Source organism: Podarcis melisellensis (genome assembly GCF_964234715.1).
Source record: "Podarcis melisellensis genome assembly, chromosome: 7".
NCBI lineage: Eukaryota > Metazoa > Chordata > Lepidosauria > Squamata > Lacertidae > Podarcis > Podarcis melisellensis.
The window spans coordinates 77,250,960-77,395,138 of record NC_138539.1 but is presented as its reverse complement, the minus strand read 5'-3'; the positions used below and the strand labels follow the sequence as shown (position 1 = coordinate 77,395,138).

The 144,179-nt window shown below is 44.0% G+C and overlaps 4 long non-coding RNA genes across 6 annotated transcripts; 2 read left to right on the top strand and 2 right to left on the bottom strand.

Annotated features, from left to right (window-relative positions):
* Positions 1-40,663: 40,663 nt before the first annotated feature.
* LOC309374314 lies at positions 40,664-46,076 on the bottom strand. Its single transcript, XR_014170516.1, has 3 exons — positions 46,029-46,076; positions 43,569-43,662; positions 40,664-41,104 (listed from the first exon to the last, which is right to left on the bottom strand). It is a non-coding gene; the product is annotated as an uncharacterized lncRNA (long non-coding RNA).
* Positions 46,077-71,636: 25,560 nt separating this feature from the next.
* Positions 71,637-90,134, bottom strand: LOC309374300. 3 transcript variants are annotated; one of them, XR_014170495.1, is made up of 4 exons: positions 90,048-90,134; positions 88,365-88,876; positions 85,940-86,060; positions 71,637-71,780 (listed from the first exon to the last, which is right to left on the bottom strand). It is a non-coding gene; the product is annotated as an uncharacterized lncRNA (long non-coding RNA). The 3 variants fall into 3 exon arrangements; XR_014170496.1 differs by lacking the exon at positions 71,637-71,780 and adding an exon at positions 80,138-80,488 and having other exon boundaries at positions 90,048-90,132; XR_014170497.1 differs by lacking the exon at positions 85,940-86,060 and having other exon boundaries at positions 90,048-90,130.
* An 80-nt stretch (positions 90,135-90,214) lies between these two features.
* On the top strand, positions 90,215-97,282 carry LOC309374298. Its single transcript, XR_014170490.1, has 3 exons — positions 90,215-90,363; positions 95,477-95,678; positions 96,947-97,282. It is a non-coding gene; the product is annotated as an uncharacterized lncRNA (long non-coding RNA).
* Positions 97,283-122,653: 25,371 nt separating this feature from the next.
* On the top strand, positions 122,654-142,598 carry LOC309374308. The gene is made up of 3 exons (XR_014170509.1): positions 122,654-122,847; positions 123,064-123,224; positions 142,454-142,598. It is a non-coding gene; the product is annotated as an uncharacterized lncRNA (long non-coding RNA).
* The last annotated feature ends 1,581 nt before the right edge of the window (positions 142,599-144,179 follow it).

The following is a 144,179-nucleotide window of genomic DNA, read 5'->3' as shown; positions in this document are numbered from 1 at the left end:
TGACTGCCTGGAATGCGGCCTCCTGGCGCTGGCCCCACACCCAAGGAGCCCACTTGTCCAGGAGTCTGTGTAGGGGCTCCGCTACCGCCGCCTTGTGGGGAAGGAAGGAATGGTAAAAGTTCAATAGTCCCAAGAAGGCCTGAAGTTCAGTCTTGTTCTTGGGCGCTGGGGCATCACAAATGACCCGTACCTTGTCCCCAGTTGGGTGGACCCCTTCTGCATCCACCATAAATCCCAGAAAGTCCACCTGAGGCACTCCTAGTAGACATTTTTCCCGCTTCACCTTGAGACCCGCCGTCTGGAAACGGTGCAGAACAGTGCGGAGGCGGTCCTCAAACTCCTCGGGTGTGGGCCCGGCAATCAACACATCATCGAAGAAGGGGGTGACACCAGGAATCCCTTTAAGGAGAGAGTCCATTAGATTCTGGAATATGCCTGGTGCCACGCTGACCCCGAATTGCAGCCGCTTTACCCTGAATGCTCCTCTGTGCGTCACAATCGTCTGTGCCTCTGCTGTAGCCTCATCTACTGGCAGCTGTTGATATGCTTGGGCCAAGTCCAGCTTGCCAAAAATTTTCGACCCAGCCAGGGTGGCAAGGACATGGCTGACCACTGGCACTGGGTATGCATGGGCCGTGAGGGCCTTGTTTATGGTACATTTGTAGTCTGCGCAGATGCGGACCGAACCATTAGGCTTGACGGGTGTGACGATTGGGGTTTCCCAGGGGGCATTAGGCACCGGCTCCAGCACTCCTTGCTCCACGAGTCGGTCCAATTCCTCATCTATATGGGGTTTCAGGGCGAACGGGACCCGGCGGGCCTTGAGCCTGACCAGTTGTACTGCAGGGTCAAGCTGTAGAGCAATGGGGGGGGCCGTATACTGTCCCAATTTCCCATCGAAAACCCCTGGAAATTCCTTGCATATGGCGTCCACGTCCACTTGTAAGCTCATGTGGTTCACCCCGGTGATGGCTAGCCCCAGTGGTCCAAACCATGCCAATCCCAGTAAGCTAATGTAGGGGCCCTTGACCACAAGCAAGTCCAGTTGCCGCGTCCGCCCTCTGTATTGCACCCTGAAGGTCCCCACCCCCATTGTGGGGACCTTACGTTTCTGGAAGTCCCGGAGGGTGAATGGGGTCGGCCTGAGTTTGGGACCCCCTGTAGGGCACAGTTTCCTTAAGGTCCTTGCCGAGATTATGGATAGAGTTGAACCCGTGTCAAGCTCCATGCGGCATGGGGCCCCCTCTATCCGTACCTCTACATAAATTTTCTCTACGTTGGGGTGGGGCAACTGGTATACCTGGAAGTCCGTGAGCTCCGTTGAGTTGCCTTGGTGCATTGGGCCCCGGGACCTGGGGCTCTTGGATTGGTCATCTGATGCCTGGTGTCGGGTGGGCCGAGCACGACACACCCGGGCGATGTGTCCCAATTTTCTGCACTGCCTGCACTCTGCGTTGCGGAAACGGCAGGTCCTCCTCTCGTGACTTTCTCCACAGCTTGCGCAGTTCCCTCCTTCTCGTCGAGGCAGCTGTGGTATGTGGGCTGCTTGAGTGCGCTGCTGTACTCGGTGCACCTCCTCCCTGTTGGATCCCGACTCGTTGGTGAGGTCTTCGTGGTGGACCCTTGGTTGGGACGGCTGATTCGGCCGTGCCTCTTGCGTCGACCTCTCAGCAGCTTCCGTTGCCAGGGCCTCCTCCAGAGCGACCTGGAACGTTAGGTTCTTCTTAGCGTAGAGGCGTCGTTGCAGCTTCTCATCCTTCAGGCCACCGAGGAGGCGGTCACGAAGCATGTTCTCCAGCTCTGAGAAGTTGCAGGACCGGGCAGCTTGGCGGAGAGAGGTCACAAACCCAGTTATGGTTTCCCCAGGGGCTTGCCGCTTTGCGTAGAAGGCATTTCGACGAGCCACCACTGAGGGCTGTGGCGAAAAGTGCCGCTTCAGCTGTTCCGTTATTGTTTTGTATGGAACAGTAGCGACGTCTTCAGGTGCAAGGAGAGCCCGGGCAATTTCAAACGTCTCCTCTCCGCAGACGCTGAAGAATATTGCCCTCTTCTTGGCGTCTTCTTCATCGGTGATCCCTTTGGCTTCTAGGAGGAAGGTGAAACGGGAGGCGTACGCTTCCCAGTCTCCAGATGCTGGATTGAACGGTGAGAAGCTGCTGTCGGTTGCCATTCTGAGTTCCTTGGGTCCCGGAGCTGAAGCCTGGATACATGGTGTGAGGCAGCGGTGCGGCAGGTAGCGGTGCTGCGGTGCTGTGTGTGGCAGTCAGCTCAGCGGGATCCCACCTTCGTCACCAGTGAAATATACTCAGAGTCGCAAAGTGATTTCATGCTCTTTATTCAGCTCATAGTGGTGAGGAGGAATGAATCAATGTCCCCTCAAAGTATCTGCTTTATATACATTATTTACACAATGGGCTGCACATGATTGGCTAATTCTGGAATTCTACTGTAAGCCAATCAGGTTGTGGATTCACTTCTATCTGGAGCATGATTGGGTGGTTCCTGCCAACCAATCATATTGCTGCATTGTTCTAGGACCAATCAGACTGCTGCATTCTAAATCCTATTGTTCTAGGACCAATCAGACTGTTGCAGTTTGGATCCTATTCAATTCAGTACATAACAGGAGGAGAACGAATTGGCTCATGGAAGAGTATTACCTGTATTATGCATTAGTTTTGCGTGCTGAAGAACTTTAATAAATAATTACTAGGGGTAATAGTAACCAGAGGCAGTGGTGGAGCAACATACTGCAGCCCCTGGAGAAGGGAACAGGCAGGGGCGTGGCTGGGGCATGTCCCAGGGGTGTGGCATGTGTCCTGGGGGTGTGGTGTGTTGCCTGTGGGGGCATGGTGAGCGGTGCAGGGGCATGGCGCGTTGCCTACGGGACCGTGGCACACGTCCAGGCTTGTGCAGTGTGTGTCCCGGGAGGGGGCAGCCCTGATGGCACCCTTTCCCCCAAATGGTGCCTGGGGGGGTCCGCCCCCCCCCGTACACCAGTGACCAGAGGTTCAAAGAATATGTGACCTTTCTGACTGGGGCGTTGATTTTAAGAAGAGAAGCTCTCAATTTCAGAATTTCTGGCAGCGTGCCTGCCAACCCCCCCCCCCAAAAAAAAGCAGGAGTGGTTTTGTCCATTTCTTCTGTCTTTCCACTCACTGTCCAAGCAATACATTCTGGGAACAAAAGAGTGAGGACAATGAGGAGAATGGATATGCACAAACGAGCCTCTCCTTTTTTGACATACACAATGGAATTGGCATCAGGGCAGCTACAAAATCAGTTTTGACATCTGCTCCTATGTCAACACATTAATTACCTGCTTCTGTTCCTTTGCCTGCAGGCACTTCAGCTGAGGCTTACCCATTCCAACATTTCTTTCTCTTTCCTTTCATTACGCAGCCTTAGTTTTGTAGGAGATCTGTGGCAGAAATGGACCAAGTACAACCAACAGAGGCTGGGGGTGGAGAGAAAGACGCTATTCAGACCTCAGTATGTTTACTTGCCTTCCTTGTAAAAAAAAAAAGGGGGGGTGTTCTGGAATTTCTAAAGCAATTTTCTCACTCTGTTTTTTTCTTTTTTCTTTTTAGGTAGTTGATTCAAACTTCTTTTGAGAGCCAGTGTGGTGTAGTGGTTAAGAGCAGTAGACTTGTAATCTGGTGAACCGGGTTCACGTCTCTGCTCCTCCACTTGCAGCTGCTGGGTGACCTTGGGCTAGTCACACTTCTCTGAAGTCTCTCAGCCCCACTCACCTCACAGAGTGTTTGTTGTGGGGGAGGAAGGGAAAGGAGAATGTTAGCCACTTTGAGACTCCTTCAGGTAGTGATAAAGCGGTATATCAAATCCAAACTCCTCCTCCTCCTCCTCTTCTTCTTCTTTAAATTTCTGATACTATTAGCCAGCAGAAGTGGCTCCTCCATTGCAGCAGAGTCACAGCGCGAGCTTCACAGCAGGACAGTTGCCGTCAATTACTGGGAGGGTGAGGAAGTGAGGGGGCAAGCGCTGGCCTCCCCACTATTTCTCCTCTCTCCCTATCAGTAAGTGGTGATGACCTCACTAACGGAAAGTTAGCTTTGTGTCTCCCCCACCCCACTGTCAGGGACTAGGCAGAGGAGGAATGGTGTAGACCGCCTCCCCAGTGTGTCCCTTCCAGAGAAGAAGGAGACAGTTCAGAATTACAACAGGGGTTTGAGGGAGATCACAGCTCAGAGGCAGATGAGGGGAAAAGCTGGGGAATAATGGGAGAGGAGGAGGAAGAAGAAGAAGCACCAGGGGAGCGACAGCTGATGGACTCAGTGTCTTTAGAGAGCATTCCAGACCTCGCTTCACTCCCAGAACATGGCGGGCCTTGAAGGTAGGAGAGCAAAGAGCTCAAAGGCAGAAGGCACGTCCCAGCACCTGTAGTGATGACTCATGAGGAAGTGGGAGGGGGGGAGATTCACTCGGAGCAACGCCATTATTCTGAGAGGCGACATCCCCAAGCTTCTCTCTGTGAATATTGAAAAAAAGCAGGTAGTAAGGACTTTCCCTTGTCTTGCCAATCCTGGCAACCTGCTGTGAGAGTTGGTTCCTCTGCACTTCTGTTAGTCGTCAGTGCTAAGAACTGAAGCCAAACATTCATTCAGCAATACCTTCAGTGCCATTAATTTTTTCAATGCTAGAAAAATGCTGTTTTTGTTTCAAACTTTGCAGATTGTCGATAAAATGGAGTGTTTTGGGAGGTGGCAGAGAGATATATCTAAATTTGTCTGGCAGGGCAAAAAGCCCAGAATTAAGTTTAAGATATTAACTAATGCTAAAGAAAGAGGGGGCTTTGCCCTGCCAGACTTAAAGTTGTATTATGAATCAGCAGCTTTCTGCTGGTTAAAGGACTGGCTGCTTCTTGAAAACACGGATGTTTTAGATTTGGAAGGATTTAACAATGCTTTTGGATGGCATGCATATCTGTGGTATGACAAGGTCAAAATTCATAAGGCTTTCAAGAACCATGTTGTCAGAAAAGCAGTGTATAATGTCTGGACAAAATATAAGGACTTATTGGAAAATAAGGCCCCAAGGTGGCTATCACCTATGGAAGCTAAGGCTGTGAAAAGACCCAATATGGAGGTCAAATGGCCGAAATACTGGGAAATACTAGAAAGAGATGGAGACAACTGGAGGTTGCAGAGTATGGAGAAACTAAAGGGGAAAGTGCGAGATTGGCTACATTATGCTCAGATTAAAGAAGTTTTTAAGTTGGACAAAAAGATAGGATTCCAGGTGGAAAAATCAAAGTTAGAAACAGAATTGTTAGAACCCAGTTCTAAGATACTTTCAAGAATGTATAACTTGCTGCTAAAATGGAACACACAAGATGAAACGGTCAAATCAGCTATGATAAAATGGGCAAAGGACATAGGGTACAACATCATGTTTGCTGACTGGAAAAAGTTATGGACCACCGGTTTGAGATTTACGGCATGTAATGCCTTGAAAGAAAACATTATGAAAATGATATACAGGTGGTACATGACCCCAGTCAAGCTTGCAAAGATATACCATTTGCCAGATAACAAATGTTGGAAATGTAAAGAAACTGAAGGAACATTCTTTCACCTCTGGTGGACCTGCCCTAGAGTTAAGGCTTTCTGGGAAATGATATATAATGAGTTGAAAAAGATATTTAAGTATACCTTTTCTAAGAAACCAGAGGCCTTTCTTCTGGGCATTGTAGGCCAGAGGGTGCAAAAGAAAGACCGAACTTTTTTTATCTATGCCACAACAGCAGCAAGGATACTCATTGCTAAATACTGGAAAACTCAAGATTTGCCCACACTGGAAGAATGGCAGATGCAACCGATGGACTATATGGAACTGGCGGAAATGACTGGCAGAATCCGAGACCTGGGAGAAGAACTGGTGGAGGAGGATTGGAAGAAATTTAAGGACTATTTACAAAAACATTATAAATTGTATGAATGTTAAGAAAGATGTAAGATTTGCAATAACATGGTACCAACAAACTAGCTAAAAGGAATAAGAATTTAAATGCCATTAAAAGAAAAGACAAACTTTGGATAAATAGCACGTTAAAAATAAGATTCTAGAATTATGGTTTAAACTTTCTAAAGTTTGAGATTTAATATTGGAAAATTGTACTATTAGAATTGAAACAAGTTAATAATTTGCTGGTAAAATTTATGAGTTTAGAATGCAGGAACGAGAGTCGTGAGGAAGTCCAAAGAGGAGAACGAATTGTGGATATTGGAAAATTATATGTTACTTTGTATGCTTTTTATTGTTGAAAACTTTTAATAAATATTATTATAAAAAAAAAGAAAAATGCAACCTGTGCTGTTGAGTAATACGACTCATGCAACACATTGGCGACTAATATACATGCAATAATTACCAAAATGATTATGCTTTCTTTATCTAATCTCAAAGCCTTGATACGTATATTGATATTCAATTTCATGTTGTTGTTGTTTAGTCGTTTAGTCATGTCCAACTCTTCGTGACCCCATGGACCAGAGCATGCCAGGAACTTCTGTCTTCCACTGTCTCCCGCAGTTTGGTCAGACTCATGTTTGTAGCTTCGAGAACACTGCCCAACCATCTCGTCCTCTGTCGTCCCCTTCTCCTTGTGCCCTCCATCTTTCCCAACATCAGGGTCTTTTCCAGGGAGTCTTCTCTTCTCATGAGGTGGCCAAAGTATTGGAGCCTCAGCTTCAGGATCTGTCCTTCCAGTGAGCACTCAGGGCTGCTTTCCTACAGAATGGAGAGGTTTGATCTTCTCCTCCAGCACCATAATTCAAAAGCATCAATTCTTTGGCGATCAGCCTTCTTTATGGTCCAGCTCTCACTTCCATACATCACTACTGGGAAAACCATGGCTTTAACTATACGGACCTTTGTTGGCAAGGTGAAGTCTCTGCTTTTTAAGACGCTGTCTAGGTTTGCCACTGCCTTTCTCCCAAGGAGCAGGCTTCTTTTAATTTCATGGCTGCTGTCACCATCTGCAGTGATCATAGAGTCCAAGAAAGTAAAATCTCTCACTGCCTCCATTTCTTCCCCTTCTATTTGCCAGGAGGTGATGGGCCCAGTGGCCATGATCTTCGTTTTTTTGATGTTGAGCTTCAGACCATATTTTGCGCTCTCCTCTTTCACCGTCATTAAAAGGTTCTTTAGTTCCTCCTCACTTTCTGCCATCAAAGTTGTGTCATCTGCATATCTGAGGTTGTTGATATTTCTTAATTCCGGCTTGGGATTCATCCAGCCCAGCCTTTCACATGATGAATTCTGCATATAAGTTAAATAAGCAGGGAGACAATATACAGCCTTGCCATACTCCTTTCCCAATTTTGAACCAGTCAGTTCTTCCATATCCAGTTCTAACTGTAGCTTCTTGCCCCACATAGAGATTTCTCAGGAGACAGATGAGGTGATCAGGCACTCCTCTTTCTTTAAGAACTTGCCATAGTTTGCTGTGGTCGACACAGTCAAAGGCTTTTGCATAGTCAATGAAGCAGAAGTAGATGTCTTTCTGGAACTCTCTAGATTTCTCCATAATCCAGCGCATGTTTGCAATTTTGTCTCTGGTTCCTCTGCCTCTTCTAAATCCAGCTTGCACTTCTGGGAGTTCTCAGTCCATATACTGCTTGAGCCTCCCTTGTAGAATTTTAAGCATAACCTTGCTAGCGTGTGAAATGAGTGCAATTGTGTGGTAGTTGGAACATTCTTTGGCACTGCCCTTCTTTGGGATTGGGATGTAGACTGATCTTCTCCAATCCTCTGGCCACTGCTGAGTTTTCCAAACTTGCTGGCATATTGAGTGTAGCACCTTAACAGCATCATCTTTTAAAATTTTAAGTAGTTCAGCTGGAATACCATCACTTCCACTGGCCTTGCTATTTGCAGTGCTTTCTAAGGCCCATTTGACTTCACTCTCCAGGATGTCCTGCTCAAGGTCATCAACCACACTACCTGGGGTGTACAAGACATCCATTTCTTTCTGGTATAATTCCTCTATGTATTCTTGCCACCTCTTCTTGATGGCTTCTGCTTCTGTTAGGTCCTTACCACTTTTGTCCTTTATTATGGTAATCTTTGTACGAAATGTCCCTTTTATATCTCCAATTTTCTTGAACAGATCTCTGGTTCTTCCCATTCTGTTGTCTTCCTCTATTTCTTTGCATTGCTTGTTTAAGAAGGCCTTCTTGTCTCTCCTTGCTATTTTTTGGAAATCTGCATTCAGTTTCCTGTATCTTTCACTATCTCCCTCGCATTTTGCTTGCCTTCTCTCCTCCGCTATTTGTAAGGCCTCGTTGGACAGCCACTTTGCTTTCTTGCATTTCCTTTTCATTGGGATGGTTTTCGTTGCTGCCTCCTGTATAATGTTGTGAGCCTCCATCCATAGTTCTTCAGGCACTCTGTCCACCAAATCTAAATCAAACCTGTTCCTCACTTCCACTGTGTATTCATAAGGGATTTGACTTAGATTGTATCTTACCGGCCCAGTGGTTTTTCCTACTTTATTCAGTTTAAGCTTGAATTTTGCTATAAGCAGCTGATGATCTGAGCCACAGTCCACTCCAGGTCTTGTTTTTGCTGACTGTATAGAGTTTCTCCATCTTTGGCTACAGAGAATATAATCAATCTGATTTTGATGCTGCCCATCTGCTGATGTCCATGTGTAGAGTCATCTCTTGTGTTGTTGGAAAAGAGTGTTTGTGATGACCAGCTTGTTCTCTTGGCAGAACTCTATTAGCCTTTGCCCTGCTTCGTTTTGAACTCCAAGGCCAAACTTGCCAGTTGTTCCTTTTATCTCTTGACTCCCTACTTTAGCATCCCAATCCCCTATGATGAGAAGAACATCCTTCTTTGGTGTCAATTTTATAAGGTGTTGTAAGTCTTCATAGAATTGGTCAATTTCAGTTTCTTCAGCACCAGTGGTTGGTGCATAAACTTGGATTACTGTGATGTTAAAAGGTCTGTCTTGGATTCGTATCGAGATCATTCTATCATTTTTGAGATTGCATCCCAATACAGCTTTTGCCACTCTTTTGTTGACTATGAGGGCCACTCCATTTCTTTTACGGGATTCTTGCCCACAGTAGTAGATATGATGGTCATCCAAACTGAATTAGCCCATTCCCGTCCATTTTATTTCACTGATGCCCAGGATGTCAATATTTATTCTTGCCATCTCATTTTTTACCACATCCAACTTACCAAGGTTCATGGTTCTTACATTCCAGGTTCCTATGCAATATTTTTCTTTACAGCATTGGACTTTCCTTTCGCTTCCAGGCATATCCGCAACTGAGCGTCCTTTCGGCTTTGGCCCAGCCGCTTCATCAGCTCTGAATCTACTTGTACTTGTCCTCCACTCTTCCTCAGTAGCATGTTGGACGCCTTCCGACCTGAGGGGCTCATCTTCCAGCGTTATAACTTTTATATGCCTTTTGTCTTTGTCCATGGAGTTTTCTTGGCAGGGATACTGGAGTGGCTTGCCGGTTCCTGCTCCAGGTGGATCACATTTGGTCAAAACTCTCCACTATGACCTGTCCATCTTGAGTGGCCCTGCATGGCATAGCTCATAGCTTATCTGAGTTATTCAAGTCCCTTCGCCACGGCAAGGCAGTGATCCATGAAGGGGTTCAATTTCATAGAGAATAGTATTTCTTTGCTTAAGCTTAAGAGACTGATTTGCTTAATTTTTTCAAAGCTGGGGTACACCTTTAACCCTAACTTGCAATATCACACCCACCTTTACATTTTTCCCGTCTATCCCTCTACCTCCCATTCTCACTCTTCACCAGCTCTCTGCAAGTGCAGACATTCACATGCACTCCATCTCTTTAAAAAGTAGAAACCTTAGAAACCTTTTAAAAAATTGTGCTAGTAGTGTTAGCATGGTCCATTTTAGGTTGGACCACAAATCACCAGCTGAAGACCAACAGAGTGCCCTACATCATATCAGCTCCCACATTCCTGTTCTCTTATTCCTTTGACTAATTTTTCCTCCTGTGACAGATGCTGCTAGATGGTTCATTTCTGCAGAGTAATAACCCACAACTCATGTAGAAAAGCAAGGAGCCAAGGGCATCTTAATTTAACATTTATGTTCTCCACTATATTATATAGTAGCAATAATATGCTGTTCTATTGACTTTTCCATCATTATTTATTTGTATTGGCAGGACATTCTACCCAATGGAATCGAGGGAGGCTTTTTGTTCTCCAAAGCTGAGAAGCGAAGGGAGATACATTTCAGCGTCTCAAAGCGAAAAGGGATATGCACATATTTCGACTTCTGGTTGAGTACATTGGGGGGAAATTATTCTACGAGGGTCAATACAACATCAGTAGTTTATTCATGTTTTAAGACAAAAAGAAACAATGAATTCATACATAAAATTAAACAAGTCAGCCCAGCCTGCTGTAGCAACATATATACACTAGAAAATATAAGAAAATTATCCAAGCTAAAAACTGGTGATATAAAAGATTCCTTTAAGAATTGACAGCAGGGTGGGGTGGGGTGTCATTACAAAACCACACAGTCTTTCAGAAGACCCAATATGACCACCCCACTTAAAAGATATATCAAGCAGAGTTGGCAAAGCTAATGAATAAGTTACGGGATAAGGACAATCGGGACTTCAGAGAAGATTGGGAACTTTTAAAATACTATTTTAAAAAAACAGCAAAATGATTTGGACTCCGTGGCAGGTTTTGAATAAACATCCACAAATTTATTAATAGAATATAGGACAGATGACGGAATGAAATGTACAGTTCTTTTACATGCAGAGAGCAATATGTGCAAATAAATCAGAGAGGGGAGCTGAAGGAAGTCTTGGGTGGGGGGAGAGGGAGGGATGGGGGGAAAGGGGGGGAATGTAATTGATTATTTGAATAATTTGTTTGGTTGAAATTCTTTAATAAAAATATATTTTTTTTAAAAAAAAGGTAACTCAAGCACATGCTTCTCATACAAAAAGTCCTAAGTTAAGTCCCACATTGGGCAAAAGCAGGGCTTTTTTGGGGGAACTCAGAAGAACTCTGTTCTGGCGCCTCCCAAGTGGATGCCATTGCCCTTCTAAGAGAAGAAGGGAGGTGTTCATAGTGAGTTACGACACCCCTTTTTCTAGAAAAATAGCACTGGGCAAAAGATTCCTGTATTGCACAGGGTTGGACTAGAGGACTCTCGTGGTCCCTTCTATCTCTACAATTGTATGATTCTTTAAGCCCTTGGCATCTCCAGATATGACAGTAAAATGCAAAACTAAGCGAGATCAACCAGTGGTTTGACTCAGTATAAGAACACTTCCTTTACTCCTAGAAGCAATGGCTGCCCCTAATAAAAGATTGCCTCATGGGACTTTAGGATTTTAGCAAATCTAATTAATGTATAGATCATCATCATCATCATCATCATCATCATCATCATCATCATTTTTAATTTGTATACCGCTTTTCTATCTTACAATACTCAAGGGAGACAGGGGAACTTGACACAGCAGGATGGAGAGACACCTGTGACTCTTCACCAGCCTCTTCCTGCTCACTAAGCCCTGTTACCTCTTCAGCTTCTAACACATCCGATCAGTCTTCTCCCACTGACCACTCATTGTCGTCCAACCACCAAACCCCAGGCTCTGGGGGTTCCCCAGTTGGTTCTTCCCACCATTCTTCTGCATCCAGGCAGCTATTCACACAGCTTATTCTAAAGCAATCCCTTGACTTTAGTGAGTTATTCTAACTGAGGTAGGAGCAGGTTAAGGGGTTCATTTTCTTAAAACTATTATACTGGCTGCCATAATAGCTTCTAATAGTAAAACATAGCACTAATTGCTTCAGGAAAAAGCAGCATCAATCTATCTGCAATCCTAAGCATATTTACTAGGAAGTAAACCCCAGGTGGCGCAGTGGGTTAAACCACAGAGCCTAGGACTTGCCGAGCAGAAGGTCGGCAGTTCGAATCCCCGCGACGGGGTGAGCTCCCGTTGCTCAGTCCCAGCTCTTGCCAACCTAGCAGTTTGAAAGCACATCAAAGTGCAAGTAGATAAATGGGTACCACTCTGGCGGGAAGGTAAACAGCGTTTCCGTGCTCTGCTCTGGTTCTCCAGTCATGCTGGCCACATAACCCGGAAGCTGTATGCTGGCTCCCTTGGTCAATAAAGTGAGATGAGCACCGCAACCCCAGAGTCGGCCACGACTGGACCTAATGGTCAGGGGTCCCTTTACCTTTTATACCCCGCAGGATGTAGTAAATTTGTCCAATGGGACTGATAAGTAAGTAGGTAAAATGGAGTAGGATTGAGCCCCCAAACCATACAAAATTGTTTAATCTTTCCTAGAATATTTTTGCTTTACCTTCTAATTAATCAAAATCCCATATGTTTTGGATATTAATTCTATAAACTTTGTTGTTCATTTTAGAATTCATTCAAAAGGAGAAAATTCCCGTGACCCTTGATTCATGCAAAAGATTTTAATAAAATGAGCTAAGCCGTATTATTTAGAAAAGCCCTTTCCCCTCCAGAATGAAAACTCTACATCTTTTCTTATTCAATCATATTGTGGGTAATATAATCCAAAGATCAAAGGAGGCAGATCAGGAGATATTGTGTATGCCAAATGTTCAATAGAACTAGGACTTGCAATTTGGGTTTTTACACATGAAAGTCTATCTCTTGCACCTCGCTAGCACAAAGTAGATAATGGTATATCTAACTGATCTTGTTCAGTATTGTATCAAGCAGGAGTTAGTTCATTTTTGGCATTATGAAAACACTTTTAGTTGGCTTCTTCTGCATTGTGCTTCTCTTTAACAAAAAGCAGTATATTTTAAGAGCAACTCTTAAGGAGATATATATATATATCCTTAACACAATAACTATTACAAAGTTATCAGTATGGTTCAGATAGTTGTTTTAAAGCAAAAAGTGATACGTGCTAAAGCTGTACATTTGTCGCGGACTCATGCTTCATTCAAGATTAGGGTCCCTGCCTCAGAGATACTAAGACAACTTTGGAATCAACAGAGAAGACATAACAGGCTTTGCAAATTAAGTCAAGGTGACCCTCTGCCTTGGATCGGAAGTGAAGCTTGGTGTTATTCTGAGACACCAAACAGAAGACCCCCTCTCCTCCATCAGAGTCAAGGAGGCTGGTTCAAGTGTGATTCCCCCTGATCCACTGTGTGCAGCCTTAATGTGTGACTTCGGCATGCGTGCCAAATGTTTGTTGTTTATTACCAATAGTAACTCCAAGTGCAGAGGTAAAAATGTAAAGGTAAAGGAACCCTGGACGGTCAAGTCCAGTCAAAGGCGACTATGGGGTTGTGGCGCTCGTCTCGCTTTCAGGCCAAGGGAGCCAGCGTTTGTCCACAGACAGCTTTCTGAGTCATGTGGCCAGCATAACTAAACCACTTCTGGCGCAACGGGACACCGTGATGGAAACCAGAGCACACGGAAGCGCTGTTTACCTTCCCGCCACAGTGGTACCTATTTATCTACTTGCACTGGCATGCTTCCGAAGTGCTAGGTTGGCAGGAGCAGGGACAGAGCAACGGGAGCTCACTCCATCACAGGGATTCAAATCACCGACCTTCCGATCAGCAAGCCCAAGAGGCTCAGTGGTTTAGACCACAGCGCTACCCACTTCCCTCCAAGTGCAGAACCAGCTGGTTAGCCAGTAACAGATATCTTCCGTGGAAAGAATCACATACAGTCTGATGCTCTCCCTAAATGGTACCTCTGCACCATTAAGATAATCAGGGAATAAGCAAATTTAAATCTTACAAGTCTCTATGGGTGCAAGGGAGTCCTCAACATACTAAGGAGACTACTTTAATCAAAATAAGAACCCCATGTCCTCAAAAACAAAACCCCTCAAGTACCAATGTGTACCCATCCTTCCATTTTGACTGCCTGATGGCTTTCATTCATAATTGCCTAATATATGATTGATCTTTATCAATCCCTTTGCTCGCAGCCAGGGATTTATGATATGTATTAAACCATAAAAAGCATTTTGGGGTTTTGTTGATCTTGTGTGTTCTTGTTATTTATACTTAATTATGATTCTCACGTTTTCACCAAATGATCCCAAGACAAGTTACATAAAATACCACAATTGGCGATGCATGCTAACCATTAAATTAAAAGCACAAAACTGAATAAAACAAAAAGAGCAACAAAATAGGATTGCAACAAAAGGTAAAAGGTATAGGTAAAGGACCCCTGGACAGTTAAGCCCAGTCAAAGGTGACTATGGGGTTACAGTGTTCATCTTGCTTTCAGGCTGAGGGAGCCAGCATTTGTCCACAAACAGCTTTCTGGGTCATGACTAAATGCAACTAAATGCATGACTGGTGCAACAGAACACCATGATGGAAACCAGAGTGCATGGAAATGCCATTTACCTTCCCGACGCAGTGGAACCTATTTATCTACTTGCACTGGTGTGCTTTTGAACTGCTAGGTTGGCAGGAGCTGGGACAGAGCAACGGGAGCTCACCCTGTCATGGGAATTAGACCACAGCGCCACCTGTGTTCCATATAACACAACAATACAGCAGCAGGAACAACGTCCACTCACCTAAAAGCCGAAAATTGTAACAATGGTGCAAGACTCACCCATGCTGGGTAACATGGGCACTATTTGGGGCGCCTTGTTGATTGAATCTCCTCCACTTATTCCCACAACAGAGGTTTTGGTATTGACTGTTCATGGTAGTGTATTTGTTTACCAGTGGTGAGATGTTATAAGCTGGTTAAGGGGAACTTGTGATCATTCAGCCCTCTCCCGGAAGAACTAAGCAATGATGATTCACTTTAAAAGCAAAATAACAACTTCATTTGCTTATACTCAAAGCGGGTGTAGCTTAGTGGTTACTTTCCTTTTAAAAAAAAAATGTTATATATATATATACACACACCGTATTTTTTGCTCTATAAGACTCACTTTTTCCCTCCTAAAAAGTCAGGGGAAATGTTTGTGCGTCTTATGGAGCGAATGCAGGCTGCGCAGCTATCCCAGAAGCCAGAACAGCAAGAGGGATTGCTGCTTTCACTGCGCAGCGATCCCTCTTGCTGTTCTGGCTTCTGAGATTCAGAATATTTTTTTTCTTGTTTTCCTCCTCCAAAAACTAGGTGCGTCTTGTGGTCTGGTGCGTCTTATAGAGCAAAAAATACAGTATACCGGTATATATTTTCGTGGTTACTTTTCCAAGGCATGACACTTTGTTTCAAATAGACATTCCTAACAGTGATGATTTACGAGTAACCATTTTAACTCAACACTTTAAATCTGCCACTGGACAGCGAAACTATTTATAGGATGGCTGTTGCTTTAACCTACCCATAAAATACTTCCACCCCTCTTGCAGGCCTAGACTTTCCATCAGACACATAGATGTTGCCAAGCCAAAAACTATTCCTAACTCTAACTGAGATCCGCTTTGCAATCTGTTCCCTCCAACAGAGAAACCCTATCTGAGTCTGCTCAAATAGCCAGTGACCCCCCTGCTGCCCACTCAGATATAAAGTCCCTAATTCTAAAACTCGGGTCCCTAACTCACAGACAAACCCTGCCTGCTCCTTTCACACCTCCATTTGCTCCACTGTTTTCTCTCAGGGGAAACCCGATCTTTTGTGCTGAATAGGAACAAATAGCAAAGGACATCCACTGAAAGTTCCTCCAAACTGACTACTATATCAATTCAGTTTCAAGAGGAAATTTTTGATAGATAAATTGAATCAGACCAGGATAATTAGCTGTGCCAAGAGTAATTAATTCACATATTTCCCTTTGATTAAAAAGGGAGGGGGGATTATTTTGTACAGGAATTCCAACATTTAAGGAAATTTAATAGCCAGAATCTTGATTGCCTACTACCTATTGTGCACAAGTTCATTCTATTGTCAATAATCAGACACTAAGTCATAAAAAACATACCTTTTATCATACTAGTTTGCAGTGGGGATAGTCAAAGCCTGTAATAATCAGGATTATGCAAAATGTATTTGAGTATTTTCTAGCCACTTGAAGGCAGAACATAAATTATATGTTAATAAAGTGAAAATACAGTTAGCTCTGGGGTGAGAAAGTTTCTCATGGAGTTAAATGAAATCATTCTATTTGCAAGAGGAATCTAAGGCTCTCAATTTCCCCAAAGCAGAAAAAAAAGTATTTCAAATGTCAGTTAATCTGTTCAATGAACAAAAAACTTGAGATGGGAATTATTATCTAGAACATTATCAAATTCTGCTGCTAATCCCCAACTTTATCAGAAAAAAATGAAGCACTACATACTTTCTTTCTTCAGCAAATAGAGGTTTAAATAATTACTGATATATAATCAGTGCTTTTTTTTTCTAGAAAAAGAGGTGCCAGAACTCACCATGAATACCCTCCTTGTTCTCTTAGAATGGCAATGACACCCACCTGGGGGGGGTGCTGTAACTGAGTTCTAGTAAGTTCCGGCCAGGGCTGTAGCTAGGGGGTGGTGAGATGGGCCCCTGCCAGGAGTGCTGGTGGAGGGAGCGTACAAAATCGGCTTAAAATATGTCCATAAATACATTTATAAATAAAAATATTGATTATTGCCTCATAAGAAAATGTTTTAAATAGAGGGTGAATTGAAAGCGGGGTGGAGGAGAGGCAGAAAGAAGAGCTAATTTGTCCATGGCTGGGGGCACAATCTGGACAGTTCTGCCAGGGGTGCAAGATCACCTAGTTACAACTCTGGTCTGGCTGAAAAAAAGCCCTGTACATAATGTTTAAAAGATTAGAAAACCTTAGAATAAAAATAGATAAGGAAGCAAATTTGTTTTCCAATAGGTTTGAAGGCAACAATGCCAACTTTGTAAGCATCACCTTCTGTTTCCACTAGAACAAAAATAATCATCACTGTTATGATATTCCGTTCCACCTTAACAGATATGTGGAGTTGTTGTATGTCACATGTCTGTTTACCTTCCAGCACAGCTTGCTGGGAACTTCCGTTGTGTGTATAGCTTTTGCTTATGCTGTTTGCTTGGACACGAAGTGGAGAAGACATGTTTTCCCCTTTGTCCTGAAGCTGAATAAGATGCCTGTAAATACGCTTTACACAGCCTCTATCTGTCCTTCTGTTGCGAAGAGTTTTCTCTGCTGGCTTGCCTGCTAAGCTTCTCAAGGTTTCTGAAGTTAGAGTCGCAGTTACATGCTGATCCAAAGACCAGAGATCACCCGGCTGCTGGCCGGTGAGCTGGAGCCAGCTGGGGACTTGCCAATTGCCCCCGTTTCCTTGGACGCATCCCAACAACAACAGCCCTCTGGGGCAGAAGTCAAACCGCTTCTTAAGCAGCACCTGGGCAGTGTGTATGGACATCCTGGGTTGCCCAATTGACAAGACCCACTGCCCACTCAGCCTCACCGATGTGGTCCAAAGGAAAGCAGAGCAATACATCTGGCACCAGCTTGGCTGCAGGAGTCGCTGGAAGAAGGTATACAAGATGCCATCCAAACAATTTAGGGACTCACTGAACTCAGCAAGGGAAGAGAATCCCTGTGACAGGGTGAGCTCCCGTTGCTCTGTCCCAGTTCCTGCCAACCTAGCAGTTCGAAAGCATGCCTGTGGCAAGTAGATAAATAGGTACTGCTGTGGCAGGAAGGTAAACAGTGCTTCCGTTCACGCTCAAAATCAGGACAAAAGGGAGAATCATTCTAAGAGGGAGACACGCTTGGCAAACCCTCACCATGATCAACTCCCACCCGGAAACCTGTGGAAGGACATGTGGATCCAGAATTGGCCTCCACAGTCACTTATGGACTCACTGTTAAGACCGTGTTCATGGAAGACAATCTTACTTGGCTATGAGTGATAAGAAGAAGAAGAAGAAGAAGAAGAAGAAGAAGAAGAAGAAGAAGAAGAAGAAGAAGAAGAAGAAGAAGAAAGAGAGAGAGAGAGAGAGAGAGAGAGAGAGAGAGAGAGAGAGAGAGAGAGAGAGAAGCATTGAATTAAGGGAGTCCTACCCATAATCTGTAGTAGCACAGCCCAATCTCGTTTTATCACTGCAAATTAGAACAGCACCTCAGGCAGGGAATCATTTAATTCAGGGAGGAGAGAGGGTGCAACTCAAAATCCCTCATCCTCAGAATCCCGGATAGAAAATAAAATGACAACAACCAGTCTCAAAAGAGCACATGAGGGAGTAAGAGAACACTTTGAAACCGCTATTTAAAAAAGGAGGCATTTGTGTCTGCCAATGCCCCATTTTTTACATTTAGACAAGTGTGCCTTAAAAAGAGCTGAACACCACTGCGGCGCATTACTGTCTTCCACATGGGGGCTTTGCTTATACAGATATGTAATTCATAACAATGTTTAGAGGCCTTCGCACAGTAGCTAGCTGACACCTGTCTCACTGCAGGGGATATAACTTCATTGTACCCCATAGCACGGTAGTCTTACAAGTAAAGGGGAAAGTATTGATCTTGTTTTACAGATGATATATCAAGGCACAGAAAGATGAGCGTGCACTTTCCACAAAGCGTTGAACTATCAGAAGCCCCATTTGTTTCCATGAGGATCAGGGTTATGGTATTGATCTACTCCATTGATCCTCCAAAAAGACCTGGTCATTAAGTGCCTGTTATGATGTAGCAATATCTGTGTTTATTTTGTAAGAGAGATTTTGTCCATCTTTCTAAACTCACTTAGCCCTGTTTATTCTCTTCAATCTGAAATGGGCTTTCAGCTGTAAACAGTTGCTTTTTGTGTGTGCATGGGGAACGTTCGATTCAGTTAGCAATCACCTGGCAGAAAACGTTATGGTTTCCAACATTCTTGATTGTAACTGTCTTCCCAAATAGCTTCTATCCATGGAGCAAAATGCATATCATTATGCCCCCTCATTTCTTGGAAAAATAATTAGTCCCTGATTTGAAATCTAAGAGGTTTCGGCAGAGCAATCCAAAGCCACCCCATTTGATAGAAATCTTTCTTTTCTTTTCTTTTCAATTTTGTTATTAAAGATTTTCTTGTTTTACAGAAGTATGTGCAATGTCCCTCATATTTTTTCCATGTAACATTTTTACAAATCAGTTTCATTTGTTGAGACATTGGGGGGAGGGGGAGGGGGAAGATGGGTGGGGCTGGGGTCAGGTGGCGATGTTTCTATTTTGTTTAATGTATGTAGGGTTTGGTGTCAGCGTTGCTCATGCAGGTTCTCTGCTGTTCATTTGTGCTTCTTTGGTGGTGAGAGAGGTTGGGATTGACCTAGGGTGTGTGGTTGTTTGTTTGTGATTGGCTGTGGTGATTTTTGTTTTCGTGTGTGAGTGGGGTGGGTGGGTGTTTTGGATAAGGTTAGCCATATTGATTTGTATGCTGTTGGTGGATTATTGTAACAATGCCCATTTACACCACAAAGAACTCATAACCCACCTACTTTCAGCAGCCAGAAACACCATAACCAGACACTGGAGAGACCTGTCAGGAGTAAGCATGGACCAATGGTACCAAACTGTATGGGAAACAGCCCTGCTAGAAAAATTAACCAATAAACTGAAACTGACATGGGGACAAACAGAAGAAGACGCCTTTTCCCCAGTATGGCTCCCCTTTATCACATACACAGCCCAAGAGGAAATCTTCCTCTTCTCAGCTATCCTGGATGAGCTGATCTCCTGTGACCGGCAAAGACCATCCCCTTCCACCTGCAAAATTGGTGGGTGGCAGACTGTGTACTGGCAGTAGGCATCAGAAGGCCCTGAGGTCACACATTGCAGGAGGTTGGACTGGATTACCATATATACATACATCTCAATAATTTGAGATGTATTCAGTATTTTTACAATCTTAAACTTCACTAGTTTTACAATCATTTTAACCCTTCAAAACTTGACTTCTCTCCTCCCCCCCCCCCCGCTTCTGCGGTCCCTTAAATTTATTTTTAGTATCTTCTGCATATCCAATACTTTGGCCACCTCATGAGAAGAGAAGACTCCCTGGAAAAGACCCTGGTGTTGGAAAGATTGTGAGGGCACAAGGAGAAGGGGGCGATAGGATAAGATTGTTGGATAGTCTTCTCGAAGCTACCAGCATGAGTTTGACCAAACTATGGGAGGCAGTGGATGACAGGAGTGCCTGGCGTGCTCTGGTCCATGGGGTCACGAAGAGTCGGACACGACTAAACAACAAGCATATCCAAAATAGTTAATTTGCTCATTTATTCATCTACTTTAAATAAATACTCTTATCAAACTGCAGGTTATTACAATAATCTTGCCAATGTTCTTATCTGTTTACAATTTGTCTGTACATATTCAATAAACCATTTCCATTCTTTTATACAAAAAAATAATTGCTATCTTGATTTCTTATTCTTCCAGTAAGTTTCGCCATTTCTGCATATTCCTTAATTTTTTGTATCCATTCTTCCTTTGCTGGAACTTCTGCATCTTTCCATTTTGGGGCAAGTGACATTCTTGCGGCTGTAGTAACATACATGAATAAGTTTCTATACAGTTTGGGTAGTTCTGTCCCCATAATTCCCAGAAGAAAAGCTTCTATTTTTTGTTGTACAAACATTATTTCAACCATCCTTTTCAATTCATTCTATATCATTTCCCAGTAAGCTTTAACCTTACTCCAAGACCACCACATACGATAAAAACAACCTTCTTCTCTTTACATTTCCAACACTTATTTGATTTAGATTTATACATTTTTGCCATTTTGGACTGGATTACCCCTGGGTCCCTTCCAATTCTACGATTCTATGATTCTATGAAAACACTCTTAGCTTCCTTTGTCATCTTTAAGATGTTTCTCCTGAGGCCCAAAATCTGAACTTCCTTTACATTTCATTTTTGGAGAAATGTCAGTGTGAATTTCACACACAATATTTCTTGGGCCTAGCACCCCAGTTATATTCGGTTTTTTGCACTGTGTGAGAATATTACAACAATCCTTTTCTCTGCCCCATTTCCCATCATTTCCCAGTGCCTGCTCCAGAATATTCCCTCCTAATTGACATAAAAATCTAAGATCTATGGAGCACACCAGGCACTCCTGTCTTCCACTGCCTCCCGCAGTTTGGTCAAACTCATGCTGGTAGCTTCGAGAACACTGTCCAACCATCTCGTCCCCTGTCGTCCCCTTCTCCTTGTGCCCTCAATCTTTCCCAACATCAGGGTCTTTTCCAGGAAGTCTTCTCTTCTCATGAGGTGGCCAAAGTATTGGAGCCTCAGCTTCAGGATCTGTCCTTCCAGTGAGCACTCAGGGCTGCTTTCCTTCAGAATGGATAGGTTTGATCTTCTTGCAGTCCATGGGACTCTCAAGAGTCTCCTCCAGCACCATAATTCGAAAGCATCAATTCTTCGGCGATCAGCCTTCTTTATGGTCCAGCTCTCACTTCCATATACCACTACTGGGAAAAAGCCATCCCAGAAGAGAAGCTGGGACTGTTCACTTGATCATCTACAGCTATTTGGCAGCAGCATAAATAAGCAGATTGGTTTTTTTAGGTATGGAGATTCTAAAGCCAAATTATCTTCAACTTCTATCTTTTCTCCTCTCTCTTTTTTAATGAAAGCGTCAAAGGAAAGAAGAAGTTCTCTGGGAGAATCAAACCGTTTTTAGAAGGCAATTTGTTACATGCACACACCAAAGTATCACTCACCTTTGTGGAGCCTGGCAGAGTTTTTGCAGAACCCCAGGGCAGCAAGCAGAGCTAGTCTGTAAAAACAGTTGACAAGGAGAGAGGCTTGAGGTTAATAAGTATTATCTGATGGACAGCAATTGGCCAGAGCTGCCTCCTCAGATAGGAAGGTTTTGATCTTAAGCATCCCAATGTCACAGCAATGCAAAACAAAGCAGCAAACATATTTCTTAACACAGTCGGAGGAAGAAGGTGGGGGAAGCCTTCTGCCTGGAAACCTGAAAAAGCAGTAGAGAAACAAATAGCTTGGACATGACATCTGACATCCTCCTTGAGAGCAACAGGAGCCAAGTGTCATCTATTTGCCTGCCTGCTGACTGGCATGATGCGACCTGAGCTCATTTGTAACAAATATGAAATGTACAGCTACGGTTGCTTCTGCCTGCTGGAGTTTTTGCTCCCCCTCCGGATTAATTACACAAGCGAAGCATTCCTGGGCCCAAAATAAACAGCGGGGCTTGGGTCTGAAGAGTAATTAAGTGAACTAAATTTTCTTCAAGAGTCCAAGGCTGTAATTACTTGTGATGACTAATTGGTTGATCAATACTTTGATGACTATCTCTTGTACTTTACAGAGCTTAGGGGGAGGACTGGAATATGTCAGCAAATAACCCCATTGATTTTGCCATTCCAAAAGCATTTCTGCAAATGCTACTCCTTATTTAGTCTGCTGTTGGATATGTTCACAGGGCAGCCTTGTTAGCTTCTCACATGTCTCGGGGTTCAAAGGGCCCTTGCCCCTCTGCTCAGTCGTTCTTAAGGATTTAAGTAGAAAGGAAATTAATCCATTTAAAACCTACTGCCAAATCCAGCCAGGCAGACAGACACCGGTTGCCTCCAACGAGCTAACTGCAACAACAACCCTCTTTTCTATGACTGGTCTGTTACAAGGCAACTGTCTCTCGCCAAAGTGACTCTGAACTAATCAGGATTAGCCATGGAAGAACACAGCCTTTTGACTCCTTCTAAAAGTCCCGTGAACTCTTAAAACTACCCCATCTTAAAGACCTTTTTCATTTTGCAAAGGAGGCAGTGAGGGAACTACATGTGAATGCTTGGGGGCGGATAAGGGAGACTTAAGAACATTTAAGCAACTGCCTTGCTGAATCACAGCAAAAGGCCACCTAGTTCAGTATCCTATTTTCTAATAGGTTGCCTCTAGAAGGTCACAAGGATGGCACAAAATTCATAGCCCTTCCCAGAACATGGCACCCACGAGCTCTGGAAATGGAGGCTTGTTTTTACCATGATAGCTGGCCCTTTGCTCCTGGTTCATGAACCACAAAATCACCACGTGAAAAGCAGCTCCATGCAATGATGTTATCTACCGTATTTTTCGCTCTATAAGACACACCTTTTCCCCTCCAAAAATTAAGGGGAAATGTGTGTGCATCTTATGGAGCGAATGCAGGCTCCATGGCTTCAGCGAAAGCAACACAAAGCCTCCAAAACTCCCACGACACTCCGGAGGCTTCGCGTTGCTTTCGCTGAAGCCAGGAGATCAAGACTCTCCTGGCTTCAAGGATCGCCACCCGAAGCCTTGTGTTGCTTTCGCTGAAGCCTGGAGAGCAAGAGGGGTCGGTGCGCACCCAGTTTCTCCTGCTGCTTCACTGAAGGGGCACTGCGCAGAGAGGGAGAGATTTTTTTCTTGTTCTCCCCCTCTAAAACTAGGTGCGTCCTATGGCCAGGTGCGTCCTATAGAGCGAAAAATACGGTACATAATGATGTCGCCAAGTTTTTGGAAATTAGAGGGATTCTGAACGAAGTCCTCCCTAAAGTAATAAATATAATACTAAGAAGTCTTGCCAGAGTGGTGCATGCTCTAGTTATCTCCTTCTTGGACTACTGCAATGTGATCTACGTGGGGCTACCTTTGAAGGTGACCAGAAAACTACAACTAATCCAGAATGCGGCAGCAAGACTGATGACTGGGAGTGGCCACCGAGACCACATAACACCGGTCTTGAAAGACTTACATTGGCTCCCAGTATGTTTCTGAGCACAATTCAAAGTGTTGGTGCTGACCTTTAAAGCCCTAAATGGCCTCAGTCCAGTATACCTGAAGGAGCGTCTCCACCCCCATTGTTCTGCCCGGACACTGAGGTCTAGCGCTGAAGGCCTTCTGGCGGTTCCCTCACTGCGAGAAGCAAAGTTACAGGGATCCAGGCAGAGGGCCTTCTTGGTAGTGGCGCCTGCCCTGTGGAACGCCCTCCCAGCAGATGTCAAGGCAATAAGCAACTATTTTACTTTTAAAAGACAATTGAAGGCAGCCCTGTTTAGGGAAGTTTTTAATGTTTGATGCTGTATTGTTTTTGATATTCGGTTGGAAGCCACCCAGAGTGGCTGGGGAAACCAAGCCAGATGGGCGGGGTATAAATAAATTAGTAGTAGTAGTAGTAGTAGTAGTAACATGGGTGTAGCACTGTTGGTCAGTACCCAATGCTGCCACCTATGAGACAGGTGAGGGCAGGGCACGAAGGGTGCTCTTCAACCTCCACGCTCACCTAACCCTTGCCAGAAATGGATGGGCACTTGTGCATCGAGTGTTGCATGGAGGCTGCTCTTCACCCTCTGTATTCACCCAGCCCTCACTGCTGGAACCAGGATCTCCGCAGCGGGCACCTGGTTCGTGTGCCCCTTACCCAGATTCTGCACCTGGGGCCACGGCCCCCCTGGCTCCCATGCTATGCCACTAATAAGTAATAAATATGATCTAAGCCAAAATCTCTATGCCTGTAAGTAATCTTGGGTCATTTAAACTTGGGTCTTCCATCAACAGCAACAAGTACGTGTGCAAAGAGAAGAGGGTGGAAGCTCCTTGAGCCTTCATTAGGTCCAAAAGTCTTACTAGCAGGAAGTTCCCAGCCCATAAAGGTAAAGGTAAAGGGACCCCTGACTGTTAGGTCCAGTCGCGGATGACTCTGGGGTTGCGGCGCTCATCTCGCTTTACTGGCCGAGGGAGCCGGCGTACAGCTTCTGAGTCATGTGGCCAGCATGACTAGCGAACCACAGCAGCACATGGAAACACTGTTTACCTTCCCACCAGAGCAGTACCTATTTATCTACTTGCACATCATGCTTTCGAACTGCTAGGTTGGCAGGAGCTGGGACTGAACAACGGGAGCTCACCCCGTCGTGGAGATTCGAACCACCAGCCTTCTGATCAGCAAGCCCTAGGCTCTGTGGTTTAACGCACAGTGCCACCCGCGTCCCATGGTTCCAGCCCATAGTTCCCAGGAAATTGTGGGAAGCCATTTAAAAAACATATAGAATTGGGAAATGTACAAATGTATACATGATACTTCCATACCCCAAAGGGGTGAAATAATATTGTGCACTGGATAAATTAGAGGTACAGATCTGCATACTATTGCTTAGCTCAGTAATTATTATTATTATTATTATTATTATTATTATTATTATTATTATTATTTATTTCTACCCCGCCCATCTTGCTAGGTTTCTCCAGCCACTCTGGTCGGCTTCCAACAGAAGATTAAAAATACATAAAACATCAGTCATCAAAAACTTCCCTAAACAGGGCTGCCTTCAGATGTCTTCTAAATGTCATATAGTTGTTTATTTCTTTGACATTTGATGGGAGGGTGTTCCACAGGGCAAGCGCCACTACAGAGAAGGCCCTCTGCCTGGTTCCCTGTAACTTCGCTTCTCACAGTGAGGGGACCGCCAGTTAAGCTTACACAAAAACATTCGGGTCCCTTCCTAAATATCTGATAGAACTCCTCCTCTTTCAACCTATCCATGCATTAAGATCAGATGAAGATGTTGGTCCTTGCATTAAATAAACTGCATAAGGAGCTTTTGGGATAATGCTGGCTCTTTGTCTTTGAAATGACTTTCCCATTGATGTGTCTCACAAAGACAGGTAAAAGCCCACCTTTTTAATTGGGTTGTCATTTTTAGGATCGTGTTATGTTCCTTATGATAATTATTTTGATGTTTCTTATTATTATGAGTTACAGTTACCCTATTTTTGTATACTGCCCTGTGACCATTTTTTGTGGTACATGCTATGGAATTTTCTTAATAAATGTATATCAGGGCTATTGCTACTAACTGGGATTATTAAAGTCTGGATTTTTGGTAAAATGAGCACACTGAAATTTCATCAAAGGATTCTGAATACAGTGATATGCATTGTGCTGTGCAATACGGTCAAGGACACTTTCAGTTTCTTGTCAATTTACAACCATTCCTTCTGGCAAAAAGGTATTCAAGGAAAATCAATACCAGATTCAGTTTTCATCTGCATTTATTTAAATGATTTGTGCAATTGTTTACCAACAGGCAGTCTATAGCATAGCAGCTGCAGATGGCAGTATCATTTTCCAAAGGGGAAACTTGCCAAACCATTTTGTGAGGAACGAAAAGCTGGAAAACATTTTATTTCAGATTGATCTACAGAGAAATAAATTGGCTCTCTCTTTCAGATTTCCAATATATCATACTGCTAATTTGTTTATACAAAAAAAAAAAACCCACTATACAGTTGAATTGGCTGTCAAATTCACAGGGATATTGGAAAACCCATTGTTACCGTCATTAAACAAAAAAATGAAATGCAAGAATCAACTCTCTCTTATTGTTAAACCTTTTAATTGCAGAATTTATTTTCCCAATACCTTGGCTGTGATCCAAGAAGCATACGGAGAGAGCCGTGTGTGCAATGGGGCCTTTTCTCTTTCTTTTAAAAAGCATTTCCCACCCCCTCCAAGTTATCCTGCCAGCTGCTTTTAGAACTCAGGAGTTTTTAAAGAGAGATGTTGCTGCTGAGAAAGGGCCAGTAGTGGAACCCTGCTGCAAAAACACAGTCATTTTAAAGAAAAGAGGAACGCAGAGCACAAGTCAGTTAACAAGGGGAAAAAATCGCCATTCTTTATAAGCTTAGGCTCCCTTTCAGAAGGAAACTGAGACAAACGTGATGTGAAAACAGAACTTGGAACAAATTCTGAAGCTACCCCACACCCCTGCCCCCTCTTCAGCTTCAGAGCATAAGTGACACATCCCTCAGCTAAGGATTCTTATTGGTTGAGAGCACAGAACAATTTGCACTCTGGTTTGCTGTCCAGGCTGCAGAGCTAGGCTGAAGGCCTATCAGCCAATGAGGAAAGTGAATAAAGGTGGGTCCTGCAGTGGAATACCATCAAGGGAGCCAGTCAAGACAACCAGATGGAGAAAAAGTGTGTGTTGTCCTTTCTCCGTGTGGCCTCAGCAGGTGCCTCCTGCTCTCTCATGAGCCCATTGGCAGCTCTGTCTCTCTTCTTCCACCTCTTTCCTGACTCTACTGCTCATGTGGGAATTCTTGACCTGGATAAAAGTGGGTGAATGGTCCATAGCTGCACAGCACCTGAGCGTGCCAAATGTTTCATATGTCAATGAATTCCATTGGATGGGAGGCAACCGTGGGCAAGAGGCTATGACCTTTATGTCCAACTTTGTGGATTTCACAGAAGCTGACCATTTTGGGAAGGAGAATGTGGGACTAGATCAACCGTTCACAGAGCTCTTCATGTGTCCTTATAAAGCTTACATTAGTCTAAGTAGCCAATATTTATCAGATGCCAGCAGAATCCAAAGACTATGCTTCCACCTAAACCAGGTCTACCTTTGAATACTGCTGCACCACACAAAACTGACCCTCCCCTCCAAAGCCTTCAGATAACTTGTCCCCATGTCTATCCATTCTGCAGCCCACAAGCATCAGTCCTTTTCTTAACCCCATGACCCAAACCCAATTTTCTACTTCTTCCACATTCCATGTGTCATCCTTATAGTTTTTGAAACACCAGAGGCTAGCAAGCGTGGTAGCTTTAGACATGATGGCCAACATACCTGTTTTCTTCTGCCTCTCGCCATGACAAGCTCTTCTCTAGCAGTGCAGGCCAGGGGAGACAATATGGTTGCTGAGTCATTTCACCATGGAAACTCATCTTGAAGTCACAATGGCTGCCTTTGTGTAATATTGTCAAGGATACAGATCAGCCATGAGGGTGGTCTCATATTTTGAGTATCAAACCAAGTATTAAGATACTCAAATCTCTGGGCACATAGATGAAGACCCTGGTCAAACAGTTGGGAATAGCAGCTTTGGGGCTTGATTTAGACTGAGGAAATGCCACAGGACTACAGCCAGGATTGCCTCTTCAATGCATTTCAAAGAGTAAAGGTCAGTGTCTTTCCAGTTTGGCTACCAGGATAGTTGTTCACAGAAAAAATAATTCCTCAATGTCTGCTTGAAGGCCACATAGTACTGAAATAGAAATAGACTTTATTAAGTCATCTGTTTTACAGGTATAGTCCTCTGTGACTTTGTGCACTCATTGGCCAGAGTTGATACCATTTCTGGTGGGTAATGCTTGTCTATAGCCAATGTGGGTCTCTGACTGCTATATCCTGATAATCCCAGACACCAGATCACCTATGCAAATGGATAAAATAGCATGTCCTGGAGAATTCTGGGCTGAACCCGTCTCCTTAATGTGCTAGCTTAGTGAACAAATGGATTTGTTTCCTTGCAATAGAAGGAGATTTGGATTTGATAAGCTGCTTTATCACTACCCACTAAGGAGTTTCAAAGCAGCTAACAATCTCCTTTTCCCTTCCTCCCCCACAACAAACACTCTGTGAGGTGAGTGAGGCTGAGCGACTTCAAAGAAGTGTGACTAGCCCAAGATCACTCAGCAGCTGCATGTGGAGGAGCAGGGAATCGAACCCAGTTCACCAGATTACGAGTCCACTGCTCTTAACCACTACACCACACTGGCTCAAATATGCTATACACTGTCAGGTGGCAGAGGATCCCACACCCACAGCAGGTTGCCAGGAACGGATAAGACAAGGAAAAGTTCTTACCAACTGCTTTTTATTCAATATTCACAGAGAGATGCTTGGAAATGCAACCTCTTGGAATAATGGCATTACCACCCCATCCCTCTCTCCCTTCATGCATCATCACTATGGGTGCTGAGAATTGCCCTCTGCCTCTGAGCTCTTTGCTCTCCTACTTTCAATGCTCACCGGGTTCTAGGAGAGAGGGGCTTGGAATGCTTTTGAAAGACATTGTGTCCATCAGCTGTGGCCACTCTGGTACGTCTTCTTCCTCCTCTCCCATTATTCCCCAGCTTTTCCCCTCATCTGCCTCTGAGCTGTGATCTTCCTCAAACCCCTGTTGTAATTCTGAACTGTCTCCTTCTTCTCTGGAAGGGTCAGGCTGGGGAGGCAGTTTCCACCATTCCTCCTCTGCCCAGTCCCTGACACACACTACCCAAAAATTGCACAGGAAAATATTTAGCATGGAATTCTGCAAAAGATATAAATGAACACCAGGCGCATTCAAGTAACATTTAAATCAGGGGTCAGCAAACTTTTTCAGCAGAGGGCCGGTCCACCGTCCCTCAGACCTTGTGGGGGCCCAGGCTATATATTTTTTTTTGGGGGGGTGAACGAATTCCTATGCTCCACAATAACCCAGAGATGCATTTTAAATAAAAGGACACATTCTACTCATGTGAAAACACACTGATTCCCGGACCGTCCATGGGCCGGATTGAGAAGACTATTGGGCCAGATCCGGCCCCCGGACCTTAGCTTGCCTACCTATGATTTAAGCAAACAAACAGCTGAGTGTAGTGTCATGTCACAAACAGTTTATCTCCCCACGCCCCCAGTTTCACAAAGAACAATATGACATTGTGGGGTGATACACTCTCTGAAAGAAATGAAATGTATTTAGGAAGGAAAGAATGAAGACAATCGAAAGCTTGCTCAAGTTCGTAAATTTAAAGTAGTTCCACAGTTCTTTGAATCCTGCCTAAGGAGTGTGGATCATTCATAAAATACAATTTTGTAAGGTAATTTGGGAGAAAGGTTCTTGTTAAACTAAGTACTTGTTATATCATGTTTTTGAAGAATGATCATACAGTGCTCAAAAACTCCTATATTTTGACAATTTTGTAGTTAATTGCACTTGCTGCTAGCAAACGGCGACCTTTAGCTGACATATTAATACTCTCAGTAATCAGCTAAAGGTCACATCTTGTTTAGAGCCGCTGCTTTTTCCTTGCCACATACTCCAAACACCAGGAAAACGTCTTCTGTGCCAATTAGAGGTGTTAATGTGGCAGTCAAAGATCACCAACTCGTCCATGAATAAGCTGGTTCAGTGGTTTAATCCCAGCAATAGGAAGAGCTATGATGAAAATCTGATCCTACAAAAGCCTGTCTCAAAAACACTAATAGGGTGACGTAAATTGTTACCAATTGGCCTAAGATTTAATGGGATTTTTTTTTAATGACAGCTGCTTCTGTGAAATCATTTACTTGTGAGTAGCAGGACTGCCAGCTAATTAAAGAGCTGTAGCTAATTTATCATCTCCTTAAACATTAATCCATGCTTAAATTTTTAATAAATTTTAATATTACCAAAACCCCAGTATAAGGGCATTTCTGAAGGAAGTGAAAGATAATCAATAAACCTTTTATTTGGTTAATCTACTGATTATATTAGATTCACTAGAGCGGGCAATACGGAGCAGTACCAACTGAGGTAATGATCCTGCGATGCAATGATTCAAGCATGTATTAGGTTTATGTTATTGAACCATGTGATTCCAGATGAATTTGGTGCACAGAATTAGAGACTTGTATTACATTTGGTGTAGTGCAGTTTATTTATACTGGATGTCTCCATACCAGACATATACAGATATAGAGAAGTTTGGGAGCCACATATGACTACATAATGCTTGTGCATGTGGTTCTGCATGGGGATGTATACGGGATAAGATCCTAGGCCCCTTTAAAATATGTGAGGAGGGGCTATTGGGTTGCTGTTTTTATTTTAATTATATCTTTTCTGGTTTTATAATTTGATTTTGTTCTGTGAACCACCCTGAGACCCCAGGTATAGGGCCATATATAAATTCAATAAATACTACTACTACTTGTTAGGATATTTCCGTTCCACCTTAAGAGGGGGCAGGCTGTGTGAGTCAGAGTCCGCGTAGTTCCTGTTCACAGGATGTTTATGTTTGCTATTGCTTTCGTTTCTCTCTCTCGGTGCCTGAACACGCTAGCAGGCGGTCATGTTTTTCTTTGTTCTGACCAACGCTGAATAAACTTGTAAATATGCTCTCCTGCTGTGCAACTTTCGCTGTGTGAATTCTGCTGATAGAGTGTGCATCAGCCCAGGAATGTGGCAATCTATTTCTGGAGCTTGTGTCGCTAATTGCTGATACTGTATCTACGGGAGGTCGATGGACGTCCGGAGTCCAGAGTCGAACTGGAGGCAGTGATGGCCTTTGTCTCCCTGGCAGTATCCCAACACTACTACTACAACAACTACAACAACAACAACAACAAATGAGGCAAGGCATTATGTACCAGATTCCAATCTATGGACTGGGGTGAGAGACTGACATTTCTCTCAATCTCTCTCTCTCTCTCTCTCTCTCTCTCTCTCTCTCTCTCTCTCTCTCTCTCTCACACACACACACACACACACACACACCACCTTCATTATACACCTTTAGGCACCAGGCAAAAACATTCCTTTTTAACCAGGTCTTTGGTTGATCTTATTGCCATCCAACACCCTTTTAGAATGTAGCTTTTGGGGGGTGGGTTACTGGGTTACTGTTTTTGGTTTGAGTTTATATGCTGTGGTCTTGTTGTGAACAGCCCTGAGACCTCCAGGTATAGGGTGGTGTATAATTTGAATTATTATTATTATTAACAATAACAACAACAAACAAACAAACAAACAAACAACATCACTTTATTACGGTCATAGATGTGCGCGCACACGCACACGCACACACACACACACTATCAGAACATTCATGTGGTACAACTTTTACTGGACTCATAATTTTAGATGGCAGGCAGGGTTTGCATATTTAAATGCACACGAAACACATGAACATTATATCTCAGGGTTAACTATTCTACTTTATCCACCTCTCAGACGTGTTGCTTTGTTTCTTGAAGGAGCATTGGGAGGGGGACTTGGATGTATTTGAACGCTGACAGCCTGTAACGATACAGCCCAGCGGAAGTGGCACCATGTGTGATTTCTGCTCTTAGCGCTCCCAACTATTGCTTAAGCTGACCCATCCCTGCACCAGAAGAAAATGGTTTGCACCACAGGCCAGTAGCAAGGGCCTGATTCATTTATAATGGCAAAATAGTGTGGTTGCTGTAAAAAAAATGTGCGAGGAGACACTTCTGTGGTTGTTGGCATCCATCTTTATCGGAATATAGTGGAAGAGTACACCTTCAAGAGTAAGGTCAAACCATTGCGAAGTTACAGTGCCTGCTGTGGCTGTGGAGACCAATATGGGAGAGACATGTTTTATTGCAGAGGCAGGGGTCAAAGGAAAGCATCCGGTTTTGCTGCTACAGGTACACCATGGTGTTTCTTCTTTCTGTGCTCCTCCCAGTGGTCATTCCTCCCCTGGCCACTACTGTAGATACACAATCTTACTGTCTGTCTCCAGGCACTGTGGTTATCTCAAGGGATGCCCATATGGTTGCTTGGCTTCGCATCTTGTTTGCCAACATCTTTGTAACACAGAGTTGGTCTGCCAATGGGCCTATTGCCTGAAGCCAACTCTCCATAGAGCACGTCCTTGGGGATCCTGCCAGCCTTCATTCTGTATGCATGACCAAGCCAGGATATACGTCACTGAGACAGGAGTGAAAACATGCTGGAGATGTGGGGTTGGGAGAGCACATTTTTGTTTGAGACTCTGTCCTGCCATGCGATGCCCAAAACCTTCCTGATGCAGCACATATGGAAGGCATTGAGGCATCCCACTTGGCTGGTGAATGTTGCCCACAACTCACTTCCATAAAGCAGCATGCTCAACAACCAAGCCTGGTAGACCTTCCCCTTGATACAGGACATTAGCATTGGTTTTGGAAACAACATATCATTCTCCTATGGCCTTTTGGAGAGGCGAGCCATTGCCATAGCTGCCTAGCCAGTACATTTGTCCAGCCCAGTGTAGATGAAGAGGTTGCTGGTTATGGTGGGGCCTGGTAGACAAAATAGTCCACCACATCAAGTGTGCGGTCACCAATGCTGATGCATGGAGTGCTGGCAATGTCCTGATCTAGGGTATTGGTCTTCGTCAGGCTGATGGTGAGGCCAAACTACATGCAGGCTTGGACAAAGTAGTTGATGAGTCTCTGTAGTGTTTCCTCGGAGTGCACTGTCAAGGCTGCACCATCCACAAAGAGCATTTATCGGATAAGAACCCACCACACTTTGGGCTTGGTGTGGAGACCTGCCAGGTTGAACAGACTCCTGTCACTCCTTGGAGGAATGTACACACTGTCTTCAGTTGAACTAAAGGCATAGGTGAGAAACAAGGAAAAGAATATGCTGAGAAGGGCTGGGGTGAGAACACAACCCTGTTTCACATACCCCTTTATAGGGAAGGCATCTGAGGATGAACCATCAGACTGGACGGTGCCATTCGTATTCTTGTGGAAGGGCAAGATACTCTTATAGACCTTAGGTTGGTATCTGAAGAAGTGTGCATGCACATGAAAGCTCATACCAGTAACAAACTTAGTTGGTTTCTAAGGTGCTACTAAGGGACGCGGGTGGCGCTGTGGGTTAAACCACAGAGCCTAGGACTTGCCAATCAGAAGGTCGGCGGTTCAAATCCCCGCAACGGAGTGAGCTCCCGTTGTTCGGTCCCTGCTCCTGCCAACCTCTCAGTTCAAAAGCACATCAAAGTGCAAGTAGATAAATAGGTACCACTCCTGCGGGAAGGTAAACGGCGTTTCCGTGCACTGCTCTGGTTCACCAGAAGCGGCTTAGTCATGCTGGCCACATGACCTGGAAGCTGTACGCCAGCTCCCTCAGCCGATAAAGCGAGATGAGGGCTGCAACCCCAGAGTTGGTCACAACTGGACCTAATGGTCAGGGGTCCCTTTACCTTAAGGTGCTACTGGAAGGAATTTTTTTTGTCTTGTTGAGAAGCATGAAGAGTCCTTTTTGGCTGATGAGATCAAAGGGCTTTGTCAGGTCTATGAAGATGATGTAAAAGTGGCATCTCTGCTCTCAGCGTTTCTTTTGCATCTGGTGCAGTGAGAAAACAATGTCAACTTATGACCTCTAGACCTCTGTGACTTGAGAGAGACCCTGTCAGTGAGTGACTGTAATCTGCAGAAAACTAAATGGGCAAAGGCTTTCCCCACAATACTCAACAAGGAGATTCCACAGTAGTTGTTACAAACGTGTTGGTCACCTTTGTTTTTATAGAGGGTCACAATGCTGGGGTTGCACATATATTATGGCATGGATCCTTTTCTCCAACAGTGGAAGAGAAGGCCATGGAGGTTCATTATGAGGGAGGAATGAGGTTGGCTTTCAGCACTTCTGTTGGGATTCTGTCCTGTCCTGGGACTTTACAACATATCTGAGAGTTGTTGACATTCTTCAGATCATCAAGGGAGAAAGAGACATCTAGCTTTTCCAAGTCAGGCTAAGTCTGTATGCTGTCAATTGATGTGTCAGAGGCCATGTTTCCCCACAAGTACAGTTTTTGATAGTGCTCTGTCCATTGCTCCATCTGCTTGTTGCGATCTGTAATGAGCTCTCCAGACAAGGTTTTCAGTGGTGCAGTTTTCCTGACTGTTGATCCAAAGGCTGTATTCATGCCTATGTACATTACGCAAGGGTTGCCACTATCAGCAATGAGTTGAATGCTCTGACACAGCTTTAGCCAATAGTCATTGGCACATCATTTGGCAATCTGCTGGGCACCACTCCTTACCTTTCTCTGTGCAGCAAGCATATTCTCATAGAGTGAACACTTGTAGTTCATAGGAGCCTCTGCATTGCAGTGATAACAGGCTCCATGTCCTTAATGCCAGCCTCAAACCAGTCAGAGACCTGCTGATCTCTTTTATGAAAAGAGGGCATACCTGTGTTGTATTTGCCTTTTTGATGTTGTTCCTCTGTGCTTTGATGTTGCCTCTGGGGCAGTGTTTGTTTGATGGAATCAGAGAAGCATGGCTTTTTGAGGGAATCAGAGAAGTTTTACTGATGTGGTTCGGCCTGAGCCATGTGTGAGATTCTACACACACACACACACACAAACAACAACCAAGCACCACTGAGCACAGTATTCTTAATGCAAGCCATGACACCAACATCTTATGATGTTGTTGTTTATCAAATGTATTAGTCACTTTCCACATATAGTCCCAAAGCGACTGACCCAGATGAGAAATGTATTGCACTGTGACAAGTGAAGAGACCATTCTCAAAACTTATAGCTGGATGATTGCTGAATGCCTTGAAAGCTGGTGGCTTCTAGCTGTTGACCATACTTCACCTGCTTGGGTGCAGAAGAAAACAGTGGCTCCTAGAATGTTGCTATAAAAGTCTGAGTTTATGAGGTTAAAAAAAAAAGGCAAAGGACCCCTGGACAGTTAAGTCCAGTCAAAGGAGACTATGAGGTTGTGGCGCTCATCTCACTTTCAGGCCGAGGGAGCTGGCATTTGTCCACACTCAGCTTTCCGGGTCATGTGGTCAGCATGACTAAACTGCTTCTGACACAACGGGACGCCTCCCCACTGCAGTGGTACCTATTTAACTACTTGCACTGGCATGCTTTCAAACTGCTAGGTAGGCAGGAGCTGGGACCGAGCAACAGGAGCTCACCCCGTCGCGGGGATTCCAACCGCTGATCTTCTGATCGGCAAGCCCAAGAGGCTCAGTGCTTTAGACCACAGCACCACCTGCATCCTTTGAGTTCATGAACTAGCTGCCAACAGGGAGGCTTGAGTGACAGGTCAAATGTACACCTTTTAATAACTGTGTTCATAGGTGCCAATTATATGGGGCTGAGGATAGCTTAACCCCCCCCCCTCCGAGTATGTGGTGATGGGGCTGAACACCCCACCCCCAGTCTTGAGGAACCATGGCCCACGGTGGCAGAAGGCCTTGTTGGGCCTACCTGTGGTGGTGACAAGACTCCCCTGGCCTCCCAGCCTCCTACCAATGTGTGTGATGCCACACAAACACAGTGAGCCCTCCCCCCAATGTCACATGGAAACCATCCCATCTGTGTTCATTGCCATCCACCTACCAGATTCACATCTTACTCAGTCATAAAGCCCACTGAGGTAAGGTTACCAGACTTTTTTCAAAGAATCTGGGGACACGTTTTGGTTTTTTTGAAAAGAGGGGGAAAATATTTTTTTTATTATTTAAAAGAATAAAGAAAGAAATAATATCTTCACTTCTGTGGTCTCCTCTGTCACACAGCCTTCCTCTGCACCTCAGCCTGCTCTCTTGGAGCGCTAGCCACCATGGAGTAGGCTCGGGTTGCACCTGGGCTCGGCCACATGTCCTTGCCCTCCTTGCCCTCCTACCTCTCCTCCTCAGTGGCGGCAGGGGCAGGGCAAGGTTAGGGGTCCCCTCTTTTTTGCTCCTTCCTCTTCCTCTCTCTTCCTTCTCCTCTCCTCCTTCTCACTGCATCAGCTCCGGGGGTTTTAATAGCCCCGGAGCGCTGTTGGGCAGTTGGCAGGGTGGCCAGGCACTCTCGCTCCCAGCTCGATATGGGTCACACGGGCGGGGGGAGTCAGCGGTTCCCCCAGTTGATGCACTGGGCATCCCCAGTTCCCCCTTGGCAGTGGCAGCAGTCTCAGCAGCCCAGAGCCAGCCTGGTAGTGCAGTTGGCTCTGGCTGGCTTCAGGAGCTGCTCACTGCTGTGACGCCCACCATTTTGCCTCGCCGGAACTCCCCATATGATGTGTCTTGTGCTGTTGAACCAATCACACAACATTCATTCCCTACTAATAAATCTACAACACTTAAAATATAAATCCTGGGACATTAAATGAAATCCGGGGACATTCCAGGGACGCATTTTGCCCGGGGACAGATTTGTAAATCCAGAGACTGTCCCCAGGAAACAGGGACGTCTAGTAACCATACACTGAGGTGCTTTAGTCTAGTCATGTTCTTTCAGCCTAAACATACTTCACAGGGTTGCTATAAGGCAACTGTGAGGTCACCAGCTATATGCTGCCTTGAGCTCCTTTGGTAGAAATGCAAAATGTGTGTAGTTGTATTGTACAGTTTCATTTTTGCCATCGATGGAGTCTTGAATTGGCCATTTTGACAGATTAGACTTCTGCGTTGAGTAAATATGATGCAGGACTACATATGCAAATGCTGTACAATCTAGAAGAAGATACAAAATATTCAGAGTATCATTATTTCAATATAAAGAGGCAGAAACATTTGGAAGGGCAGGAATTTGTTTTGCAGAGTTAATGGGAATTTTCATGTGACCTTTTTGTTCATAGCCTTAGACAGTTCTGTTACTGGTCTACAAGCTGAAGAATGAGATCTCAGGAAATTGTTTTCATTAAAATCCATTTGCAAGAATCAGGTATTTAATACTGCAACTCCACAGGCTTTGGGAAATTTGGAGAATGGTTCACACATTAAAATAAATCAGAGGTTTAAGAGCCTGTAAAGTTTGCTATAAATTCTTATAGCGATAATGGTAAAAGGCAATTGTGTGCAGTAATAAACTACTTGAAATAGATGATGATTAAGCAACTTTAGATTGAATAACTACACTTCGTACTTAACTTTACTTTATCCACACACATTTTAACTTTGTCATGTATTTATCTGAATTTTTATGGCAATGCATAATGCAGAAGAAATTGGAGTAGTACTATATATAGTGCACATATATTTTACTCCAAGTTAAAAAATACAAATTGCATGGACACAAGCTTTATAGAAAAACCCATAAATTGTAATTATACTTGATTTTCTGACTCGGAAAACTTAATCCAGTATAAACTGTCAATACATTTATTGTAGTTATAGCATTGCAGGCTATTTGAATATGTACACTGTGTGTGTGTGTGCGCGCGCACGTGCGTGTGCGTTTGCCCGTGTGTGTGTATGTGTGTGCATGTTAGGATGTGTGCATTGAATTTTGAGTAACCCCAGGCTGATTTTGAAATGTTCAGGACTTGACAAAACCAAAGTGGGCTCCCTCTGAATCAGCCCAAACCAAAGGAAGAACCTCCATAGCAATTCAGCCAAAAAGTTATAAATTATGTCTTTTTAAAAAAATAAATCAAATTTTAAAAGTGCCCAGCACAAAACACCAGGACCTATTTTTAATTTGACAGGTTTTAGCCACAAACATTACTCATTTCTGTCAAAAGGAATAAAGGTTATGGTCCTTTCTTTAAATTTCCCCATAATAACAAATGAGAAGGTACAAGTCTGCTGGTTTCCTGAACTGGGGTTCTGATTTGGACCCATGTTCTATGGTATATTAGTAGTCCAGTGCCCCATTAGCAAGGAAGAAGATGAGGAGAGACTTCCTCTCCTGACTTTCTTACTGTTTTCATTAGACAATATCATCTCCAGAAGATGGTAGCTTCTACAGCAGTCCCAGCCCATTGGACTGTGTCTAATTTAGGAACAGACAATTCCTGCTTGAGAAATTATACTTTGGGGGGGGGGATGCCAGGAAACCGAGAATTATGTTCACATGTGGTGGGGGTGTAAATATGTACAATTTTTCCGGCAAAGAGTGTTTAAGGAGATAACAGAAATCACTGGGTTAAAGCTGACTAAAAGTCCAGAGGTTATCAATTTACAGCTGCACAAATTATGATAGCTAGGAAGAGGAAGGGGCAAGCAGAATATAAAATGGAAGAATGGTATAAAGAGCTGCAGGATATAGCTATTAATGATAAATTAACATGTGCCATTAAGACAGGGAATATCCAGGAGCAATGATTATGGGGAGATATGGAGGGTGTTTATAGAATTTGTACTGTTAAAACAGAAAGGGGTCAAACCATCACAAGAGGTGTTGAAAATTTGGGAGGTTGGATAGTTATAATGGAATGGTCTTGGTGGTAGGGTGCACATTTTTATTCTTATTTATGTATGATTATTACTTTGTCAAATAAATGAATGAATAAGTAAATGAGAGAAAGAAAAGGGGGGAAGCATTGCTGTAGCTCAAGCACTCCTGAGCCATTTCACTTGGGAGCAACAAATCACGCAATAAAAAAGAAAAAGGGGGGGGGAATTATGCTAGTCTTGTTCATACTGTTTGTGCATCTTCTGAGGAAGTGCCCAATTCACTTGAACTTTGCTTCCAATGGAACAGTAACTTTTTCTTCTATGAACATCACACTTCCGCTTCCATGCAGCCATTTCCCACACCTTGGCCTTTCAGATATGTTTGGGTTGTTTTGTGCTATGCTGAGCAAAAGTATCTGTGCTACCAACAAGGATGAATTCTAGATAAGCACACATAGGCAAAGACCCCTCCCCACCACACATTAACAGTTTACATTTTCAGAACAGACAGAAATAAATGTATGGTTTTGATATGTTGAGTCACCAACCCTTGCAAAAGATCTCAGATTAATTACCTCAGGAGCTGTTGATTTGATGGGAGGATGACGGAGAAAGGGCAAATTCTATAATTAAAAAACTCCTACTTCAAAAATCCTGATGGAAAAATTGCTAGTTCCCTACTGCTATGTCAATTACGACCCAAATTCCGGTAGTTAAGTGTGGGAGAGCCTGAATGAATCAGTACATTGAGAATCCACTTGGGGTATTCTTGACCTTTGGTGCTGACCTGCCTTATCTTCCACCTAGGGCAAGCGAAATTCACCAATGCTTCGATTTCCTTATCCAGAAGGATTTGTTTACAAGCTTAAGGATGTGGTGTATATCTTCAATAGTAGCTTATACAACAAGAAAACTCCAGTTTTCATATCATTTTTTGGTACCATTTTAACTCTTGCAACCAGTGAAGAAAGATTTGTACTCACAGGGCTATTTTTTCAGCTGGAACTCAGTTTTGGCACTCCTGGGTGGGTACCATTGTGATTATAAGAAAATAAGGGAGCTCCACAATCTCTTTTTCTAGAAAAATAGGACTGCACGCTCATATTACTGGACAACTCTTCTGCAAGGGTGTTAGATGATCTTTATAGTATTAAAATAACACTATAAGTCTGTAGGGGATTGTGGGAAATAGGTAAAAAGGTAAAGGACCCCTGGACAGTTATATCCAGTTAAAGGCGACTGTGGGGTTGCAGCGCTCATCTCGCTTTCAGGCCAATGGAGCCGGAGTTTTCCACAGACAGGTTTCCGGGTCATGTGGCCAGCATGACTAAACTGCTTCTGGCACAACAGAGCACTGTGATGGAAACCAGAGCACATGGAAATGCTGTTTACCTTCCCTCCACAGTGATACCTATTTATCTACTTGCACTGGCGTGCTTTCAAACTGCTAGGTTGGCAGGAGCTGGGACAGGGCAACGGGAGCTCACCCCATCATGGGGATTCGAACTGCCAACCTTCTGATCAGCACCCCAAGAGGCTCAGTGGTTTAGACCACAGAGCCACCTGCATCCCTATTCTGGGATATGGACTAGGATATGCAGTAAATTCACACAGACTGCTGGACACCTGTTGATTCAGCCTTATTGTTTCCCTGTTCATAAGTGAGAGAACCCTCTAGAGTAGCCTTCCCTGATCTTGGATCTCCATATGTTATTGGAATACAGCCTTTATCATGCACAATCTGCATGGCCAAAGGTTGCAGCCCAACAACATCTGAGGCTCCAGAGTTGAGGAAGTCTGCTCTAGAACATGACCTGCCCACTTCCATGGCAGCATATTGTAGGATCTGCAATCATGGCAAGCTTGCCCACCATCATGAATTTCTCATTGAGGAAACCCAATAAACTTTTGCAGAGCACAGTTTCAAAACCATGGCTCTTTAGGCTAAGCAGCAATCTAACTACACCTGGTCTATGTTGCACCACAGAGTGGAAGGCCATAAACACGAGAGAGAGAAAATGGAATCCATTACAGAAGAAGCTATGAAGACTCATTCCATTTTCCAACACACTATAGTTTATTTTCAAGGTATCATAAGAGGAAGCTGATAAAGGCAGCTTTAAAACAATAGCAGCGCCTCTACGTTTCCAAAGTGCTTTCATTTAATTGCTACTCTTAAAAATCAGAGTTTAAAATCAGAGCAATTATACACATTTTATCTAGGTTGTATTTTTTTTTTTTGCATTGATATAGGATATATTCCTTGTTCCCTTTTCTTTAAACATAAAAATGGCTCTCTCCTTTAATGTAATGGAAGTCAAATTAATATTTCATTAGGCCAGTTGGATAACTTTTACAAACCTCACTGATAAACAATGAAATGAAAAATTCAGCATCTCCCAATGAATTCAAAAACTTATTTAAATTCTTCACAAGAGCCGATTTTCTTTTTCTCTTGGGATTTACATAACCATTTGGTATAATTATCTCCTCTCTTTTTTATGAGCTCCTATAAAGGAAATAAAACATCTTTTATCTTTGCAGCTAAAGAACAAGTAGACAAAGCATTTTTCTTATTCCTTTCAAATTCCAGAGGTGATGATAAGGAGCCATTAGATAACATTGTAATCAATTGTCACGTCTTATAATTGAAAAATAAAGATGTAGAGCAGGGGAAGCTGGAGTCTGTCCCCATAACATTTATCATTTGGGATATGTTTTCCTGTTTTGTCTTATCAGGTTTTCAGTCATGAATACACATTTCTATTTTATGAGCTACCCTGGCAGTTTGCAATTACTCCATCCCATTTAATGCAACTAGAAAATGAATTAATGGCTCCTTCTGGCTCCACCGTGGCTCTAAATGTCCACCGCAGTGTATAGCAGTAGTTCAGGCAAAGAAGAAGCAGCAGGAAAGCAAAGTAGTAAAGAAAATGTCTATTTATGCACTTTTACATGCATTGGTGAGTGGCGCGGCAGGGGGCATGTGTGCATCTATGGATATGTGCCTTGAATAATGGAGTAAGTTCTCCAACGGCTTGTGCATATCAGAGGCAAAAGAAGAATGACATCTTCTCATGCAAGGCGCGATCAAATAAAGCCAATTGAACAGAAGAGGGAAGGGAAGGGAAGCAATAGCTAGATGAGCAGCTGTTTGCATTGGGAATTGGAAGACGAATGGCAAGTCCGACAACAATTTGCATGAGCAGCTAGATGAAGAATAGTGTGCTCATCACCACTTTGTATGGGGAAATTTGATAAGCAAGAGCAAAGCCGAAGCAAATTTTAAAAATAACAGTTACAGATAGGTAGCCGTGTTGGTCTGCCATAGTCAAAACAAAACAAAATTCCTTCCAGTAGCACCTTAAAGACCAACTAAGTTAGTTCTTGGTATGAGCTTTCGTGTGCATGCACACTTCTTCAGATACACTGAAATAGAAGTTTCCAGACCCTTAAGAATCGTCAACAGGCTCATCACAGCTATCTGCTTATCACCCATTCCCACCACCCTTCTGAGTAATACCCCTCCCCACCTTCTCACTATATAGAAGGGTCTGGAAACTTCTCACTATATAGAAGGGTCTGGAAACTTCTATTTCAGTGTATCTGAAGAAGTGTGCATGCACACGAAAGCTCATACCAAGAACTAACTTAGTTGGTCTTTAAGGTGCTACTGGAAGGAATTTTTTTTTGTTTTAAAAATAACAACAGCTCACCTCCCAGGCTCAATGATGCACAATTAGCCACTCTGAACCCTTCTTTAAATGAGGACAATGTGCGCTATCACTAGGGGCTGAACTGGTATATTACACCTGTCAAGTTAGTGAAAATGTATAAAGTCAGTAATAAAGGTTGGAAATGTAAAGAAAAAGAGGGAACATTTTATCACATGTGGTGGGAATGTAAAAAGGTGAAATGCTTCTGGGAGATGATATATAATGAGTTGAAAAAAATGTTGAAATATACATTTATAAAGAAACTAGAAGCATTTTTATTGGGCATTGTGGGGAGTGACATAAATAGAAAGGAATGTAAGCTCTTTTTATATGCAATAACAGCAGCAAGAATATTATTGGCCCAAAAATGGAAGCAAGAAGAGTTACCGACGATTGAAAAATGTGGGATGAAGTTAATGGACTATGCAGAATTAGATAAACTAACAGGAAGGATTCGAAACCGGCAAGACCAGAAATTCACGGAAGACTGGAGTAAATTTACGGACTATTTGAAAAGTAATTGTGAAGAACAGATGACGTTTGTAGGGTTGCAAGAAGTTTTGTGAGGAGTATTATTAGAAGTATTGTAAAAATGGACAAGGGGGAGGATGATTTGTTAAGAGATGTAAAGACAATATAAAGTTAAGAAATGCATAAGAAGTGGCTAAAACGGCGGATCATCAGAGGTGCTGATGGAAGTCTAAGTGATAAGTTTTGTGGTACATTTTATAATTTAAATGTTAAAATTAATTTAAAAAATAAAATAAAAAAACTAAATCACAATTCAGTATTTCATACCCCATGAGTCCAAACTTACATTGGCTAGAATATACAACCACATTCCTTCTAGATTCTCTCCTATATTAATAGCCCCTGTGGTCGCAGTTATCCATCCTCTGGGCATATCCCATGTGCGCTGCTGCCTAAATCCAGATGACAAGCAGGGCAGAGATGGAACCAGGTGTGTTTATATAGTAAAAAGCATCCTTCAAATAGCCATTTAGCCCTATGACCTGCAGACTGAATTATTCCTGAAAGAGGAATGGCAGTGTTGTTATTTAAGCACTGGGAAAATATGTTCGCCATTGCCAGTCTCCAGCCTGGCAGGTGCATTTTGTGCTAATGGAAGCCTCCAAGAAGTCTTCAAGGGTAGTCCCACGTGCAAGGCATGGCAGCAGTCATCTTAGGAATCACCAGAATGTGAATAAGAAGGCACAGCTGGTCCAACAGTCTTAGCTGCTGAAAGGTATTACATACCACAGAGGCCGCTTGGATATCCAGTGAAAATGTTGGCTCTGTCATCACCCCAGACGCTGAACCTGGTCCTTTAGAGGGAATGATCTACAATAGACTGAACACCATCTCATTGGTCACACAAATCACCTACCAACAGAACCTGTCAATTTATTTAGAAAGAGTTTCATTTCATTGACCCTTATCCAGGTCATTACTGACCTCAGACTTCGATTTAGTAGCTCCCCTGCCACACATGCTAATAATTAAACCATTTAGGCTTCATCACACTTTGATTGGGTAGAATATTGCCTGCCTATTTTCCTTCTTGGTTACCCTCCTGGCAAGCGTCTCCTTGTGTTTATACATTTAAATATCAGCACATTAGAGAATCTGGAGACCCTTTAAAAAACATGCTTCATGTCACTATTGAAGGTGTTCTAATCCATCAAATGTTGCAGCGAAGACCCAATGTACCTCCTGTCACAATTCCTGTTACCTTCCATGAGTGAAAGGGATAGCTTCTGAAGTTGAGAGCCTTTTTCGCTCATGTAAACTCCCGGTGTGATTTAGACCCTGGGGAATGAAATCATGTGAGGAGCCAACAGAAATACAGTAATGCTGTGGATGTTCAGCTGTCAACGCATGAAGGGTGGGAGGAGTGGTGCCACATAAATATTTTATATATATATAGGCAATATAAATTCAATAAATAAATGAATAAACAAGAGGGGGTGGAGCCAGAGAACCCTCTCTGCCCCCTCACAGGATGAGGAGAATGATGGAAAGGGCTTTTTGTCAAACTGGAATATGCATTGTAAAACTTCACCCATGCTGTGATGTGTTATATATAGCTGAAGGTCGGAGCTTAAGTCACCTTTGATTATACAAACACATTGTTATGAGTGGACGCAACTGTGAACAGATTTACAAAGTTGGGAATCTCAAGAGAGAAAATAAAGCAGTCCTGAAAAGGAAATGTTATCTGCACTTGACATGTTGCTTGTTATCGCTGCAGTCTGCAGAAGCTCTCGTGAGAGATAAAGTCTCCTGTTAATGTTATCCCTTATGCTATGAAGATGGTTCTGATAAATTTGACAGTGGCAACACGTACATATATAGTAGCTGCTTGAGACATGAAAGGATGTCCACTCTTACCAGAGCAATAAATTTACTTGATTGGCAGTGTCCCAAACAATCCAACACTAACAGTTCTTTTTAAATAGTAATTTGAAATAGATCTGTTCTCAGCCTCACCTAAGCTTAGTGGAAAGGTTATCCCAGTTTTTAATCAAGAAACATTAACCATGTTCCTTCATAATGAGTTTCCTTAAAACAAATTGGGAACCATATCTATCGTGCAGCTGCTCTCATTTTTTAATCTTGGATTCCCCATCCCCCCACGGCTGTTATTAACTGTAATTATGGTTTTCAGGCTCAGACCTTACTTTCCCATTCATTCATGATGACTTTCCCCTCTCTTTTTCAGTGATGAGTATTTTTTCAGAACACGACCCACCACATGGCAATCTGATATTTGGCACATCCTGGAGAGCTGCTTCATGCATTTCTAAGATCACACTTCTCCCATCAAATTGTAGCACTAGCGTCCCACTCTTCACACCTGTCCCCACTTCCTCTTCATTCTAACATCCGCTCCCACTTTCTCCTGCCCCAACACACTGTGAACATTCATGAGTCCCTACTTACAGCAGCATAGTTTTCAATGAAAAATGCACCAGACTAGCATAGACTTGAGTGCATAACTGTCACCATAGCAAGATATGTGACAGAGCTCTGTGAAATCATAGTGACTGGGAATGGAATGGTGGAGACCACCTCCCCATTCTGACCCTTCCAGGGAGGAGGAAGAGGAAGACAGTATAGATTTACAACAGGGGTTTGAGGGAGGTTGCAGCTCAGAGGCAGATGAGGGGGAAAGTTGGGAAATCATGGGAGAGCCTTCCAGAACCACCATCTCCCAGAACCTGGCAAGCCTTAAAAGTAGGAGAGCAAAGAGCTCGAAGACAGAGGGCACTTAGTGGCACTTGTAGATGAGGTGATGAGGTTGACGAATGAAGAAGTGGGAGAGACAGGTGGTGGAGATTCACTCAGGACAACACCATTATCCAAGAGGTTGAGTTCTATAGCCTCTCTCTGTAAAGTTTTAAATAAAAAAGACTGTATGAAACTTTTCCTTGCCTTTATACTCTTCTGGGCAACCAGCTAGGAGCCACGGACAGCATCCTGACAGCAGGGAGCAGAGAGCATTAGCCATTCAAATTACCTACCTTCCAAACTTTCTTGTGAAAGGAAATGTGATTGTATGAATCCATCCCAAAGTCACAGATAAAGTTGACTATTTGATGGATACAGGGCTGTGAATGCATATCTATTGGCCTCAACGTGATGGGTTACAAACTGGCAAACCAATCTAAAAAATTTCCGAATGGTATATGTCCCCCAAATAAAACTATTCATCACCTATTATGGAGATCCATCTTGATAGGGCTGAGATGCAGTCTGACTGTTAACTGTCTCTGGCTTTACCAAGACTTAAAGCAGATCCTCTTTGTGACATCACACATGACATGTTTGCATTCAACCTAGACTATCTTCATGCCAACAGCAATGTCCAGTAAACTTCTGGAACCAAGTAACCATCAGCCTGGCTACCCAGTTGCTTCGATCTAGACTATTGGATGGGTGTTTTTTGCTCTCATAATCAAAGCCTGAAGAAGAGCTGTGTATAATCTGAAAACCTGCACCCACTGTTAAAGAATACTAATTGTCAGAGACTGGGCAGAGGAGGAATGGTGGAGACCTCCTTCCCATCCTGACCCTTCCAGGGAGGAGGAAAAGGAAGAAAGTTTAGATTTGCAACAGGGGTTTGAGGGAGGTAGTAGTCCAGAGGCAGATGGGGGGGGGGGGATTGGGAAATCACGGGAGAGTCAGAACAACACCCGGCTGACACATTGACACTAGAAAGCATTCCAGACCCTCCATCTCCCAGAACCCGGCGAGCCTTAGAAGTAGGAGAGCAAAGAACTCAAAGACAGAGGGCATATTGCAGCACCAGTAGAGGAGGTGATGAGAAAGATGAATGAGGTGGAAATTCCCAGGTGTCAAAAAACGGTTATTTATGTATGCCACTGCTGCGGCCTGTGTTTTGTTAGCCCCAAAATGGAAAATGAGGAAGGTCCCAACTAAATAAGAATGGCAACTTAAACTGATGGAATGTGCGCCGCTTGCGGACCTAACACACAGAATAAGAGAACAAGAAGAGCAATAATGGGATACTGAATGGTTTAGTTTATATAAAATATGCAAAATGTTATGCAAAATGAACCATGGAAAGAGATGAAAGGAAGTTTTTGATATTTTAAGGTTGTTTAAATGAATATTCTAAATTGTAAAACATATATATATATATATATATATATATATATATATATATATATATATATAGTGGTACCTTGGGTTAAGTACTTAATTCGTTCCAGAGGTCCATTCTTAACCTGAAACTCTTCTTAACCTGAAGCACCACTTTAGCTAATGAGGCCTCACGCTGCCACCGCGCCGCCAGAGCATGATTTCTCTTCTCATCCTGAAGCAAGGTTCTTAACCCGAGGTACTATTTCTGGGTTAGCGGAGTCTGTAACCTGAAGCGTATGTAACCTGAGGTACCACTGTGTGTGTGTGTATATATATATGAATGAGGAAGTGGGAGAGATGGGGGTGGAGATTCACTCGGGACAATGGCATTATCCAAGAGGCTGAGTTCTATATCCTCTCCCTGTAGAGATTGAAATAGAAAAGTACTGTAAGTAACTTTTCCTCGTCTTTATACTTTCCTGGGCAACCAGCTGGGATCCGCTGAAAGCATCCTGACACATAGACAACTGTGTCCATGGTACTGTGTTATGTATGTTCATTATGTGTCCTCTGCTCTGAGCATGAGCCTGAACTAGGATTCCGAGCCCTGATTCAATACATGATATCCAAAAACGTAGCATTGTCAGGGTTTGGGCTACTGGCATGGGCTCTTAAGCTCCAGGTTACGATTCACAGCTTGTGGGTTTAGACAACCAATCATGTTGAGAGTGGGAGTGGCCCTGGTCTTCAGAAATACATATCAGCAGTTGTTGTTCTCCTCCTGATGCCTCAATATAGCCTGTAAACTGATTCCCTGCCTTGGGTATTGCTCGAACCCATATATACTTCATCCTACACACAGAGCTTATGCACATTTATAGATGGCATCTGCATAGGGTCTTTCTGACATTTTACTGAAGGTACATGACGGTGCAGCTAGGGGATATGATGTTGCTTCCTTGTCTACAAACATTCAGGATACATTCAGCGGTGGAGAATATTGTGCTAGTTTTCCAGATTAGCCTTGTTCTGTATCTAAGAAACCCTTATGTTTCCCTTATGTTTCCCTCCCCTTATGGTTTTGATGAGGCTGCATTTTAAATTGCATTTTAACCTGTATTTTAAATTGCCCCCCCATTATGTTTTTACTGTAATTTTACTGTTGTTAGCCACCCTGAGCCCACAAGGGGGTTTATTCACCAGTAGGTGGAGCCTGTTGACGCTAATCCAACTATAGGCTCTCCCCTGATGTCACCGAGGGTCGTGCCATGGCCTCCCGCCAAGCAGGCATCAGACAGAGTACACGACCGCCAGATTCCTTTAACGGAATACCCAAAAATTGAAGGCATAGGCGATGGCCACACCTAGCCCTTTGACACACCGCAAAACATTATTCCAATGCCTAACTTACCCACCAATACCACAAAAGTTGTGACGATTGCTACGAGGTAGGCGAAAAAACCAAAAAGCCTAATGCCAAATGGAAAAACTCCTACCAGGCCCCCTGGACAACCAGGGCGACCAACCTAAGGTCCATAGCAAGGCCAATGACCTAAGACCCTGAGCTCAAAGGGAATGGAGGGTGGGTGACTCGCGACTCGCGACGGAGAAGAATGAGGCCGAGGAGAGGCTGGCGCCACAGCAAAAGGCTGCTGTAAACGCCCCCTCGGAGGCACCTGGTTGGGTGCCTGCCAAGGAGGCGTGGGCGCCAGCCAGGTGAGAGGAAGGAGGCAGGGGGCTAACGCCCCCTGTTAGGGGCAGAGCTCGGGCTCCCGCCCACAACCACTCCCCTCTCTTCCAGGGAGGAGAGTCTTTGTTAGCCACCCTGAGCCCAGCTCTGGCTGGGGAGGGTGGGGTATAAATAATTTATTAATAATAATAATAAGCACAATAAGCCTTTGCACAACGGTGCTGGGGCTCATAGATTGCAGCAAAATACTGGCTATTTTGTCCGTGCGCTGGGCTCATGGGAAAAAGCTGTCTTGGTTAATTGTCAAAACAGGGGGAACAAAAATAAATGTTTGATGTTTCAGCTATTTGCCTGCATATATTTAATAGCTAAGACTGTTGTAACATGTAAGTAAAAAATGTGTAATGCTCCCTCTATAATAGATTAGTTGTTAAAGTGGATTAGTTATTAAAATCACTCTGGCTTTTACATACCAACAGAGAGACTGTCCTGAAATCTTTTATAGGCCCTTTTAAAACAGAAGCCTTTATGAAAAAGGGAAAGAGAAATCTCTGCCTGAGTAGTTATCCCTTCATTTAAAAATTAAAGCATTTTCCCCCCATAGCGGAATGGTTCTCTGCCAAAGACATCAGAAATTTGGAAATTGAAGTAGACACCTTACAAATAAATAAAAAATCAGAAGGGATGGTGAAAATATTTATGCCACCATACTTTCAGCAAGTACTGTTTATGGACTCCTAGTAATAGATGAGAGTTTCCAATATTTTGATATTTCTTTGTATAAAGAATTCCAAGGGCAGTGCTGGGAAATAATGAAATAGTGATTCATGAATTGCCAGCCTCTTTTATCAAATCTGTTTAGACACTTGTTCTGTTAATAAAACCTAAATGTAAAACAGCCCTGCTATTCATATTTCATATTTATTATTGACGATTCCATTACGGCAAGTGATTTATCCCAGTATTCTTCGGTTATTAGTTGCTTTAAGTCTTTTTGCCATTTACTTATTAAATTCTCTTTTTTGGAGAGGTTTCATTTCATTCATAACATTATAAATCCATATATATATATATATATCACAGCGGGTAGTTAGTTTCTCCTTGCCTCTCATTATTATCTACCAGAGGTTCCCTTTATCACATACATCATTTACAACTTACTGCAGTGAATCCCTGAAGGCAGTGAGACTTGAGTTTAAGAGAAGAATAAATACTCTGCTACTTGTTGGATAGTCAGTTGGGGATCCTGTTTGATCAAGGTTCCTGACTGCATGGAGGTGGGGAAAGAAGGAATAGAAAACCAGGTGGAAAGATGACTAGAATAGAATCATCTGACTGACTGCAACACTATTTATTGATTCATTTTCTGAATTTATATACTGCTCTATATCTGGAGCTCTCAGGGCGGCTCACAGAACAAATTCAGAATATAAAACCACAAAATATACAATCAAAATAAAAACAACAACCCAATAGCCCCTCCTCACAAAAAAAATGTATTTTAAAAGGGTATAGGATGTAAATCAGATCAAGCAAAGGCCTGGTTAAAAAGGAATGTTTTTGCCTGGGCTCTAAAGGTGCATAATGAAGGCGCCAGGTGAACTTCCCTGGGGAGAGCATTGCATAGATGGGGAGCCACTGCAGAGAAGGCCCGTTGTCATGTTGCTACGCTATGGACCTCTCGAGGAGGAGGCACACGAAGAAGGGCCTCAAATGTTGATCTCATGGTCCAGGTAGGTTCATATGGAAATAGGCGGTCCTTGAGGTATTGTGGTTCCGAGCCATTTAAGGCTTTATAGGTCAAAGCCAGCCCAGAAATTAATTGGTAGCTACTAAGCACTCTAAGAGGGACGTGGGTGGCACTGTGGGTTCAACCACAGAGCCTAGGGCTTGCCAATCAGAAGGTTGGCGGTTCGAATCCCAGCGACGGGGCGAGCTCCCATTGCTCAGTCTCTGCTCCTGCTAACCTAGCAATTCGAAAGCACATCAAAGTGCAAGTAGATAAATAGGTAAACTGGCAGGAAGGTAAACAGTGTTTCCGTGCGCTGCTCTGGTTCGTTAGAGGCGGCTTAGTCATGCTGGCCACATGACCCGGAAGCTGTACGCCGGCTCCCTCGGCCAGTAAAGCGAGATGAGCGCCGCAACCCCAGAGTCGGCCACAACTGGACCTAACGGTCAGGGATCCCTTTACTTTTACCTTAAGCACACTAAGGAAAAGCACCCATGCTACAATATTTTGCTGCAGTTCTCATCCAGTCTGAATTCTTTCTCATAAATCTCTCATGTTAAATCATATAATTGTTAATCTGATTCCCCCTTACATATAAGTTGCTGTTAGTCAGAAAAGCCGAGCGTAAATTCTACTAACAAATTTACTGTCATTTACTAATCTCTTTACTGTAATCTGTGAAAGGATCTCTTGGGTCTCTGAAGCTGCGTTTTCCTTGTTTTATTAAGCCATTTGCTGTGGTAAAAAATGGTAATGCCTAGTAAATTGTATGTATGAACAGTATTTCTGTATTGTTGGGGGGGGTTGTAAGGGAAAGGGTTTACAGAATAGAACCCCACGTGGCGAAGGGAATGACTTTTAATGGAAAAGATTTTTCAGCAACAGTAGTTCCCTGAGCTAGTTTATTAAATAGAACGCAACTGATTCCATAGGAGCCAACTCCTAGGGACTGAGGAGGCTTCAACCTTCCCAATAAAATTTGAGGATTCTGCACCCTCCCCCCAGTTGATGGACATTGCCATTCAAACGGTGTGCATGGACTGTGTCATGTGATCAATTATGAAGGATGGGGCTTACCTGCCCACCCCCCAAATTTCTTTATTCAAAATGGCACCCCTGGCTGACTCCAATTCTCATTGGCCCCAGCCAGCATGGCCAATTGTCATGGATAATGGGAGTTGCAGTCCAATAAAGGTAAAGGTAAAGGTACCCCTGCCCGTACGGGCCAGTCTTGACAGACTCTGGGGTTGTGCGCCCATCTCACTTAAGAGGCCAGGGGCCAGCGCTGTCCGGAGACACTTCCGGGTCACGTGGCCAGCGTGACATCGCTGCTCTGGCGAGCCAGAGCTGCACACAGAAACGCCATTTACCTTCCCGCTGGTAAGCGGTCCCTATTTATCTACTTGCACCCGGAGGTGCTTTCGAACTGCTAGGTTGGCAGGCGCTGGGACCGAGCAGCGGGAGCGCACCCCACCGCAGGGATTCGAACCGCCGACCTTTCGATCGGCAAGTCCTAGGCGCTGAGGCTTTAACCCACAGCGCCACCTGCAGTCCAATATCATATATTTAAGTAACCCAAAAGCAGTGTATTTTAAATTTATTTTTTATTTTGACAATAATAAAAAATAAATGAGAATAAAAATGTGCACTCCACCACCAAGACCTTTCCATTGTAACTATCCAACTTTCCAAAATGTCAACACCTATTGTGATGACCTCTTTCCATTTTAAAAGTACAAATTCTACAGTATAAACACACTCCATTTTCCCTCAAAATCATTTCTCTGGCATATTCCCTGTCTTACGCTAATGACACGTGTTAATTTATCATTAATAGCCATATCCCACACCTCTTTATATTATTCTTCCATTTTATATTCTGCTTTTCACTTCCTAGCTCTAATAATTTGTCCAACTGTCAATTAATTTGTGAGCAAGTCCTTCATAGCCTGTGAACCTTCCATCCCACTGTAAATTGATAATTGATAATTAAGAAACGTATATGCTTATCCATTTAGATGAGCCTTTGAGATATTCTTTGGGTTCATGATTATTTTACATGCCATTGTAGGCATGGGAAAAGGTCCTGCTTACTGTAGCTCACTTGCAAAAATTTGTACACAATAAAGAGCAGAATTATTGCACCTCCCTTTTTCTAGATTGTGCCAAGACCACCATACCCAGTAAAATCAATTGCTCCCTCCTCTTTGCGTGGTGAGTTGCCGCCTCCCACCAGTAGAAATAAAGACACAGGACACAGTAATTTAGGTTAATGGGCTAAAATTAGTCCACAACTTTATTGGTTACAGGTGATGAGCGGTATTGGCTTAGGCATTGGTCCTACTGACTATCCGGCTTCAGCCTGCTTGCTTGAAGACCGGGAAGGGTTAACACCAGCAGGGGAAGCCCTGCTGATGCACATCAACTAGGGACTCCCCCGGGGTCACCGCTCGGGGGCGTGCTTTAGGCCCTGACCTTCATAGGCTTCGGATGAGGCCACGCCCCCTTTACCGCACTACCCTTCAATATTTGGGGGAGGTGATGGCACTCCCCCCCATACATCTAAATAACAATACCTATACCAATGCCTAACCGCCAAACCAAGAAAGTTGTGATGATTGTTACGAGGTAGGCGAAAAACCAAATGGCTGTTGCCAATTTGCCAAGTGGAAAAAATTCCTACCAGGCCCCTTAACGGCGACCAACCGAAGTCCATAGCAAGGTCAAAAGAGGAACCTTGAAGGGCGGGCGGGTGGGAAACAAACACAGCTGAGCGACCAAAGAGGGAGATTCCTGGCCGCGCTTGCCTTAAATGAGGCAAGCCACACCCCCTGGGCCAGCATTAGTACAGTAATATTAGAATGGCAACGCACAAGGGCTTGAACATGGCTTCCTTGCAGCCTCCCCAAGCACACTGCAAGGAGCTCAAGCTGCTGTAGCTCAGAGAATGAGGTAGCATCTCCAGCACAGCAGTGAGAGGATACCAGACAACATGGCACCATTAAGTCCCAGGCCAGGAACATTAAACGTCTGATTCCAACACCTAAGCAGCTTTCTCGACAAAGGAGCCTTAGAACGCTGAGCAAGAGCAATGGGGGATGACGCAGCCGAGGATTTCCCAGATTGCACGTGTTGGGGGATGATGCCCGCAACCCCACCTCCTCCCGAGGTCGGAAGTGGCATTATCACTTTGAACCCTTTGTTGTTCACCCCAATTATTTACTCATCCTGTCTCCCAACTCTTCCTCCCAAAGTTCTCCAGAGCCAAAGAGCCCTTGCTATCCAATTATACAGCTGACAATATTATTATTTTAAACTATAAGGGAGGTGACATGTGGCCAATCTCTCTTTAAAATCAGTGATATTTAGAAGTGTTTCACGTTGGCAGAATTGGCTGAGGAACAAGGTAAAAATAGAAGGAACAGATGGCCAAATCTAAGCCATATAAACCAGCAAAGGTTAATATTCAAAACATGAGCAGCCATGGAGTCACCAAAAGCTGCCTTAATTAATCCAACTTTCAAATCGCCTTCTCTCCATGATGTCTAAATCCAATCCATAATAATCAACTGCACAGTAAACACCTCATATTTCACGTCGTTAACACACAGCACAATGATGTGCATCTCATGTATTGAGCAAATAGAGCTGTTAGAGTCATCAATACACATCTCGGAGAAGAAAAATCTGCAGCAGAAATAATGGTGATGGAAAATGAGCAGAGGCTGCCTTTATTGTTAGTGGAACTGATGCAGTAAAATTCTCCCTTCAGACCTTTATGCTCAATCTGGGAAGGACGGAAGTGGAGCCAATGGCATGTGAGGATGCTGAGAGAGAGACTTGTGAGCTTGACCCTGACCCGCCACTTTAAACCATCTCAGTGTAGGGCTTTATAACTCACAAGGGGGAACTCATCGCTAGAGATCTATGAAGAAGGGGCACTTTGCACAAAGAACCAGTTTCAAGAATACCCTACAATCAATCATTATCTTGATCAGCCTATTAGTACCAAACACCTTTCCCACTGCAGAAGAGATGTTCAGCAGCGAGAACATCTCTGTCACACCTCCCATAGGTTTGTGAAGTGTGATACAATAGGGTTGCCATATTTTAAAAACTGAAAATCCAGATGCAAAGGTTGTTGAGCTTTCTTGGACAAAGTTCTTGAGCTTTGGGGGTAATTATTATTATTATTATTATTATTATTATTATTATTATTATTATTATTAATTTTAGTTTCAATACTGTCAATTATCTGAAATTTAAAAAAAACGATAAAAAGAAAGATTTGTGACGGAGACTTCCAGATTTGAATCCAACTTAGTAAACTCTATGGGATGTGGGTGGCACTGTGGGTTAAACCACAGAGCCTAGGACTTGCTGATCCGAAGGTTGGCGGTTCGAATCCCCACGACGGGGTGAGCTCGCATTGCTCGGTTCCTGCTCCTGCCAACCTAGCAGTTCAAAAGCCCATCAAAGTGCAAGTAAATAAATAGGTACCACTTTGGCGGGAAGGTAAATGACATTTCCGTGCACTGCTCTGGTTCGCCAGAAGCAGCTTAGTCATGCTGGCCACATGACCTGGAAGCTGTACACCGGCTCCCTCAGCCAATAAAGTGAGATGAGCACCGCAACCGCAGAGTCGGCCACGACTGGACCTAATGGTCAGGGATCCCTTTACCTTTACCTAGTAAACTCTAAGACCAAAACTCTTTCTAAAACATACCAGCTCCTCCTTGACTGGGAAGTCAAGGAGGAGGAGGTTAAATCGGCAATGATAAAATGGGCCCAATACATCGGCCATAATATAGAGATGAGACAATGGGAACATCTATGGAAAGTCAACTGGAAATTTACAGCATGTGTTACATTAAAGGAGAAACTTCAAAAGATGCTATACCGATGGTATTTAACCCCAAGCAAACTCTCCAAAATGTATAAAAGTGTTTCTAATATATGCTGGAGATGTGGAGAATCAGATGGAACACTTTTCCATATGTGGTGGGTATGTAAAAAGATTAAAACCTTTTGGAATGATATATATAGAGAGAGAGAGCTTAAAACAATGTTAAATGTAACTTTCTTGAAAAAAACTAGAATATTTTTATTAGGTATCACAGGTCCAGATGTCATTAAGAAAATAAGAAAAGTATTTTTGTATGCCACCACTGCCGCAAGGATACTCATAGCAAAGTATCAGAAGAGTGATAATGTTCCCACCAGATCAGAATGGTTATCAAAGCTGGTAGAATATGCTGAATTAGACAGTCTATCAGAAAGGATTAAGGATAAGTCAAAACAGGAGTTCATTTCAAACTGGGAACCTCTAAGAAAGTATTTAAAGAACAATTGTTGCAATTTGAATACGGTAGTAGCCTTTGAGTAATCTCTGTGAATAATCTAAATTAAAAGGAAAAAAAATAGGAATATATAGGTATGAATATTATATTTGATTAGTAAGATAAAGATAAGTTGAGGCAATAGGTTTATTAGTTTGGGAAAGGATGGGAAATCAAATGAATGTGCCAAAGTGTTGCAGGAAGACATATTCTTTTGTTGGATTTGTGTTTTGGGGGGGAAAGGATCTATGTAAAAGAAGGAAGATTTGTTTTTAATGTACGAATGTGTGTATGGACAATAAAGCACTTTTTTTAAAAAAAAAACTTATTTATTTTGAAATTTTAGAGCTATTTTTAAAGAAAATTGCCCCAAAAAACCAGCACTGCCAACATGGGTTGCCATACATTTGGATTTTCCCTGACATTTCACCTATTTCTGCCCAGACACTGTTTCTGACGGCTATGTCTGGGAAATTTCTGGACATATGGCAAACCTATGATAGAGTCCAGTCTTGTCCAAGGTATTTGCTAAACAACCAATCTGTACTCTAAATCCATATCGGTGTTATATACTAGTTTAATTGCCATGAGATTCAAAGAATCTCAGAACTGTCGTTTGGTGTGGGTGCTAATAATTCATTGTTTGCTATGCCAAGCAGGACTGCTGTGCTGGTCCTGGGGGGTTACTGTGCAGCATGGTCCGAGTCCAGTCCGAGGTCGAGGGTGCAGTAGGGAGGCTGTCCATCAAGGCTGAAGCAGGGTCCAAGGCAAGGAGTCAGGTGAGGTCAGGAACTCTGGCAGAAGAGCAGAACAGAATGCCAGCAGGAACAGGTTACCAACAATGTTGCTCCCGCAACCTGGGACTGGTTGGCTTTTATCCGCCCCGAGGCATAGGGCAGCCCAGGTCCACAGGTGACTCGCCTCTCCTGGCCTGGAGGCGAGCACTCCTCTTGCGGGAACTTAGTTCCCTCCGCCTCTCTGCCCTGAGCCTCTGCAGCTCAGGAGAGGCTGGAGGGTTACAAGACCCAGAGGCAACCTCCTCTTCCCCTGATGGGGCTGGGAGTGGAGCACCTGCAGGCAATGGGTCCTTGATCACCTCCGGAGCCAGAGCAGACTCAGCTGGTGTCTGCTCCTGAGGATCCTGCACAGTTGAGGACCTTCAGGTTCAAGCCCAACCCTGGCTCAGCTGGTCCTGGAGGCGGGGACTCCTGTGCAGGCTGGGTTTCCTCAGGTTTAGCCTCTGAATATAATTCCCAGGCCATCACAACTGCATTTCCCAGAGTTCCTTGGGGGGAGGTCACTATTATTAAACCAGTTTGTGGTATGGTCTTCAAATGCTGTCTAAACAAGAGGTCTCAATTCTTTTCTTGTCAGAGGTGCTGCTGCAAATCTGTATTAGCAGAAACTTTTCAAACACAGACAGTGCTTGAGAAATTATTTTAACTGGCATGGTTTCTTCAAACTTTGTTTGTTTTTACTGTTTCTTGCAAGCTTTAGCCTCTTAGCATTAAATTCCCAAGTTGTGGTAAATCAAATAATCTTATGTTTTACTTTCAGCTTGGAGCTTTTACAAGCTCATCTCTTTTTCAGAAGAACATTGTCAAAACTTATTATTGTACAGATTCTTTGGAACCACCTAAGGTGCCCCCCTTTAGCTACAATATAACCTAAGTATCTATGAGTACCACAAGGAAATATTTAATTACATTACCGCCATGGTTTGGCCTCAGCTTCTCATTCACTTTACATCTTTCTTTAGGGTCAATTGAGCTGTTAGCATTTTAAATCCTTATTGCCATTTCAGAGCTAGTCTTTCTGTTGACATCAGAGGACTGGAGCAGGTCATAAGGGTGTCATTTTTACATAATTAAAAGTATTACGAACAAACAGTAAGCAACACATTTGGTCGTGAATTATAACAAGGTTCCAATTCAGATTAATCGGATGCCAACGTGTGCAAACTTTTCCATCTACTTTCTTTCCTCGTGGAATTTTTCCAAAGTATTGTGCTGGCATTTTGCCTTAACGAAATGTAAACTAATCATGACACAGAATTTGGCAAAGATTAAGTGAGAAATGGGGGTGGGGAAGCCGTTGGGAATGCTGTGGAGTGAAAAGGCAAACCTGCTGGTTAAGTAATACATAAATTAATAGTGAAAGCACCAATTAAAATAGCAGTTCAGTGGCAACTGCTTCATTTATATAGAATTAGCATTCTAGCTGAGATATGGAAGGTATAGTTGATCCTAATGTGTCCAGTCAGTTTCTCAGGGAATCATGTAGGGACCTCAATTTAAAAAATAATAATAATTAAAAATTTACTGCTGTTTTCTGATATAATTCAACCATCCTGCCTAGAGCATATGGAATTTCACAACCAAGCTATGAACCTTGGATAGACAGCTACGCAGTGTTTTATTTCCGAATATACATCCTCAAACTAATTCTGTTTTTACAGAGGGTAACTCTCAGAAGCAGCCATTTCTTTTGTAATGTCAGTTTAGAGGCCTTAGAGAGATGCAACGAGCCTCTAAAGAACTTTTTCATTTGCCAAATCGATGCCTGATGTCATCAGGACAGGAGGTCAGTCAAGAAAATATGGTAAGAATTTGTTCCCATTCTTCTTGTTGTTTAACTATACAAAAAATATGTAATTAATTACCTTTATAAACATTATTTTGATGTTTCCTTTACATTTAAATGAGCATATTTTAGGTATATAGTTAAATAACTTAGATACGTTACGTTAAATAGTGACTAGCGGTACAAATAGTCGAAACAAAATTTAAAAAATTCCTTCCAATAGCACCTTAGAGGCCAACTAAGTTTGTTCTTGGTATGAGCTTTCGTGTGCATGCACAACTTCTTCAGATACACTGAAACAGAAGTCACCAGACCAATTGCAGTCGTTAACAGTCTTCAACAGGGTGGTGGGAATGGGTGATAGGCTGATAGGTGTGGTAAACGCCAAAGGATAAATGGACATAAATCTGATATCAGGAATCACAAGACAGAGAAACCAGTAGGAGAACACTTCAATCTCCCAGGAAATTCTATACAAGATCTCAAAGTAGCTGTCTTATTACAAAAGAATTTCAGAAATAGACTGGAAAGAGAAGTTGCTGAATTGCAACTTATTACCAAACTTAAAACCATGGAGAGACCTGGTCTGAACAGAGACATTGGATTCTTATCTCATTATACATGATAAAACTATTTTTAGCCATCTCACTCCTTGCTTTTTCCTGTAAGACCAATGGCAGTCTTAACAGCCCTCAGCAGGTTTACCACACCTATCAGCCAATTACCCATTCCCACCACCCTTCTGAGTAATACCCCTCCCCACCCTCTCACTATATATAAGGGTCTGGTGACTTCTGTTTCAGTGTATCTGAAGAAGTGTGCATGCACATGAAAGCTCATAGCAAGAACAAACTTAGCTGGTCTCTAAGGTGCTACTGGAAGGAATTTTTTTATTTTGTTTCGACTGCAGCAGACCAACACGGCTACCTACCTGTAACTGGTACAAATAGAGTTTGCACTCAAGCAAACTGCGATAGAATAGAGACACCGCTGACTGTCAACTACAGATTGGAACAGAAATCACGGTCTTGTTACATCCCTAAATTCACCACAGCCTTCATTATGCATCCATGTTTCAAACATCCATAATAACTTGGACCAGAACCATAAGCACGCATCGTTGTACCTGTGTGATCTTTTGTCCCATGGTTTGTTGTTGTTGTTGTTGCTGCTGCTGCTGTTGTTGTTGTTTGCAGTGGTGGTACAACATTGCCAATTCTGGTTATGATACTGTGGGACTAATGTGAATGACCCAGTGCATATTTTCTGTGTATGTGCCTGGATTTGTGCATGTACATGTAATAATATCATTCTCAAATATAAATACTACAGTCATACTGAAAATTTGTATGGGCAGGATATTGATAAAGTTATCTGCCTCCTGTCCAGACATGCATAGCAGGTTGACACAGGAAATCGAATGCATGACTCTATTATGGCAAATTGGAATAGAAATCAATTGAATGGTGAGCATGAAAAGGAAATTCAATATTATAATTAAAAACCAATTTAAAGGGCGAAATGTCAATAGAAAGATTGGCTACTATGAAAACATTTACATGAAATTACCGAGGTAATCCCCCACTGTGGGAAAGCCATGATTACAACTAATGAATTCATTCCGAGATCAATTTTATATTAAAAGCAGCTTTTAATTCCTATCTGCTTTGCTGGCAGTTCCTAATACTATTCAACGTGAGGAAGCAGAGCTTCAAGAGTGGGATGGAGGAGGGAAGGAGAGAAAATTAAAGGGGAAAGTGGTGGTGAATAGAGGACAGCCCCTGTTGTGCTCTCCCCTCCAAAGGAACCTGCTCTACATAGTAAAGTAGAGAGCTCTATCCTGACACTGGTTTTCCCCTCTGCCACCATTGCTACTGGAGGCAGCAGCTGGATTGTAGTAGCCAAAAGTTGCAGCAGCCCAGAATGACAGTGGCCTCTCTGTGTCTTTTCCCTAAGATTCATCTGAGGGAATGGTCTTGCAGCGACAAAGTATTCCGAATCAGAAGAATCTTTATTTGCACCAGCCACTAGCCATGTTGTTGTTGTTGTTTAGTCGTTTAGTCGTGTCCGACTCTTCGTGACCCCATGGACCAGAGAACGCCAGGCACTCCTGTCTTCCCACTAGCCATAGCAATAAAATAAAATGTACTGAAGATAGAGGTAAAACCTAAACTATACAAAATGCATTTTGGGTGCTTACATCAATAATCAAATAGTAGATTTAATTCTAATTGCCCCTGCAAAAAATCTTTCAGTTTTTGCTGTCACCTGATCATCTTGATCTGCTAAAAGATAGGACACAGTAGCAATGGTGGAGCGACCAAGTATGGACCAAGTAGAGGGGTAAGAACCTCACTCCTTAAATCTTTATAAAAAGTGCAAGCCAGAAGCACATGAGCCACTGACTCAATACTACCATCTTCACATGAACATAGCCATTTTTCCAGTGGAATTTTTTGAAATCCAGCACAGCCGAGGGCAGTATATTCCATCTTGCAAAAGTGAAAGCGCATCTGTATTTTGGAATTGTGAAATTTTGCAAAGAGGGTGCCCAAGTGTCAAAATGACTAGGTGGAAAAGAATCATGCCATGGACAAAATTTCCTTATTGTGGCCAGATTATTCTGTCGCTTGATATCATATAGGCGCTGTCTAATTAAATTATTTGCTTTGCTGAAGCCCAGTGTTAATAACTGTTGTGGTGATGTGAGAGCGATCTGGCTGCGACATCTGTCACCCCATTGATTGCCAGGGTTGATTTGGCTGATCTGGCTGGCTAAGTGGGTGTCCCCTTTCTCTCTCAGGGCTCCATGTGTGTTCCTCCTGAAGCTGTGCGCTCTGTGGAAGAGGACAACCATCCCATATAGAAGGAATGTAGCTCAAGGTCCAACAATGTATTTCTTCATGCAGTGAAAATTTCAACATAAGATTTGCTACCACTAGATGTGTTGCATACCAGTTTGAACAGTTTCAAAAAGAGTGTATGTCTCATTCATGGAGGATAAAGTTAACAATGGATAAGGTTGGGGGATAAATTTGGTTTGGTCCACATTCTAACGCAAACCTACCTAGCTGGCGCATTTCTGAACTGATGCAGAAATGTGATGAACTCAACAGATGTATGGAAAAATGAAACAAACGAAAACAAAAAACCTTCAAAGCAGACAGATTTGTCCATTCCTAGCAATGACTGCTAGTCATGAAGGCGTTTACAGTGGTACCTCATGTTATGGACGGGATCCGTTCCGGAGGCACATCTGTAATGTGAAATGCCTGCAAATCGAAGCTCTGTGTCTACGCAGGCGCACGGCGTGATTTGGCGTTTCTGTGCAGGCGCGAAGCGCAATTTAGCACTTCTATGCATGCACAAGTGGTGAAACCCAGAAGTAACCCATTCCGGTACTTTCGGGTTGCCGCGGGACATAACGTGAAAAGACACAACATGAAGCGGACGCAACACGAGGTATGGCTGTATGTGTCACAGGCAGAATGTCTCCAAATAACACACACAGCTTTATTGTGGTCCGCTTCTCGGCCTTTTGGCTAAGATCAAGTGTGTATCTGAATAACAGTTTCTGGGGATCACGGAATATATACAGTGGTACCTCGGATTAAGTACTTAATTTGTTCCAGAGGTCCGTTCTTAACCTGAAACTGTTCTTAACCTGAAGCACCACTTTAGCTAATGGGGCCTCCTGCTGCTGCCGCGCCACTGGAGCACGATTTCTGTTCTCATCCTGAAGCAAAGTTCTTAACCCGAGCTAATATTTCTGGGTTAGCGGAGTTTGTAACCTAAAGCATATATAACCTGAAGCGTATGCAACCCGAGGTACCATTGTAGTCCCATTTTGCTTGTGGGCATCCGAAATGCATCTGGTTATCCACTGTGGGAAAAAGATGTTGGAGTATGTTTAGTCTTATCCTGCAGGCCTGCTCTTATGAGCATCTGGAAGGCTCCCCAGATGCCCAGTTGCGTCCCCAGTTAGCATGCTCCCCAGATGCCCAGTTGCGTCCTCCACACCACTCCAATGAGGATTACGGGAATGCTTTGTGTCATAGTGCTTCAAAGTGTTGTCCTCTGAGGCAAACCAACTCCGGAAAGGCTACACTGAGTTTCTCCCTGTTCCGAGGGAGAGGGAACGAAACAATGCCTTCTTCCCCCACAACTGTCTTTATATTAGAAAACATGCTTCAGTGTTTCTAAAATAATCCCTGTGTAATCTCTTTATAGCTTTCTAATGTTCGTATTCCCTTTTGTTCTCTTGGATACATACATTTTCATGAAGTTTAGTGATCTATTCAGGCCTCAACACAATATGCATTCGAAACTCCCTCTCAATGACAAGGAGAGCTACTAAGGGATTTGTCTGGTGGTGTCATTCCACCGCCGACTTTGTCTACAGTAATTTATTAGCATTAGCAGAATTCAATTACAGATGACACATAACAATAAGCAGACATTAATTAACGCTAAATACCCAAATTACTATGCGATGTTACTTCTATACTAATTTGTCCATTTATTAGTTCTGTGTTGCCTCTTAAGAAATTAAATGGCAGATATATGTGTTACTACATTTCCATATTAATTTGTAGATTGCATTCTAAGATTCATTGTTATGTCCTGTCTTTTATGGTCTTTCTGCTCTATAGTTTTAACGAAAGCCACGTTGAAAGCCCGGCACCAAGATTAGTGGGGGGAAAGCTGGTTTTGACACTGAATGTCAGCAGTAAACCTACAACATTGAAATGAACTTGATGCTTAGTACATTTAGTTATATGCAGATCCTGCAAATGTTGAGTAGAAGTGAAGCATAGTGATTTAGTGAGGGCTGTAATTTCATATCAGGGATTCACTGTCATTCAACATGCTTTAGCAAGTCCTTCAAAGAACCTTTCAGCAGCTGAATGAACTGCATAGACAACAGAACCAGCCCACAGACATCTTGTTGAAATATGGAAACTATCCTATACATTCTTCAAACACTACTTTGTGTGTAAATAACACAGACCTTACTTTAATAGAATTGAGACTATTGTTGATTTAGGGTATTCAAGCAGTACCAAAAATGCAAATACTGTATGTATTTCCCCCCAGTTATATACAAACTCTCTTCCATGGTGCATTGAGCTCCTGGTTCTACAAAACGAATTTTCTAATCCCGGTGTTAGTCTGCTAATTCTAAAAAGCACTTCTAACTCATTGCTTAATATTGGTGCCTAAACGAAGGTTACCAGATTTTTTTTCAAAGAATCCAGGGACATTTTTTTTTAAAGAGAAGTCAATTGACCGGGTGACTGGGTGCTCTTGCGCCAGCTTGATTTGGGTCACAGTGTGTGTGTGTGTGTGTGTGTGTGTGTGTGTGTCAGCAGTTCCCCCTTGGCATTGGTGGAGGCAGCAGCAGTCTCAGCAGCACAAACCCAGCCTGGTAGCACAGTTGGCTCTGGCTGGCTCCAGGAGCTGTTCGCTGCTGTGGTGTCTGCCATTTTGCCTCGTCGGAAGCCCCCATATGATGTGTCTTGTGCCGTTGAACCAATCACACAACATTCATTCCCTACCAATAAATCTACAACACTTAAAATATACAACACATATAAATCTGGGGACATTAAATGAAATCCAGGGACATTCCAGGGATGGATTTTGTCCGGGGACAGATTTGTAAATCTGGGGACTGTCCCCGGAAAATGGGGACGTCTGGTAACCATAGGCTAAACAGCCTAGTTGAGACATACACTGAATGACGTCTTTCAAACGCAACAAATGGCTACAGTGGGACCTAACTGTGACTAACTTCCCAGACTGGTGCAAAAGAGCTGGAGAGGAGTAATCAGCAATTTTCCACATCGGGGTGGGCAACATTTTTGACCCCAACGACTGCAAGCAACAGTGGGTTGGTGGTGGCATGGCAAGAGTGGGTGATGGTCATGTCTGCCAGTGGAAGTTACTTAAGTCAGTGGCAGGCATGGGCATCCACAAGATCATTCATATTCATACCCAAAAATATGCACATTCCTTTTTTTCCTTAGCTTCCTTCTTTAGAAGTAGAATTAGTTTGCATCTTCCTCCTCCTTTTAAAGCTCTGTTTTCCTTCCCCTTCTTAGAAGCAAGATCTGACCAGAGAACTTCAGATGCATTGCTTTCCCATCACATAGTGCAATAGGTAGATGTCCGTTTCCCTGGTTGGAAACAGAAATAATAATAATAATAATAATAATAATAATAATAATAATAATAATACACCCATCTGACTGGGTTTCCCCAGTCACTCTGGGCAGCTCCCAACAGAACATTAAAAACACAAGAAAACATCAAACATAAAAAATTCCCCTAAACCGGGCTGCCTTCAGAGTGCTGGCTCAATTGTCTAGGCCACCAGGATTGTATTTAGCACAAGGCAGCACAATTGGGAAAGGTACAATCTCTGTAGCTAAGTACAGTGGTACCTCGGGTTACATATGCTTCAGGTTACAGACTCCACTAACCCAGAAATAGTACCTCGGGTTAAGAACTTTGCTTCAGGATGAGAACAGAAATCGTGCTCCGGCGGTGCAGCAGCAGCAGGAGGCCCCATTAGCTAAAGTGCTGCTTCAAGTTAAGAACAGTTTCAGGTTAAGAACAGACCTCTGGAACGAATTAAGTACTTAACCCGAGGTACCACTATATATAGGCCAGGTAACACAAGGTGGGGACACGGGTGGCACTGTGGGTTAAACCACAGAGCCTAGGACTTGCCGATCAGAAGGTTGGCGGTTCGAATCCCCGCAACGGGGTGAGCTCCCATTGCTCGGTCCCAGCTTCTGCCAACCTAGCAGTTCGAAAGCATGTCAAAGTGCAAGTAGATAAATAGTTACCACTCTGGCAGGAAGGTAAACGGCGTTTCCGTGCACTGCTCTGGTTCGCCAGAAGCGGCTTAGTCATGCTGGCCACGTGACCTGGAAGCTGTACGCCGGCTCCCTCGGCCAATAAAGTGAGATGAGCGCCACAACCCCAGAGTCGGCCACGACTGGACCTAATGGTCAGGGGTCCCTTTACCTTTAACTTTGCCTTTAACACAAGGTGGGCTCTCTGTGGGTTCACCAAAGCTTTCATTTTCACTCCTAAACAATTCTCTTCGCTTGTAAATGAGCATTACAATTGCAGCCTCAGTGTTGTCGTTGCTGGCTTTCCGCACAATAACTTTGACATCAGGTGTGGGGCCGGTGGGTGTGGCTTCCCCCAAATGGCCTGGCAAGGCAAAATGGAGAGGCTTGACAGGCCACATTTGGTTTGTGAGCCAAATGTTCACACACACCCCATTTTATACCCACAAACAAGAGCACCAATCTTAGGAGAAGGGGCTGTGCTGCAACATAATGCTGCAACTTGTAGGCCTCACTGTGGAATTCCTAAAGAAAGGCACAGGGTTTAATATTGTGTGGCAAAAAAGCTGAGGAGTTCAGCTTTGCTCTGCCTTCCTTTCTGTCTTCACAGTGTCAATCACACTTTTTGTTCACCAATCTACTTGTTTTTCTCTAATAATGCTAAATGTATTTACAGCTATCTGGGAGGTTTTGACCAAGTATAAATTAGAAATTATGTCAAATGGTGAGGAGGGAACTCCCTAAGCTGCAGTGAGCATCAGCAAAGGCTTTCTAATTAAAACAAAAAAAGATTAAAATTAAATTGTTACACAAACATAAATGACATCTTCCAGGAGGCTGCAGAACAGAATTTTTTCCCCCAGCCAGACAAAAACAAACCATTTTTTATTCATTAGTTTCTATGCAGAACCGACAAGCATTTGCATTGTTCTGAGTTGTACGGATTGTTTGTTAACCAGAACCCCAATTCTCATATTATCAGTAGTGTAATGCTGCCATTGAGGAGGAAATAATTGCCAAAACCCAGACTGGAATCTTCTTAGCAGGGGTATCTGTGATATCCCCAGGGCTGGAAACCAGAAACTGAGACATGGGGTTGTTACATTAGTGGTTATTGGGAGATAACCACCAAGTAACTAAGGGGTGAATCCATTTTTCATGTTTTTCCCAAGTAGTGGAACTTTCTGCATTTTGGTTTCAGGGTTGGCCTGATTGTATACTGACTTCCACTGATCCCAAGCCATGCTGGGGTCTGTTTTTGGTCTTCTTTCTTGTCCTATTCTGGTTCCAGGCATGAGTTGATCTTGACACCCAGTATGTGGAGTAGAGGTAAGCATTTTCCCCATCAGAATACTTTGGTTTTCCCCATAGGACATTGAGACAATCAAGCTAACTTCTATCGCAGAACTAACACCAATATCCTGAGCGCTGTGGAATACAAGAATTTAGTTCGAGAAAAGGAAAGTTGTGAATGTAAAAGATAAGGAAAAAAATATGCAATCGGTGTTTGAAAGGTATATGAGATCAACTTATTCCATTATAAAAATGATTACTCCCAGTGCTTTTTTGGGGGGCAGGGGTACGCATACCCCTAAACATTTTGCGAATCTTTGTACTTTGGTCCATTTGCTGTATTTATTTCCCCCAATTTGAACTATAAAATGGTGGTTTTCTTGAGTCAATGAGAGTATCTCTAAACATTTTTTTAGAAAAAAAGAACTGATGATTCCCCCCCTTATAATTGTTTATATTTTCTTTATTAAGTTTTTTTAAAGGAATGTGATAGAACACTGAGAGCTTCTTTAATGACACTATTAATAAAAATATGCACTGACCGCAAGATTCACTTTGGATCCCAATTTAGTACTTTGGAAAACAGGCCAACACAATTCAAGATGCTTTGCAGACTGCCCAATTCAGATCAAGGTTTGTGTTATCAGGATTTTGCTGCCCCATAAAGCCTAAGACAGCAACTATTGGCAAACTACTGTGCATGTGCATTTTAAATTTTGAAGTGACAATTTACCAGGACTTCAGCATTTGCTGAGGCAGCCATCTAGTGGAAGCTGCCGTACGTACAGTGACATTTCCATTAGTTATGACAGTACGGTGTGAAGTAGCTCGATGAGCATTCGCCAACCTTTTTTTGGCCCATAAGCACATATGGAAATCTGAGGAACTGTCATGGAAGACCACACCCCACAGCCATTTGAGCATCTTCCGGGCAAACCCCAACAAACATGCTGCCCTAGCCTACATTGCAAACACCTCATCAGCTCATAACACAATGCCACCCAATACATGCACACCACAAACACATACACCCTGACACACACACAATCCCCCATGCAAGACAACTGCCAGTCCTGTCTGCTTCTGTATTCAGAAATAAGGAGTGGTCTAAACCACTCAGCCTCCTGAGCTTGCCGATCAGCAGGTCGGCGGTTCAAATCCCCGTGACGGGGTGAGCTCCCGTTGCTCGGTCCCAGCTCCTGACAACCTAGCAGTTGAAAAGCACACCAGTGCAAGTAGATAAATGGGTACTGCTCCGGCGGGAAGGTAAACAGTGTTTCAGTGCGCTGCTCTTGTTTTGCAGAAGTGGCTTAGTCATGCTGGCCACATGACCTGGAAAAACTCTGCGGACAAACATCAGCTCCCTCGGCCAGTAAAGCAAGATTAGCGCTACAACCCCAGAGTTGTCCACAACTGAACCTAACTGTCAGGAGCCCTTTACCTTTACCTTCTTCTTTTATGCCTCAGGCAGCAAAATAACCATGGGGAGCATGGAGGATAAACATCACGCAACATCACGCAACATCATTACAGTGGTGCCCCGCAAAACGAATGCCTCGCAAGACGAAAAACCCGCTAGACGAAAGGGTTTTCCGTTTTTCGATGCACTTCGCAAGACGAAAACGTCTTGCGAGTCCTGCGATTTTTTTCCGCTCCCCCCCTTTTTCTAAGCCGCTAAGCCGCTAATAGCCTTTTAGCCGCTAAGCCGCTAAGCCTTTAATAGCCGCTAAACCGCTAATAGCGCTAAGCCGCTAAGCCGCTAATAGGGTTGCTTCGCAAGATGAAAAAACCGCTAGACGAAGAGACTCGCGGAACAGATTATTTTCGTCTTGTGAGGCACCACTGTACTAACTCCATTGAGGCATCTACCATAGCTTACATCCCAGCATTGTGGAGCTTGAGCCAACATGAGATAGCCTTAACTCTCACCTTACACTGGCAAGGTTTCTTCGATCATTGAATTGTACTTGGGTATTGCATGGGCTTGCTGAACCCGTGCATGTGAATTAATGCTTGATAAAGATTTTCTGAACTGGGTTAAGGGACCACGGACCTGTAATGTCCCTTTGATTTTTTCTGTTTTTTTAATGGATTCCTCTGGTCTTTCATCCGTCAATCTACAGAATCGGAGCTTTCATCTACAGATTTGGAATTGATTGCTGTATTTGGACAGAGTCTTCTTCTGGTTTGGCAACAGAGCCCAAAGGAAAGGGGGGCATGCTGGGCAGGGCAAGTGTTGTTGCCCCAGCATGTAGTGAGAACTTGCTCTAGCAATGTATTTAGAGCTTATGCTTCCAGCCTATGGATCATAGGCTCCACCCACTTTTTAAGAACCTCAGTCCTTAAAGGGGAAACACTTGGGACTACAGGCCATTAGGCAAACTTGTCAAGGATTTTCAATACATTCACCAGGAATATACATACACATTTTGCATGGATCTTTTATGTAAAATATGTGTTTTAGTGTGCATTTTTGTGCACTAAAATGCATTGCATCCATCCAAAGAAGTACCGTATTTTTGCTCCATAAGACGCACCTAGTTTTTAGAGGGGGAAAGCAAGAAAAAAAATATTCTGTACAGAGCTGCAAGCAGCTCTTGCTTTTCTCACTTTAAACCCTTCCATCCCTCCTCCTGCTTCACTGAGAAGCCAGCAGAGCAAGCTGCGCAGCTCTCGCTGAAGCCAGCAGAGCAAGAGCGATAGCTGCGCAGCACCTCTTCTGCTGGCTTCCCAGCAAGGTGGGATGAGGGAGGGCTAAGCAGAGCGCTAAGCAGAGCCTGGCACCAGCTCTTGCTGGCTTTTCCGGGAGGTGTGGCAAGGAACAGAGGGCAGCCCATCAGTCCCTTCTCCCTCCCTGGATAAAAGCCCCCAAGAGCCGCACTCCCTTTAAAGAGCCGCGTGGAGCGTTTGTGCGGGGGCTTTTCCACGAGGTGGGAGAAGGGACTGATGGGCTGCCCTTCTCCCTCCTCAGGGTAAAGCCCCCAAGAGCTGTACACACACTCCACGCGGCTCTTTAAAGGGAGCAGAGCCTCCCGCCTGCATTCACTCCATAAGACGCACAGACATTTCCCCTTACTTTTTAGGAGGGAAAAGGTGCGTCTTATGGAGCGAAAAATACGGTACATTATCAGAATGAGAACTGCATTCCAATCTGTAAGCAACTTCAGAAGCAAGATCGGGTTGGTCCATGGCAAAAAGTGGACCAAAGAAATCCCTTCTCCACCTTCCCCTGGCACCCTGAGCACCATGATGGCAGTGTTACTGGCACCAGGGATCCTGGAAGATATAATTTCCCCAGGACACATGTCATTACCCTGTCACCAGGGCAGCATTCATTCTACACACCAAAGGAGGGGAGAGTGAAAAGGGAAATAACTCATTTCCAACCCAACGCTCAGAGTGTTTCGGTATCAAATTGCCTGTTCCAAGCCAAACTAAGCCTACAGGAGCTCACCCATCACTAATCAAAACACTGTGTCCTTTTGAAAAATGATAATAAAACTGGAGAACAGCAGATATTTCATAAGCTGTACAAGAAGCTCATGTGAATTCTACTGTGGCTCCAGGATACAGAGACTGGGCAGTGTTTGGTGAAAACAAAGAAGAGTCACTTCTGCTAGGGATTTTTCCACCATCTTGCCTTTTGCTCGTAACAGGCTAGTCACAAGTAAGGTGGTGATAAGCAGCGCTCTTGCAACGGATTACCAGGATCCTAGTGGGCTCTTACAATTGCATCCAAAGACTTCTTCATAGCAATTGCTTTGTTTTTAGCTATGCATGTATAAGATATATTTTCATCCAGATCGGTATAATCTCTGTTTTGTTATTTCAACCATTGAATAAAGAAATTATTGATTTCCTACCGCCAAGGGCAGAGGATTTCATTACATGGCATCTTGAATGCAGCAATTGCTTCCAGCAGATATTCACTGGGTTGATTCTCAATGCTTTATACAAGGAAATGAAATGTCTTTTCAAAATGGCATTTTAGATGGATTGTCCAGTCTCACTGGCAGCTTTGCTACGTGACTGGCCTGCAGAGATCTCTTGGAGACACTTAAAATGGCATTAACAGAATACAAAGGTTATTTACATAATAGTGACCATAAAGGTTCCTTTTTAGAAACACCGCGCAACGTGCTTTTGTTCTGAAGGGTTCCTCAGCAAATTGCTATTACTTTTCCTAACACTTTTCAAGAATAGTAATTTTAAATACAAACATCACTGTTCTATTCAAGATTTCCCCATTTATAAAAAATATATTCACAAAGTGATCACGAGGAGAGACTTTTCTGTTTAAGGACTTCAGATTACAAGTGGACTCATCTGGTATACAAATTTGTGTTAAGCATGACAAAAGTTCCATCCCTACCAATGTTCCTCCATCTCACTCTTATGCTTCTGTGTAGAGTGGGACTCATCTAGCAATATCTTTGGCAGGGATGGGGAACCAATTCCCTCCAGATTTTGTTGGAATCTAACTGCCATCAACCCCAGCTAGCATGATGATGGGATAATGGGAGCTCTAGGGACGCAGGTGGCGCTGTGGGTTAAACCACAGAGCCTAGGGCTTGCTGATCAGAAGGTCGGTGGTTCAAATCCCTGCGATGGGGTGAGCTCCCGTTGCTCGGTCCCTGCTCTCGCCAACCTAGCAGTTCGAAAGCACGTCAAAGTGCAAGTAGATAAATAGGTACCACTCTGGCGGGAAGGTAAATGGCATTTCCGTGCTCTGCTCTGGTTTTACAAGAAGCGGCTTAGTCATGCTGGCCACATGACCTGGAAGCTGTGCGCTGGCTCCCTCGGCCAATAAAGCGAGATGAGCGCCACAACCCCAGAGTCTGCCACAACTGGACCTAATGGTCAGGGGTCCCTTTACCTTTACCTAGTCAAACAGCATCTGAAGAACCACAGGTTCTTCATCCCTAGCCTATTTGATATAGGGCCCCTCATTCTGCCAATCCACTAATGGAGGAAGGAGCCTCTGGTCGGTTTTCCCACTTTCTTTCCTACCTTACAGCTATTTGAGGCCCAAGCTCTTCTGCCACCTTCTTCTCTCTATTGCAGATGTTAATAATGTGCAGCTTAAAGTGACTGGATGCATAAAAACTGGTTCATTTTGGGAAATAAAACATTTCCAAAGCCCATAAGTTTAATTAAAGCTTTACTTTCTCCAAAACAGAACATAAAACAGTTCCAAAATATCCAGAAGATCATGTGCAAGTCCAGTAATGACTCAGCTGAATATGAAATATGAAATACTCCAAACAGATCTAAAATCAAAGGTCTGTCTCTCCTTACTGTCTCCATTTTGCCTGTATTCACTCACTGGAGATGGTCATTTACACGTCTTTACTTCCACAGAGCCTGGGAACAAAGAATTAAGGCAACTCTCTTTCAAAATGGAGATTTGCAACCAAATACCTTTGTCACCTGATTTAAGGTTAAACACTCATGATAGCTAGCAGAAAAAACCAGTAGTTAATAATCAACCCATCAAGGAGTTCAGAGACCACTTAGTATACTCCAGTGGCATTTTCTGATGTTAAACTTTCTCAGCAATACACACAGCCATTCACTATTTCAGTGTCAATTAAACAATGATACTAAACACTTCCATGGTCTTCAGGCTTAGCACCTTAATTCAGTACTTGCCACAGCACAACCCTAATACACAACCCACACTAATCTACTCCAAAGGAGGAATCCTACACAGACCAACCCACAGTCCCAACAATCCATTAGGTTTTGAATGTGCAAAAGAGCCGGCCTTGCTTTAACATTTATTATATTCTGGTTGCACCTATAAATAATTCCAGCACTTTTTTGTCTGATGATAAAAAACTATCTCAAAATACTTCTTGTAGTTGACAGGCATGTACAATAATTACTGTTCAGCAAGACCTCTATTAGAGTACTGGGAGCTACAGCCTGAGACAGTAATCCTGACTAAATTAGCTGTAGCTGCAGCTCTTGCAGTCAATTATTTCAGCTAATAACAATGCACAGTCTGTTCCACTGGATATATGCTGGTGAATACAGCCAGGAGTGTGTCTCTGGTTTCAGAAAGCGTTAAGTAAACTTCAGCCAGCCTCTCCAACTTCTCCTGCACTCGTGTTCCAATAAGAGCTCCAACGCCTAACAATACTGACTCTTGGGTGTGATTGTTCAGCTTAGCGGTTTATCCATCACCTGTCCATCTGCTGACCTTTAAGGAAGCCAACTCCTGTTCAGAAGGAAGTGTGCATCTGGTGGGGCAGGTTTTACAGCAATACTTTTTGTTCTGCACAAGCAAAACACAGAGACAGAAGCATATGGTATTGAAACCTTGGCCTGGAGCGGCAATCCCCTATTTTATGCTCTTCCTCCTTGCTTCCGTGTTTTTCACGCTATGCTGTCTCCTGCCAAGGGTGTTTCTCGAGGTCATCCTTTGCCAGTTCATGCTGTATCTTTGGATAGCCCGTGATATGGTGTGTCCTTATCCTTCCTGCCACAAAGCCATTTCCGACCTGGGAGGAGAGGGGGTTGCGGGCAGAAATCCCTCCCACATCACACACACGGGGGCTGGCCTTTGCCCCCGCGTGATCAGGGAATGCCCGGGCGTGTCGGCGACCCGGCCCGCCAATCAGTGGACTGGGGAGGCGTGGACTAGCCTATTTAAGGCTAGGCACGCCCGGGGACCGCCCTCTTTGCCCCTTTCCAGCTGAGCTTTAGGTTGGCTAGCTTGACCTTGCTATGGACTTCGGTTGGTCGCTGTAGGGGGCCTGGTAGGAATTTTTCCAATTTGGCACACTTCAAGCCTTTTGGTTTTTTCACCTACCTCGTAGCAAACGTCACAACTTGGTATTGGCAGTTAGGCATTGGCAGGGGTCAATTGTTATGCAAATGAAGGGGGGAAGGAAGCGCCATCACCTTCTCCAAAATGAAAAGGGTAGTCCGGTAGAGGACTCCAGGGGGCGTTGCCTTGTCCGAAACCTAGGGAGGTCAGGGCCTCCGGCATGCCCCAGAGCGGTGACACCCGTGGGATCCTAGTTGGCGTACTTCAACAGGACTCCCACGGCTTGTGAACAACCCTTCCCAGTCCCCATGCCGGGTAGTCGATAGGAGCCAATGCCTAAGGCCAATACCTTCCAATTCTGTAATCAATAAAGTTGTGGCCTTTTTATGCCCATTAACCTTAATTACTGTGTCCAATGTCTTCATTACACATGGGGGAGGGGACTTGCCACGCAACCTACGTTTTAAGATAACAGGGATGAGCCAAGCGCACAGCAATTATTGTTAACAGGGTCTGGAAATCTCTCAGACAATTGTGGCAAAGGCAGACCTTGTGATCTCTTCACCCCGGTTTTCTCCTTTCTATATAAGCAGGAAAAATGACTCTACCAGGACTTTTGTCAGACTTCCAGTGTTTTCCTCCCTCCCTTCCTCCTTAGTCGTCAAACCTCTTTATTCTCCGGTGCAGTGCTAATGCATTCCGCTTGGTCATCAGAATCGCTATACTAAACTCTTCTCTGTCTTCAGTTTCCAGGTTGAGTTGCAGCTCTATTTAACACTCCATTTTGCATTGCTTTGCTGCTGAGTCAGCATTTGAGCAGGCGTGGATTGGGTAATATGGTACCTTCAGCAAGTACAGCATTTGGCACCCCCACTAACTTTGATTAGCTACCCATATAAATATACCGTATTTTTCGCTCTATAAGATGCACTTTTTCCCTCCTAAAAAGTAATGGGAAATGTGTGTGCGTCTTATGGAGCGAATGCAGGCTGCGCAGCTATCCCAGAAGCCAGAACAGTGAGCGGGATCACTGTCCAGCACTCCCTCTTGCTGTTCTAGCTTCTGGTTTAGCCTCTCTGTCCCTTTCCCCTCCTCCCAGAAAAGCCCGCAAGAGCCGCGCAGAGCGTGTGGGGGGCTTTTCCCCAAGGAGGGAGAAGGGCAATCCGTCAGTGACGGGCTGCCCTTCTCTCTCTGTGGGGAAAAGCCTGCAAGCGCCGCACACACGTTCCACACGGCTCGTGAAAGGGAGCGCTGAGCAGAGCCTGGGATGCATACAGGCTCTGCTCAGCGCTCCCTTTAAATATTTTTTTTCTTGCATTCCTCCTCTAAAAACTAGGTGTGTCTTATGGTCAGGTGTGTCTTATGGAGCGAAAAATACGGTAGATGATGAAGATGCACCCCTTCAGTTTTGTGCTCTGTGCCCACACCATCCTAAATCTGAATCATTTGAGCTTTATTCCTAAGCTGACCTTCCAGTGAGCACTCAGGGCTGATTTCCTTCAGAATGGAGAGGTTTGATCTTCTTGCAGTCCATGGGACTCTCAAGAGTCTCCTCTAGCACCATAATTCAAAAGCACCAATTCTTCGGCGATCAGCCTTCTTTATGGTCCAGCTTTCACTTTCATACATCACTACTGGGAAAACCATAGCTTTAACTATACGGACCTTTGTTGGCAAGGTGATGTCTCTGCTTTTTAAGATGTTATCTAGGTTTGTCATTGCTTTTCTCCCAAGAAGCAGGCATCTTTTAATTTCGTGGCTGCTGTCACCATCTGCAGTGATCATGGAGCCCAAGAAGGTAAAATCTCTCACTGCCTCCATTTCTTCCCCTTCTATTTGCCAGGAGGTGATGGGACCAGTGGCCATGATCTTAGTTTTTTTGATGTTGAGCTTCAAACCATATTTTGAGCTTTCTTCTTTCACCTCTTTAATTCTTCCTCACTTTCTGCCATCAGTGTTGTGTCATCTGCATATCTGAGGTTGTTGATATTTCTTCCGGCAATCTTAATTCCAGCTAGGGATTCATCCAGCCCTCTTCATGGATCACTGCCTTGCTGTGGTGAAGGGGCTTGAATAACTCAGAGAAGCTATGAACTATGCCGAGCAGGGCACCCAACATGGACAGGTCATATTGGAGAGTTTTGACCAAACGTGATCCACCTGGAGCAGGAACCGGCAAGCCACTCCAGTATCCCTGCCAAGAAAACTCTGGAAACATAGCACTGGGTAAATCTCACTAGTTTCAGCAACCTTGGAGGTCCATTCCCTACCGTTAGCTTTCACCGCTCTGAAAAGCTCAGATTTTATAACCAGGTTATCATATAAGTCTTGTCTTGTTAAAAACTCTTCAGTGCAACTGATCTTAATCACTTAGAACTTAACCTTCATTTGGATGCTATAGAGCACTTAAACATTTAATTGAATAAGAAAATCAGGATTACATTCTCCATTCAGACACATAAATCATCTTTTATAAAAGTCTGGGTGCATGGTTGTTCAATTGCCACTGACTTTAATTAGATATGTGCCATTGTGAGGATAGTTCTACCGGGGGTTTGATGGGGAGGAAATCACAGTAGGAAGAAGTCAAAACAGTTGTACGACCTTGCATAACCTTGGCTCTCTTGGCACTGCTACCATTTCCCTTTTGTGGTATTTCAAAAATGCCTACCACCAAAGGCTGCAAACCGGCACACATTTAGTTTGCCTGAATCCAGCTGAAGTCAATAGAACTGAAGTGTGCTGGTCCCGAGGGTTAACCATGCGGCAAGGTCTGAGTCAGGCCAAGGTCGAGGGTGCGGCATTGAGGCTGTCCGTCAAGGCTGAAGGTGGTTCCAAGGCAGGGAGTCAGGTGAGGTCAGGAACTCTGGCAGAAGAGCAGGACAGGGTGCAGGCAGGAACAGGCTACCAGCAATGTTGCTCCCGCAACCTGGGACTGGGGCTGGCTGGTTTTTATCTGCCCCGAGGCATAGGGCGGCCCCAGTCCACAGGTGACTCGTCTCTCCTGGCCTGGAGGAGAGCACTCCTCCTGCAGGACCTTAGTTCCCTCCGCCTATCTGCCCTGAGCCTCTGCAGCTCAGGAAAGGCTGGAGGGTTACCGGACCCAGAGGCAACCTCAGCTTCCCCTGACAGGGCTGAGAGTGGAGCACCTGCAGGCAATGGGTCCTCCATCCCCTCAGGAGCCAGAGCAGACTCAGCTGGTGCCTGAACCTGAGGATTCAGGACAGGTGAGGACCCTCCAGGCTCAAGCCCCAGCCCCGGCTCATCTGGTTCTGGAGGCGGGGACTCCTGTGCAGGCTGGGATTCCTCAGGTTCAGCCTCCGAGTCCAAATCCCAGGCCATCACATGAAGTAGCTCGCATGCAGTTTTCCATACCCATTGCTAAAGGGGAATTAACATGTAGTTTAGCAAAGCTGCCCGGCTCCAGTGAAACTAGGGTTCTGTATTTTTGAATGTTGCATTCAGTATCAAGACAGTGAACAAATTTTAGGAAGCGCTGAGGGTACCACACTGCATTTAACTTTCTATAATAGTCTCCTTAGATACCATTTTAATATGGCTACAGCGTAGGGAAAGAAATGGCACAATCTGGAGGGTGTAAGGTGATGAAGCTGTTGGGTATCACTAAGGGCCCTCCTGTCTTCCTCACAGCCCCCAACCCAATAATTCAAGCACTGATCCAGACCTTTAGGACAACTCACAGTTACTAAAAACAAAAAAATAAATTATGTGGCTGACATTGTTTCTTATACATATGTCTCATCTTTCCATAAAAGTGTTCAGGGCAACTTAGTAAATGTGGCAGATCTTCTTGCCCCTTTCGCAGTTGCCTTCAGATGGAAAGGGTTGGTTGGGATGTACACAACTGAGCTTGGATGAATAAAGTAAAGACACTTGTACATTTCATTGCCTCTCCTTTCAAAATGGCAGCAACATAGTAGGATCTGGGCAGGTAGTGCAAAACAGGGGTGTCAAAAGCAAGTTAGATGGATCCCTGACTGGTATCTCACTTCCCTTTTGACGGCAACAGCTTCAGAACACCAGTTGTGGGAGATCTTCTCAGCTGGTGCTAGGTGCAATACTGAAAAATGGGTGCTAGGTTCAGCCCCTCCCATTTTTTTTACCATGAGAGCTTCAGGATGGCAGCTATGTGCTCATAAAGTACAGGCCAACTACTTGGCTGGAGTTCTGTCCAGCAAACAAATAAGAATGAATATTGAATAAATAGCTGGCATCATGTAACCTCCCAGGAAACTTTGTGCAAACAAACCAGGATGAATGCTCAATAAACAGGTCATCTGGAAATGGCCATGGGGTCTCACATTTTACTACAATGGAAGGATTGGTTGCTTGGGTGGAGTTGCTTCTCCGATCTTCGATTTTGATTCAGGGATGTGTACAAGACACATTTAACACAGGCACTGCAACTTGCCAGTATAGCATATATAAACATGAAAAAAGGTAAAGGACCCCTGGTAGTTAAGTCCAGTCGTGAACGACTCCGGGATTGTGGCGCTCATCTCGCTTTACTGGCCGAGGGAGCCGATGTTAGTCCGCAGACACTTTCTGGGTCATGTGGCCGGCATAACTAAGCCGCTTCTGGTGAAACCAGAGCAGCACACGGAAACGCCATTTACCTTCCCTCAAGAGTGGTACCTATTTATCTACTTGCACTTTGACGTGCTTTCGAACTGCTAGGTTGGCAGGAGCTGGGACTGAACAACGGGAGCTCACCCTGTTGTGGGGATTCGAACCTCTGACCTTCCGATCAGCAAGCCCTAGGCTCAGTGGTTTAGACCACAATGCCACATAAACATTATCTAGCTCCTAACAGTTTTTACTGAAGCCTTTGGAGTTGTGATGAAACCTTTGGAGTTACATGATCAATTTTGTTAAGCTGTTTATTACAGTAAGCAATAGGAAAGACTGTCACGTTATACAGTAGTTGACACTTACAGCCCCATCCCTATAATTACTATTTTGGAAATTTCATTATAATATATATTATAGATGCACCATCTCATTAGTAAGAGAAGTCTTGCTATTATGCTTCCCTTTGCTCAGAGACTCTTGCTCAGCTAAGTAGATCACATTTGCTTCATTTATTCCCATACTCATCTCTAAATGCCTTCTCTTGGGGCCTTTGTTGTCTATCAAATGATCTTCTGTAATCCCAGCTTATGCTTTTTATTTTGTGCATTTGTTCATAGGTGGATGCACTTGAGTTCCAGGACAACAAAATCTCCCATGCAGGCACAGACATACTTCCTTTCCTTTGCAGAATATTACCATGCAATTGACAGTCAAGAAGGCTATCAGTCAAGAAAGGTGGGAAAACATAAATGATGCATTACACCACTTTGCAAACTTATCCGCAAAGTCAGACAGGGCGTTGGAAAATGAAAACATCACTGAATGAATAACAGGTTGTAGTGCAAGGATGCAGAGTGATTCAGCTTCATGAATTCATAAGAGAGGGAAATTGTTCTCTAAACAAAACAAAAATAGGAAGGCAAACGTACAGTTCTGTAATTAGCACTCTGTGTAATGAACAGCCTCTTCACTTAGGAAATGCTCTCCTCATTGTGTTGTTTTGGGTCTTTCCCTGGAAATCCACAACCACCCAAACCCACACTGTCAAGATTTCCAACTTTTGACTTCCAAATTTTGCCCAGCCCCCAGTGGAACCAGGCATAACAAAGGGGGCAAGGAATGGGACCTAAAAAAATGGGACCCAAACCTAGGGAAAACCCATGGAGGGTTATTGCAGTCCTTACACCCCATTATTACCTGACTGACAGAACAGTGTTTACTTGTTGAAGCTGTGATCAAAATACTGGTTAGCAGGCAGTCTTTGCGTCTGTGCTCAGGCAGCTTTTTGACGAACCCAGTAGAATTATTCATGATAAAAAGATGAAGGATTAATTTGCCCTTTTGCACCAGTTCTAGGATGCAAGTTCCAGCCCCTACACTGATGGGACCAGTTCCTCTGCTTGGGCCAGGAATATCATACAGTTACACAATGCAAGAGTCATTGCATCAGTCTCTTGGGAGAGAATGGCAAGATTTATATGGGGGTTTTTACCTTACAGGGTGCCCCACAAGATCACTGCCCTGCAAAAAGTGCTTTTTCCAGGACAGTGATCTTGCATGGCACCCCAAAACGTGTGTTATGGGGCACCATGCCAGACAAAGTGCATCCCAAAATTGTGTGAGATTGTTGCGACCATTTTGGCCACTGCCCTCTCACGAGAAAAAACAGGGTATCCCATTTTTCCCAGGGCAGTTGACAAGTTATTTGTCTTGATTTTAACATAGTTTATATAAAGCTTGTACAGGGGACGCAGGTGGCGCTGTGGGTTAAAGCCTCAGCGCCTAGGACTTGCCGATCGAAAGGTCGGCGGTTCGAATCCCTGCGGCGGGGTGCGCTCCCGCTGCTCGGTCCCAGCGCCTGCCAACCTAGCAGTTCGAAAGCACCTCCGGGTGCAAGTAGATAAATAGGGACCGCTTACCAGCGGGAAGGTAAACGGCGTTTCCGTGTGCGGCTCTGGCTCGCCAGAGCAGCGATGTCACGCTGGCCACGTGACCCGGAAGTGTCTCCGGACAGCGCTGGCCCCTGGCCTCTTAAGTGAGATGGGCGCACAACCCCAGAGTCTGTCAAGACTGGCCCGTACGGGCAGGGGTACCTTTACCTTTTTATATAAAGCTTGTACAGTGGAACCTTGGGTTGCAAACATGATCCGTGCGGACAACCCGTAACACCACGTCTGCATATGCGCGGGTCGCAATTTGGTGCTTCTGTGCATGCGCAAAGCGCAATTTAGTGCTTCTGCACATGTGCGAGCGCCGAAACCCAGAAGTAACCTGTTTCAGTACTTCTGGGTTCGGTGAACCCGAGGTACCACTATACTTGAAACTCTTCACTTAACTTAAAGTGAAATCTCAGTTATTGCCAGCCCCAGTCTCTGTCTACAACGAGCCCTAGGCACAAAGACTTTAAAATGAAAAAGTAGCAAATAATTTTCTTGTTTGTTTGCTTGTTTTTAATGACCATTTTGCTTGCTACAGGAGTTCTGTTTACAAGTCGTGACCATAACTGCATCTTTGAAGTTGCTCTCATAAATGGAAGTGTCACTGTTTTCAAGTTTGATCTACACCCAGGAGAACAGGAGTCTGTTTGCAATGTGTTCTCTTCGGAGGTTACTGAAGGACTGCCTGTTCACAGGCCTGTTAGCTTCAATAAAGTGTGGGGTTTGTGGGACTGGTTTAAAAATTTGGATTCACCCAAACTTCATTCCTTAAAAGAAGAAGAAGAGAGTTATTGTGGCAGTTTAGAGACTTAATAGATTTACTGTAGAACTCAGCTCCAACAAAGTTTATGCTATAATAAATCTATTTGTCTTCAGGGCATCACAAGGTACTGCTATTTTTGTTGCAGCAGAATGGTATGCCTACTAACTCTTTGCAAAGCTCGGCCATTGTTACATTTAAAATTTTAGCTGCATTTTAATATAGTTTAAATTACCATCCTCCTGTTAATGACAAAGCTGGTTTTCAGATTGATTTCTTTTTTATATTGAGTACAAATATCAAACATATATAGTGTGCAAAGGCAGTCCTATGTAGGAAGCCTAGGCTGTTTCTTGTCAGAAGGTTGGAAGAGCAGAACAGAATATAGGGAGTTGTTCTCTACCTAATCTACACTTTTTGCTACTGTTTTATTCTGTGAATAATACATGTACGCCAAAGGAACATTTAATCTGCCAATCCAATTGGAGAAAATCCGTAGTACTGTTACTAACCATTGCTAGCATTCTGGCTATCTTGTTTATTCAAAAACAGCACTACCTTTTTGCATGTTCTATTTATTAGTGCTTATTGAATAAGCAAGGCAGCATAACAATGCTTTATATTGATACAAGATGGGCTTATTGGGGGGGGGGGGGAGAAAACATGCCTTGTGCAACGCAATGACCACCAATATAAAATCTGTTGGCTCTTCACGGTGTCCAGAAAGAGGGTATTGGAAAAACTTAAGATAATTAAGGCCATTGGAGATCCAAATCCCAAAATATACATTTTTAATGACCAGCTTGGATTGTCCAGAATGCTATTTGCCATGTAGCACATAGGAAAGCAGCTTGCTGCTGATTATGGTGACAAAGTAATGCACAACCTTACATTAGGTATGCAAAGACCAATTCATGCATTTTTTAAAAAGCAATGCTAGCAACTGTATACTGTCTAAGGCGATATTTTCTACGGATCATTTAAAGCAGGAGTCATAAGCCTTTTAATAGTGAAATGTATCCATTTCCCTGGCCATTCTGACTGAAGCTAGATGTTTGGTGGCAAACATGGGTCTAGAGATTCAGGCTGTTATTGCATAAGTGTCAACTCCTGGGGTTTATTTTCTCTGTCTCAGCAGAGTTAAGCAGAAAGTCTTTCTGCATCTTCACAGCCGCGGCAGTCCAGCCTTCTCTTGACGAATTACCAAGGAATAACCACCTCACCCATCCAGTTCTTCTCTAAAGTCTCTATTATTTACATTACAAGTTGCATAGCACTACTGGTCTACATATAAAACTAGAAACAAAACTATTTACAGATCTCTGCTTCATCCAGACTTCCACATATTCCGGCAGCCACACGGACCAACACTGAGTGCCTCAAATTCAGCTCCATCTCTCCAGACATGCCTTTTTTTTTTTTTTTTTTATAAAAATTTTTATTAAGATTTTTTACAGATACATATTTAACAAACAAAATAGGTTTCATAACATCTTTTCATTCTATTGCGGACTCCCTCACGTCTCCCGCTTCCACTCTCATCATTAAAAACGAATTTTCCAAGCAAATTATCATCTTGTTTATACTCTTAAGTGCAATATTTAGATTAAACTCAAATAAAAAATTATAATTTAATGGTAGACAGTTATTTCTGCTCTGGCTTCCTTGTTAGGATTCAACCAAATTACAGTACTTTTGTAAATAAATCTTAAATTTCTTCCAGTCTTCTTCAACCCTCTCCTCTCCCAGGTCGCGGATTCTGCCAGTCATCTCAGCCAGTTGCATATAGTCCATCAGCTGCATCTGCCATTCTTCCAGTGTTGGTAGATCTTGGGTTTTCCAGCTCTTAGCAATAAGTATCCTTGCCGCCGTTGTAGCGTACATAAAAAATGTTCTATCCTTCTTTAACACGTTCTGGCCGACCATGCCCAGAAGGAAGGCCTCTGGTTTCTTGGTGAAGGTATACTTAAATACCTTTTTTAACTCATTATATATCATTTCCCAAAAGGCCTTCACTTTAGGGCAGGTCCACCAGAGGTGAAAGAATGTTCCTTCATTTTCCTTACATTTCCAACATTTGTTATCAGACGAATGGTATATTTTAGCCAATTTCACTGGGGTCATGTACCATCTATATATCATTTTCATTACATTTTCCTTCAGAGCATTACATGCTGTGAAGTTCAGCCCGATAGTCCATAACCTTTCCCAGTCCTCAAACATAATGTTGTGCCCAATATCCTGGGCCCACTTTATCATAGCCGATTTAACCAATTCGTCTTGTGTGTTCCATTTCAGCAGCAAGTTATACATTTTTGAAAGTACCTTGGTCTTAGGTTCTAGCAGTTCTGTCTCCAGTTTCGATTTCTCCACCTGGAATCCTAACTTTTTATCAATCTTAAACACTTCCTTAATCTGAGCATAGTGTAACCAGTCTCGCACTTTATCTTTCATTTTCTCTAAACTCTGCAGTTTCCAATTGTCTCCATCCCTTTCTAGTATTTCCCAATATTTTGGCCAATTGGCCTCCATATTGGGTCTTTTTCGGGCCTTGGCCTCCAAAGGTGACAGCCACCTCGGTGTTTTGTTTTCTAATAAGTCTTTGTATCTTGTCCAGACATTAAATATTGCTTTTCTGACAATATGGTTCTTAAAGACCTTGTTGATCTTAACCTTGTCATACCATAAATATGCATGCCATCCAAATGCATTGTTAAAACCTTCCAAATCCAGCACATCCGTGTCCTCCAGAAGTAGCCAGTCTTTTAGCCAGCAGAAAGCTGCGGCTTCATAGTACAACTTTAAGTCTGGCAGGGCAAAGCCCCCTCTTTCTTTTGCGTCCGTTAATATCTTAAACTTAATTCTGGGCTTTTTGCCCTGCCAGACAAATTTGGAGATATCTTTCTGCCACTTCCGGAAGCACTCCGTTTTATCTACAATCTGCAATGTCTGAAACAAAAATAACATTTTTGGCAATACATTCATCTTAATAGCAGCTATTCGACCTAACAATGAAAGTTTCAATTTTGACCAGCTATCCAAGTCTCTCTTAATTTCAGACCAACATTTTTCATAATTATCTTTAAACAGACTCAAATTCTTTGCTGTTATGTTTACCCCTAGGTATTTAACTTTCTTAACCACAGTTAACTCTGTCTCTCTCTGAAACCGTTCCGACTCAATATCTGTCAAGTTTTTTCCCAACACCTTGGTTTTTTGCTTATTTAGTTTAAATCCCGCCACCCGACCAAAATCCTGGATTAGTTGTAGTACTCTTTTCGTACTAGATTCTGGCTCCTGTAATGTCAGAACTAAGTCATCTGCAAACGCTTTAAGTTTGTATTGTTTCGCTCCGACCTGTATCCCTTCCACCAACCTGTCCCTCTCCAGACATGCCTTGATGAAGATACCTGTTGCTCAGGAGAATCTACGTTGCTAAGCAGATGTTTCCGGTGAGCCTCGAGGATGCACTTCAAGCCTGTGCTTCCAGGCTCGTTTCAAGTTGATGTTGGCAAAGTGTGTTCTCATTAAAGGAGAGCACGTGTTGCGGATGGGGCCAAACAAAACACCCCCACAGTTGCCTGGCAGGTTAGATTCAAAGGGCTCGGATCAGATTGGTGGTTGGTGTTACTGGGGTAAATTTGATGTTGCCAATTTAGGGGTGGGATCAGAGGTTATTTAAACAAGGTCCACAGCTTGTTCCTTTCTCTTTCGCTGTGGACACCAGATCACCCGCCCGCCCTCCCTTGATGGGGCTTCTGCTTTGACCTTGCTATGCCTGTCATGGGGTCGTTCGCATTGGTGCGGGGGCCTGGTAGGAATTTTTCCTTTTGGCTGATTAGTGTGTGCCAATTGGTTTTCGCCTACTGCGTAGCAAATCGTCACAACTTGTAAGGTTGGCTTTTAGGCATTGGTTAAATTGGTTGGTGGAGGGGTATGGATTGGCTGTGCCTGCCCCTCCAATGCTGCTGCTGCACGGGAATTCCGTTAAAGGAATTCAGGGGCTTACCATCCTCTCGTCCAAACCCTTGGTGAAGGGTGCGGGCCGCGTAAGCTCCTGGGAGCATGCGGGGAGTAGCTGAGGGTCTGTGTCGCAGCTCCAGTTATCCCTGATCTTGTTCCTCCACACTGACTCTCACTGGAATCCAAGAGTCAGTGCTGTCCCCCAAGGCGGGGGGGGGGGGACAGCTAGTCATAACCAATGCCTAAGCAACCACTCACAATTTGTATGCAAATAAAGTTGTGGCCAAAATTATGCCAAAAACCTTAAACAAAAATTATGTGTGTTGTGTGAGCTATTGGGGTAGGGATGTTTTGGGGACCTCATCACGCAACACACCAATGCAGGTTGATAGACCTAACTGCAAAGCAGTGTGCCTCTTCCATTTGCACCAGAGAATTGGAGAGAGAAAATGTTGGAATGGCCTCTTCTTAGGCACAAGTCACCACCCCCTCCCCCAGGATGCTTCTCCCCTGCAGATCACACTTCTCTTTGCAGCAGAAAAGAATCAGTCCAAGTTCCTAGCTTCATGGAGGCTGCCAAGCTCCTAGTTTTACGTTTAAGCATGTTCTCCTTCATGGAGAGCACGTGTTGCGGTGGGGGCTGACAGGACACTCCAACGTTGTGGGGCGGGCTAATTGATCGTTGGCCACTTTTGTGATTGGGCTTCCCTTGTTGTTGGGAAGAAGTTAATGTTGCCATTTGTTGACTGACAGCCAGAAATGCTATAACTCCCTGCACGGGGCGTAGAGCTTCCTCTTTTCGCTCCGTGCATCAGATTGCCCGTCCCCCCTCCCTATATTTATGGTTGTTCGCTTTGACCTTGCTATGCCTATGGGGTCATCTGCTTTTGGGGCAGGGGCCCGGTAGGAATTTTGTCCATCTGGCTGATTGGCTGGGGCCATTTGGTTTTTTCCTACTGCATAGCAAATCGTCACAACTTGTAAGGTTGCGGTTAGGCATTGGTTTATGGTTTGGTTGGTTGAGGGGCATGGATTGGCTGTGCCTGCCCCTCTAATGCTGCTGCAAGGGATTCCGTTAAAGGAATACAGGGGCTCACTATTGCTTTTGTCCACCCTGTCAAGGGGGCTAGGGCCATGCAAGAGCCCCTGGTTGCATTTGGGGAGGGCTGAGGGCAGGTTCCCTGCTCCGTCGCTACCCCCAAGTGTATTCCCCTTTTCTGACGTTCGCAGGCATGTGGAATGTCAGTCTGTCCCCCATGGGGCAGATAGTCACAACCAATGCCGAAGCAACCACTCACATTTTTGTATTTTAATAAAGTTGTGGCCAAAATTATGCCAAAAACCTTAAACAAAAATTTCTGTTTGATGTGTGAGTTATTGGGGTGGCCCTGGGGACCTCGACACACAACTGCTTTGGGTGCTTCAGATATGAGGCTAAGATCAGTTTTGTTTGGGACTGGTTCCTAGTGCAAAAGCAAACCTATATTACTCCTACCGTACATCCAGTTTCCCTTCTGAATGCATTTTTCGGGATTCTGAAGTGCCATTCTCTTTGATCACGACTTCTTTAATAAAGTGCAGCATCTTTCTCTGACAAGACTGTAGCATTATCATTCCTAAGATTATTTTTTTAAAAAAACATAAACATTATCGTCCCTAAAATGGAAGAAGGGCCTTTCAAAATGGTCTACAGCAAAGACCAGAGAACAGTACGTATTATGTCAATTGCTATGGCAGGTTTAATTAATTAAATAAATTCCTTTCTACAGACCAAAGGCATTTTCTTTTCCTGGATTCCTGATTTTTGGGAGACAATTTACAAATGTAGATTTGTTCTGTTACCTGCAAGCACAGCGTATCAGCCACATTTTTTTTTTGTTTTTAAATACCCCATGCATTTTTCATGCCTCTAATGATCCAGCTGTCAAGCTGGCATACCAAATCATTTTTTAAATAAATAAAAACACACACACACACACCCAGGCGTTTCATCTCAATTGTTGGGGAAAAAAATAGTTCTTCATAGCATGATCTCGGTGGTAGCAGTCAGCCCGTCACCAGGTACTGAGTCAGGTACTAATGATGAAAAATAAAAGGAAGGAGAGCTACATGCAGCAAATCAATGCCCTACTGCGCAACACACATTGACCCTCAACATGAGGAATCATGGCTGGGGAGAAGATGAATTAGACAGCCTTGCTTTGGCTCTCTGCCTAACTAAGGAAGAAAGAAAAAGTGTCCATGAGGGGGGAGGAATAGAACCCCTTTCTGTCCACATTACGAAAGAGAGAAGGAGTGTGTGTTTATTGCATTTAGGGAGAATGAAAAAAATTGCATGCTCAATCCAGGAAAAGCAGAGTTTTCAGTAAAAAAATAAATAAAAATAGTATATGCAACAACAACAAAAAGCCAAGAGCTGTATTCCAAAATATCTGGAGGGTACCAGGTTGGAAACGGCAGCCTTAGACACTGCTGGTACGTCTAAGGTGCCTGGAGACAGGCAATCATGTCGTGTATTTATAGCAGCGGCCAGAGGAGGAATGACCACCAAGAGGAGCGCAGAGAGAGGAAACGCCATGGTGCATCTGCAGCAGCAAAACCAGACGCCTTCTTCTGCCCCAGCTGCAACAAAACATGTATCTCCCATATCATTCCTCTTCAACCAGGCCTTTGGTTGATTAACCTCTAACACCTTTTAATATGTGTTTGTGGGAAGAGGTGGGGGTTATTTATTTGTTTTTGTTTTATTATGTATTTTGTACTTTATATCTCACATTTTTATGTCATGAACCATAATAATAATAATATTAATAGTGTTTCCGTGTGCTCTGGTTTCCGTCACGGTGTTCCGTTGCACCAGAAGCGGTTTAGTCATGCTGGCCACATGACCTGGAAAGCTGCCTGCGGATAAACGCCGACTCCCTCGGCCTGAAAGTGAGATGAGCACCGCAACCCCATAGTCCCCTTTGACTGGATTTAACTGTCCAGGGGTCCTTTACCTTTACCTTTTTTATTACCAATGTAACCCAGAAGCAAATACAATCAGAAGGTCAGCGGTTCGAATCCCTGTGACAGGGTAAACTCCCGTCGCTCCATCCCGGCTCCTGCCAACCTCGCAGTTTGAAAACACGCCAGTGCAAGTAGATAAATAGATACCACTGTGGCGGGAAGGTAAACGGCCTTTGCGTGCGCTCTGGTTTCTGTAATCTTATTCCCACTTATTTTGGAGGAAGCCCCATTAAACTCAACAGGGCACACTTCTGAGTAGACATGCATAGAATTGCACTGTAAACTTCCCACTAACAATCCTGGGCTGACTTACTTACATGTTAATAACTTTCTCATCAACTGGTGTCTGGGAATGAATGTTCCATAACAGTGTGGGACACGGGTGGGGCTGTGGTCTAAACACTGAGCCTCTTGGACTTGTTGATCAGAAGGTCGGCGGTTCGAATCCCCACAACGGGGTGAGCTCCCGTCACTCCATCCCAACTCCTGCCAACCTAGCATTTCGAAAACACACCGGTGCAAGTAGATAAATAGATACCACTGCGAAGGGAAGGTAAACAGCGTTTCCATGTGCTCTGGTTTCCATCACAGTATTCCGTTGCGCCAGAAGCAGTTTAGTCATGCTGGGCACATGACGCGGAAAGCTGTCTGTGGACAAATGCTGGCTCCCTCGGCCTGAAAGCAAGATGAGCGCCGCGACCTCATAGTTGCCTTTGACTGGACTTAACTGTCCGGGGGTCCTTTATCATTACCTTTTTTAATAAAAATACTACTACTACCACCACTACTAATAATAATAATAATAATTACTTGGGAAACAAATAAAATATTGTTTATTTATAAAACACCTTATTTAGAAAGGCACTGTACAACATGATATCACCGAGCTCTCATCTGTTCCATTATCTTACCCTGATGTATTTCTTCCCCTTTTGGTGGTGCTTGTTACTCAACTGCTCTGTCTCCCGCCAGTGAGAATCTTGTGCTCCACTTCACATTCTATCTGGTCTTGCATCTCTGCACCTTTCCAAGTCTGATCTCCCACTGTAACTTCACCTCCGGCTCCCTGCATTCTGGCTGCCACACTCCACTGCTTGGCAAGGAACAACTAACAAGAAAGGTGACTCGAAGTGACAGGTTTGTAATAAGTACAGCACCCGATCATGGCCGCTCTCCTCATTTTAACCCTGTTCTCAAATTTCTCTGCACTCGCTTCTGTGCCTCCTGATCCTATAACTAAACGCTCTCAAGCCACAACAACGGTGGAAATAAAATGATTTATAATGATAAGCGTTGGCTTAGCTGACCTGTAATACTGGAGGAATGCAAGTAATCACAGATGCTCTTGTTTTTCGGCGTTTTGTCTTTAGAAATGATAGAGGTCTGCTGAAGTGGAGCCTTTCAAAACTGCCAGAGCATCACACTGTATAATACTGATGAAAATTCCAACTTACTCTGACCCAGCCTTCGTATCCATTAATACAGATAAGCCCTCAGTTGTGATACAAGAGTGAGTCATACAAATCCCCCGTTTCAAATATACCTGCCGAGTGGCACTGTCACAGCCATCTAATGGTCCACCATCAAGGTGGCATTTTAAGCTTCTGCTCCTTCTGACATTGTCCCTCAAATGAACAACCAACAATCTCTACATATGACAGAAGGAGACCAGATGCCACACATTGTTCTTGACAGAGCCGTGGACTACAGGCATGCTGCTCTTGATATCTCAACCAAGGGATAGGTCTTTTATAACGTTTAAACAGAACAGAGCTGATCAAGCGATGATATGTAGTCCAGGTAAAAAAAATTGGCCTCTCAGCTTTTGCCAGTTTTGCCAGGGAAGATTAAAGGAGAGATAGAATCCAGCTTCCCACTATAGCAGATTGGTGTATTATTTTGACTGTGTCAATTTACATCAGCACCTAGCAGCTAGTTTACGTAAGCTACCAGTGAGGAACTCATAGGTGGAAGCTTACATCTACCTACAAATGCCCATTAGGTAAAGGTAAAGGGACCCCTGACCATTAGGTCCAGTCATGGCTGGCTCTGGAGTTGTGGCACTCATCTCGCTTTATTGGCCAAGGAAGCCAGTGTAGAGCTTCCGGGTCATGTGGCCAGCATGACTAAGCTGCTTCTGGCGAACCAGAGCAGTGCATGGAAATGCCGTTTACCTTCCTACCAGAGCGGTACCTATTTATCTACTTGCAATTTGAGGTGCTTTCAAACTGCTAGGTTGGCAGGAGCAGGGACCGAGCAACAGGAACTCTCACCCATGGCAGGGATTTGAACCGCTGACCTTCTGATCGGCAAGTCCTAGGCTCTGTGGTTTAACCCACAGCGCCACATTAGCTGAGTGTTTAAAGATTCTGTAAGTGCATATAAGTCTGTTCTATCAAAATCAGCGAGGACTAACTAAAGCAGTTGAATCTGCATTGGTCTGCCACCTTTCTCAGAGATGTTTCCCTTTTAAAACAGTGATTTCTGTGCCCCTTGGGCAGCCCACTGACTTGGCCACAGCTGAGTTAGGTAAAATATCAGAGGTGAAGCTTTCCTGTCAGTTTGGGAAATAATGTATGGCAATACTGACCCACCTTTGAAAGCTCAGAGAAAAGTGTTATACAAGGGCCAAATGGCATCAACATCGCTGCATGTTGTTAAAAACTGTAGCTGTTGATTTTCCTCCTCTCTGCTAGGAAACCATGGACAGCATCATAATAGGTAACCCAGTGCTGTTATTACATCACAGGATTGCACTGTGAATGGTCTTAGATGCTTGATGAAGCCTCCAGGTAGGGTGGGAATGGAAAGAGTGCCCTGAAATAGAAGCTAACAACTGGCCAACTTTAACTCTTGAGGTCCATATACACCTTGACAAGATGTGACAAATGGTCCAGCTATTATTGCCAGGTATGTGGGCTGCCCAGGCAGGGCCTACTGCACTCCAGAATTGTTTAAAATATGGCAGTCCCAAAAACACCTTGGGGAAGTCTCTGGTTTATTAATTCCCTGGGAATGTGCAACTGCAGCTTGCATAGCCTGGTACCCTCCACATGTACTACACCTCCCCTCATCCCTGACCATTGGCTTTGTTGGTGGGATTTGTAAGGGAGAACCAGGCTGGGGAAAGCTGAGCTACTGCATGGGATGTCGTTTTTAAAATGGGGGGGGGGATCTGGACCGTTTAGCAAGACTTCACCTTGCCTTCTCCAAAGACATGGGGTGCTGTTCAGCTAAGTTCTCCTCAGAGCAGACCATGGTTTCCCCCACACCACACAGAGAAGCACACAACATAGGGACCTAGGGCAGCTTTGGGGCAGATCTACACTCATGGTTTTTAACATTAAGGAAGGGTTTAGGAATGGTTTTCATAACCTAGATGGACACATGGTGTCCTACTTTTTACATTAATAATGCATTATTACCTTGTCTTATTTATCGCTTGATTTTTAACCATTTTATGCTGCTATATCGGTGAAGCACTGTTCATGTGTCCCTATGTAGCATTTTACCTTTCTTCACTGCTTTCAAACCCTGACCCCCACCCCCTCTGATGGTATCTGAGGGGCGGTGTTCAATTTCATTTAAATTGAAAGGCTGACATGCGGAGATAACAAAGGACATGGAAGGAAGGAAGGAAGGAAGGAAGGAAGGAAGGAAGGAAGGAAGGAAGGAAGGAAGGAAGGAAGGAAGGAAGGAAGGAAGGAAGGAAGGCTTACTTACATTTGACAGGGGGAAACAAGGTAAAATACGTTTTAATTAACAAGTATGCCCTGTGATGTTTTAGAATGACATATTTAATATCGTTCTAATAGGGGGAAATAACGTTAAACAGATCAGTGTAGATCCAGCCCTTGTGGCCCTCAAGCTACTACAATGGTTAGGGATGATGGAAACTGTAGCCCAGTAACACTGAGAGCCACAGGTTTCCCACCAGAGAATACAGGGTCACGTTGCTTCTATGTATAGCAAATGTTTTAACAGCATATTAAGTCAGGATGGGGTTTCATAGCTAGAACAAACCATGTTCTGAGTCTGGAATCCAATGTTCACATCTTTTATTCATCGATTTCCTTCAACGTACCCAACAACACCCCCCTTTCGGAATCCTGATTATGGAAACATGTTTTGTGTGCTGCAAAACAGACATGAAAACTAAATTCAAGACACAGCCTTCACGACAAGGTAGCTTTCAGGCACAGCTTCTGCGCCTTTGTAATAAATTCTGTTTGCTGATGTGGTGACGGTGGGGGGAACATAATGCATTGTAATTGGATATTCTGGAACTCCTGTGCACAAACACGAAATTGGCATAATTAGGCTTTCTGTCAGAAATAGCTCATTCATGTGTGGTTGCCTAAGAAAAGCCCTACTTTGGGAAAAACAAAATCCCTTCTTCGCCTCCTATCAAAGAATTCCTATGCCGATAGACAACAGCAAACACTATTGGGACGTAACCCAGTAAGTTGCTGTAAGAGTGTGGTTTTATTAAAAGGACTTCAATAGAAATAAGTATTTAGAGTCAGGCCTACCAGATTCTTTCATGGCTGCCTGAGGCAATCTGCCTTGTGAAGGGAGGAGAGAGAGAGAATTCATCAGTGAAACCTGGGATTGGAAGTACCCCAGTTTCTGAATTAATTTCTTAGAATCATCAGAACGAACATGGAACTGATTTCTAAATATTGTAGTAACCTAGGCTGCATGTGCTCAGACCTAAGGGTCAGATAACTGCTTAAGCACCAAAGCAAATAGGGTGGTGTAGTAGTGGCCCCTGCAGTTGGCAGAAAATATGAAGCCTCTGGCATGAAAGGCTTTGTATAAAATACCAAGAGTCCTGGCTTTTTGCCTGTGCCTGGTCAACAGAGCAGTACTGATATCTGATGCTGCATTGATTTCAGGCTCCAGCCCTCATGCCTTCAAGGCATGGACTTCAAGGACCTTGAGTCGCAAAGTAGGTCTAGATTTGAGGACTGCCACCTGCAGCCCTGGATCTGCCAAACCCTTATTCTTCCTCTTTGCTCTTCTGTCAAGAGATGCTCTGTTTTTCTGGCTAGAGTAAAGAAATTGAGATTGTATCCCAACAAGACAGAAGTATTGTTTCTGGAGGACAGGGGGTGGGCAGGTGTGGGGGACTCTTGGGTCCTGAATGGAGTAACTGTGCCCCTGAAGGACCAGGTGTGCAGCCTGGAAGTCATTTTGGACTCACAGGTGTCCATGGAGGCGCAGGTTAATTCTGTGTCCAGGGCAGCTCCATCTGGTAGATGGAAGGGACCATGAGGTCAGGGGCTCTCTGCATCAATTCCATCCTCAATAGCATCAGAGACAGACAGAGGCAAATATTAATCAGGGCAATGAAGGTTTGGATCAGTGGCGTAACATGGGCTGTCAACACCCGGGGCAAGGCAAGTAATTTGCGCCCCCTAACCCTGAGTGAGCCAGGTAGGGGCAGAGAGTTGCGAGTGTGAGCGCCCCCCCCCAGATGTTGCGCCTGGTGCGGCCAGCCCCCCCTGCACCCCCCACGCTACGCCACTGGTTTGGATTATAATGAATCACAACTGGATCTTCAAAGAGAAGGCCAAGCTGTGGGGAGCCTCAATGTGTGACAAGCCACTCATGTCTTATCTAGTGCATGCCCAGCTTATACCTAAACACAGGAGATTGACCACATAATCACAATTGCTTTTTAGTTTCATTTCAACCCACCCAGCTCTCTGTTCCTCCCCCCACATAGCCGATACATGACAACAACCTGTCTGAAACCAGGTAATGAAACTATAATTTCAAATTCAAACACTGTAAGGTCATTCAGACAGACACAAACCTTTAAAGAGGAAGATAAAAACAAGGCATTTCACTCAGTTTTAACCTTTAAATAAAAGATATGCTCCTCCCTGCATCTAGTCCCCCTCCCCCCCCAACTCTACATCTATTTGCTCCTTTCAGAGGGCCTTGATACTGAATGGCAAACAGAAAGAAATGAGCCAGTTTTATATAGACAAATCAAACTCTAATTCAGCTGTTTGGTGCAACAAGGAAACCATCTATACTGTGTATTCCATGGAATATTTGGAACATAATGGGGCGGGACGTTGTATGCATTTAGGTTTCTAGACCAACTATAATAAAGCAAAGCATTTAAATGTATATCATCCTAAGGTTCAAGGCTGCAGGACTTGTGACTCTCACGTCATTGCTGCACTGCCTTTTCCCATCAGTCCCAAGCTGGATGGCCAATGGTTAGAGCTGAGTCATAGAATCATAGAACTACAGTGGTACCTCAGGTTACAGACGCTTCAGGTTACAGACTCCACTAACCCAGAAATAGTACCTCGGGTTAAGAACTTTGCTTCAGGATGAGAACAGAAATCGTGCAGCAGTGGTATGGTGGCAGCAGGAGGCCCCATTAGCTAAAGTGGTGCTTCAGGTTAAGAACAGTTTCAGGTTCAGAACAGACCTCCAGAACAAATTAGGTTCTTAACCCGAGGTACCACTGTATAGAGTTGGAAGGGATCCTGACCCTCTGCAATGTAAGAATCCCACCCTGGGTGGGCTCAACCACCAACCTTCTGGTTAAAAGCCACACACGCTGACCCATTGCGCCACCTGATACATAGTCCAGCAACACCTTGAGGGCCACAGACTTGTTGCCTCTGAATCAGATATTACAGCTGACACAGCATTGCTGGGGGGGGGGGGAGAGACACCCAGCACCCCCATATCAAGTTCTCCAGCCTCTCCATAATGCCTACATCTTATAGTGCATTCACTTATCTGCATTCCATTCCATTGGCAGCTGCTGGGATCGGGGAAACCCAAAGTATCACAGAACAGGTAATCTGCCTACATCCTAAGAGGAATGAGAGGTGAACATGGCAGGGGGCTGCTATATTTGCATATCAAATGCCCTTTTCTTCCCAGCCTGAGCCCTTGCATACAATATTTGGCTATGGCAAATTCCTCTGACATCTTCAGGATGAAATCCAGTTCTGCTTCTTCTGTCCATATGTGATGAGCCATCTGCCTTTTCTCAAATGCTGGAACCTGTCCACTCACTCTCTTGCATTCAGCCAAGGCAGTCCATCTCTGGAAGACTCTGTCCGCAGCAACAAGAAATTAAGGGGAGTGCTTGCGAAAGAAGTAGGCAGCAGGGAACCAAAACATGTTCCAGTGGACGTGGTGGGAAAGTTGACTCCGGTTAATTGGAGTCCAATTGTTGTTCTGCAATTAAGTAATTAGCCATACCAGCTAACTGATGGATGTGGTGAGCCCTTAAAAGAAATTTTACTCCCTTGCAGAATGCCCATCACAATGGATGATGAATGCAAGAAAAAAGAGGAGAGAGAGAGTCTGGTGCATTTCCCGGTGCAGATATACATAACAATAATGGAGAACACTCAGTGTTGGATGGGGGACAGATTTTTCACTGCCAACATGTGTAGCAATTTCCTGTCCCCTCTGTGAATGAACAGCAACCATTTAACTGAATGTTCTTTTTTACACACTCATTAAAATGATTATCAAGGGAAATCTGAGGTCTTCCCCAGTGCCCCAAAATCCTCTGAGCTCTCTCCCCCCCAACTCATCTCCCCTCAGTCATGAAATAGTGAGGATGGTTACAGTTTTCTATCTTAAAGAGTACAGAGAGCTGAAGGACAAAGTTGGAAGAGTAACCCTCTTTCCCACTTCCTCTTTCAGCTCTATGGGCTTCTCAAGGCTCAGTTCAGTTCTTGTTTTTAGCCACATCCCTTGGAAAAGTGAAGTGTGTGTCTCTCTTTCTGTCTTTTGGATGGGGGCTGATCTTGGGAAGAGTTCAGAGGAATCCCTGACCTGTGCCTCGTGTAGAAATAAGTGAGCTTTCCACTCTGATAATGAGTTTCAAAGCTTTACTGCTGAAGGGTCTTAAATCTAGTTATAATAAATTACAAGAACAAAATAACAAAGTAACACACTGCAATCAAACAATGCAGTTCAGTCCTCTATGTCCTTTACTCAGTTCAGTAAACTTTCCTCTCTCTGATCCCAGAGAGAGATCCTCAGCTTCTTCATCACTGCAAAGCTTCTCTGCTACTGCTACTACTAGCCATCTCTGATTTCTCAGATTTCTTCTTCTGCTGTGAGAGTTGCAGCTCAGTTTTCCGGGTAACGAGTCATTGGTTGGTTTAACTCACCAAGGTGGAAAAACACCAGCCTTCCGCTTTCAGCCAGAGTGGATCCTCTTTTTTAAGGTAAACTTCTCTCTACAGTATTCCAAATACAATGCATTCAAACACAGCATTTTATGTACATTAAATGTTTAACTTTAACAAGCAGGTGGCGACTATGGCATTCACTCAAAAATAAAAATGTATCAATAGCCTAAAAAGATTGTCAAGCCCTGATATACCATATTTTTCGCTCTATAAGATGCACAGACCATAAGACGCACCTAGTTTTTGGAGGAGGAAAACAAGGAAAAAAATATTCTGAATCCCAGAAGCAACACAAACCCTGAAGAGGCTTTGTGTAGCTATCCCAGAAGCCAGAAAAGCAAGAGGGATCACTGCGCAGCGATCCCTCTTGCTGTTCTAGCTTCAGAAATCGCTGCGCAGCCTGCATTCACTCCATAAGACGCACACACATTTCCCCTTACTTTTTAGGAGGGAAAAAGTACGTCTTATAGAGCAAAAAATACAGTATATGGTGCTCAAAGAAGAAAAGGGGGGAGGGAATGAGGACTGTTTAGAAGGAAGTGGGATGGTTTCAATGGCTGGGGTTGGCGGAATTAGGAAGGATGGGCCAGATTAAAAAATGCTCCCCTGAAAAGATTTAGGTGGTCATAGGCCTGCCTGATAAAAGTGATCAACAGAACAATGCAAATCCTTCCACAATAATATTGACCCAAACAATGTTGATGAAATTGTTAAAGGAAAGTAGTGTTGTCACCAACACGATCAGCATTGAGAGTTCACAGAACAGCCTCTCCTTTCCCTTTTAGGCTCAATTCTCATTTGTTTTGCAACTTCCATGACACATTTGTGTCCAAAATGAATAATCTTGGAACTTAATAAATATTGTGGTGCACTGGGGGGGGGGGGACGTTCCTGTTGCTCCAGCTACTGCTGGAGGAGAGAACTCTGGGTTTCAATCATCTGAGATCTAATAAATATTTTATCGGGTTTGCCAATTCCAAGAATATACCTAAAATAATATTACACTTCCACAACTGAAGAATGAATGACATTCTAAATCTAACAGCTTTGCACACAGGAGAAAATAGAAAATCCATCAGCGGAATAAACAAATGAGTTATTTCTTTTCCAAAAATCTTCAGCTTCGATCTATTTTTCTTCACTTCTTATTAGTTTGTAGCAATGGGTGGAAACCCTTGCACCCCCTCAGATAGATATATAGATATATCATTCTAGATTGTTTTCAGGCTAGATTTCTGCATGTACAGCTGAACATATCAGTTGGAAGTTATTACTTCCTTTTCATTCTGTGTATTTCTTTTTAGGGCAGGATATAAAAACAGCAGGATGCTTAGAGTGCAGTCCCCACAGAAAGGAGAGAGTGAGAGGTTCCTAATGCTCTGAAAGCACCATATACAGCTACAAGCTCACAGAAAATCATCCCAGGGGCCTTGGTGCTACCCATTAGGACATCCAGCAATGCAGGATCCGTGTATGCAGTTATCTATCCCCAAACAATTGGAGGAGATGGGGAAGAATGAGAAAGAGGTCAGTCAATTCCTTCTCTCCCATAACTTGCCACATCGTGAGATGTCACCCATTGCCCTCTGCAGAGAAAGAGATTGAACCATTTTAAAGTCATGTGTGCCATTATAAATTGACATCTGTTCTAGTTTGGATCTAAACTAGGGTTTAAGGATCTAAACTAGGGTTACCAGATGTCCCCGTTCCCTGGGGACAGTCCCCGGATTTGCAAATAAGCCCCTGCACAAATTCCATCCCCAGAATGTCCCCGGATTTAATCTAATGTCCCCGGTGAATGCAGCAGTAGCAGCCTGGAGCAGTTGGCTTTGGCTGGCTTCAGGAGCTGCTCAGAAGTCCCCAGATGCTGGTGGTGCAGGGGCTCTAAGATGCAGCTTCCGAGCTGCCTCTACCTTCCCTGAACCCAGCAACTAAGCTGTGAAGGGAGGCTTCATGCTGCCTATCGGAGCAGCCTCCCAACTCCTACTTGCGTGCAAGCATGATCGGGGCGGGGATCTCTCAGCTGTGAAGGGAGGCTTCATGCTGCCTATCGGAGCAGCCTCCCAACTCCTACTTGCGTGCAAGCATGATCGGGGCGGGGATCTCTCAGCTGTGAAGGGAGGCTTCATGCTGCCTATCAGAGGTTGCGTGCAAGCAGGAGGGGGCAGGGATCTATCAGTTAGGTGACAGGAAGCCTCCCTTCCCAGCTGAGGGATCCCTGCCCCCTCCTGCTTGTACGCCAGTAGGAGTGTGATCGGGGCTGCTTTCATGGGAAGGGAGGCATTGCGCTGCCCGAGCCTTGCCGCTGTCGCCACTCTCGGCCCTTCTTCTCCGCCTTCCATACCTGACCCACAAAGCACCGCTTCCTCACCACCACCAAAGAACCAACAACTCAGGGACTGCCCAGGCTCATGGAGAAAGGAGATAGAAGCCTCAGAGGAAGGGGAAACGTGGCAGCTGAGGTCAAGGCAGCAGCTGCCCCTCTGCCACCACCATCGCTGCAGCATCAATGCCCAGAACATGTAGTATGTATGTATGTATGTATTTCAAGTGTCCCCAGATTCATGGGAAAAAATCTGGTAACCTTAATCTAAACCCAGCAACATTATCTTATATTAGAATAATAGGTAGAAAAATACCCACCTGGTAGCCTAGATGAACTTTGTGGTCCCTTCCAACTCTGAAATTCTGAGTTGGAAGGGACCACAAAGGTAATCTAGGCCAGCCCCCTGGAATGCAGGAATCTTTTCCCCAATGTGAGGCTCAAACTCACAACCCTGAGATTAAGAGGCTCATGCTCTACTTATCAAGCGTCTCTATAGTCAGGGATTTTCAGGCGGGTAGTTTTCCACCTTGTTGAAAAATGACAATGACTGTTTCAGGCACTTACATGTGAAAGCAGAAGCATTTTCTGCATGTTGACTTGGATCCCAGCATCATTGTGCATTAGTCCCAATTTAAAGGAAGTTAGTGTGCTTGGCTCAATCAAAACCACTGCTCTTTGTGAGTCCCAGTTCAAATCAGAGGGTGGCTAGCTGTTGTGCATCCATCTGATCTTGCCAGTTTTCATTGTGTTCATTAACCATACTGAAGACTGTCTAGTTCAGTGTTTCTCAGCCTGTGGGTCCCCAGATGTTGTTGGACTACAACTCCCATCATTCCTAGCCAGCATACCCAGTGGTCAGGGATGATGGGAGTTGTAGTCCAACAACATCTGGAGACCCACAGGTTGATAACCGCTGCGAGTCTAGTTATTGTATATCCACCCCCATTCTGTACAATTGGCTGAATAGCACTGGTGGAGGAAGAGGAGTGCGGGGAGAGTGCACCGCCCCCGGCAGCGCGATCCTGGTGGGGTGCCATCATGGCTGCTCCCCCTCCCCATGCTGGGCGCCATGCCCCTGCAGGCAGCGTCCATGCCCCCAGTATACGTGCCACATCCCTGCAGGAGGCACACCCCCGCCCCGCCTGCTCTCCACCCCCCAGTGCCGGAGCACGAAGCCTATTTATCTACTTGCACTTTGACGTGCTTTCAAACTGCTAGGTTGGCAGGAGCAGGGACCGAGCAACGGGAGCTCACCCTATCGCAGGGATTCAAACCACCAACCTTCTGATTGGCAAGCCCTAGGCTCTGTGGTTTAGCGCCTGAAAACATATGATTCTATCCAACTAATTTCTACTTAGAGTAGACCCACTAGAATGAATGCATATGACTAATTAAGGTTCCTCAGTCGGCCTATTCTGACTCTTATCCACAGTATCCCACCATTCCTTATGAAATCCTCAACCAACTTTGATTCAAACTAAGAAAAAGAACCACCTAGCTGGGGTTTTGCTTCACTCAATAAAAATCACAAATGATTGCTGCATTTTGGAGTTATTTTTTACTGAATGACCTCTCCAACAGCTGCTCATATTCTAAAATCAGCCTTCCTTGGTCTTCACCATCTGCACTGCAGAAAGAGGGAAAAGCTGGTCAGGTTAATCAAAAAAATTCTTGTTATCATCTAAATCCTTTTGTTTTCCTTTGACATTCCTCTGAAGTGTCTCCTGAAGGGGAACCCCCAATTCACTTCTAATTTTACATTGGGCAAATGTTTAGTGGCGACTCATTGGCCCAGTCCTTCAGGCATGAATGCTGAACAATCTTCACTCACTTTCAGAATGTTCTAGCAAGTATACCATTAAAACTGAAGGCTGTTGCAACAGTGTCTCATGGATTTTACTGGCTGGCTTATTTAGAAAGGCATTAATGCTACTCAAAGAGAGAGACAGAGAAATTCAGATTCCATTTTAATCTTTGTGCTAAACCCTTAATTTTTGCGTTTTCCTCAGCACCCTGTTTTGGGAAGGAGATAGCTGTGCTTACAAATCAATTAATTCTATATGCATGTTACGACATGAAAAGGGAGATTTATTTTTCTGTTATTTGTATGCAAAGAGAATTTAATCCGCACACACAAGCAGCTTAACATCCACATTCATGAACCGCACAGACATCAAACCAATTCCCATGTCTTGCGAGATAAACAATCTACGAGAAAATGGAAAAAGGAACTTTGGCTTGACGGGATAAAAAAAAAAACTTTATAATTGGCCAAGAAGGCTACTTAAAATTCTGCATTGCAGAAACATGGGAGCTAGACATTTATGTGCATATAAAGATCATGAACTTTCTAGAAATAAAGCCTGAAATTATCTCTTTCCTGTACACCAGGCATCATCTTATATACCAACAGCAAGCTGAATTCTCTGGGTATCAGTCCTTATGCAGCCACAATGGCAGCCTCTAATCCAGGGGAGACCATTACTGTTCCCTAAGAACTCTCATTATGTGAGGATGGTCTATCAAGATTCTTCTCACTCAGTGGGTGCTTCAACTGACTGAAGGCAGGTAAGCCCATAATTTCCCTTCAGTCAACAAAAGACCCAGACCCAGTTCCCATGCTCTGCCTCTCTTACTGGGGGAATAAAAGAAATAAGCTTGCAGAACCCAAGTTGAGGGTGTGTGTGGGATTTTAGAAGGTTTGGGAAACATGTATCCCTAGGAAGAGAGTGCTTTTGCACCCAGGTTCTGTGCGTGGGCTTCCCATAGGCATCTGTTGGCCACTGTGGAAAACAAAATGATAGCCTCCAATCAAGAAGAGTTGTTCTAAACAACAACAACACACATTGCTGAAGACTGCCATATGTGATGTTCATTGACAGCGGCTTGGCTTGTAATTGAAGGCAGTCGTTGAAGGCTTAGTCAGAATACATGCTAGCCAGAAATCTAGGCAGGAATTTTATTGTCTTTCTTAAAGGTAAAGGTAAAGGGACCCCTGACCATTAGGTCCAGTCACAGACGACTCTGGGGTTGCGGCGCTCATCTCGCTTTACTGGCTGAGGGAGCCAGCGTTTGTCTGCAGACATCTTCCAGGTCATGTGGCCAGCATGACTAAGCAGCTTCTGGTGAACAAGAGCAGTGCTTGGAAACGCTGTTTACCTTCCCGCCAGAGGGGTACCTATTTATCTACTTGCACTTTGACCTGCTTTCGAACTGCTAGGTTAGTAGGAGCTGGGACCGAACGGGAGCTCACCCTATTGCGGGGATTCGAACCGCTGACCTTCTGATCGGTAAGCCCTAGGCTCTGTGGTTTAACCCACAGCGCCACCCGCATCCCATTGTCTTTCTTAGACCAGAGCAAAACAGACCCAGGAAACTCCTGACTTCATCCATATACAATTAATTCCCATGCCACTTGTTTTATATATAAATTTGGATGCTATGCAATATCCAGACTCTTTATATTCAAAAGAACTTTGCTTTCATAAACATATAACCGAGAAGAACATACCTACAATCTCAAGCGAATTCACTTTGTTCCTTATAGAGAGCACAGGTTTCTCCTTACTGACATTAAGGGATCTTACTCTGTCTTCCTCGTCCCAGACAGATCACACTAACTCACAGTGTTCTCAACAGCATCCAGAGAAACCTCTCTCAGCAGCCATTCCACCCCATCACACACAGAGAGAACAGAAAGCAGTTAAAAACGACAGTTACTTGAATAACAGTCACAACAAAAGGGATTGCCTCTCTCATGTGACTCACAGTCATCCAATCACATGAGCTTCTGCCAAAGGGGGGGGGAACCATGCTAAAAACACACAGCAATTCAACATAAGCAACATTCCCATTTCAGGAAATTAAACCATTATCCTTAACATACTTTCTTTTAATTTACCTGAAATGAACAAAATATTTAGTTTACATAAGAATAAGACAGGAGTCTCCTGACTTCACCATATACAATTAAGTCCCATGTCACCCGGTGCCTAAATGGTATAATGACAATATCCACACAATGACCATAGTGTGTTTTCTTTTTCTTTTCTTTTGTATGGTCTTTCAATTATTTTTAATATTTTCTGCATATCCAAATTAACTTAATTTCCTCATTTATTCATCTATTATAAATATATATTCTTATAAAACTGCAGGTTATTACAATAATCCTGCCAACCTTCTTATCTGTTTACAATTTATTTGTAAATATTCAATAAAGCATTTCCATTCTTTTATAAAAAGTTCATTATCTTGATTTCTTATTTCTTTCCGGTAAGTTTTGCCATTTCTGCATATGCCAGAAGTTTTTGTATCAATTCTTCTTTTGCTGGGACTTCTGCTTCTTTCCATTTTGGGGGCAAGTAGCATTCTTTCCTCTGTAGTCGCATACATGAATAAATTTCTGTACATTTATTCTCTTGACAGGCAGTTATGTGGGATGACGTAGCAGTGAATCTAGTGCATTTTGTGTGCATATTAAGTATTTTTGGTATGCTCTTGTTTTTAAAACAAAAATCCAAAATCTCCCCCAAAAGCCAAATAGGGGCGATGAGTATCTGAACATGAGAAAAGAATATTCAGGGTCAAAAGGGGACACTAAAATGCCATGTATATTCACCTTGACTACCTCACAAATGGACATTAATGCCTCCTTTTCCCAGTACCGAAATGTAAAATGAGCATGGCAAAATATACTAATTTCTGGCTCTGTTTCCTGTTCTAAACAGCAATGTTTTCTGGCACCAAGAAAACAAAATAAGACCTACAAAGCTCCATCTCTGTCACACAACTCCCAAATTCAGCAGAGTAACTCCAGAGATGTGTTTGTCTAAAACTCTAAATTTGAGTTATACCTTTCCAGATCTTGAGAGGTAACGGGGTGGAGACGGCGAAAACTAAATGAGTACTTAGGCTCTGCACCATATTCCACTTCACAGTTGATTTACCTTGTATGCAATGTTGATTCCAAGCTACTGCTATAATGAATTCAGCCTGGGAGAAACTACTAATAAATGTTACATTTGGTCAGGCCTTATTTATTACCAAATATAAATGATTAAATAAGAGAATCCATTGGATAAGCAGTCTGAGGCCTTAGGTCATCGAAAGACCTGGAGCACAAGGAGTTCCTGGGACTCAGTCAGGCATGTAATTAAATAAGAAGAGTGCTAGCAAACCTGAAGCTTTTTACCTGCATCCAGTGATGTTTGCTTCCACCTGGGGGATAGGAATCACAATTCCTAACTTTTCTTCTCACTTCTTTGGGATCTTGGATTAGGCTCCAAAGCCCCATGTAGGGAAGCAGCAAATAAAAGCTCTATATTTATAACTTGACCAATATGCTTTTCGTTTCACTGCAGACTCTCAAAGTGTCCTTTTTTCCCCCAGGGACACTCCCAGATTTAAAGAGTCCCATGGACTGCAAGAAGATCAAACCTATCCATTCTGAAGGAAATCAGCCCTGAGTGCTCACTGGAAGGACAGATCCTGAAGCTGAGACTCCAGTACTTTGGCCACCTCATGAGAAGAGAAGACTCCCTGGAAAAGACCCTGATGTTGGGAAAGATCGAGGGCACAAGGAGAAGGGGATGACAGAGGAGGAGTGGAAGACAGGAGTGCCTGGCGTGCTCTGGTCCATGGAGTCACGAAGAGTCAGACACGACTAAATGACTAAACAACATTTTCATCAGAGAAATGTTGGAGGATATGGAGTTATGCAACCTTTGCAAGAAATCTGAGGGCAACCCTGTATAGGGAAGTATTTAAATTAGTTTTAATGTTTTTCAATATGTTGGAAGCTGCCCAGAGTGGTGGGGAAGCCCAGTCAGATGAGCGGGGTATTAATAATAGAACTAGTATTGTTGTTATTATGGAATAGGTAAAGGTAAAGGGACCCCTGACCATTAGGTCCAGTCATGACCGACTCTGGGGTTGCGGCGCTCATCTCGCTTTATTGGCCGAGGGAGCCAGCATACAGCTTCCGGGTCATGTGGCCAGCATGACTAAGCCACTTCTGGGGAACCAGAGCTGCGCTTTGACGTGCTTTTGAAGTGCTAGGTTGACAGGAGCAGGGACCGAGCAACGGGAGCTCACCCCGTTGGGAGGATTCAAACCACCGACCTTCTGATCGGCAAGTCCTAGGCTCTGTGGTTTAATCCACAGTGCCACCCACATCCCTATTATGGAATAGGACATCCCTATTTCCATTGGAGGAATGTTGGAGGATATGTCACTGATGTCACTTCCAGATGACCTGTTTATTAAGCATTTGTTCTGACTGGTTTGCAGGGAGATTTGACGACACCAACTATTTATTGAGTGCTCATCCTGATTTGTTTGTTGGAAGGTTAGATGGCATTGCATCAAGCAAATGTTATTCCCACACCTCCAAGTACATCTCCTCATCACTTTCCTTATTGCAAAAGGTCTGATTTGGGATGTTCATGTGTGCAAGAGCTCAAAATCAATGTTAATTGTGCAACCTACATTTGCTGAAATTTGCCCTTGGATGTTGCAATTGAACAGACTTCCAAGGATATGTAAACATGTAAACAGTAAATTGTAAATTGAGACTAAGGTCCACTGAAACCATCAAATCCTGCCCACACTTACCTGGGGGTAGGCTTCATTTAAGTAATTAAATAAAGGTTTACATCTTACATGGCTAGGAATGTGCTACAAGATTCAAACAAGATTCAAATGTGCTACAAGATTCATATAAATTTGTGGAACGGTAAACCAAAAAACCAATTAGGTGCCATAAGGGCTTGCTATTCAGTTCCATGCTCCAGTTTTTGTACTGCAGCTTAAGGGTGGAGTTTTGAAGAACAAACCATGAAAAGCAGCCAAAATTCCAGCTGCCGGTTAACTTATTCTGTGTGGCAAGAAGATTGGGCTCTCTTCCCATTCTATACTGCAGTTTATGTTTTTGAAAGAAAAAGTATGTGTTTCAGCTGTATTTTTCTTTTATATTAAGCAGCATGGTTTTAATGAGGATGCAGAGAAATATATTAGAAGAAGAGCTTATTAGGAGCAGAACAGTCACTTTTTTGCTGATTTTAATAGTTCTGTAGGGAATATACAAAGCCAGTTTGCTTTATTGTTTATAGAAATTAATGAATCTACTCAACTGGTCTAAGATATGGAGGACAATCAAGGGGAAGATGAACAACAGGAAGGGAGAGGAATTACTATTACTGACTGTAGGCCTCCTTGATGTCTGGGTTCAAACCTAATAGACTTCATCATATGTCATCTGCTCCTGAATTAATGCTGGAATGTTGTTGTTGTTTAGTTGTTTAATTATGTCCGACTCTGTGACCCCATGGACCAGAGCACACCAGGCACTCCTGTCTTCCACTGCCTCCCGCAGTTTGGTCAAACGCATGCTGGTAGCTTCGAGAACACTGTCCAACCACCTCATCCTCTGTCGTCCCCTTCTCCTTGTGCCCTCAATCTTTCCCAACATCAGGGTCTTTTCCAGGGAGTCTTCTCTTCCCATGAGGTGGCCAAAGTATGCTGGAAAAGAGACAAATATTACTAATTTTGCATACCCCCAAGTGTCCTGATTTAATCGGGACATCCCAGATTGATGGAGCGGCTTCTGATTCCAATCCCAGATGTCCCATTTGGGCTCCCATGCTCTGGCCATGCCAAATGTTTCCTCCCAAAATAGGGTGTGTGTGTGTTATGATGTTGTCTTTAATTTTGCCTGTGTCACTGCTAAAGTGGGGAATCACAGCAACTGTGCCACAAGAATAGGGTACCCTTCTTTCAAATCAAAATCCCGGCATATTTCAGAAGCATGATAATAAAAAAAAGCTTTGGTTTGCATCCCAAGTGATGCTGAGGAATGGGTCCAATCAGTACAAGCATCACTTCCAAAATGAGACCCCCCACCCCCACTCCTGCACTCCTCTCCCCACATAAGCTCTGACTCTGTTCTAGGGGTCCTAGGGGATGTGTTACCTTTCTGTGTGTGTTGGATTTTGAGGAACCTGGGAGCTGGTTTATCCATATTCATGTGCAACATGGGAAATCCTGTCACCTGATTACAGTCAAATGTCTGAGTTTTCTCCGTTGAAAGGCACTGTGATTGAACTGGCATGGAGCAACAGGAAAGTACTGTTATGGGTAAAGGGAAAGGACCCCTGGATGGTTAAGTCCAGTCAAAGGCGACTATGGGGTTGCGGCACTCATCTCGCTTTAAGGCCAAGGGAGCCGGTGTTTGTCCACAGACAGCTATCCAGGTCATGTGGTCAGCATGACTAAACCACTTTTGGTGCAATAGAACACTGTGATAGAAACCAGAGCACACAGAAAGGCTGTTTACCTTCCTGCTTTAGAGGTACTTATTTATCTACTTGCACTGGTGTGCTTTCGAACTGCTAGGTTGGCAGGAGCTGGGACCGAGCAATGGGAGCTCACCCCGTTGCGGGATTCAAACCTCCCCGTTGCGGGATTCAAACCTCCAACCTTCTGAACAACAAGCCCAAGAGGCTCAGTGTTTTAGACCACAGCGCCTCCAGCGTCCCACACTGTTATGGAACATTCATTCCCAGACTCCAGTCAATTAGAAAGTTATTAATATGTAAGTGTGAGTAAGTCAGCCCAGGGTTAAGTTAGTGGAAGGTTTACAGTGCAATTCTATGCATGTCTACTCAGAAGTGTGCCCTGTTGAGTTTATTCCTCCAAAATAAGTGGGAATAAGATTACAGACTTTGCCGCCTTGACTAGTATCATTCCAATTATTTCACAACATTGTATATTGAGAGAGATTCAGTCTTTGCTGTTTAGTCTGCTACTACCTGCTCAGAAGCACTGAGATGCACCAGACTGTCAAAATACTCTAGTATGATCACATTTCTTGGAGACTTAACAGTTTGCTATCTTCTGATGAGCAACATTTAGAAAAAGAATGCTAAATGATTAGTTTTAAAAAAAATCTAAAAGATTTTATAACGTGACAATATCCATGTCAATTCTAGAATGGCTACACTTGCAGATAATCCCATTTCAATGCAGTTATATCCAGCTGGCCTGCTTTATAAAGTCCTTTGAAAGAATTATGTGGACCCTCTGAAAATAAATCAGTGTTCAGCTGCTTTTTAAAATATATATATATATCAGTAACTATTCTTTTCTGGCCTAAATTAGACGAAAGCACCTTATACCGCAAAGACTCTATCCCGTTTGCCTTGCTCAAGCGAATAATCCATTTTCCTTCAATAGGGTGATTTGCATCCATCTTTTAAATATCATCTCTTATTTTGAAGCCCTGATGTCTTGCTTCTATAATACACACTTGATTTCATTCATTAGTTTTTAAATTTGCCGCATTTGTCAGGCAGAATGTGGCTGCAGTCCCCAGGCTGCTTACAATTAACTCCAGTGAGACGTTGAGAATGCAGCTGAACTGTAGACATCAAGCCTGAGAAACCACCAATTTCCATCTATAAAGGAGAGTAAGATACTTATAGCCTAACCTATGACATACAAGCATGTAATTCCTGAGGTTGAGGCACAAGAATATACAGTATATGCCACTTACGGGACCAAGTTAAGCTATTAGTATTATGGTATGATTGTGGGGCAGTAGACCTACATAAGTGTTTAGGACTGGGGCATTAATAGGACTTTTTGTGGGAAATTGCAGTCAAATATAATTAGCAAGCATAGGGCTGGTTAATACCATAGAATTGTATTCCTAGACTCAGCTAGGTCACAAATAAATTATTATTATTATTATTATTATTATTATTATTATTATTATTATTATTATTATTAGACTTCTTTGTAACACAGAGTAGGTCTGCCAATGAACCTGGTACCTGAAGTCAGCTCCTCATAGAGCACGTATTCCAAAGAGAGAGCTGGGGCTGAGAACACAGCCCTGTTTCACACCACTCTTTATAGGGAAGGCGTCCAAGAATCAGCAATCATACTGGATACTAGCGAGATATCCCTAAGTGGAGATAGCAGCAGCTTTACTAGAATTTTGGGAAAGGCTAAAATGAGAGCAAGGAATCTGCTGAGATCAGCTGATATCTGCAGTGAAGAAGCCTCACGTATGTCTTTTCCATATCATCAGATCTTAAGTAATAGAGGCCGATAGTGTAAAACCTTTTTGAAAAAATAATCTTTTAGACAGAGACTAGAATTGAAGTTGTGGTTTGGTTTTTACCTTCAGTAAAGATCGCTGTATGTAGTTGGGCTCTAGAGGATTTCTAGCTATTGGTGGGACACACGGCAAGGATCTCTCTGTGTGTGTTTGTATTGATAAATGTCTGAATGGTGTCTTTTCATGAAATTGACCCAATATACAGCTACTTTGCCCAAGGTCACTTTAGATGCACTATAAAAAGCTGTTCCCCTCCACTAAGGGACCCGGGCCAGCAGAGACGCAGCAAAGTACGTAATGAGGAGCTCAGCTTCACTGAATCGTAGTAACTTGTGGTGAAGTTTGTTCCTACTGTTCCCTGGGGAGTAGAAGTACTGTGCAAAGAAAAAGGAAAATGTTAAAAATGAGAAGAAACCTTTCTGACCTTTGGTTTCCATGATGCTGCATCTGGATCCCAAATGGGGATTATGAACAACATCTAACTCACTTATTGACTAGATGCCTATATATAAATTATTGCTAGGTAGCTGTCCTTAGTTCTGAACACCTGAGGACAATTAAATTTCCTATGAAACTGTTCTGGCTTATATTATATTCCTTCTGCATTATACATGTCTCCCAATGAAGGGACCGCCTTCCTGAAGATCTACCTATTTGTAGAACAACCGTTATTTAAGATAACTGGGACAAAACTCCGCAACTCCAGCCATTGTCGTTCCCACTGCGTGTTCAGACTCTGGCATAACAGCATCTCTGAAAACAAAAATCACAGCATAGCTTGTAAGAAATGATTTGTGGTGATGGCTCCCTTGTTTTTACATTTCACTGAGGGCATATACACAACGGCTCCCCATGCTCCTCCTACAAGACTTCAGTGCACAATTGGAAATGTGAAAAAGAAAGAAAGAAATGCCCCCATCTCCCACAAGTGTATCATATCACACAGAGTTTCATACCTCCTTCCTCTGAAGAGAGACAGCCCTCTCACACTGTTTGCTGTTATTTCCCCAGTCTGCCATACAAGCAAAATACTCTCTCTCATACTAGTAGGACTCAAGTCCATCCAGCTGAATGGACAATTCGGGATGGATAAAAGGACTTAGTTGAACAGCACATGGTTGAACCAGGACTTTCTTTTTCAGCCGGAACTGGCCGGAACACATTTCCACCACCTCTCAGGCAGGTGCCACTGCCATTCTAAGAGAACAAGGGGGTTTTTCAAGGGGGGCGTGGGAAACTGGCTATGTAATTTGCTCCCACAAGATGTAGAAATGACCACCAAACTGGATATATTTACAAGAGGATAATACAGCTTTAAGGTCCTTATAGTTAAAACTATGGTTTTCCCAGTAGTGACGTATGGAAGTGAGAGCTGGACCATAAAGAAGGCTGATCGCAGAAGAATTGATGCTTTTGAATTATGGTGCTGGAGGAGACTCCTGAGAGTCCCACGGACTGCAAGAAGATCAAACCTCTCCATTCTTCAGGAAATCAGCCCTGAGTGCTCACTGGAAGGACAGATCCTGAAGCTGAGGCTCCAATACTTTGGCCACCTCATGAGAAGAGAAGACTCCCTGGAAAAGACCTTGATGCTGGGAAAGATTGAGGGCACAAGGAGAAGGGGATGACAGAGGACAAGATGGTTGGACAGTGTTGTCGAAGGTACCAGCATGAGTTTGACCAAGCTGTGGGAGGGAATGGAAGACAGGAGTGCCTGGCGTGCTCTGGTCCATGGGGTCACGAAGAGTTGGACACGACTAAATGACTAAACAACAACAAATGCATCTTTAATGGCTAGTAGCCTTCATGGCTTTGTTTTATGTCCATGTCAGGATGCTGTCAGTGGCTCCTGGCTAGATGCCCATGAAATGTCAAGGAATGGAACAGGAAGACTGGGAAGTGTGCGCTCTGTCTGATCAGCTTCCCTTCAAAGAGGAGGAGGGGGAAGCTTTGCCTCCCCCTTGTCTACAGAAGTTCCAGGAGGAGAGGGAGAGAGAGAAAGAGATGCTATACCATTCAAGGAAGAATTGCCTAGTTATGAGATAATGGAGGAAGCAGGGTCAGAGCCAGCAGAGACCTCCCTGGAGAGTATTGGGGATCCTCCATCTCCTCAGGCCCACTGGTCCCTCCACATTCTAGAACAGAGAAGGCAGAGAGGTGGGGTTAGAATAGCCAACATCTCTCTTTGTGTGGAGATATTAATTCTTGTCTTGCAATCAGATGACTGAATAAAAGGGTCTATAAAATATGGACTGCTTGTTATTCTTGCCTTTGATGCTACAAAAGGGGAGGAGGACTCTCCACACCTGACAGGAAAGTATAAAGACAAGGAGAAGTTTCTTACCATCCTTTTTTATTTCAATCTTTACATAGAGAGGCTATAGAACCCAACCTCTTGGATAATGGTGTTGTCTCGAGTGAATCTCCACCCCCTCCCCATCTCTCCCACTTCTTCATTTGTCATTCTCATCGTGTCCTCTCTGGGTGCTGCTACGTGTCGTCTGTCTTTGAGCTCTTTGCTCTCCTACTTTTAAGGCTTGCCGGGTTCTGGGAGATGGAGGGTCTGGAATGCTTTCTAGTGACAACATGTCTGTCAGGTGTTGCTTTGGCTCTCCCATTATTTCCCAACTTTTCCCCTCATCTGCCTCTGAGCTGCGACCTCCCTCAAATCCCTGTTGTAAATCTATATTGTCTTCCTCTTCCTCCTCCTTGAAAGGGTCAGGATGGGGAGGCGGTCTCCACCATTCCTCCTCTGCCCAGTCCCTGACAGTACATTGTAAGAGGCCTTATGCTTTTCTATATGAGTAGCTGGGAATTGCAGGTGGCCAAGCTCAGTGGGGTAGTTAAATCAATTGAAAAGGGATTCCTCCTCTATCCATAGTAACAGAGTTATTAACTAGAATGGGTATACATATTTTCATGCTGCAGCATCCTCATGGAAGCTTTTTTATAACTTTAAGTACAGTATAATGAGCAATACAAGGTTAGGTACCAGCCTGCATCCATTTGCAGTGGTTGTTCTCCTCAACCATCATGTAATTTTGTTAACATTATGTTAGGGAGGGAATAGATTGCTCGCCTCTTCTTTCCTTTGGCAAATGACTGTACTGTTCAAATGGCGATGAGATCGCACTGACCTATTTATTCTGAATGTTTGTATGTGATGCCAATAAAGGTTTGATGATGATGATGATGTTAGTGAGGGAGAAGAAAGCCACAACGGAAACCCCCACCCTGTTATTTAGGCTTTCAATTACCATTTGCAGCCTGCCTGGACACAGAGCTCCTGCAGTGAGCTTTCCTGTGCCACTCATCCCATTTCAGTCCCTCACTCCTGTGCTCTGGATGATGATTTATTGCTGAACAATAAACAGTTTTCATCACAATCTGCCGGGTAGTAGCTCTCTTTTAATGTTTATATATATTTTTGTTCTGTTAATAACTGCCCCCTTACCAATCCCCTCTGGGTGCTCTGGCCCAGTTTATAAGTTGCCTTTCCTTTTGACAGACTTCAATTTCCTGCCCATAAATTGTAGAGCATATAATAATCCTTGCCCCACAAATCCCCGGAACGTAAGTAGTTCTGTAGTGTAACCTTTAGTGGTGGCCGCAGAAACAGAGGAATTCAGCCTCAATACATTGATTGATTGATTGATTGATTGATTGATTGGATTTATATCCTGTCCTTTCTCCCACACAATACACTTTTGATTTTGGGTTTAACAAGCACATCTGTGACCCCCAGGATGTTTTCTGGGGAAAGCTTATTGAAGAAAAGTGGAACAGCTCAGATCATTTTTGCAACATGGATTACCCGTATTTTTTGCTCTATAAGACCCGTATTTTTCACTCTATAAGATGCACCAGACCACAAGACGCACCTAGTTTTTGGAGGTGGAAAACAAGAAAAAAAATATTCTGAATCTCAGAAGCCAGAACAGCAAGAGGGATCACTGCGCAGTGGAAGCAGCAATCCCTCTTGCTGTTCTGGCAGCCTGCATTCGCTCCATAAGACGCACACACATTTCCCCTTACTTTTTAGGAGGGAAAAAGTGAGGCTTATAGAGCAAAAATACGGTATGCACTGAACTCACATGCTTTTGTCTCCGCTGTCAGAGTATTCATCTATTTCTGAAATAATGAGTGCCCTGAATGACCAAATTATTGGATTTGGGGAAGTACGTAGAAAAATCCTGGTTAACATTTCTAAGGTAGGGCCATGGTGATTTTCTTGTTTTGCCAGTTCATACAGTATGGCTCATTGGGGCCATCAATCAGTGTTCAGCACCAAGTTGTATTGGAAAGCTGTCTGAGCTTGCCACATGTAATCAGACTTCTTCATAACAGAAAGAGTCCTCCTTTGTCAATCTCCTTGATTATTATGTTGGAATCATTTTAGAAGCTACAGAAGGCATGACACTTCACAAGGCTAAGATTACACAAGGCAAGTGATCTCATTTGCTCGGGAACAGACCAAGCACCGGGGGAACATCCGTGCACAAGTGTGGCATTGCAATTACGAGAAGGAATTTCTGATACATTATTTGAGAAATGATCAGAAATGTCCTCTGAGTCATTTTTTGTTTCATTGCTTGCTTCTTGTAGGAGTGAGAAGTAACAGGTGCCGGATGGGAGATAGTTCTGTATGGAAAAGTCACTTCTGAGCAGCTTTGGACATGAAAGAAGGATAAACACTGTTCCCTCTCTGTCTCAATGCATGTGCATCTCCTCTGAAATAGGGTTCTTTTTATCTCCTGATGAGCAAAACAAAGAGAGAGGGAGACTAATTAGGAAAGCAGGAGTGATTTAGTTCCATGGCCAAGGTTGGGAAACTGCTATAAATACATACATATTACGAATATACAAACAAACATACATTTCATACAATCCCAAAAAAAACTCATTCCCAATCCCACAGATACTTCCTTTTCCCACCACCATCTCTCACCCCACCCTTGTGTTAGACTTCCAATCTACTCAATTGCAATTTCTTTCCACTTCTATTACTTTCTTCCACACACTTTTAAACCAGCTTTTCTACTTCTTTTTCTGTTACACATTGTTATCCATCTTATTTAGTATTTCAGTATTTATAACGGAACTTGTTTATTCTAACAGGAGTTCTGATTTTTCAATATGATTTTGCAAGTATCCTTTAAACACCTTCCAGTCCTTGTCTATCTTCTCTTTTGAGATCCTTCCAGTTTCTCCCATTGTTTTGGATATATTGTAATACTCCAATAATGTGGCAAGCCACTCTGTTTTTGTCGGTATTATACTACTTTTCCAATTTTTCGCAGTCAATAGCCTTGCGGCTACTGTTGCGTATAAATATAATGTCTTGTCTTCTTCCTTTAGACTTCCTGGTACTATTCTCAATAGAAAACCTTCTTATGTTTTTCTAAATGAATATCTGAACTTTTTATTATTATTTCATTATATATTGGGGAAACTGGCATAAATGGTTAGTGTACTCAATCATTAAGAAGGAGGTGCTCTCCTGTGCATAATGGGACTGAATAAATGAGAGGTCCAGTCCACCTGAAAGAAAGGAGGGAGGAAGATTCCTTCTATCTGGTCAGTCCTTCTAATATTGTCTAGTGCAGGAGTAGGGAACCTCTGACCTAAGGGGCCAAATCTGGCCCAGGAAGGGTCTCTGTTTGGCCCACGAGGCTGTTTTCCCCTAAACTACACTCACCTGCCTTGCACCAGACATATGTCATCAGGCATGGGGCTGGATTGGCTATGTGATGGTTCTGCACAGGGAACTCTGTTGCCCAGCCAATCCCTGCAGAAAGCAAGCTTAGGATTGTTGCCTGTCAGCTGATAGGCAGTGACTTCAATCCTTCAAATCCAAGAATGGGCCATAGGATCAGGGGATAGCTTCTATAAATCCTTCTCTGCTTTCCTTCATCTCAGGATGTCAGATGTGGGGAGGGGCGGGGTCCTAGCACTACAGGGATTCTATGCAAAACCTTCACCAAGCACATCTGATAGGCTCAGATGCAGACAGGGTTGGTCTGCGTCTTATGTTGCTTCCTCAGACCTGTTCATTACTCTAAGAGAAGCATTCTGATCAAACACACTCTGCCTCAACCTTCTCTTTCAGATGCCCATATCTCCAGTTCCTTTCCTTAATGCATGCTAAGAGTTGTTTAACACCTTGCATATACAGTGGTACATCTGGTTAAGAACTTAATTCATTCTGGAGGTCGGTTCTTAACCTGAAACTGTTCTTAACCTGAAGCACCACTTTAGCTAATGGGGCCTCCCGCTGCCTCCGCGCCACCGGAGCACAATTTCTGTTCTCATCCTGAAGCAAAGTTCTTAACCCGAGGTACTATTTCTGGGTTAGCGGAGTCTGTAACCTGAAGCGGCTGTAACCTGAAGCGTATGTAACCTGAGGTACCAATGTAGCTGATCTGTGGAAAGGACTTTATGAACTGAAAACAGAGACGATGTGTGTACTTTTGTAAACCCAAGAAAATCGTTAATAAAAACAATTGGGAGAAAAACCAAATTGGTCAACAATACTAGTACATTAGGAGTGGCATTTTACTGCAGACAAGCCATCAGATAACCAAGCAAAATGAAGATATTTGGAATCAAAGAGTTTAGAGGGGTATCCCCCCCCCAAAAAAAGCAGGACTGTCCACCTTGGCAATATTATCTAATTTTCAAAATTAGCATTTCAATAAGAACAAGAAATGACTTCTTCACATGTGGTTTTTGTCTGCTGTTAAAATGTTTTCCAACTATCATGAACTATTTTTGCTCATTATTTTATGAGCAAAGCTTTGGCCCACTTAATTTCACGCATCAGTATCTTAATGCCTTGGCTATGGATATCGATAAAAAGGCTCAATATTTTTTTTGTACTGGCTTTTCCTTTCCTTTTGGCCATTGTGTTAGCGTGGTTTTAACAGAGATTGTGATTTAAGGTCATTTTGATGGCATATTTAAATACAATCTTTGTCTCTTCTATGTCCTGTGGTGCGCCATTCCTTTGTACAGCAAAACAAAGACCAGAAAGTTGAAACCATCTCCTTTTTCCTCAACCTCAATAAGAAAAAGGGGAAAAAACAAAGCTTCTCAAAAGGTGTTTCCTTTGCCAAGGCTTGGTAAGAGAAGACCAGCTGATATTCCCCTCCACAAGAAGTTCACATTTCAAAAAAAGTCTGGAACAAAATAATCTCATCTAGAATAAAATATATTTCTCCTGCTTTAAACAGAAAGCATTGGCTTGGATCCAGGTCTGCTGTGCTGCAGATATAGACCTGTACGAAGTAAGTAGCACATAAACAGCACACCAGTGAATGCATATAAATACACCAAAATCTTGAGGGAGAATTTCCTGAAGAAAGAAATTAAATATTGTAGCTTAAGCCAAGAAGGAATGTAACATATGGACTGTAAGCAGAGACTTTTGTACTTGTCTGTTCAGATATTATTTAGAAATTTTATTTAAACATTAATAAGTTTTGGTTTGTGCCACCAGTGAATCTTCATGGGTGAAACAAGTGACATACGCCGGCACCCTGTCTAACTCTCGTGCGTAACATCACAGACTCTTCATTTGATCAAACTTATCTTCATTGATATCTAACCCTTGAGCGCAACATCGCCGACACTTCGTTTGATCAAACTTACCTTTGTTGATATCTACTGGAGCCTGGCTAAAGGAACTTTAAAGACTGAATCTTCCTTTTGGACACAATTTGAATGAGTTTTCGGTTTGTGGCTTCTGTGGTAGATCTTGTACCTTGTTCTCTCAATTTTTGGATTATTAATATAAGATTTAGAACGTAGAATGGTTTGGTAGTGTTTTGTGTGCCGCTTATACGCTGCTTACTTCATACTGGTGCTGCAGATATAAGCTGCAGAGGAGGCTCTCCATCTATGAACGAGAAGATCCCATGGGTGGAAGGGAAAAGAGGCAATTTTCAGCTATTTCCTTTTCCTCTGCAATTCTCAGTTCCACTTCCCACACTCTTCCAGTGAAACCCCTCACTCCAAGAAGATGAGAGGGGCAGAGAGGAGCACATAGGGAAAAGGAAATTTGAAACAATCACAAATTGGCAGAAAACTTCCACCTGTGAGAAAATCCGCTTTGTGGGATTCCAGTCGAACCCACTATGGATCCCATAATAATAATAATAATAATAATAATAATAATAATAATAATAATAATTTATTATTTGTACCCCGCCCATCTGGCTGGGTTTCCCCAGCCACTCTGGGCGGCTTCCAACAGAAATGAAAAATACACTAAAATGTCACATATTAAAAACTTCCCTGAACAGGGCTGCCTTCAGATGTCTTCTGAATGTCAGGTAGTTGTCCATCGCCTCAGGTAGTTGTCCATCGCCGGTGGGAGGGCATTCCACAGGGCGGGCGCCACCACCGAGAAGGCCCTCTGCCTGGTTCCCTGCAACTTGGCCTCTCGCAGGGAGGGAACCGCCAAAAGGCCCTCGGAGCTGGACCTCAGTGTCCGGGCAGAACGATGGGGGAGGAGACGCTCCTTCAGATATACTGGACCGAGGCCATTTAGGGCTTTAAAGGTCAGCACCAACACTTTGAATTGTGCTCGAAAAGTACTGGGAGCCAATGTAGGTCTTTCAAGACCGGTGTTATATGGTCTTGGCGGCCGCTCCCAGTCACCAGTCTAGCTGCCGCATTCTGGATTAGTTGTAGTTTCCGGGTCACCTTCAAAGGTAGCCCCACGTAGAGCGCATTGCAGTAGTCCAAGCGGGAGATAACCAGAGCATGTACCACTCTGGCAAGACAGTCCGCAGGCAGATAGGGTCTCAGCCTACGTACCAGATGGAGCTGGTAAACAGCTGCCCTGGATACAGATTTGACCTGTGCCTCCATGGACAGCTGTGAGTCCAAAATGACTCCCAGGCTGCGCACCTGGTCCTTCAGGGGCACAGTTACCCCATTCAGGACCAGGGAATCCTCCACACCTGCCCGCCTCCTGTCCCCCAAAAACAGTACTTCTGTCTTGTCAGGATTCAACCTCAATCTGTTAGCCGCCATCCATCCTCCAACCGCTTCCAGACACTCACACAGGACCTTTACCGCCTTCACTGGTTCTGATTTAAAAGAGAGGTAGAGCTGGGTATCATCTGCATACTGATGAACACCCAGCCCAAACCTCCTGATGATCCCTCCCAGCGGCTGCATGTAGATGTTGAAAAGCATGGGGGAGAGGACAGAACCCTGAGGCACCCCACAAGTGAGTGGCCAGGGGTCTGAACACTCATCCCCCACCACCACTTTCTGAACACGGCCCAGGAGGAAGGAGCGGAACCACTGTATGACAGTGCCCCCAGCTCCCAGCCCCTCAAGACGGTCCAGAAGGATGTCATGGTCGATGGTATCAAACGCCGCTGAGAGATCCAGCAGAACTAGGAAACAGCTCTCACCTTTGTCCCTAGCCCGCCGGAGATCATCAACCAGTGCGACCAAGGCAGTTTCAGTCCCATGATGAGGCCTGAATCCCGACTGGAAGGGATCCAAATGGTCTGCTTCTTCCAGGCGTGCCTGGAGTTGTTCAGCAACCACTCGCTCAATCACCTTGCCCAAGAATGGAAGGTTTGAGACTGGGCGATAATTGGCCATCGTGGCCGCATCTAAAGATGGTTTTTTAAGAAGCGGTTTGATAACCGCCTCTTTCAGCGGGTCTGGGAAGGCTCCCTTACGGAGGGAAGCATTCACCACCCCACGAAGCCCATCGCCCAGTCCTTCCCGGCTAGCTTTTATAAGCCAGGATGGGCAAGGATCCAGGAGACAGGTGGTTGGCTTCACTCGTCCAAGCAGCCTGTCCACATCCTCGGAGGTAACAGATTGAAATTGATCCCACACAACTTGACCAGACAGGACTCTAGCACTCTCCCGCCCCGGCCCTGCTCCCACAGTGGAGTCTACTTCTTCCCGAATCTGAGCGATTTTATCTGCAAAAAAATTTGCAAAATCATTGCAGGAGAACATGTGGCCCGTACTGGGCCCCGATGTTACAGGTGGTTCCGCTAAATTGTGAACCACCTGAAAGAGTCTCCTGCTGCTGTTTTCTGCAGATGCAATAGAGGCGGTGAAGAAAGTCTTCTTCGCCGTCGCTATCGCCACTTGGTAGGCTCGATGTTGAGCTCTAACCCGTGTCCGGTCAGATTCAGAATGAGTTATCCGCCACCGGCGCTCTAGCCGTCTCAACGATTGTTTCATTGCCCTCAGATCTGTGGAAAACCACGGGGCTCTCCGGGCTTCATGCAATCGGAGAGGGCGCTTCGGAGCCAAACATTCAATAGCCCTGGTTAACTCCACATTCCAGCGGGCCACCAGGGAATCGGCTGAAAGGCCATCAACATGGGATAAAGCATCCCCTATCACTCTCTGGAAACCATTTGGATCCATTAAGTGGCGGGGGCGGACCATCCGAATCGGTCCCACCTCCCTGCAGAGGGGATGGGTCGCAGAGAAGTCTAGTTGCACCAGGAAGTGGTCTGACCATGGCACTTCTTTCGTTTCACTTTTACTTAGTGTCAGATCACCAACATCCGTAGAGGTAAACACCAGGTCCAAGGCATGTCCGCGGCTATGGGTTGGGCCAGACTTATTCAGGGACAGCCCCATGGAGGCCATGCTTTCCACGAAGTCCCGAGCGGCCCCTTGTAAGGTCGTGTCGGCATGGATGTTAAAATCCCCTAGGACGACCAAGCTAGGTGTCTCCAGGAGAACATCCGCCACGACCTGAAGCAGCTCGGGCAGGGAATCCTTGGTGCATTATTGTCTCAGGAATTCTTGGAAAAGAGCATCATAGTCTCAACTTTTGGATGATAAAATACAGACTAAACTCTTGTTGCAAGCTCAGAAATGTAACTGGATTAAAGGCCTTATTAATGTAATGTAAAGTGACTTGCACATGATATGCATTTAACAGAGAGGAAAATCCACCCATGATCCCCTTTTGCTGTTTGTTTACATTGTGTTATGAATTTGACATGGTGTAAAGTGTAAAAACTAAGAAAATATGTGATTGTTAAAATGACAAACACATATATACAAATCATAAGCCCCAAAGGCCATCTAATTTAGCCCAATTTTCTCTCTCTTTAGCCAATACACTTGTCTCCTGGAAGGTGAAACTTGAGGTGATTTTTTTTTGGGGGGGGTGGGGAGGAATCTGGTATCCCATTTTTCAGTGAGTAATCATTTATTTATATACCACTCATAGACATGCAAAGGACTTTAGCTATTGTGCAAAGAGGATCAACCTACTGATTGATCTCAGAGTTTGGAGTCCAGCTGAGGGTTTACTCTCCCTTTTCAATGTAAATATTGCATCCTTTTATATATATATTCTTCTTTCCAGAAATACTGATTACAGCAAAGTAGTGAGTGGGTCGAGTGTTGCTTTTTTAAAAAAGAAATGAGGCCTAATAACCAGTTGTTTGATATGTAAAAACAAGAGGTATCAGGACCTTATCTCGCCTAGCGGTCATGTCTCTTACCTCAGTGTCAGGATGAAAGGATCTGTGAATTTCTGTTCTCTGCATTTGTCGTTTTTCCAGCGATAAATTCAGTTCTCCACATTTCTGTAGTGAACTGTATATTTTTAAAAATCCTTATGGAAATTTGTCAGCGTTTTAGAGCAAATGTCTAACTAAACAAAATTTTGCATGCAATTTTTATTCATGTACACATTTTCGCAAGCAGTTTCCCATAATATAACACATTTTAGTCCTGGCCATCTTGCAACAAATTGGATCCATCAGCCTCTGAGACCATCCTCATAGCCTCTGCAGGGAGGGAAAGGGGACTGAGAGCAATAATAATAATAATAATAATAATAATAATAATAATGATAATAATAATAATATTTATACCCCACCCATCTGGTTGGGTTTCCCCAGCCACTGTGGGTGGCTCCTAACAGAATATTAAAAACATGATAAATCTCAACATAAAGGTACTGATGTCAATATCCCCCACTTTTGTTCCTTCCACCACCATCCCAGGCCCCATTCCCTGTGAATTTCTGATCCGCTAAATTCTTCCCTGGTTCAGGTTTTTCTGGCATCATTTGGTGATCTCACTCAGGAGATCAGTATTTTTAAAATGAAAAGATGGCAGCACTACAGGCAAACGCCAAAAAAACACATGGTAATATGGCCACAAATTACAACGATAAGTTGAACTTCAAAGAATATTTCATCATTACCGCAACAAACTGTGACAGCTTCTGTAAATAGAATGTTTAGGATAAATGAACTTCAGCTACAATGGAATACAGACTTTTAAATTCCAGCTTTTGTCAGCATCTACAGTGCTAAGCACTTTAGCAGATCATCCTCCCCTCCCCCTTTACTAAAAATTACTCTGGTAGGAAATTGTGCTAAATCGTAAGCCTTCCAGCAAGCTTAATTAGAGAAGTGTACAATAGAGAACATCTTTCTCACATCAGAGCATGTTCTGCTCCTCCCAATTAGTAGGACAGTTACAAATAGTGCTAAATCTCTATTTGCACTCCTCCAGCAAAGCCGTGTGATCCTGGGCTGTCCCAGGAACTCTGCGGAACGTAAACCGCTTACAAGCTCACATATGCCTGTGCCATTTTTGCATTCTTATTCCTAGCAATGCCTTACCTAATTAAGAGCTTTATACTGCCGAGCAGAATAAAACATGCTGAGCCCAATCCACTTCACTTGATCATGGGAAATCGTGAATAAAAGTGGGAATACCTTTCAATTTCTGAAGCAAGTGTTCCTTCATTGTGAAGCATGCAGAGTTTGTTGAGCAGGATTTCTGGAAGTTAAATATAACCCCACACAATAGCATGTTATCATAAAACCAGAGCCAGGGTTGGAAAAGAAATGAGATGTCTGCTAAAATGCTCGCCTCTGAATTTTCGGTACTGAATATTCACAGGATCACAAGAGCATAAGAAAAGCCTACTGGATGAGACCAGTGGCCCATCTAGTCCAACATCTTGCACTCACACTGACCAACCAGAGGTCTATGGGAAGTCTATGTCTATGTAGAAGACTATTTACAACTTTACTACCACGCAGATAGTAAGGCACACTTCAGTCTTCCATACTGCCTGCACTCAGCTCAGCAGTCTTGTGCAGGAATCGCACAAGTCGATGATAGGTAGATAGATAGATAGATGATAGATAGATAGATAGACAGATAGATAGATGATAGATAGATAGATAGATAGATAGACAGATAGATAGATAGATGATAGATAGATAGATAGATAGATAGATAGATAGATAGATAGATAGATGATAGATAGATAGATGATAGATAGATAGATAGATAGATAGATAGATAGATAGATAGATGATAGATAGATAGATAGATAGATAGATAGATAGATAGATAGATAGATGATAGATAGATAGATAGATAGACAGATAGATAGATGATAGATGGATAGATAGATAGACAGATAGATAGATAGATAGATAGATGATAGATAGATAGAAAGATAGATAGATAGATAGATAGATAGATAGATAGATATAGATAGATAGATAGATAGATGATAGATAGATAGATAGATAGATAGATAGATAGATAGATAGATAGATAGATAGATAGATGATAGATAGATAGATGATATAGATAGATAGATAGATAGATAGATAGATAGATAGATAGATAGATAGATTAGATAGATAGATAGATGATAGATAGATGATAGATAGATAACTGCTGTAGACTAAAGAATCTTACACCTTGATGCTTTGAGAATCTTCAAGAATCTTCTCACAGATTCTGGAAACAAATGGTCCTTTCTCACTTGCTCTAACACACAACTTCAGTTTTTGGTCAATACTTTTGGAAGGAAATTAGCTTGATATCAAATTCGGCTCATCTTATTATGAATTCCCAGGGTCCTTTTATTCCCTGAAGGCCAGTGATTCCCTCCCCCTCCTTTAACATTCAAATGCTAGGAAGGCAGCTAGGCACAACACATTAAAAACCACAGTCAGAGGTCCCTTTACCTTTATGGCCCAGGGTATAAACAAAAGCAATAAACTTAAATGAAAAAGGAAACTCCACAGAACAGATTTAGCTATTGTGGAGGAGAACAGCCAATCATTGTCTCAAGAGGCAACAGCAGCCTCAGCCCCCAAGAAAGGAGCACATGGTTTCAGGCCAGGAGCTCTTGGGTGGACAAACATTCTCACGAGTAGCTGGATTTCTCCCTCCTGTTTAAAAGTGTGTCGTGTGCTCAGGGTCAATTATTGGACTGCTCCTGTGCAGTCTCATATCTCTGTTTCACATCCTGGTCCCTGGCCTTGTCCCCGAACTTATCTGAAGGATTCTTCAAGCACCTATCCTGAGCTGAATTTGTTAAGGATAATGGTTTAATTCCCTGAATTGGAAATGTTTGCTTATGTTGAATTGCTGGGGGCAGTTCCTATGGTAATAGCTCTCATGTGATTGGCTGACTGTGAGTCACATGAGAGAAGCATTCCATTCTATTGTGACAGTTATTCAAGTAACTGTCATTTTAACTCTTTTTTTCTGCTTCTCTCTCTCTCTCTCTGTGTGTGTGTGTGTGTGTGTGTGTGTGAGAGAGAGAGAGAGAGAGAGAGAGAGAGAGAGAGAGAGAGAGAGAGAGAGGAGAACGGCTCCTGAGAGAGACATCCCAGAATACTGCTGAGGACAGTGTGTGTTAGTGTGTGGTCTGTCTGAAGTGATCCCTAAACATTTATAGGGTGAAGCCTGAGCATGAGACTGTAAGTACAGTATATTCTTCTAAGTTATATGTTTGTGAAAGTAAAGGTTTTAAAAATAGACGTATAAAGAGTCTGGACATTGCATATCATCAATACACACACACACAGAACTGACCCTTGCTGGTGCCCAAAGGGTTCTGAACTAATCCCTGTTCTTCTCTGGTTACTGAGTTTGCATGGTCAATCTGCTAATGGGTTAGCTTCTTTACTTATAAGAAAGTGCACCTGTTGCTGTTCTTGGGTAGGAACCAGGACATCCTGAAAGGTTGATTTATTTGGGGTGCTACAACTGAGAAGATGCTCTGCTTTGAAGCCATCTACAACATCTCTCTTGCCAATAGCATATGAACCACGAGCCTAAAGATCTTATGGTTCAGGTAGGTATCTACAGGTAGGTGGAGATATTTCAAGTGACATGGTCCCAAGCTGTTATGAAGTTAGGACATCTGTGTTTGGATGTGCAACAGCTTGAAATAGCTAAAATCACAATTGGGCAAGTGGTTGACAAGGAAAAACCCTTTTTCTTGGTGGTGGCATAATTACAGAATGTTCTCTCCAGGGCAGCTTCCTTGGTCAATTTGTAGTCTGAGGCTTAGACCTATTATTCACCCAGGCATTCACCTGATTTTGGATGCTGTTCTATTTCATTACTATTCTTCCCTTCTGCTTTTTGGTCTATTTTACTTGTATAGCTGATTTGTTCTTGATATTCTGCCTATATTTCTCCTAGCCGCTCTGAGAAGTTTGTGATTTAAAAGAATTTTTTTACATAAGCAAGTGATGGAAACACCCCGTAACCATTTCAAAAATAAAATTCCAAGATGTTCTTACAATAAACATTTCTTAAATTATTATACTTAATAAACATAAGGCACCAAGATTTGGCTTGAAACCAAAGATTTATTTTAGCTGATGGATTTGACTGTGGGACAGGGTGTTCGTAGGGAAATGTCTGTATGAAGAAAGTCCATGTGGTGTATAAACTAAAACGAACATTTTAAAGTAATTGCAAACCCTTCTGTAGCAGACTGTTTTCTGAAATTTTTATTACTCATGGCTAAAACTATTGTATCAATAAGTGAGCAGCTGTCTGAGATCTGTCTGGGATTCAGTGTCTCTAGTTCGCTATAAATATTCCAAGCAGCCTCTCTAAAATGTCAACTTTCTTATCCTACATATGGCTCCTTCAAAAGATCTAGGAGAGGAGACAAGCAATATGCTTCCAGTTTCCTGTTCTCATTAACAAACTTTTCAAGCTGCCCCATGACACTGCCAGAAGCAATGTAGGCATTAATTAATATCTGTGTACACTGCCTTGGTTCATTCAAGCTCGGTTTGCAATTGAGCAAGGGCTGGTTTCAGATTTTCTCTGGCTCGCCGATTGAGTATTGACCAATACACAAGCGAAGTGGAGAGTGTCTGGGGATGGAGGTCAAGGGTGATGGTACTGTACATCAGCAGGCCATCACAACCCAAATTAGCCAGAGGCAACACAGCTCTTTTTCACAGAGGATGCTGAGAGAGAGATCCAGGTATAGGTCCAGGATAATCTGTAACTAGAGGTCTCCTGTCAACAGTTATAAATGTTTGATGGACAAAGATCACATAGATATGGAATTTAAGACTAAACAGGATATATCTGACTATGCAGATAATGGAATGGTTTTTTTTTAATGGTATACATAAATATGCATTAGATACTGTGACTTGGGAAAATCATTATAAACTGCTACTATTAAACAGATGGTGTTATACTTCTACCAGATTACAAAAGACGTTTGTTAATCTAAATAATTCTTGTTGTTAAGACAAAGTAAAAGGTCTCTCTCTCTCTCTCTCTCTCTGCATATTATGAGTTTTGAGTCTTCACTTCACTTTCTACTTGGAAGACCACAATTACTGTGATTAAACTGGCATTATTTAGGACACTTAATGATCCTGCTGGTAGCCAGAACTGTTGGAGTACACTTTAACAGTTATTTCTTTTTCTTGGTTCAGATCGCTAGCCCTTTGGTATTAAATAACCCAAATGCAGATTGCTTTGAATAAATTGACAGGTTTACATAATCGGAAGCAAAGAAAGCAAGCCTTCCTTTAGGTTACCTGTGGAATAACTCCGCTCAAATACTTCCCAAATGTAGCATTATCTTTCTGCACAAGAATAACCCAGTAATCTGGAAATCACTCCCTCCTTAGCCCTCTTAATCGCAGTTTGACACCATATGCAGATAGGTCACACTGTCTCTTGGTAGGTTCTGACCACAATTTATGAAACACCGAATTGCAATTTCCCTCTGTTATTCCCTCCACCACCTTCTGCAGCACAAAGAAAGCAAAAAAGATTCAGATGCAGGTGAAGGTAAAAGAAAATCTAACGGTACACTGGGACCTCGCCCCTGCAGAGATGCTTCAAGAATTCAAACCTGCTTTGGGCATTTAAAGTGAACACCTGAAGATGGCATCTAGTTCATGTGTCCAAGCTGCACCCATCGTCCCCATCTTCACAGGCAACCTTCATACCTGAAGAGTGAAAGGGGCTTCTAACTATGTTCAGTTGAATCTGTTTAGATGGCCCTGCATGACCAGGAAACCTGGGTTAGCTCATGGAGCGCATTCATTCAAGCACACTTGAAACCCACTTCAGATTTTACCTCTCCACACCGGTCAAGGGGTCAAGGAGACTGGAGGGTGGTGCATGTCCCATGGCCCCTTTACGTTTATCCATGTGATGCTTTGTGAATTCCTATATGGAATTAATCAATTCACACTTCTCAGACTAAACTGTCCACTTAGCTGTTTTGCTGGATTTTGCACTTCTCAAAATATTGTGATGCAGAGCTCAGCTGTTTGAATGTTTTTAAACACACACACACACACACACACACACTTAAATACAGAATTTTTTTTGGGGGGGTGACCATTTAAGCATGTATTTTGAATAAATGTTTGAGAACTGATTTTTAAAAAAACACACAGAGACTGATTCATGCAGAAAGGGGATGGAATTACAGTCATACCTTGAATCCTGAACACCTTGGTACTCAGACGTTTTGGCTCCCGAACACCATAAAACCGAAAGTGAGTGTTCCGGTTTGTGAACGTTCTTTGGAACCCGAACATCTGATAAGGCTTCTGTGGCTTTCAATTGGCTGCAGGAGCTTCCTGCAGCCTATCGGAAGCTACGCTTTGGTTTCTGAATGTTTTGGAAGTTGAATGGATTCCAAGGTATGGCTGTACTGGTTTGGAGATGTGAAAGTGGCCAGGCCAGAAATAAACAGATTTGCCCCTCCATTTGCTTATATTATGAGTCTCCATCAAGCACACTTCATGATGATGGGAATTAACCACCCTCATTCCCCCATATGTAAGAAAACAGAAGAGAGATTATTTTAGTGGTAAAAGAGGAGAAAATGCTTGAATAATTTGAATAGCTATAGCCGCGGCATCTTGTCTTTTTCTCAAAAATGCTAAAACTCCTTGAAGTGATAGAATTATTCATTACTTCTTATACTTGTTTTGTAGGAAGTTAAGAGGGTGGAAGGGGGCTTTCATTGTAATTCAGAATAAGAAATATTGACCCCACTTACAAAGAAATCATAACAGGCCCATGAACAAGACTGACTGCTTTTATTCTAATAACACTTTATGACAATTTAGGATGCAACGAAAGTGCTAAGGGAAACGTTTCCATATCAAAGAAAAGTTGAAAGAAAAGTTAAAAGAACTGAAACTATTAAGAAAAAGTAAGAAGCTGATATTCTCCCCAGTGCCATGTTAATTTAGTTCTAAACATTTATTTTATTTTATTTTATTTAAAAGCCCTACTTCAACAAAGTTTTGCTACAAGAGTGGTTAAATGGGGGCTGAATGATAATACTGTCACATCAGCTGGATTCACGGAGATGGAAAACTATTTAAAATGCTCATCAATGGTTCCTCATAAAGCTGGAGGTACTTTCAAGGGGGGGTCATGACAGCTGCCTTCTGATCTGCATACACTTCAATATTTTTATCAATGACCTAGATGAAGGTATGGAAGAAACAATGTTCGAATCCGCAGATAATACCAAATTAGGAGGGATAGCTAACCTCTCAGGATGTTGTTGTTTAGTAGTTTAGTCGTGTCTGACTCTTCATGACCCCATGGACAGGAGCACACCAGGCACTCCTGTCTTCCACTGCCTCCCGCAGTTTGGTTAAACTCATGTTAGGAGCACATCTCAGGACAGAGGAATAAAATACGACTGGAACTTGATAGGATAGAAAATGGGTCTGACTCTCACAAAATGAAAATCAATAGAGGCTGATGCAAACATCTGCCCTTAAGGAAAAATACATCCCACAGCCAGGATGTCCAGTGGGCTGGACCGATTGTAATTGTAGATGAGGATGGAGGAGAATTTTATTTAGTCCACATTTTAAGTGAGCCAACCTAACTTGCATATTCTGAAAGACAACACACATCAAATTCACCAAATTCATCAAATTCTCAATGTCTCAAAATTTGCTATCGCCACTACCCAGCAAGAATGAGGTGAGCGGTCTTTTGTGGTAAATTATTGTTTAGGTATACTAAGTAAAGGTCAAGGGACCCCTGACCATTAGGTCCAGTCGTGACCAACTCTGGGGTTGCGGCGTTCATCTCGCTTTACTGGCCAAGGGAGCCGGCGTACAGCTTCTGGGTCATGTGGCCAGCATGACTAAGCCGCTTCCGGCGAACCAAAGCAGCGCATGGAAACGCTGTTTACCTTCCCGCTGGAGCGGTACCTATTTATCTACTTGCACTTTGACGTGCTTTCAAACTGCTACGTTGGCAGGAGCAGGGACCGAACAACGGGAGCTCACCCCGTCACGGGGATTCGAACTGCCGACCTACTGATTGGCAAGTCTTAGGCTCTGTGGTTTAACCCACAGTGCCACCCACGTCCCTAGGTATACTACATATTTGGGGGGGAAATGAATAAATACAAATTTTAATACAGATTGGGGAATGTCACAGATTAATGCAGAAACAGAGTGAGACAGACTTACGAATAAGTCCATGCAAAATTGACATGGACTAGGAAAAGACTGATCCACCCGTCCCTAAATGCAGTTTAACAGCACCTGAAAGTCCACATGTTCCCTATGCCTGATACAGACAAAATGAAAGAAGTTCAGCGTGGAAACGCAACAAAGATGGCCAGCAGCATGGAAAGCAATGCAGGGGAGACCATGATCCAAGCCATGAAACTCCGAGAATGACCAAGGGCAAGTCACTTTCTCTGAACCCAACCCAGCCATCTACAGAGCATTGCCCTTCAGAGATCATAGAATTCCTGCAATGCAGGAATCTCAGCCAAGGCATCCATGACAGAAGGCCATCCAGCCTTTTGGACTGCATCCCCCATCATCTGCACCCCATGGTGTGGAGCTGATGGGAATTGTGGGCCATCAATACTTGGAGATTGAGAACAGCTGGCCTAACCTAACTCCCAGGATTGGCATGATCAGAAAATGGCCCTACCTCATGCCTTGGGCTCATTTGAGGAAGGGCAAGATATGAATTAAAAGAACCCCCAACTGCATCTAACACATTGCTGGGCTCTGGGTCTTTCTGCTGACAGGCAACGAGTGGGTGAGACCTTTGTGGGATGTCTCTGAGTAGGAGAAGTAGGAGGCATTTTCATTCAAACAGCAGGATAAGGCAACCACCCCACCCGCCCTATCGCCAGCCTGCCAAGTTTATTCCCCTAGCTACTGTGCACTCTGCAAAATAAGACATCTTCATTCAGTTTCTGTTCAACCATGTTTGAAATGTAAATTCTCACTCTGGCTTTCCCTCCCCCTTTAGAGAATATGGATATAAATGGAATGGAAGAGCTCAAACGACGGTTTGCAGAATTCTGTATATCTGAGGGAGGGGAAAACCTAAATTTCAGCTAATGCATTGCTCGAAGCAGCAGCGACTTGGAATCTAGTTTGGTCCTTATATTCCATATGTTAAGCCATTGCCACTGTTTTATTCTCATGACCCCTCCCTCTGTTCAATTAATGTGGTGGTAAGGGAGCCTACTTTTTGAAATATAGAAGTGGAGAAAATTAAAAAATGTATTTTAGGATTTTCAGAACAGAACAGCTATAATCCCATGCACACTTACACAAGAGTAAGTATCAATGAACTTAATGTTTTACTACTTAGCTAGACATGTACTGTAAAGGACTGTGCTCTGTAGCACTGGTTTTAAATCTTTTAAAACTCTTACCATTAAGTAGGTCAGACCATAAAGAGAATATAGTATGCAATGCTTTGTACCTAACACCACTGGCAGATTTAAGACATTGCTGTAATTTTCGCCAGAAAGAATAGTATCAGAAGCTTCGTAACCTTTTCAGAAACCAGGGAGGTGATTTCTCTTTCTTATACCTGGGGCTATAAACAAACAAAACAAAAAAACACTTCTGGGCCGGGGAACAAATTTTTTGAGATGCAACACAGTGTGGCCGATTCCTTTTGAAAATAGGAAGCCGTGCTATTTGTTTATGTGTTTAAAGCACCCACAAGGCACCTTACAAAGCATGAAACAAACATGTCCGTATCCTAAGCACTTTATAGCTTATGTTGGTGAAAGTGCAAGATCCCACACAAGTTATCCAGAGGTTTTCATCAGATATAATAATAAGCAAGAAATCACACATTGTTTTTTACTCATTAGGAAAACTCTATAATCTTGATAGATTCCTAATACAATACTGGAATGCTGATTTATTCACATAGAACCATGAAGGGCCATCTATAGTATGCACCTACAGGCTGTCTATGGTTCAAATCATCCAGCAAAGGATGACCCTGAGGCAACCTATTCTGCCATCAAACTTAGGACGTTTCCATTGGAAATTTTATGGTAAAGATAATATGAGATCTTCACAAAGCTCCATTGGGGCTGCGTGTCACAACAACATTAAAATGGCATTGCTCAATCAAACCAGCAAGTCCAACATTCTGCAGCCACCATTTTTATGTATTTATTAGATTAATATACCACCTTTCCTCCCACATTATGAACGTAATTTACGCAGCATAATAATACAAACAGAACACACGTAATACAGCACAATAATGAAACAATCACAATAGCAGTCTCCACTACACACACATTTAACAAGTTATAGATTATTTAATGGCCCCCGCTTGGACTCCTCCAATGCGCTCTACGTGGGGCTACCTTTGAAAGTGACCCGGAAACTACAACTAATCCAGAGTGCGGCAGCTAGATTGGTGACTGGGAGCAGCCACCGAGACCACATAACACCGTTCTTGAAAGACCTACAATGGCTCCCAGTACGTTTCTGAGCACAATTCAAAGTGTTGGTGTTGACCTATAAAGCCCTAAATGGCCTCGGTCCAGTATATCTGAAGGAGCGTCTCCACCCCCATTGTTCTGCCCAGACACTGAGGTCCAATGCCAAGGGCCTTCTGGCGGTTCCCTTGCTGCAAGAAGCCAAGTTACAGGGAACCAGGCAGAGGGCCTTCTCAGTAGTGGCACCCGTCCTGTGGAACGCCCTCCCACCAGATGTCAAAGAGAAAAACAACTACCAGACTTTTAGAAGTCTTCTGAAGGCAGCCCTGTTTAGGGAAGCTTTTAATGTTTGATAAACTATTGTATTTTAATATTCTGTTGGAAGACTCCTAGAGTGACTGGGGGGTGGGGTGTAAATAATATATTATTATTATTATTATTATTATTATTATTATTATTATTATTATTACCTGGTTAAAGAGGAATGTTTTTGGCTGGTGCCTAAAGACACGTAATGATGGCACCAGGCAAGCCTCTTTGGGAAGAGCATTCCACAGATTCACAGCCACCACAGAAAAGGCTCATTCTTGTATTGCCACCTCCAGACTTGTATGGAGGAGGCACATGAGGAAGCACCTCAGATGATGATCACAGGGTCTGGCTTGCTTCATATGAGAAGAAGCAGTCCTTGAGGTAAAAAAAGAAAAGAAAAGGTAAAGGACCCCTGAATGGTTAAGTCCAGCCAAAGGCGACTATGGGGTTGTGGTGCGCATCTCGCTTCAGGCTGAGAGAGCCGGCATTTGTCCACAGACAGCTTTCCAGGTCATGTGGCCAGCATGACGAAACCGCTTCTGGTGCAACGGGACACTTCCTACGTATGTGACTACAGCAAGAATGTTACTTGCCCAAAAATGGGAAATAGAAGATATCCCAGCAAAGGAAGAATGGATACAAAAACTTATGGAGTACACAGAAATGGCAAAACTTTGTAAAAGAATGGAAACTTTATAAAATAATGGAAATGGTTTAGTGAATATTTACAGATAAATTGTAAACAGAGAAGAACCAGCAGTTTCATAAGAGTATATATTTAAAGAAGATGAATAAATGAGCAAACTGGGTTAATATGCAGAAGATATTAAAAATAAATTGAAGGAACTGCAGAAAGAGGGGGAAGGAAGTCAAGTTTTGAAATGTCAAAATGATAGTAAAATTAATGAAATGTTTAAACCTGAAAAGTATAATTTTTTTATGTTTTAAAAAGGGGGATTAGGCAAATTCTGGGAGGATAAAGCTATCAGTGGCCTGATCCATCAGGGATCTTCTCAAGCTCTCAAAGAAGGAATGAAAACTCTCATTTGTTGAAGGTGATGGACTATATGGGATTGGCAGAAATGACTGGCAGAATCTGGGACCAGGGAGAAGAGTCAGTGGAAGAAGATTGGAAGAAATTTAAAGACTACCTAGAGAAATATTGTAAAATTAATGAATGTTAGATTGATGTTGGATAGAAATTAAGTGGTTTCCAGCTGTAATGTTTTAAGAGTATATGAAAAAAGTGTTATAACCAGGTAAAAATCTAATGGTAAGGATTTGCTGAACCAACAATTTGAAGTGGAATACAAAAAAGGGAGGCATGAGGAGGTCCGGGAAACAAGCTAAAGGAAAATTAGCAATAGAAAATCTGTGTGTTTTTAACTATTTTTATTTTGTATTTTTGTTATTTTTTTCATTTTTATTGTAATACTTTAAAAAATCTTAATAAATATCCTATAAAAAAAAAAGAAAACTCTCATTTGTTGTCCACGCCTAGTGCTCTGAGTTCTGCTGCCGCTGGATGTGGAGATTTAATTCCACTTAGCTATTGTAGTTAATATCTCTTGATGGACCTCACCACTGTCTCCTCTCTGTCTATTTTTGTTTAGAGTTTCAGCTGCCTGCAAAACTTGATGTCAGGAAAGAATGTTGTTTTCCCCTCAGGCCGTTTGGATATTGGACATGTTTTTGTTTGTAGAAACCTTCCGAATGACTGAAAGATCCCCATTAAACTGTTCATAGACGTGAAAGGCAGGGCACCGAAATAAGAGACATTCATTATGTAAAGCGAACAGTGGGGGATATTTCTGAACACGAAAGGGAGGACATGACAGTGCCCTTTAAAGTGTGTTTCTCTCAACGGCGGCGAGCAAATCTTCTCTGGGTTCAATTACATGCCTGTCAGGCCTGAAGTGGAACCAACCACCATGCCAGGAAAATGCAGCTGTGACAATTCCCTGTCTGCATTAAAACGAACATCTCGTTGGCAATTGACAATCTCAAAATGCACTGAGACTCCCTGATCTTTTTCTTTTCTCGCCTGTCCTGTCAGCGGCATTCTCCTCCCCTTTACAGTCTTGATTGCTTTATAAATAAAGGAACCTCTGCACACGCAAGCCTCTTCTAATGTGTACAGGTGTTTATGGTTGGTTTCTTTCAAAATTGGGTTTCAGTTATTGCTTAGCTTTCCACAAACGCAATCCCAATGGAGTTTTCTTTAAAAAGTTTAGGGCGGGCGGGGAGGAAGAGGTTTGCTTCAGAACATAATTCAGGCATGACATGTCTCTTCCACTGACTGTGATAATTTGGATAACCTGCCTCAGAGACTGTCCTCCTAAGAGCAGCTACAGGCATATTTGGTTTATTCAAATGATGCTTTTTTTTTTATCCAGGGAGAATCAGAGATTTTTCATGGAACCATATTCCAAGGTAGCAGGGGGGCACAGAGTTGAGAAGGAGGAGAGAAAGAACAGGGAAAAGCTGACTGCAAAGTAGGAGAACAATAACAGTTTCTATGACTGGGACACGGCTTGTTATTTTGAGTTTGTATTTTGCACAATTTGTATACGGTGCCTGTATGATAATGTGTGGTTTACCATGCCTAATAAAGGATCTTGATTGATTGAACAAGAGTTTCAGTCTGAGTTTGATCTGGAAAAGAGGTAGGGAAATATTTTTGGAGGAGGGGAGCTAGATCAGAAACTGACCAACCCTCCGCAGGCCACGTTTGGCTAAAGCACACCCAACTGCCCATGCCCCTTCGTCATATGATGACAAGGGCAGGAAAGCTAATACCATGGCTGCAGTGGCACTATCAGAAGTGTGCACACCACATAGGCGGGCACTTTTTGTTTGCCAGGGAAGGGACAGAGGAACAATCAACATACGGCTCAACTGTCCTGTTTTAAGAGGGATATCCCAGATTTCCAGAAGCTGACCCAGTTTCTAATCCCAATCCCAGATGTTGGGGAAAATATATAATTTATCTTAAAAACCATTGTAACACTTGTAGTTTAATGGTGAATTTTGGACACAACGGAGAGGTAAAAGGTATGGATTACTATAAAAGATGTAGGAGGAAATGATTAACTCACTCTACGTGGGGCTCCCCTTGAGACTGACCCAAAAACTCCAGTGAGTGCAGAACACCGTGGCGAGACTCCTTATGGGGTCCTTGCTGTGGGATCACATTCAGCCGGTGCTATACCAGCTGCAGTGGCTCCTGGTGGAGTAGAGGATCAGGTTTAAGGTGCTGGTTTTAACGTTTAAAGTCCTGTATGACCTAGGACCCTCGTACCTACAGGACCGCCTCTCTTGGTATGTCCCACAGAGGACCTTACAGTCTTCAAATAAAAACATCTTGGAGATCCTGGGCCACAGGGAGGTTAGGCTGGCCTCAACCAGAGCGAGGACTTTTTCAGCCGTGGCCCCGATCTGGTGGAACGCTCTGTCACAAGAGACTAGGGCCCTGTGGGACTTGACATCTTTCCACAGGGCCTGCAAGACAGAGCTGTTCCACCAAGCCTTTGGCCAAGGCACAGTCTGACCTCTTCTGTAATCCTCATAGAACTCTAGCCCAATGGTTGCCATTAATTTGATTCTGAATTGATTTTAGAATGTATCTCAATTAATTGACTGTGATTTTATGGAAACTGTGCTATTTTTACTGTTGTTAGCCGCTCTGAGCCCGGCTTTGGTTGGGGAGGGCGGGATATAAATAAAATTTTATTATTATTATTATTATTATTATTATTATTGTCAGGGTTTCAGGGAGAGAAGAGCAGATGGGGGAGGAGACAGAGAGCGAGGGGGAAGAATCCCAGAGAGATGAGGAGGAGGATGACGATGCCCAAAGGTCATCCATGAGTCTGACCAGTGAGTCAGAGGACTCCCAAAAGGGGGCCCCCCTGGTCAGACCAAAGGGGGGACAAGGGGGAAGCAGTGAGGAGCAGGGGAGCGAAGGGAGAAGCCCCAGTGGGAGTTGGAGACAGGAGCCGGCTTCTCAGCCGGAACGGAGTGAAGGGGGTGGAGTTACCAGTGTGTCAGAGGGAGCAGAGCAAGAAAGAGACAGGGGAAGGAGATCGGAGCAGGGCGCTCAGCCGGAAGGGGTGGAGAGCAGCACCGGGAGCAGTGTAGCGGTCGAGAGAAAGGTCAGGAGCAACGTACGCGCGCCAAGTTCAAATGTAGAGGCGCGCGGAAGTGAGGAGAGCCCTGGGGAGGAGCCCGGCCCCAAAGCGAGAAGGAGGGGGGCAGAGGCGTCAGAGGATTCAGCCTCGGGCGAGTCCCGGCGAGGGGGAACCCAGGGGGGCAGAAAGACCCTGCGGAAAAGGAAGGAGAGGAAGAGGTGGTCCAGGACTAGCCTCTTAAATTGGTGCCTCGGCGGGACAGATTCAGAGGGGACTTCAGCGGTCTAACGTTACAGACGTAGAGTCACAAAGATGGAATGTAAACGCAACCATGATCTTCAATAAAGACTTTCTGTAAATAAACCGGATCGGAGTTGGGTCTCTTGTGAGCTGGGACCAAACGGGTGGCTCTGACAGTAAGTCCCCTCTCCAGAACGCAAAAAATTTTTTTTTGCAAAGCTCACCAACGGGAGCAGCCATGAGCGCGGAGGAACAGCTGCTTACGCTGAGGAATCAAGTTACCGAACTCACAGCTGCAGTCATTGCATCGCAGAAGAAGAATGACGAACTGGACAAGGCTTGCCAGGACCTGCGAACAAGGTGGGAGCAGGCAGGCAGGGCAGGGGTCCCGGGTTCCAGATCGGAGGGCGTTGCACTTGGACGGCGGGGGGGCGCCCTAGTTACGCACTTTAATGGCAACCCGCAAGACTACCCTAACTTCAGGGCAGACGTCGTGTATGCACTGCATTTACTCCGTCATGATTTTAAAGATGAGGAGGAGAGAGTGGGGTTCATAATTTCGCATCTGCATGGGGAGGCCAGAGCTTGGCTGCGCAATTTGTGGCACGAAGATGGCCCTGCCCGCCGCAATTCTGATGAATTTATTAAAGCGATGGATGCTTGTTTCCAGTCCTCTGTGGATGTGGATATTGCGCGTAGACAGATGCACGGACTGCGGCAAGGCAAAGCCACTGTACGTCAATATCATTCCAAGTTCTTTGCATTACTAACTGCGTTGGGCTGGGAGAAGGATAGTAAACCAGTCAGAGATCTTTTCTGGGAAGGTCTTAGCCCCCCCGTCAAGGATGAGATCGCCAGGGGGGATAGACCCCAGACCCTAGAAGACGTAGTGCAACGGGCTTTGGCTATAGGAATCCGACATGAGGGACGCCCGTGGCACGAGGGGGAGGGACCCCAGGCGCGTGCACCAGCGAGAACCCCCCCTTTTGTCCCCAGGGACTTCAGCCAGACGCACCCCTCGCCCTTGGGGAGGCAAGGAGAAGAGCCGATGGAAATTGGTGGTGCTAGGGCTCAGACACCATCCAGAGCCCCTGTTTCCGGTGCAGTGAAGGCGAAGCCTCCTAGAGGGACCAGGAAATGTTACATCTGTGACAGTGCACACCATATGGCGAAAGAGTGCCCCCAGAGGCTCCAAAAACACACTGCAGCTCTAGCAACAGTGGCAGCGGAAGTGGTGCAAAGAGAGCAGCCTCAGGGAAACGACAGTGCCTGGCTGGAAGCGGAGCTACTGGGGCTCAGCCAGGCGGATCTGTAGAACAGTCCCCAGCACCCTTGCAACGCACAGACCCGTTACCACCCAAGCCAGCAGTGCAACTCACTGCAACCCTTCAGCTGCCAAATGGACAATCCCTGGAAGTTCCCATCACGATTGATTCAGGAAGCAATGCGGATTTTGTGGGAATACAATTTGTCAAGCAGCATAGCATAGCGCTCCTGCCTGCAACGACGCCTCTGAACGTGGTCACAGTGGACGGCAGGAAATTGCTGGGAGGGCAAGTTGTGCAGCAGACGCCTCCCATGGTGATGCAGATTGGAAATCATCGAGAACTCATTAGCTTCAATGTCACCCACCTGTCAGACACGCCCATTGTGTTAGGCATGAGTTGGCTGGAGAGGCATAGTCCCGCTGTAGCGTGGTACCAGCGGCAGATCACCTTCTGCTCATCGTATTGTGCTCAGCATTGCATCCAAACCAATCAGGAGGAAGGAGCTGAGCAGCAACTGCACCTGGGCATGGTGCAGGCAGTGCCTCACAAGTACGAGGGATTCTTGGAGGTTTTCTGCGAGAAAGAAGCTGACAAGTTGCCGCCTCACAGGCCTTACGACTGTGCGATCGACCTGGTGCCAGGGGCGCAGCTGCCAACTGCAAAGCTGTATTCCATGTCTGAGGACGAGATGCAAGAGCTTAGAGAGTTCATAGAGCATAATCTGAAGCGCGGGTTCATCCGGGAATCCAAAGCAGTGGGAGGCAGTCCTGTTTTCTTTGTGAAGAAGAAAGACACGCCCCAAAAAAGACTCATTGTGGACTACCGGTTCATAAACAGACTGACTAAGCCCAAGGCTTTTCCCATGCCCAAGATTGACGACCTCCTAGCGACCGTTAGGAAGGGTAAGATCTTCACCAAGTTGGATTTGCGTGGAGCGTACAACCTCATCCGCATCCGGAAGGGCGATGAGTGGAAGACTGCCATGTTCACGCCTCTAGGCACGTATGAATACAGAGTTATGCCGTTTGGTCTCCAAAATGGCAGCCACGTTTTCCAAGCATTTATGCATCACGTGCTGGCGGGACTCCTCTACAAGAAGTGTGTATGTTTTCTCGACGACATCCTGATTTTCTCGGAATCGCCGGAAGCTCACGAGAAGGATGTAAAGGAGGTCCTACAGAGGTTGCAGGAGCACAGGCTGTACGCCAAGTTGGAGAAGTGCCAGTTTGATGTGACGGAGGTGGATTTCCTTGGCTACAAGCTGTCCGACGAGGGGCTGGCCATGGACAGAGTCAAGGTCCAAGCGGTGTTGGACTGGAAGAGCCCACGCAATCGGAAGGAGGTCCAGAGATTCATCGGATTTGCCAATTTTTATCGCAAATTCATCAAAGGTTTTGCAAATGAGACGGCAGCAATCACGGACACCCTCAGTTCCAAGAAGAAGAAGTTCGCTTGGACGGAACAGGCAGAGCGCTCTTTTCGGAAGCTTAAAAGCCTCTTCGCCTCCGAGGAGCAGCTGCTGCACGTGAATCCCGGCAGGCCCATGCGGGTGGAAACCGACGCGTCAGACAGAGCGGTTGGAGCCGTCCTTCTGCAGGAGGATCCGCAAGGCAATTGGAGGCCGGGTGCCTTCTACTCCCGGAAGCTCAGCAAGACGGAGCGGAACTACACCATATGGGACAGGGAGCTGTTGGCCATTCATGCAGCTTTCAAAGCGTGGCGACACTTCCTCATAGGAGCCAAGCACACAGTGCAGGTCCGCACGGATCACAAGAACTTAGAGTATTGGCGAACGGCAAGGCTGCAGACCCAAAGACACATGCGCTGGGCAGAATTCTTTGCGGATTTCGACTTCAAAATAGAATACATCCCGGGAGACTCCAATGTTATCGCAGACGCGCTCTCCAGGAAACCGCAATACCTGGAGGAGACGACACCAATTGCAGCGAAGCACATTTTCGCACCACAGGCGTGGGCGTGCGCTGCCATCGCAGTCGACCTGGACGCGGTGCGACGCGCGTTGCAAGCGGATCAATTTGCACAGTCCAAGATGGAGGAGCTCCGCAGCGGGTCGCAAAGAGACGATGAGTTCCAGTTGCGGGACGGACTCTTAACTCGCAAGGGTGCCCTCTACGTGCCTAACGATGAACTTTGCGCAAAGGTTCTGCAGCAATTGCACGACGCCCCCAGTGCGGGCCACTTCGGCAAGGAGAAGACAATAGAATTAGTGGCCAGGGACTTTTGGTGGCCCCAGATGCGGGGAGAGGTGGCGGATTACGTCGCCAGGTGTGACACCTGTCAGAGGTCCAAACCAGTACACCAGAAGCCGGCGGGATTGTTGGAACCGCTGGAAACGCCGCAGCAACCGTGGGAGAGGGTAGCACTGGACTTTGTTACTGACCTGCCCAGCTCCAGGGGCAAGACGGCGGTGCTGGTGGTTGTGGACTTGTTCACCAAGATGGCGCACTTCATTCCTTGTGCCAAGGTGGCGACGGCAGAACAGACCGCCAAACTCTTCATCGACCACGTGTTCAGAGTGCATGGACTACCGCAGTCCGTCCTGTCCGACAGGGGGCGCCAATTTGTTTCCAACTTCTGGCAGAAGCTTCTGGGTATCCTGCACGTCAAGATCGACCTAGCGTCGGCGAGACATCCACAGACCAACGGCCAAGCAGAGAGGGGCAACGCGATCATGCAGCAGTACCTGAGGTGTTACGCCAATCAGCGACCAGCAGCGTGGGTGGACTACCTGCCGATGGCTGAGTTTGCCTACAACAACACGAAGCACGCATCGACCGGGGTGACGCCGTTCTTCGCGAACAATGGCCGTCATCCCAGAACCTTTCCGAGACTTATAACGCCAGGAGAGGGGGTGCCTCAAGAGGCCGACCAGTTCGCAGCAGAGTTGCAAGAGGTGCATGAGGAGCTGCGGAGACATTTGGAGCTGGCCAAGCAGGCCTATAAGGTGCAGGCGGACAAGCACAGAAGGGCGGGAGAGGACATCCAGGTGGGGGACTGGGTATGGTTAGCGGCCCAAGCTATGCCAGCCAAATCGTTAGCCAAGAAGAAGCTAGGACACAGGCAGCTAGGACCATACCAAGTTGAGGCTAGGATCAATCCGGTAGCATTTCGCCTGGCCCTTCCAGAAGGCTCCAGAGTGCACCCGGTCTTTCATAGGTCGGTGCTCACTCCCTACAAGGCCCCACACAGGTTTCAAGAGTCAGAAACAGTACCAGACCCACGCAAAGGGGCACCCAAGAGGGGGGGTCGCCTAGGGCCGAACCCCTTAACGAGGTCACAGAGATACTGGACTCGAGATGGGGGGACGAGGGGGTTGAATACTTTCTCGCCAGGGAGGGCACCCCAGCCACTGCCAATAGTTGGGTGCCAGGCTACGCGTTAGACGAACCCCTTTTGAAAGAAGAGTTCCATGCACTTTTCCCACATAGACCCATGCCAGCGGAGTACTTTGATGACTGGCTTTTCACACCCACATTGTCAGATAGCACGTTCAGGGGTTTCTCTTCCCCCGAGGAAAGAACACCAGAATCAAGCCCGCCCAGGGGATCGTGCTCGGGGGTGGACACGGAAACCCCTTATTGGTGGGAGGAGCAACCAGAGGAGGAATGGCGTAAGAGGTGGATGATAGGTCCTTGGCGGGCAGCACCAGAGGAAGTAGCAATGGAAGAAGAGACTGAGAAGCCTTTGGGTGAAGAACCCGAGTTCGAACACACATACACAGAACTGCCAGCAGAGAACATTGACGTAGACGACCTGTATCCTGAGCCTACCCCCGAAGAGCCGCAGTTTCCACAACCGGCCCCCGGCGAGCGGGAGGGGGGAAGGGGGGGCTTCGAGGGGGGGATGGATGTCAGGGTTTCAGGGAGAGAAGAGCAGATGGGGGAGGAGACAGAGAGCGAGGGGGAAGAATCCCAGAGAGATGAGGAGGAGGATGACGATGCCCAAAGGTCGTCCATGAGTCTGACCAGTGAGTCAGAGGACTCCCAAAAGGGCCCCCCCCTGGTCAGACCAAAGGGGGGACAAGGGGGAAGCAGTGAGGAGCAGGGGAGCGAAGGGAGAAGCCCCAGTGGGAGTTGGAGACAGGAGCCGGCTTCTCAGCCGGAACGGAGTGAAGGGGGTGGAGTTACCAGTGTGTCAGAGGGAGCAGAGCAAGAAAGAGACAGGGGAAGGAGATCGGAGCAGGGCGCTCAGCCGGAAGGGGTGGAGAGCAGCACCGGGAGCAGTGTAGCGGTCGAGAGAAAGGTCAGGAGCAACGTACGCACGCCAAGTTCAAATGTAGAGGCGCGCGGAAGTGAGGAGAGCCCTGGGGAGGAGCCCGGCCCCAAAGCGAGAAGGAGGGGGGCAGAGGCGTCAGAGGATTCAGCCTCGGGCGAGTCCCGGCGAGGGGGAACCCAGGGGGGCAGAAAGACCCTGCGGAAAAGGAAGGAGAGGAAGAGGTGGTCCAGGACTAGCCTCTTAAATTGGTGCCTCGGCGGGACAGATTCAGAGGGGACTTCAGCGGTCTAACGTTACAGACGTAGAGTCACAAAGATGGAATGTAAACGCAACCATGATCTTCAATAAAGACTTTCTGTAAATAAACCGGATCGGAGTTGGGTCTCTTGTGAGCTGGGACCAAACGGGTGGCTCTGACAATTATTATTATTATTATTATTATTAGGCAGGGCTGTCTTAAGCATATTCAATGCCAGGGTGCAAAGATCCACCTGGTGCCCCCCCCAGGAGGGCGGAGCCAGCCTGCCACCTCAGCGACTCACTGGCTCGGTCGCCCCCGAATTCACAACACAGTGCCACTCACAGCAGAAGAGCCCATCATGGCGCTCTGACCGACAGGTGGGCTCTTCCCCGGATTCAACTCTCGGGCCCATGACTCTTGGATTGGTGCCCCTGAGAGCCCAGCGCCCGAGTGCCTCACACCCCTAGCGCCTGTGGGTAAGATGGCCCTGACAATAGGACCCACAAAGGGGAGGAGTGAAGTCCAGGAGATTCTTTGGAATCTAGTTTCTATGTTGTATGTTGGATATGTGACTTTGAAATTTTAATCTGAAAAGGCAAATAAATAAATTTATTAGAAATATATATTAAAAAACCCCATCCCAGATGTCCTGTTTTGTTTCCCATGCTCTGGCTCACACCAGAGCGTGGGACCAAAATATGGAACCACCAAAGCATACCTACATACCTTGCCCACATACACCACCCACTCTTCCTTCTCCTTCTGCTGTGGCTTTCCAATCACCGTGCTTCCGGAAGCTGGCATCACACTTCCAGAAGTGGTGCTGGATTCCAGAAGTATGGTGGCAGAGGCGGTGGCAGTGAAACAAAGGCAGGCTTGATCATTTCACTGAAGACACTCTCCATGAATGACTGACTCCCATTTCATGCATGTTCTGTATGTAGCAGGTTTGTGTCTTGTGGCTAGGACTACCATTCAAAAGTTAGCTCACAGAAAGCGTGTTCTCCATAGCAGAGAGCACGTGTTGTGGTTGGGAGATACAAGCCATCCCGTTGTTGCTGGGCAGATTTGGATAAAACCCAAGCAGCAAATGGTTAAAATTGGGTCACTGGGGAGTTTTGATTGTTGCCAATTTGGAGGAGGGGTCAGAGTCTTTAAATACAGGACGTTGGGCGTCCTCTTGGCTGTTTTGCATCGGATCGCCCGCCCTCCCTCCCTTTAATGGGGGGGGGGGTTCTTAATCGCTTGACCTTGCTATGCCTGTCATGGGGTTGTCTGCCTTGGAGCAGGGGCCTGGTAGGAATTTTGCCATCTGGCTGATTGGCTGGCGCCATTTGGTTTTTGCCTACTGCGTAGCAAATCGTCACAACTTGTAAGGTTGCGGTTAGGCATTGGTTATAATTGGTTGGTGGAGGGGTAAGTGCCTACCCCTCCAATGGTGGTGCGGAAAGGGAATTCCGTTAAAGGAATCCAGGGGCTTGCCATTCTTTTCGTCCTTGTCCCTGGCACCGGACTTGGGCCGTGCAAGCCCCACCGGAACATGAGGGTGAGAAGTGAGGAACTGATGCCCAGCTTCATTTTCTCACCCAATACTTGTTTCCCACGCTGGCTTCCGCTGGAATCCGGAAGTCAGTTCTGTCCCTGGGGCAAGGACAGATAGTCATAACCAATGCCTAAGCAACCACTCACATTTTTTGTATTTGAATAAAGTTGTGGCCAAAATTATGGCAAAAACCTTAAACAAAAATTGATATGTGATATGTGAATTTTTGGGGGGTGGTGGCATTGTGAGCCTCAACACACAATTATTTCCTGATGTCAGACATCCAGCAATCTGAGAAACAAAATGAAAATCCAAAGAGTAAATGAATAATACTTGCCTTCTTTCAACTCCGACAGGTACTCTGCCTCAGGGCTCCAGGTGTGAACACCCACTGAAAACCTCATTTCTACACATTAAGGCTGCAAGGAGAAGCCGCCCCACATAAACCAGCTATTGTTGCCCTATTGACTCTTCTCCAGGAAGTGCTATTTTCCCAGTGAAAACCCACTCTTTAGCTCTAAATTGGAATAAACAGCATTGCGCAGAAAAGCTGAACGCCGTTTGCTCATTTCATCAATTGGTTGGTGATACAGTGGTACCTCGGGTTACAGACACTTCAGGTTACAGACTCCGCTAACCCAGAAATAGTACCTCGGGTTAAGAACTTTGCTTCAGGATGAGAACAGAAATTGTGCGGCAGCGGGAGGCCCCATTAGCTAAAGTGGTACCTCAGGTTAAGTACAGTTTCAGGTTAAGAACAGACCTCTGGAACTAATTAAGTTCTTAACCTGAGGTACCACTGTATTTCTATTCCTTTTTTTATTCCGCTAAATCTCAAAGCGGCGTACAAACAGTAACGGCAGCTTAATAGAGCACGATAGGACATTTCAAATACAGCATAAATCTCATAAAATGGTTAACAAATCATCAATAAGGTAATTACAATCTATGAAATACTATTAACGAAACAGCTACCAGAAAACAAGCTAAACATCACGACCGCAGCAAAAGTCATATTATATGACTTAACAAATCAACATGGCATTTATAATCTATAAGCAGCATTAACAGAATAGCAATTTAGGAATAATAAGCTAAGCACTAAAGAGTAGTGGAACAAGAGAAAGTGTGGACAAGCCTTATGTCACGTTGGTGGATAGACTTGGTCTAGTACCCTACAGCCTAACCCTATAAGAGTGCTTATTTTCTGAAGATATGGGCTCCTTACGACACAAGGTAATTATTTTCAGGGTGACTATTCTTTCTGTTCACCTCTTTTGACTTCTTACTTTTCATTAAAAAGAAAACTCCTTTCCTTTAACTTCCATTTTAACTACTTTGCATAACACCCCATTTCCCTAATGAAAACCTTTAAAGTGTATCTTGTTAAATTGAGGCAGCATTAAAGCATTCTATCAAACACGCATTCACAACTAAAGTAAACGTTGATATCAGCCCACATATAAAGCAGGAGCATTATCTCGGGGGTTAAAAGGAGTTGTTTAAATGAGAAAGCTGTGTACGAGAGATTCTGATTTTTAATGGTTGGGATCTAATATGGATTATAATCAAAGGCATGGGTAGCTATTTGAATTGACTCAATTCCAGTGCTTTAAATGTATTCATGAGACTGTGGAAACACACAGCAACCTAATCTAGCATGGAAATAGTACTCATGAGGATAAAAAGAAAATTGTTTTATGCTCAGGTTCATTTGCCTCCAAAAATCACTTAAGTTGGATCTCTTGCATGCTTAATTTTATTATTTCACTGAATCAGACAATGTCTTCTTAATAGGGAGAAAAATCTAAGCCGAGTGGAAGCTTTCTCCTTATGTAGGGGACTAGGTGGTCTGTGATTGCATTCTGTTTCTGAAGAATGTGCAACGGTTAAGTCAAAAGGCATACAAGATACTCCAAAAAAATACCACAGCAGGGACCAAAAAAACACCTTTATGGAATCTTTATCCACCCTAAACTCAGGACAGCAGTAAGTAAACTTGCCAACCATGAATTCTACTCAGTCTTCTGGATTACACAAGCCACTTCCCTAAAGGGAGCTGGAAAACCTTCATAAATGTAT